We start from the raw sequence: 126,875 nt of genomic DNA on the forward strand, positions 1-126,875 counted from the left end.
CAGCATGCACGAGTCCACTCCTTACCTCTCTGGGAACCGAGAGCTCGACTCACTTCCAACGTTTTATCTGCGTTGTATTTTTACTCCATGCTTTTATCCACCGTTTTATCCTAACAGCAGATGTCAGATTCGTCCAGAAACCACTGGAAACAATTACAATTCCTTCAATCGTCGTGACATAACTTTCTTCACTCCATTTTTCTTTACCGGAAGTCCCTTTTCGATCACCGCGCACCCCTATCGATAACTACCATTCTTTTTCGCAGAGCACAATTGTCTTTACCAAACAACAATTTACATGATTTAGAACTCACACGTTAACAAATATGTGTATGCGTTAAAGAACCTATTATAATGCTTATTAAGATAAACTTTTTGCTGTTAATTAACCAATGGCATCTAGACCAAAACGCTGTATATTTTATTATTTTGCGCCATAACTGCGAATTGCCCATGCGTGCAGTGACCGACACATCAAAATGTCCTTGTGCATAAGGAAACCGCGAGAAAATCGGATATCAAACAAAGGAATTTACAATTTACATGCGCACAACGGTCAGAGCCATCTAGCGATTATTCGCGTAAGTACTAAAGCAACAAAGTTTTGATATTGCATAGGCATTCCACCTATCGTGAATTCTCTGCACTAGACGAGTTCATCGTCTTAGGACGCGAGTTGGGCTACTTTACCCAAGCAAACACACACGAAACTCAAATTTCTAGAATACCTTATGACAGCTCGTCATAAATGGCGCCCAACATAGGGCTGAACCCTCACACAATAATTTTGATACAATACTAATTTTAGACTTACATCAAACAAACATTCATATTCCACATATTCACTAATACACATATTTAATATATACAGACATATTAATTTACTATTTACAATATGAAACATCCCAGATCACCAACTCTGGTGACTCCATCATTCCCCAGAAAGAAGGAACCCCGCATGTGTCTTGGTGTCTTGCAAAACATAGTGGCTTGTATATTCTTGGTTGGAGCAGGAAACAAATGAATGCCTAGGCCCACCGCAACACTATACTTACTTGACTAATAGCCCGCCGCAAGCATAACCTAACTTGACCTTTTCTACATCATACCTGCCCTCACCCGCAAACTCAACATAGCCCCCGTGGAACTACCTAAACAACTTTTTATTTTGCTTCTGGATCCATTCTATCTGAGCTAATAACTATTGTAAATGTTTCACCTTATTTTGGAGCAATCAGGAAGATTTCAGGCTCATCTCGCATGCTAGTACGCCGCAGAAATTTCACCTACTTGGTCAACTCGCCCGCCGCAGGCTCAATCTCACTTTACCCATACGAGAAATTTTAACCTTGAACTTCCCCTACCCCGCCTTTATCTACACTGTCCTTAACTACCACGTCTGATTTACAGCTAAACCCCATCGTCTGTAACATTTCATCCACACCTTCCAAATTCAAATCTAGTAATCTCTTCACCCACATTTTTACCTTGTCCTCTGAACATTTCCAAACTTTACAATTTTCTATCGACTGGTGATCCAATTTTTCTCCTGTCACACAATCTATCAATGAAAGCGTGGAATCTTTACTGTTCTTAACACAAAGATAAGGGCCGACAAAGAGGTAACAATATTTCCTTATCACCTTATCTCCGGTGCCACTTAAGATCTGATTCTTAACGAAGACTAGCATACCCTCTCCCACTACAGGTTTCACATCCATCTTAGCATTTTGTTGCTTCAATTTATTTTGCCTTTTACTGAGGCTAGACAGATTCGCCATGACTAGCTTGTCATTCCAAGTAACATTGTTAGCATCGACCCCCAGCGTCGGTATATCGGTCAAACTCCTTGTCATGTTTAATCTCAACTCCATTGGAGAATATCCCGTTTGTGACGAAATGGAGCCATTCAGAAGGCGCAGAGCTTCAGGTACACTTTCCGGCCATTTGTTATGATTGGAATTACAGAGTATTCTCATCAAACGGTTCAATTCCGAATGATAGCGCTCTACCCAATTTGAGCTCGGATGGTACACCGGAGTGTAAACAAGTTGTATCCCCCATGTTTTCATTGCATTCTGAAAAATTTTCGACTTAAATTGTGGCCCATTATCAGAAACTATCCTCTGAGGAATTCCCAAATGAACAAAGTACACTTTTGACAATTTATTCACAATGGTATTAGCATTGCTATTAACCACCGGGTATGCCACCAAATACCTTGTTGCTGCATCTAGAACCGTAAACAAAAATCTTTCTCGCTTAGGCCCCAGCGCAAACGGACCCTGCAGATCAATAAACAAAATCTGCCCTGGCATATCTGTGAAATGAGACCTTGCAACAATTTTAGCCGGATGTTTATTCGGTTTTGTACGCTGACACAGCTCACAGTTTTTTACATACGACTTAATATCAGACTTCATCCCTTGCCAATAGAAAACCCGATATAAGTGAGATAAAGTTTTGGCAACACCGAAGTGTCCCATGTCATCATGTCCAGCCACCAAAACTTTATCTATCAATTTGACAGGAATACATATCCTGTGACGCGAAACATCATGGAAGTCTTTAATATAAAGAACATCCTCATTTAAGCAGTATGTTCGATTCCAAGATCTTGAGCGAGAATTGATCCTTTGACTTACCCCCTTAAGATGATCAATAATTTCTCTCAAACCCACGTCATCACTCTGTAAATCAATCAACTCCTCCTTGGTGAAAATCTTCTGATTTAAATGCGTAACTACAGAAATATTTACCAAAAATTGAGAATCAGGTGTATCTGGAAAGTTTCTACTAAGGGTATCTGCCAAGAGGTTGTCCGAACCCTTGCAATATTGCACGACGAAGGAATACTGTTGGATCTGTATAAACCATCTTGTCAGCCTGGCATTCCATGAATGTGCAGATTCTAACCACGTGAGTGATTTGTGGTCAGTGACAACAACAAATTGTCTACCCTTAAGAAATGTGGAAAATTTTTCGATCGTATATAGTATAGCCAAAACTTCGATCTCAGTTGACGTATATGACTTTTCGTATGTTCTAAGCAACCTGCTGACGAATCCTAAGGGTTTCATTTCCCCATCCATAATCTGGTAACAAAAGCCCCCTATCCCCACAAGAGACGCATCCGTTTGAATATAAAACGTTTTCTCAAAATCTGGAAAGTTAAGGGTCACTTCATGGACTACCAACGCCTTCAGGTGCATAAAAGCTTGTTCAGCTTGTGTGGTCCAATGCCACTTCGTCTTAAGTTTTAATAGTTCATATAGCGGTTGTGCCACCATGGCATAATTAGGAATATACTTCGCTAACCAATTAAAACATCCCAGAACCCTTTGCAACTGTTTCAAGTTTTCAGGTTTGTGTAGGTTAACAATGCTTTCGACGTAGGAAGGATCTTTCTGGAAACCCTGTGTCGTGATTATATGTCCCAAAAACTTCAACTCTTGCACCGCAAACCTACATTTTTCTAACTTCAACGTAAAACCCGCGCATTTTAATCTTTCCAAGACCAGACTGACATGCCTTAGATGTGAATCAAAATCTTTAGATTTGATGATGATATCATCTACGTACACCACAACAAAATCTAAAAATGATCCAAGTACCCTATTCATGACATCCACGAACACAGCCGTGCCGTTCACCGAACCAAACACTACTCTTTTAAATTGGTACAGAATACCCTCAAATGCAAATGCCGTGAATTTACGAGTAGTAGAGGCGTGCCGGTTCACCAACCGAAAATGGGGCTCCGTGGGGCTCGCCTTAATGGATTTCTCTCGTAAGGCATGAGCCCCATTTTCTCGCAGTGTTGCCAGCTTCTTACTTGAAAAAATCACCAAGGTTTTTTTTTGGGTCTAACCTAACCTAAAGCAAGGAGCTGGCAACACTGCTTGAGACTCGCTTTAATGGTCTGCTCTTGTAAGGCATAAGCTCTATTTTCTCGCAGTGTGACCAATACCTTACTTGAAAAAATCACCAAGGTTTTTTTTGGTCTAATCTAACCTAAAGCAAGGAGCTGGCACTTGTGTGCTCGCAGTGTTGCCAACACTTTACTCGAAAAAATCACCAAGGTTTTTATTTTGGTCTAACCTAACCTAAAGCAAGGAGCTGACAACACTGCTTAAGGTCTGCCTTACAGTGCATAAAGCAGTGTTGCCAACCTACTGGTACTTTTGCCATAGCTTTTTACAAAAAAAAAAAAAAAGAGAGAGGAGAGAGAGAGAGAGGGGGAAAAGTTAAACAACCGACAATGTTGCTAATATTTACCTACAGTTTTTTTACTTGGCAAGGGCTTAGCCAATTTATATACTGGCGTAACATACATACACTGGGCAAGGAGAACCGGCAACAAACACACACTGCCGTAAAAGAGAGAGAGATGGATGGATGGCAACACAGTATGTGTGTGCGTGTGTGTGTATAATATGTAGCATTATTAACTAGAGTGTGTTGGCAACCCACCTGCAACTAAAAAAGATAGAGATACCAATATTGCTGTAAGATAAAGAGAGAGACCTAGAGCTGGTATATCGTGATCTTTGTAAACCTCTCTCGCGGGAACGATGTGCTGCACATGCATATGCGCGCGCGCGCACCTGTATTGTGACGCAAACAAACAAATAATAATTGTTGTTTTTTAGGATGTCTGGCCCCTACAACCTCACTACAGCGCCTTGAATAACGTAGTGTGGAAAACGACCCAAGAAACTGGTTCCCCGAGTCGATGACAAGTAGATGGCAGTGCGATCGACACAGCAGCTAATTTTGTTATGAAAGTAATGCGGCTTAGTTAGTTTTTGGAATATATTGTGTAGATTTGTTTCTCTAGAAAGGCGGTAAGTGAATTGATGGAAACAGTTATATTTGTGGAGTGATTTGCAGTCACGAAATGGTATTAATTTACACAGAAAAGTAACTTAAATACGTTTTATGTGCAACGCAACACGAGCATCAACATATCGCATGTGAGGCTGGACGTCAAACGTTGGATTGTGTACACAAGTTTATTTTTGTATACTAATAAAATTGAAATAGTGTCATGAAGGGGAAAAAATGTTTCGTGGCGTACATATTATGAAGTCATTTTCCCGAAATGCAGATATTCGAAAGAATTTAATTTCATATTCCATGGAGTTGAAATAGCCGATTACGATGTACCTTGTCGTCTCTATCAACAAATTGCTTTACATTCGTGTCGATTGGTAAGTAGAACTTTGGTGTTAAGGACTGTGCATTTTTACTCGTGACTTGGCTGTAAAATGTCTACCTTGTACTTGATGAAAATAAACCGCAAATTAATTAAATTAATTAATAATAAAATTAATTAATTAATTAATTAAAATAAACGAGTATTGTCTGTGCGAATTTCCATAAAAATAATATTTGTGACAATGACAATATTAATCAACCTTTCAGGATAATGCATACACAATACTAATTCTCGCAGCAATTGTCATGTTACGTGTTACAATCCATACCTATGTTTTCTTCCGTATTGTTAATAAAAAACTCAAGGACAGGTCATGATAGACGGTTCATAATATTCTTTAATATTTTCGCGACTACTGTACCAAATATCATAACAATTTTCTGATGCAAAGAAATGTTACAAAGAAAAGAATCAGACGTTGCAGCAAAAACCCCATTTACTTCCATTATAAGCAGTCGAGCGCTGTACCCCGGTGTCAACACCAGCGCCTCTAGCGGATTTCATTTTCCAGTGGAACCAGCGAGAGAGAGCAAAACCATGCCGTTTTCCACACTACGTTATTCTAGGCGCTGTAACCTCACCAAAATACATGATACCCAACCAAAAAGTAAAAGGTTTTCTAACGACTACGGTTGTAGATAACCACACCTCTGTAGAATTTCACGTGTTTTTTTTTGTATGATAGTGGTGGTGCCGGCAATAATGGGTGGGTTAATTGTTGTTGTAATATTTTGGTTATTTGACAGAGTGCTGCTGGTAACTGGAGGAGTTAGCGTGGGAACGTGAGGCGGTGGCGTCTGATTGTCTCCTCTGCTATTTTTCCCACCGGAAGGTCCTCCCGGCCCAGTTCCGGTCGGTCTTTGTGCGGGTGACCTCGTTGGTATTGTGTTGGTTCCGCTGCCGGGCACACCAGGAATGCTCGGGTATTGATCGACATCCGGTGAATCGGGGACGTGATACACGCCAGGGCTTTTGTCTGCTTTTTTGTTATTCTTCTTGCTGGATTTTCTATAGTATGCCAAGGTGACCCATATTATGACGACTACAATGCAGAAAGCTCCAAAGGCTGCGATCCAAATCATGATGGACGGGTGTGTTGTTTTTTTTGTTATTATTTATCGTCAAAGGCCATGCACACGTAACTCGAACCAACCTTGGAATTTTAGCTACCGACAGGTATAAGTTTCTATTAGAAACCCCGCGCACATCAGTTGCAGTCGAGTATTGCTACTGGGTAGTCGCATAAAAGTGTACGCTATACCAAGTGTAATATCAAGTGTAATAGAAACCGAATTAGTTTGGTCTGTCAGGTGAGTACCATATCAGCATAAGTTATACGTACGCAAGTTGCTTGACCAGCTATAAAACTAAAATTTATGCAATTATACTACTGTTTTGTGCGTGTTAAATTGCTAGTAGTTTTTTGTAGGTAAGTTTTGTTTTTTGTTATTTTTTTGCATGTGTGTGTGTTAATAATAATTGCGAGCGGCGTTAGTGAACAGAAAGTGTTGTTTTGATTAAACAACGAAATTACGCTAAACAAAAAAATATGAGCATATATAACATGTGCTTGAAAAAAAACTATTCTTCATCGCAAATAACATAAAAGCGAGGTAACAATCGGAGGGGGCAATGATTATGATCATGTTAGTTTACTTATAGTGGATAGTATTGACGCGTGTACACTGGGTTGGATTTGTTGTTTTAAGTCTATTTTATGCATAGTAAGGCTAATCGAAACTGGGTCTACAGTGGGATCCGAACCACTTCCACTGGGTATCGAACTTGGAGTTTACAATTATACAAGTGTACAGGGGGAAACTCTATTTTTTGAATTTGTTGATACTCTGGGTTGGATTTGTTGTTTTAAGTCTATTTTATGCACAGTAAGGCTAATCGGGACTAGGCCTACAGTTTTTTTTAAAGTAGGATCCGAACCACTATATACTTTTATCGGGTTCGAACCTAGGACCTCTTGATTACAAGGCAACAACACAACCACAGCACTATCGAACCCTAGTAAATATGTAGGAAAAAACAACGGTATATACATAATCCAAAGTTGCGTGGTTCTAGGCCCCATAGGAGCCGAGAAAATCAATGTCTTGGAAAACGTCTTAAGACAAATATCTTAATCTTTAAGAAAGTCGACTTCCGGTATCTCAAGATGTTACTTCCGGTCTGTCAAGAAAATTTTCTTAAGACAAAAATCTTAAGACGTTTTCCAAGACATTGATTTTCTCGGCTCCTAATTGAGCTAGGATGATGATTTTAGGTTTGTTGGATAGGATTCGACGAAAACTATTCGACTAGCAAATAAAATCGATTCCACCCCCTCAAGTTTTGGAAATACAGACAATTTTTTTATTTTTTGAGAAACTTGATTTGCCGGCTTAGTTTTTACTCTAATTCGAAAATTTTAATGATATTTGATAAAAAATGAAATGTACTCTGCAACCTATTGGAAACATAATGATTAGTGCTTACTGTTTTCGAGTTATTTTAAATTTAAATTTCAAGATGTAATTTCTAAGTTGTTTTGTAACTCGTAAAGTATGGGTCGTAGAAAACCTATTCTTGTTTTATCTACTATTGCCCGACAAATACTATAAACACAAATAAATTTTTAAAAATGGAGATCGAAAATAATTTTGTTTTCTGAAAATAAAAAAAAATATGTATATGGAAAAAAATACGATTGTGTAATTTTTTATGATGTATGTTTGCATGTAAAAAATAAGTATACCTGAAAATTTTAGAATTTCAAAATAGCTATATATATATATTTGCTATTATATCAGCCAAAACAAAAGAATATATATAAACAAGAATATTTTCATAGTTTCACACCTCTATTAGATTGGTGGAAAATATATTAGTGGGCAATAAAATCTGAAGAAGATTTGTGTCTAGCAAAAATAAGCTAAATAGAATTACACATGCATACAATATTTATTGTGTTTTTTTTTCTATCTACAATCATATTTTTCTTATATATTTTTTTTATTTTTTTATAGGGTTGATTAAAGCACATATTTGAGGAAGACAACACCACCCATATATAAATAAACCCCTCAAACTAACACCAATTAGAATTAGCTTGCAAAATTTTTCTCATAAGGCATTTTTGTTTTGTAAACACTCTACCACCAACAGATCACATATAAATAAACATACCCCGAAAAAATGCGCTCCCTGAAAAGTTGCCCTGTGTGCAAAAGAACTATATCAAGCAAACATTTTGCAAGACATTGTCGCACCTGCGTGCCAGGCAAGCATTTGGCTGCCACCGAACTGTGTTCCGGATGCAATAAACATATTACAATTGCGTATGCCAAGAAGCATAAGCTTACTTGTCTAAGCAAAAATACATCTGGGGCCCAGCCTTCGACCTCCACCAAGAGGAAGGCAGAAGCAACCTCCATCAATGCACCACCCGCCAAACACGTCAAGCCAGCGATAAAAGCGAACCAGTCTGCTTTCCAGCGTTTATTAGAGAACTTTCCCCTTACTTCGGAGGACTCATGCGACGTGCGTAGCTTTTTGGAGAACGTGCAAGCCCAAATTATTTCCATCCTCGGCGATACGCTTGCAACGCACTCCACCAAATTCTACGCATCGCTACGTTGCTGGTACAAGAAGCCGTCTGATGAAATTTACAGTTTTTGCCACAACACCAAGGCGAAGACGCTGCATCTGGCGGATGTCGACAACCTCAAGGTCATCTACAACAAGTTTGTCGAGGAGTTGGTGGCAAAGCAAGAAGAACATCAAGCCAAGGGCTCGGGGGGTTCGCTGTGTGGGAAGCCTCACGAACTGCGCGTCAAACTTTCCAAGTTTGTGCCTCTCTCCGCGTCCAGCCACGCCCCCTTACCACCTGCTATTGCGGCAAAGAAGGCTGTTCTGAACATTCAGAACAGTGATGCCAAGTGCTTTGTTTGGTCGGTGCTTGCAGCGTTGCACCCTGTCCACTGGAAAAAACAACCACACCGAGTTAACCACTACCTACCCTACGAGCCAGAGCTGGAAGATGCCATTGCTGGGATTGACTACCCGGTGGAGGTCTCGGACATTCGCAAGTTCGAGGCCCGTACACGCAACCCTCGGTTGGCCATCAACGTTTACGGCCTCACTGACGAAAATGTGGTGTACCCTATCCGGGTGAGCGACGTAGACGACGATGGTGTGCAGGAAATTCACCTTCTGCTCATCAAGGATGAAACTCGCCATCACTACACCCTTATTCGCTCCCTCTCTCGCCTTGTTTCGAGCCAAACAAGCAAACACGAACACCACAAAGAAGTTTGTCGCAGGTGCTTGTCTATTTTTGATAATCAAAAACAGCAGGATTACCAGCGCATCAGAGGTTCCAACATCGCTGCCGAGAAGCTCGCTAACCACAAGCTCTACTGCAATGCCAACGAGCCTGGGGTGGCAGACTTGCCCGAACCTGGTAGCGTGGAGCGTTTCCACATGCACGGTGCCATGGTAAAACACCCCGCTATTATCATCGCGGATTTCGAGGCCTTCCTCAAACCCCTGTCCACTTGCGATCCCGATCCTGAAGTTTCTTCCACCACCCCTTACCAACTCCACGAGGCATCCAGTTTTGCATACGTTGTGGTGCGACGAGACCAACACATCGCCCCCGAGCCCTACGTGTACCGTGGTCCCGACGCAGCCAAACACTTCCTCGAGAGGATGGTTGTCGAGGCCATCGAGATAGGGAAGTTCCTGTTGACCCCCAAGCCTATGGAATCGCTGTCTTCTGACGACAAAATCAAGCACAAGGAGGCTACTACCTGTCCTGTGTGCACCTGTGAGTTTAGCATCAACAACCGTAAAGTCCATCACCACGATCACTTTAACGGTAGGTATGTTGGTCCTTGGTGCAACAAATGCAACCGCAGGGCCTGGGACCCGCGCTTCATCCCTGTGTTTTTTCACAATGGCTCGGGGTACGACTTTCACCACCTGATCAAGCGTCTTGGGTACGACAACGAGGGAATCAACGTTCTCGCCGAGAACGAGGAGCGTTACATCAGTGTGAGCAAATGGGTTCGAATCCCGAGATCACGCTCTACCGTCGAGCTTCGCTTCCTCGACTCCCTGAGGTTCCTCCCGGCCAGCCTCGATGCTCTAACGAAAAAACTCAGCAACGAGCAAATGCTCATTACCTCTGCAAATTTTCCAAACTTGGATGCCGGTCTCTTCAGGCGTAAGGGGGTCTACCCCTACGAATACGTCACCGACTCTACCAAGTTTGCGGAGACGTCGCTACCTCCCCAGGCGAAGTTCTACAGTCAGCTACGAGGCTCGAACATCACGGACGAAGAATATCACCACGCCCAGTCCATGTGGCGCGAGCTGGGTTGTCGAACTCTCGGAGACTACCAAGACGCCTACCTCAGACTTGATGTGACGCTCCTCGCCGACGTGTTCCAGACGTTCCGGGCGACCGCAATGAACATCTAACACCTGGATCCCGCCTACTTCTATAGTCTCCCCGGACTGGCGTGGTCAGCCATGTTTCTGGTGACGAAAATCAAGCTGGAGCTTCTTTCGGACGTGGACATGATGCTGTTTGTGGAACGCGCTATCCGGGGTGGCATGGTCCAGGTGTCGCAACGGCACGCGCGCGCCAACAACCATCACATGGCTACTGGCTACGACTCCACCCAACCGTCGAGCTACATCATGCACACGGACGTGAATAACTTGTATGGGCACTCCATGATGCAGCCACTCCCTTTTAGAGGGTTCGAGTGGGCTGATCCTTCCAAATTGGACGTTGAAGGTTTCGACGATTCGGAATGCGGGTTCTTCGCCGAGGTGGACCTTGAGTTCTCCGAGAAGCTGCAGGATTTGTTCTGCGATCTTCCCCCTGCACCTGAGTTTAAGTGTCCACCCGATTCCAACCAGACGAAGCTTGTTATGGATTTTGAACCTAAGAAGAATTACGTTCTTCACTACCAGAATCTCCGGTGGTAGATGCAGCAAGGGGTCACAGTCCGCGCAGTTCACCGCATCCTCAAGTTCGAGCATTCTCCATGGTTACGTCCATATATTAAAGTCAACACTAAACACCGCACCGAAGCCAAGTCCGAGCTTGATAAGGATTTCTTCAAGCTCATGAATAATGCGGTGTTTGGCAAGACCATGGAGAATGTACGGAATCACGTGGACATAAAATTGGTGACGAGGAAAGAGCGATGTCGTCAGCTTGTCGCGAGTCCATTGTTCAAGTCTCGAACAATCTACAACGAGCAGCTGGCTCTGATTCACATGAAGCAAGGTGTGGTGAAACTCACCAAGCCCATCTACGTTGGAGCCACGGTTCTGGATCTGAGCAAGCTCCACATGTTCGAGACGTACTACGACATATTACGTCCACACTACGGCCACAACATCTCGCTTCTCTACACGGACACGGACAGCTTGGTGTACCACGTCCGCTCACCCGATGCATATGGGGATATAGCCACGGTTCCATCTTTGGTTAACCTCTTCGACACCTCGGGCTATCCCCAGCCGAACCAGTACGACATCCTGGCCCGCAACAAGAAGGTGCCCGGCAAACTCAAAGACGAGAAGGACGGAGACGTGATTCTTGAGTTTGCAGGTCTTCGCGCCAAGGCCTATGCCATCAAAGCCGAGGGTAGCGTTACCAAGAAGGCCAAGGGTGTCGGCAGACAGGTGTTTCGGGAGCATCTCACATTCGAGGACTTCGTGGATTGCCTCAAGACCAGGTCGTCGGTTCTAAGAGCAGAACAGCGCATCCAGAGCGTCGACCATGTGTTGACCACCAACAAAGTGAGGAAGATTGCCCTGGATCCCAACGACGACAAGAGGTGCGTTCTCCAATGTGGAATCCACACACTGCCGTGGGGGCACTATCGCTTAGCAGAAAGCAAAACCTGCAACATATGCCCATCTTCAACAGAAGATTCATAAAAAAAAACAAAAAAAAACAAAAAAAAACAAAACAAAAAATCATTTTGTTAGTTATTACAAAAAAAAACACTGACTGTTATTACAAAAAAACTTTGACCGTATTCTTAAATAACCAGCATACCTATGAATCTCTTTGGTTTCCGAAAACAAACCAACATGGAGACTGTACACCGCGCGACGACAGATCATGAATTTCTACCTTCCATGTTAACTAAACTCAACGGTCTACTGATTGTTCACCTTAACAGCATTTGGACGAAATTGGATGACGATGTGGGCAAGATGTTTTACGTCTTCAACAACAATTTACATTTCTACGAAATTCCGATCGATGGAAAACTTCAAATCACCGTGAATCCGGAAAACGTAGGCGAAATCAAAATATCTACCGGCAAGAACATTTTTCGAATCAAGCACGACAAGATGCTTTCTAACATTACGTACGATGTTTCTGCAGGAGATTGTTTATACGTGGAACTCCTAGGAGATTACGACAAACTCATTCCTCTCTTCGTAGAATTACGAATCGTCTATCCTATTATAAATAACCATTAACCAAAATGCCTAACGATATTTTCGGCAACACTAAGCGTGTAGACCACGCAGAAGAGATTCTCATGTTGGACGTCCGAATTAAAAAGTTGAGGAGCGATTTGATCGCTTTGCAGGAGACCTTAAACAAAAGTTTAGAGTCGGAGATCGCTACGCTCCAAACGCAATGTCTCGACCCCATTCTGAAAATCGATTCCGAACTGAAAACGCTCATAAAAAATTATGTCGACGTACCTTCTTACGACAACGTTCAAAATATACAGTTGAGCGTGGATAAGCTTCAAAATGATTTGCTCAAATTGCAGCAATTTCAATCGAAAAATGAAGATTTGGAAAAATTGAAACTCGAAATCGAAGAACGAACTTCGGCAATCGAAAAGAATTTCTCTGAACTTCAAACCGTCGTGAAAGATATTGATGTAGAACGCTTGCATGTTGTTGTTTCCAAATTACAAGAAGAATTCGCCAGCACGTTGGAAGAAATTAAATCCAAGTTACAGACTTTGGAAGATACCATGACGAACCTACCATCGTCAGACGAACTGCAGGATATCGGCAAAAGCGTCGCGAACATAAAAATTCAATTGGAGGCTTATCAAGATTTCGAACACATTCAAACCACCATCGCTACGCTTCAGGCGTCTCTGGAGTTGATCAACGAAGAAATTAAAAATATTCACGCTGAAGCAAGTGCGTTGACGAGCATACAAGACACGTTGAGCACGGTTCAGCAGAAAATCGAATATTTAGAAAATTTGAACGTCGAAACGAATCTTGCTCATTTTCATCACGTACTGGACAACATACAGGGTGACTTGGAATCGTTACGGACGAGCGTGCCTTCGAGCGAAGATTTGGAAAAATTGAAAACGGCGGTGACGGCACTATCCGATTCGAGCGACATCAAAAGTTCATTGAGCGATCTCGAGAGTAGGGTGGCCAATCTCCCCACCTCAAAAGAATTACACGCTTTGAAAAGAAACATATCACGTATGCTGAAACGACTAGAAATGGAAACGGCGAACGTGGAACAGATTCGAGACGAACTTGCTTCGCTGGTGTCGACGCTGCCCACTTCGCAGAGCGTCGCCGACCTTCACACGCAGTTTACCGAGATGCGAAGCATCGTGAACGATCTTACCGAGAAAAGTTCGAAATTGAATCAAGTCGAGAACCTTCAGAGTATCGTCGTCAACATCAGAGATCAAGTTGGAGTGCTGGAATCCACGCAGGAATCGACGCTGGCCTCTTTCGGTGCCAAATTACAAGAACTCAACGAAAACTTCAAGCAGTTGAACGTGGAAGTGAAAATCAAACCGTCATTTTCTACAGTAACGGATACCATCGTCGAACATTTGTTGCCCGTACAAAATACACTGGGACAGCTTCACAGCAACCTCGTTAGCGTCGATACTAAATTCGCTAAACTGCATTCTCTGCAAGCCATCGAAATCAACAGCGTACCCAATCAACAGAGAATCTCCACGTTCGTCGAAGGTAACAAACTGTACATGTTACATCCTTATCATCCGTACTACAAGTTTCTCCTCGATGGCACGATTCAGATAAATGAATTTTCGTACTGGTCTCACGGCAGAAAAGCTAGCGTTCCCACCATGACCTTGATATCGAATCGTGGTGTTCAGAAAGCAGGAAACATTCCTCTGTCACGTTGGAACGAAACGCGCAACATATATGAAATACACGAAGACGAAGATCTTACTGTTTTTGACGTGAGTGCCGGCGATAAGCTGATTATTCAAAACACGAGCGAAGTGCCACCCTCTTTGAATCCCATCACGCTGGTGCTTCTCTTCAAACGTAATCTCTAAAAAATGTCTAGGCAAGCCATCGTCCAAGAATTGCATAAACCTGCACGCCGCAACTACAAACGTTTAGCTGTGGTAACCAAGGGAATCGATGACCTTTGGCAAAGTGACCTCGTGGAGATGAGTAGCGGCAATCTAAAAAATGTGCATAAATTGAACAAGGGCAACAAGTACCTCCTCACCGTCATAGACACGTTTTCGAAATTCGCATGGGCTCTACCTTTGAAAGCCAAAACGGGGACATGCGTCACGGAAGCATTCAAGGCAATTTTTTGCGAAAGCAACAGACGACCTCGGTTTTTGCAAACAGACAAGGGGAAGGAATTTTACAATGCCGTATTCCAAAAGTTTATTCAAAAACATGATATTCGACATTATTCAACCTTCAGTCACATCAAAGCCAGCATCGTGGAAAGATTTAATCGAACCTTGAAAACACACATGTGGAAACGATTCACGCTTCGAGGAAATTACAAATGGGTCGACATACTGCCGGAACTCGTCGACACCTATAATGATACGGTACACAGAACGATAGGCATGAAGCCAGCTGACGTTACGAAATCTGACGAGCAGCGTTTAATTTCTACAGTTTACTGTCCAAAGTACACTCCCACGACTACCAAGAAATCAAAATTCAAAATTGGAGACCAGGTGAGGATCAGCAAATTCAAACGCACCTTCGAGAAGGGGTTCACAAAAAATTGGAGCACGGAACTTTTTACGGTGGTTCGAGTTTTACCCGGAAACCGACACACGTATATAATAAAAGATAGTAGCGGCGAGATTTTGAAAGGAAGATTTTACGAAGAGGAACTCTCTAAAACAAAACATCCCGACACGTACCTCATCGAGAAAGTATTGCGTAGGAAAGGCGACAAACTGTTTGTCAAATGGCTGGGACTTCCAGAAAAGAGTTGGATCGACGCGAACGAAGTGATCTTGTGAGTACGTGGAACGTGGTGAAACGTCTACCGGATTCGGAAAGTCAAACAAAAAAAAAAGAACGGCAAGTTGCTTCCCGACAGCATCCGCTGTCTGATCGTAGGTCCTTCGGGGTGTGGGAAAACAACACTGCTCGTGGACAATTTTCTCCTCGCACCGAATTGGTTAGATTGGAAGAACAGGCACCTCTACGTATTTTCGAAAAGTTTGGAGCAATCCAAATACCAGCAACTGATAAAACTGTACAAAGGTCTGGACATTGCAACGTTCGCTTCGGAAATAAAACCACTCGACGATTGTCGTAAAAATTCAGTCGTTGTGTTCGACGATGTTATCCTGGAAAATCAAAATGAAATTCGCAATTTTTTCACGCAAGGTCGTCACAAAGGAATAGATTGCTTCTTCCTAGCTCAAACGTTTTCCAAAATTCCAAAACAGTTAGTACGCGACAACGCTAATTTCATATGTTTGTTTCGTCAAGATCACACCAACCTCAAGCACGCGTACGATGACTACGTAGGCGGAGACATGAACTACAATCAATTTTCGGAACGCTGCTGCTCCCACTGTTGGAACAGTGACGATTTCGGATTCGCGACGATCGACATGACGAGAAAACCCAACGACGGAAAATACAGAAACAAAATCAACGACTTTCTAAACGTTGCAACGTTGTGAGAAACGACGTGTATAAATAACGTTATGACGAAACGAAAAATCGAAGACGAAAATCTCAAGCTTCGCGATTACCTCGCGAAACGCTTCAAAGGTTGGAAATCCGAGAATCGCGGATTCTACGAAGAGAAGAAACGTCAAGATCAACCTGTGATCGACGCCATCAGCGATCTAGGTAAAGAAATTAAAGGCGTCACGGAACAAAATAAAAATTTGATCAACGAACTCGTACCACTTGCAGCTAAAAGTTACACCGTACCCACGCCCATTTCGAGCATTCCTTCGACGCCGTTCGAACTGAAGGACGTACCGGCACGACGTCGAGCCATAGGTAGCACGCCGTCGTCTTTGGATAAGATCGAGTTGGGACCTTTGGCACGAGACTACCTGAGCACGGGAAAATTCGACAAAGATGAAGTGTTCGGATTGTATCCGAGCATGGAGAGCAACGAAGGCGGCGGTGTGTTTTGGAAGATTGGAAAATCGAAGGTGAGCTTCGAAGGCAACGACATTAAAGTTAATTTAGGCGAGAAGGATAGTTGGAACAGGTATCCGGGTACGGTGGGACTGTGGGAACTCGTTGCCAAAAAGCAGCCGAAAGATTACACCGACGAAGATTACCAGAGTTACAAGGAAATTTTGATCATGACGGATGCCTTGTACCAGAACAACGACGCCTCGCAGAATAGGGTGAAATCGAGCAGCGGCGAGAAGTACAGAAATCTCATCAAACCGATTTGGAACCAGGTGAAAACAGGCAGCGGCGTCAAACTCTACAACACCCTGCCCAAAGAGTTTGTGTGGGTGGACGACGTGCGCAAGCTCATAGACCGATTGTTGGTTATTGCAGGAGAGGAGAATGCTGGCAATCGTAATTTCTACAACGAGAAGGTAGGAATTGTGGACATGATCAGCACAAAACTTTCCAACTTCATCGTGAACGACGACAAGGGCATAGGTTACCTCATTAAAATTATCAACACGCTGCCTCCGAGATTCTGGAACATGGCCGAAGGAAAGGGACTCGTGAACGACATCATCAACAAGTTACCTTTCGAGATGCATTTACCCGGCTACCAGTACTGCGGACCGGGTACCAAACTCAAGAAAAGATTGGAGAGAGGAGACAAGGGTGTGAATCCGTTGGACGCCGCATGCAAAGATCACGACATCGCCTACAACACCACTCGCACCGATCTGGATGCACGTCACGAAGCAGACAGAAAGTTAGAGCACGCAGCTTTCGAAAGATTCGTTAGCAGAGACGCTTCGCTGGGGGAAAGAGTTGCAGCACTGGGCACCACCATCGCCATGAACACGAAACAAAAATTTGGATGGGGTGTGTAGAAATAAAAAAATTTCTCGAACCGTGAAAAAAATTTCTTTGGTATATAAATAACACTACGTAAAAAAAAAAAAACTCCAGTTGTGTTTGTCATCTTATAAAAAATGAGTAAACAATCACTAGACGCCCAGGCATTAAAACAAATGCTAAATTCATCAGTCGAATATGTAAAAATTCAGGAATTGGAAGTGGACAAACCTTACACGATAACTTCCGGTTCAATTGTTTCTACCCAGTATGGTCCCAAGGCGCGTCTGTTGCTCAACGCACAATACAGTCTATTTTTACCAGATCGATACGCTAACATGTTATCCGACGAGAAGCTAGCTATTTTAATCGAGAACAAAACTCGAATCGTGTACAAGGGTACAAAAGAACTTCTTGGTAAGAAAACAAAGCACGTAATAGAATTTGTGTAACGGCTCTGCGCGGAGTATATCCTTGAAAAAAAATTACACGGAACAAAAAAAAATCTCAGAACATTTATATATAAATATCATACCGAAAAAAAATTACACAAAACAAAAAAAAATCTCAGAACATATATATAAATAACATACCGTAAAGATAACATATAGAGCATCAACATGAAGCCCAAGGGTGTCGTGTACCAGATACCATACTCCAATCTGAAAAATCTAGGTGCCCTCGATGGGTTACTCACCAAAAAACAACGCGAGAAGAAACGTTCTTGCTTGACGAAAGGACACGGAATGAAATTACTTCTCAGCACACCTCAATTGAGACGCTTGCAGCGTTCGCGGAAACAGCAAAAGATCGGAGGTTTCATATTCAGCATCCCAGCCATCCTGGCAGCATTGGGGGCCGTTGGAAGTTTGGCCGGCGGTAGCGCCGCCATCGCGAAAACCGTCATTGACTCGAAGAAGAACAAGGCAGAATTGGAAGAACAGAAACGTCACAACCTGGCTATGGAGAAGAAGGGGAAAGGTATAACCAAAAAACAAAAAAGCAACCTCGATGCTTTAAAGAAATATAAAAAAAAGAAGAAGCCCTGTCCAACTTCGATATTGAATCTCTGATCGAACTGTTGGGAATAAAGAACTTCAGGGGTGTTTTCATGTCCGATTCTCTACCCTCTGCTGTGAAGAAAAAGGAGTATGGCGTGGTCAACCTGGACAGTTACAAAAATCCTGGTACACATTGGATATGCTACCTCAAAATTGACGATAACAATGCATTTGTTTTCGATTCGTTCGGTGGCACACCACCTGCCAGGTTGGTAAAGTATCTCAGTGTTGCCAACCTCTACTACAATGACAAACGCATCCAGGGTTTCACCGATGTTAACTGCGGCCACCTATGCCTTTCCGTTCTCGCATACATGTCTAAAATAAATAACCCGTCGGTGGAACATTTTCAGAAAGCATTGTGGAATCTTAAACACGATGGGCGTGTTCCATCTCACGAGCGAATCTTCAATCTTGAAACTCACGCTGCACGACGACATCGTCTATCCTAAATCCGTAGCTCTGCGTGCATTCTACAGCATGTACCTCATACCTAACGTCACGCAGCACAACAACAAAATTAGTGTCGGAAGCGAACACATCGTCGTCACGCCAGGCCAATACAATCTTTCCACTTTGCAAGCTCAGTTACCCAAAGGCACGTACCTTTCTCAAAATTCGGTCACGCACAGAGTGGAAATCGTGTCGGCAACAGAGACCGTGGACCTGGGCACCATGGGAGAACTTTTAGGTTTCGAGAACAACACCAAACTCGAAGCTGGCATCAAACACACGGCAACCAACATTCCTAAATTTCTAGCCATAGAAACTCTAAACGTTCACTGCAACGTGGCGGAAGGCATGATCACGAAATCCTCGGACGGATTGTTAGGAAGTCACAAGCAGACAGGAATCATAGCCACGTTCAAACCCAGTTCCGAATTCATGGAACCGATCATCTACACACCCTCTTCGCCGATCTATTTTCCAGTATGCCGCAACCGCATAGACGACATAGAGTTGGTGGTGACAAACGAGAAAGGAGACGTGGTGGATTTCGCAGGTGCAACGACCACTGCCATCGTGGAGATCAACGTATAATAAATAACACGCATAGTGAAAATGGAGCAAATCGAAAGTTACGAATTGCAATCTTTCCCTCCCAACCGTCGCACGTTCGCCAATCTCAACGAAGCGAACAGGGAGATCGAATACGACGTGGACGTAGGCGACGGGTTTGTTCATCCTCACAGAGCAGACCTCTACCTTCAATTCGACGTGGTGAAGAAGGAAAGCGGAGACGCGTTTCCACCCAATGCAAATTTGATACTCGTGGACAACTTCGTGCCTCACCTGTTCTCACAGGTGGAGGTGAGGAAACACAACACCGTCATAGACAGAATAGACTATCCAGGCATCACGTCGACGGCAGTGGGAACATTGAAATTATCCAAAACAGACGCAGCATACTACCAGGTGGGAGGATTCGAAGCGGGGGCCAAAATATCGACTAGAAGTCACACGGTGCTTTTTCCCATGCGTCTGCTGCCGGGATTCTTCTCGGACTACAAGGAGATCATGTGGAAGGGAGGACTGAGGATCACGTTTCGAAGAGCGGCCAACGACAACGACGCACTGATGCGATACACCAACTTGAACGCCGACGGCACGCCGATAGCCAACACATTACCTGAAGCGGCCAAGTGCGTCATCCGGAGCATGGAATTGAGATTGCCGATCGTGGAATACGAAACAAACTACGCCCTCAAGTACAAAGCGGAGATCTTGAAGAGTCCGCAGGTACCGATTCACTTTCACGGTTACCAGTGCGTGCAGAAGATGGCGTCGGGAAGTCACATGGAATTCGACGTGACAACGCAGTTCAACAACATACAGTTCGACATGCCAGATTTCGTCGTGGTGCTCTTTCAAACCGGTCGCGATAACAACCAGGAAAAAGATTCCAGCAAATTCGACGACTGCAAGATCAAGAACGTTTATCTGAAGAATGGACGCAACGAAGTCTTCCCGCGCGAGAATTACAACCTCGACATGACCAAAAACGATTACCTCAAACTTTACGAAGCTTACACTTCTTTCAAACGCGTGAAGGAGGGAAGCATGGACATGTACTACACGCCCAGCGAATTCAAAACCCGCAGACCCGTGTTCGTCATCAACACATCTAAGAGAAAGCAGGTGGTGGTCAACGATCGAACCAACATCAAGGTCGTCTGCGAGTTCCACGAAGCCTTGCCCGAGGACACCGTGTGCAGCGTCATCCTGATTGCAGAGAAGTCCTTCGTCCACGACGTGAAGAACGAGAGGGTAACAGAGCAGTTTTAACATATTTAACATCTTTTCTTGCACAAATAAGAAATTTTTTGTACTAGCACAATCAGTTACAATAGCACCATACAAATTTCACTAGTTCAGATCAGTTACAAATGTCAATTTCATCAGTTATCAGTTACAATATCTTTTTTTTGCACTATAGCACAAGAGACAAATCAGAAAATTTGCACAAAAAAAATTTGTTGTTGTTTTTTTACACGAGAAAATTAACAATAAATTTTTTTCTTTTTTATCGTTTCAGATGCTGTCGAACATCAAAAACACATACACACACACTAGAAAAAAAAGCATGCAACTTTATTTGTAACACACACACATACATTCTCCACCTTCATCAAAAAAATATTATAATAAACATAATTATTTTTATCTATATCTCACAATAAAACTCTATATCCAAAAATATTACAACATCAAAATAACACTAGAGTCGTTAGTACACGTTGCATGCATTACGGAGGTCCTCTGTAGGGTTTCATGGAAGTTTGAGAAAAAAAAAAACACGTGAAACTCTACAGAGGTGCGGTTATCTACAACCGCAGCCGTTAGAACCTTTTACTTTTTTTGGTTGGGCACCACGCACCCTGGCGAGGTTATAGGGGCCAGGCATCATAAAAAAAAACAATAATTATTTATTTGTTTGTTTGCCTCACAATACGAAAAATAATAAGAGGCACCAGCGCGCGCACGTGTGTATAGCACATCGTGTTTCCCCCGAGAGAGGTTTACAAAGGTCCCGATATACATTGGCGCCCGGGACTTGGAAATAATGCGTATTCGCTCACCACTGTTGCCAGCTCTAGGTCTCTCTCTTTATCTTACAGCAATGTTGGCATCTCTATCTTTTTTTAGTTGCAGGTGGGTTGCCAACACACTCTAGTTAATAATGCTACATATTATACACACACACGCACACACATACTGTGTTGCCATCCATCCATCTCTCTCTCTTTTACGGCAGTGTGTGTTTGTTGCCGGTTCTCCTTGCCCAGTGTATGTATGTTACGCCAGTATATAAATTGGCTAAGCCCTTGCCAAGTAAAAAAACTGTAGGTAAATATTAGCAACATTGTCGGTTGTTTAACTTTTCCCCCTCTCTCTCTCTCTCCTCTCTCTTTTTTTTTTTTTTGTAAAAAGCTATGGCAAAAGTACCAGTAGGTTGGCAACACTGCTTTATGCACTGTAAGGCAGACCTCAAGCAGTGTTGTCAGCTCCTTGCTTTAGGTTAGGTTAGACCAAAATAAAAACCTTGGTGATTTTTTCGAGTAAAGTGTTGGCAACACTGCGAGCACACAAGTGCCAGCTCCTTGCTTTAGGTTAGATTAGACCAAAAAAAACCTTGGTGATTTTTTCAAGTAAGGTATTGGTCACACTGCGAGAAAATAGAGCTTATGCCTTACAAGAGCAGACCATTAAAGCGAGCCTCAAGCAGTGTTGCCAGCTCCTTGCTTTAGGTTAGGTTAGACCCAAAAAAAACCTTGGTGATTTTTTCAAGTAAGAAGCTGGCAACACTGCGAGAAAATGGGGCTCATGCCTTACGAGAGAAATCCATTAAGGCGAGCCCCACGGAGCCCCATTTTCGGTTGGTGAACCGGCACGCCTCTACTACTTTTACGACTGTCAGTATGTAAAGATACTTGCCAATAAGCGTTTCCTAGGTCCAGCGAGGTGAAGAATTTGCAGCCTAAAAATGAAGTTAACAGATCATTAATCTTCATTGGCGTAAGTTGCATGAGTTTAACGTGTTGATTGACCTTTTTCAAATCCACACATAATCGTATCCCACCATTTGGTTTAGGAACCACCAGTAAAGGCGAACGATATTCGGACTGTGAAAGCTCAATCACCCCCCATGCCAACATTTGGTTCAAATGATCCCTAACCTTATCCCGGTAAGCGTAAGGAATAGGGTAATTCCTCGCCACAATTGGTTCGACAGTGTCCAATTCCATCCGATGTTCATACTCTCTACATAATCCCGGTATGTCAGTAAACATCTGTTCAAAGGCGCTTAACATGTCTATGAATCGAGAATTTAAATTTTCTTCTAAGTTCAGCGAACCCTTCACTTTGTGCGTGAAAGACGACTGTTCATTTGCTGAAAGATCTATATTCATTGAAACGTTCATCAAAGACAAGTCCGGTCCCAAAGAATCTACTTCTCTAAGAGGTGTGAACTTCAAAAGTGCTTTACCATTTGGAGTATGATAAAAGAAAGCATCTACGTCAAAGTTTAGTTCACCGTGTACCCCATATATCACATCTAAACCTAGCAAAACGGGTACATTTAGTTTTTTCACCACTAGAAACTGTACATAATAATCATGTCCTCCCAAATTGATCATCAACTTCGTGATTCCTTCAACAGATTTAGACCTCGAACCAGTATAATCTACTAATTTAATATATATATTTAATCAAAGACGAAATCGATTTCCAAGTGTTAAATTCGAGGAGCGACACCTCGGCACCACTATCACAGAGAGCATTAAAAACTTTACCTAATATGGCAATTTTAATCATAGCAGACGTATGTCGTTGGTAACCCACATTAACAGGTATAGTTGAATTCATTGCATCAAGAAAATCACTCTCCTCTCCCCACGTATCATTTATATTTACAAACTGTATAGCAGGAAATTTTACCTCACCCTCACCCCCTGCCCGTCGGTAAGAGCTCCTCTCCGGTTTTCCGAACTTGGACATTCCCTGGATGGCTCGTCCATCGCATGCATCTCAGCTTCAACTATGATTTGAGAACCAGGCTCGGAAACCCCTTGTCCTAACTTTCTTAAAATTCCCCTTTTCCTAAGGAAATTGAGAACCCGAGACATTCCTTCTCTGTTCCAATGTACTCGATCAACTTTTCCCCGCGAAGGATTTCCCAAATATTCTTCATAAAGGTCATATCGAATTTCACCTGAGCTATCAAAAAACAAAGAAGAGATATCGTGTACTTTGACATTTCTTGCATCATGAAACGAGGCTATGAAATCATTAATCCCTTTCCATTTGTGCCAGACATTGGAACTTTTGTTACGCATAATACGTGCTATGGGAGGTAGGGTCAACCAATTGATCTCCTTTGTTATTCCTTTCAACAATTCCAGCGTCTCCGACAAGTTGCGCTTTATAGTTTCTTCCGTCTGAAAGTTAAGTATATCGTTCGTACCTATCATGACTATCACTGAGTCAGCCAATTTTGAGCACGACTTTAACCTGCCGTTTAATTGCTCGGTAGTTTGTCCACTGACTGTTAATCCTATCCTGCGATTTCCTTGTTCATCGAAATTGAACTGATAATTACCAAACTTCTGAGCTACTCTGAGTAACATACTGTCGCCGATTAATTGTTTCCCTTCTAACAACGGTTGAATAGCACTTGTCTGTTGTTCTGCTTCCTTACTTCTTTGAGGTAACGCAGACGCAACCCTATTAACTGGAGGTTTATTCATGCCTAAACCCACATCACCTCCTACGATGTGAGTTGGTCTCCGTTTCCCAACAAGGAATCTTCGGCTGAATCTCTATTGTACTGAAAACGTCGTTTCGAATTGGGACTGAAATTTGTGTTCTTTCTAACGCTAGTGGGTGAAGTCTTTAAAGTCTGAGCCCCTGGTTTACCCTTCACCTCAGAGCCTTGAGCCGCGGCGATCGTGACTTTGTTTACCCCAGCTTTAAAGCTTTTGCCCTTTTGAAGCGGAGCTAGATCTCGCTTCATGGGTAAATCTCTTAACGATTCAAAATTTTCTATAGCATGCGTGGCATCTGCAAATGACGAGATGTCTTGCATAACGAAGTGCTCTCTTAATTTATATGGCAAGAGTGAGCCTAATTGAGCAACAATATGGGACTCTTCCGCCTTAGGTTGTATTGAACGTAGCAACTTGAAGTTCTTAGAAAAATACTGTAATACACTTTCCTCAGAGGTTTTCTGGTAAGGAGAGTTCAAGATTTTGGCAAGACAAGTACTACGCCATCTAGAACTTTCGTAATGGCTTATGAATTCCAATTTAAATGCATCATAAGAAACCAACTGAGCCTTTCTCTCTGAAAACCAGAGCTTCGCACTTTCGGTCAATAGTTTGGGAACATATTTAATGTAATGTGCTTGATCAATTCCATATAACTCCAAAAGTTCCTCTACCTTTTCCAGGAATTCGGTTGGAGTTACATTCGTGATCAAGCCATTGAATTTCGGGAACTTTACTAAGTCCTGAGGCTTTATGCTATATGCTTTCACAGGAGCAACACCATGAACAGCATTAAAATCAGATTGTTCCTTCTTCCCTTCATTCACTCCCTTCGGATCATCATCTTTTTCCCCAAACCCACACATTTTAGATCTTCTGTGCCTGGTTTTTAGGTAACCCTTCTTACTTATCGCTGAATTAACTCTCCAAGATTTCTCAGCATCAGTCGATGACTCTGCACTAGAAACACAATAGCCCGCAAATGGTTTCCGCATTATACCTGACTTCACATTCCCTGCATCCGAATTGTCTGTGGAAGTGGCCTTATCCAAACGACCCACCCCAGTGATTTCAGTTACCGAGGGATCAACACTTTTACCCTTAACCGGTTTTTCTCCACTATTTTGCATTTCAAATACCTTACGAGGACTCCCCTGCTCCCAGTTGGCCATAACTCTGCTAACTCTATCCATAGAATTTTCGAGAGACTTTAGTGTTACCATAACTTCTGGCGGCAGAGTATTCACAACCGAAGTTTCCGACCCTAGGTGCTGAGAAGAAACATGCACAACCGGTTGAGAGGATGATTGAGACTCCCTCTTTACCACTACCACTTCACTATCACTGATCGACTTTCCTAATTGATAATCCTTAGAAACTCGATTGGAGTCCTGACTTCTACCTGCAATCTTAACCAAAACCTTTTCAACAATTTGCCCTTCCAAAGATCTAAGGTGACATTCGCTATCAGTTTTAATTTGTTCCAACGATTTCTGCACACCCTGTACTTCCGAATCTAACCTACGTGCCAATTCATCATACTTCCGGTCTAACCCTTCAGCTCTACTCATGCATTCTAATCTGTATTGAGATACTGTCAAAGTGAGATCATGAAGACCCTCACTTGTTTTGACCACATCTTGTTGCAAGTCTAAGATACATTTGCTGGTATCACTGAGGTCTGACTGAAGTTTCCCCATCAACCTACTAGTGTGAGCGGTAAGTTCAGACTTCAGCAATTTGTTACTGTCATCCAATTCTGACTTCAGCAATTGGTTACTGTCATTTAATTCTGACTTCAGCAATTGGTTACTGTCATTTAATTCTGACTTCAGCAACTCAATGCTTGCTTTTGACGCTTGGAACCGTTGATCATTCCTTTCATCACTCGCTTGGAACCGTTGATCATTCCTTTCATCACTCTGCTTGATAAAGGCGAACAAGGAATCTAATGTAACCGGTTCCTGCTCCGTTGCCATTATTAATATTAGCTTTAACAACAGCAATTAACCAACTAAAGATTAACCTACTTGAAACCCAACAAAAAATTCAATAACGCAGCCCCTCTGCACTTGAGTCTCATAATCTTGCGACGGACTAAATAAGATTAGATTAAATTTATTAGTTTAAACCCAGCAGCAACGACTCAATAATTGAGTCTCATCAATCTTGCGACGAGCTACATGACCTTCGTTTAAACTTCTATGAGTGAACAAAAATGTGTTCAAACTATTTTTAGGTTTAAACTAAGCTCCAACTACTCAACAACTGAGATTCAACAATCTTAAGACGTGCTAATGTCGTTAGTTCGAATTGTTTGTTTCGCGGAAATTTGCCTGGTAACGCCGGTGACGCGCGCAGCGCACTGCGAAAGAAATTTTTATACCTTTAGGTTTCAAATGGTAATACTTGATTTACAACTAACAATAACCACTTTCCATAGTAACAACACTAACCCAATTTACACATGCGAAATTCCCCCCCTCTGTGGAAGAATTAATCATTAAGGCATATACACAAACAACGAAATATGAATGAAAGAAATGTTGAAGAACGCAAATAGAAACACAAGAAACAATGAACTTATTTATTGAGTTGAAAATAACAAATGTTTCCGGTTTATGAGAGCATTATCAATCAGTCCTTATTAAACTATGAGACGTGAAACAACTATCGATACGTGATTGAAAAAATTACCATTTATGGTCATTAGGCCTACACGTTTTATGTTATATAAAATGGGTTACAAAAGTCTATATTATTTCCTAAAATTGACGTAAAACCAATCTGGGAACATGCTACTCATTTATTTTAGCATGTTTTGTACGTTTCTCGAACGAGAATAGTTCGTTTTATGTGTGCACACAACTTTATTCAGACATGGCGTCGATGGCCATTTTGTAATTAACGCATGGTTTGTAGCGAGTACTAGTACTGTGTCAAATAAGTTCCAACACACGCGAGATAGCTATCTCTTAAACGAACTTTGCTTATCCGTAGGTACCACGATTTGCGAGAATTTTCTTCTTCTCAAAGTCACTTAAGGAAATTTAGTTCCCTTACCTTGTGTCTCGGGAACGAAGAATCCAGCATGCACGAGTCCACTCCTTACCTCTCTGGGAACCGAGAGCTCGACTCACTTCCAACGTTTTATCTGCGTTGTATTTTTACTCCATGCTTTTATCCACCGTTTTATCCTAACAGCAGATGTCAGATTCGTCCAGAAACCACTGGAAACAATTACAATTCCTTCAATCGTCGTGACATAACTTTCTTCACTCCATTTTTCTTTACCGGAAGTCCCTTTTCGATCACCGCGCACCCCTATCGATAACTACCATTCTTTTTCGCAGAGCACAATTGTCTTTACCAAACAACAATTTACATGATTTAGAACTCACACGTTAACAAATATGTGTATGCGTTAAAGAACCTATTATAATGCTTATTAAGATAAACTTTTTGCTGTTAATTAACCAATGGCATCTAGACCAAAACGCTGTATATTTTATTATTTTGCGCCATAACTGCGAATTGCCCATGCGTGCAGTGACCGACACATCAAAATGTCCTTGTGCATAAGGAAACCGCGAGAAAATCGGATATCAAACAAAGGAATTTACAATTTACATGCGCACAACGGTCAGAGCCATCTAGCGATTATTCGCGTAAGTACTAAAGCAACAAAGTTTTGATATTGCATAGGCATTCCACCTATCGTGAATTCTCTGCACTAGACGAGTTCATCGTCTTAGGACGCGAGTTGGGCTACTTTACCCCAGCAAACACACACGAAACTCAAATTTCTAGAATACCTTATGACAGCTCGTCATAAGTGTTATTTTTTCGTATTCAATATTTGCACATATAACCATGAACTCACAAGGCCATGCCACTTTGAAACAGAAAAGTGTGTTTATATGTGCAGAAATGTGAACAAGAAAAGCCCAATATTTAGTTAAGTGTAGCTTAACACACTAATTCCCTTGCACTAGAGAAATTTACACTAAACATCCCTCCATCTAAAAATTTCCAGTAAAAAGGAATTTGTTCATTGTGTGCTAAGAAGTGTTTTCAGCAAGTTCTAAATGTGTGAAATATACTATAAATGATCAAAAATAATTAATAATTTCTAGAATGCACTTTACAGACTTGCAGAATATTTAATATTGACAATATTCCTTTCTATCACTTTTTCAAGAATTTCAACACTTCTGAAGCACGTTAAATGTGAAGTGCTTCAAGAGAGTTTGAAAAGTGAAATATTTTTTACAGTGGAGAAATGTATTGGAACTTTTCCCTTGCAGGTATGCAACCCCATGAGCAAGAAAAGGAAAAAAAAGACGCATTTGAATGTGTCACTCTACACACTAAAAGTGCATCAAATTTTTTGACTCCAACGACACGTTTTGGTGCATCAAACGAAATATCCACTTTAATGTGTCATTTGACACATTTATTTTGATGCATTTAGGTGCATCTTTCAGTTTGATGCATTTTAGTGAATCATTTGACACATTTATTTTGATGCATTTAGGTGGATTTTTCGGTTTAATGCATTTTTAATGTGTCATTGGAGTCAAAAAAATAATGCACTTTTGTGTGTCAATTGACACACTTTGAGTTCTGTGTGTACATTATTCAGGAGCTCATTGAAAACTTAAGGGCAGACCAGACGCTCTTAAGAAATTCCATGGCATGTCACATAGTAGCTACTGTCTTTGGATCTGATATAAATTTACTTTCGTTTTACTAAAGTATCGACTTCCAAAAAATAAATGAACGAATCAGTGATAATAATATTCATTTTATAGTTTTTGATTGCATTTGTTTAATCATTGTGTTTATTTTTCGCCAATTCTTAAATCAATAACCCTTAACGTAGGTCACTTATAACAAACAGAAATTCTTCTAGGGGAAGAGAGAGCAACCACCAAAAATAATTTTGAAAGCAATTAATTTCTAGAAAAACACAGATCTAAAACGCAACAACATGTTCACAATGATTGCATAAACTTCATATATTTCAAAACGGGTTGGCTTATCCTGTAAAGTTATTAATGAAATGTGTACTGTTTTTCAGGTAAACCTGTTATTACTGAGATGCGAATAATTATATATCAGGTGGCAGAAATTGACGAAATTCATCGGGTGAGTATATTAAAATCCCAAAATTAGTATAAGATATTTTATAATATAGATTTTCCTTCAATAGGTTAGGTGCGTGTGTGTGCGTGCGTGAATACGCACATTCACGCACGCGCCGCGTGTGTATGTATGTATGTATGTATGTATGTATGTATATATATACACAAATATACGTTTTATGCATATATGTGTTCTTTTTTATTTCAGAACATTAAACTGAATTTGTACTTTGCTTTGGAATGGAAAGATTACGATGTAAGCATTAAGGAAGATATAATTGTGCTAAGAACGGATCAAGTTAATCAAATATGGAAACCGTTTATTCATGTTTCAAATATGGAGTCAATGGTACCAAGAGCAGGAATGACAGGAGTTATGTACGCCTCAAACGACCACACAATTAGATCCTTTTATGGGTAAATACGTGTATTGGTAATTTCAATAAATGCCTTAAATTTCCGTGATTCCCCACCTTGCTCCGTTACTTACATTCATGGCGAGTTGGTATCTCTTATAGTTAAGTGCACCATAAGGCGTTTTATTCACTGGATGTTCATAAATGATCATGTTTATCATTACATAATTGAAGCATCATCACACATGCGACCTATTCAAGCACCACCAGGTTCCTCAGCATCAGTTTGGCAACCTGCACCTTTCAAAAGACCAGTTCCAGTGGACACTGCTCACCAGATAGCACACCGCGTCACTGAAACAGAACAGAGCAGTTCACCCTTCTCGCAACAGCTGCAAGATGGAACCAATCCTAACACCAATAAATTATTCGCAATCAGAACGACAATCAACAACCTTAAGAGTTGAGTTCAGGCCATACTCCTTACCAGCATTCTCGTTGCCTCAGGGGAAAGTATAGAACTGTAATGGTACTTTACACCTATGCTTCTAAATCACAGATTTCCACATTAGTTAATCACAAAATTCATAGATAATTCTTACTTATATATATATTTATTTATTTCATCTATAACAGAGCTTTGGCTCTAATTACAATAGGCTTGCATAGGTTAAAACAATTCAGAAATTACAATTTCGACAATACAAAACAAAATATGCGGAAAGAAAGAGAAAGCATAACTACACTAATCATTGCATAAAGAAAAGTAGCACAAATTTTATACAAAACATAAATCTAAAAATGATATTTACAGAAGTATAGCAACATACATATCTATATGCAGACATTCATAACTATACATATACTATATATAACTATATATATTTACAAACATACTGTATAATAGGATTACAATGAAGCCAGCCTTAAACAATATTATCGAAATGTATTTAGAGTAGTATACTGAGTTTAAAAATAAAAATATTTGGAAGTAAAATTAGACAAATTGCAAGAGAGTACATGAGTGCATACAATGAGCAAGGTAGAATAAAGAACAACAAGGAGTTATGTGTCACTTGTATAGTTTGTTGAAAGAAAAACCGAAGAATGAAGATTATTTGGTTGTGGATCCTACTGCACATAGAATTTGTTGTTCATGAGATGAAAATGAAAACTTAAACACGAACAAAATGTATCTGTATTGAGAGAGGTCTGAGAAAATTAATTGAGTTCAGAATTTATAGACTTTAGACTTGCAAATTTAGAGGACACACAGAACAGCGCTTTGCTGGGATTGGGTTTGAGTTTGGATTGTGCACAGCTGCAATTTTATAATACTAAGTTCTTTTACTTGTACTAGAGAATACATCATAAACGTGTTTCTTAAACATTTCTTTCTCTTTCAGATGCATGCTCGTTATTCCTTGCCCGTTTGATTTTACATCATACCCTTTCGACATTCAAGCGTGTGACGTCAATTTGACAATGAGTATGTCATTTATTACATTGATTCTTTTATTAATGTGCAATTCTGTGTATGTATGACCAAGGGGAAAATTAATAATTAAATCACTTTTCGGTCATACGTTCAAATGTTATCATTTTAATAATCCTTTGTTTGCCCCGTTTTCGACTTTGGTTTTTTTTTATATTCAGATATCAATATATTTCCTCTTTCAACTCTTGAATTTTAACACTGTTATCTTTCTGATAATACATACTTTCATAATTAGGACCACCGCTTTATGTTATGATTCTCTAAATGGCGTCATTTAAAAAAAAAATAGATGTGTGATCAACATGCTTTCAGGGCGCCCGGAGACGATTTTCTAAGTAAAGTCAAAATTTCAATTTGTGTGCTTACTTGGGGGTACGAAATGAAGAATGCAGATACTAGAAAGTAAGAGACATAAAGGAAGCCAGACAGAGAGCGAGATAAACAGAAAAACTGAAGCAAACATGAGATAGTGAGAGACAAATAGAGAGAGCCGGAGGGAGAGGAGAAGAGGAGAATGTGACAGATGAGACAGAAAATGAAAGAAAGAGAAAGGAAAAAAATATAGAGCCCAGAGACTGAAAAAGTGAAAGTGACAAAGGAAACTGGGAAGATGGAAAATCAGGGACGTCGTTAGGGGGGCACGCGGGGGCACTGGCCCTGACAAACGTCCACGTGGACCCGGGAAACTGTTCTGTATTTGCTGGAAATTTTACTTTGATGACAAATATTGCAAAATAATTCTTCAGTAAATTTTGCTTGCAGTTTGAAACACTTGTTCAATTTTTAGTAGCACGAATCCAAACAAGACATTTCTTTCTAATTTCCCTGTTTCTTGCTTGTTGAACACAAACAGCTGTATTGGGAGGGGATGCAGTTAATAGTCTTGTGGTCCGCCCCGGTCAAGGAAGTCTGAGACCTATTGAAAATGCACTTTTCCTCCCTGCTGCACACCAAATCCAGGATCCCCCCAAAATCCGCACTTTCTCTTCATCTGGCCCTGCATGGGCGCCGAAAGGACGACACAAACAGGAAGATTTAGGTACAGGTTGCTCGAACTTTCTGGGTTAATTATTTTATTGTTCAGAAAAAATATCCCCATGCGTTTCAAATTCCAAGAACAGAATCCTATTGCTTGTCCCTTTTTCGTCGCGGGAATGAATGACATAGCGGTTCTTCTCCCATGCACTCAACCCTCCTGCTAATGACCTGCTCTGCAAAGGAGGGGAGAGGCCACTTTCTGAAAATTCGGAGAAACATCGAAGCGGTCGGTTCATCTGTTGATTTGGTGGACAGTTGATATCTGTCAGATAGTTTGAAGTACGATTTGAGGTCCGAGCGGTGGTAAACTTCTGTAAACGCAAGAAGATAGCAACACGAAGTGTTTGTGAACCGTTTTCCTACATCTCGAGTAAAATGTCGAATGAGAAGCTGCCAGATTGTCTTCCTCTGGAAACAATGGATCAGGATCGACTGATCGATCAAATATCCAACATATTGGCATTCTAAAAGAGAGTCCGACTACCACACAAGATCCTGGGTTCGACTCCCAGGTGGTTGATTTCATGTATAATGAAGAATAAACCACGTTTCAATTAAGGAAGGAACTAGGTATGTAGCAATTGTTTTTACAGCCGTCTGCATGCTCTATAAATATTATGTTACAAAAATTTGTTTATCTTTCTGACTTTCTGTGATTTTCCTTCATTTTGTGGAAAAATAAATTTACACTTTCACTTACATTTGGCAACACTGCATGAACAACACTGCACCCCGTTTGTTGTTTCTATGTTTAAAAATATCTACTTGGACAGGGCTAACATTTGGTGTATGACTTATGTATGTACAGGTTTCGGTTACAAAGTAACGCCACTCTTAATTCCCAGTTGCGCCGTTCGTGGGACACCCTGTATTTGTTGTGCAGTGGTTAACAAGGTGCATTACGATGCCAGGGGTCCTGGGTTCGAATCCCGAACTGGGCGTGTGTTCTTTATGATGGTCCGCTCATCAATTTCACATCACTCATTTTCATCTTCATCTTCACGATTAGCCAAAAGGTGTCAGAAAAGCGAAGTAAAATAAACTAAATCAATCATTTATATATTTTTATATTAAACCTCTTTTCTACCTCTTGGGTTAAATGCGACGATGAGGATGAATGATGAGCTGAAGGAATGGCGATGGGACAGACATGATACAACCATACCTGTCCAACGTCAGAACCTTGGACCTCTGGTTTCGTAGCGTGTTATACTCAGTTGAATTCTTAGGAAGTAAAACTGTAAAAGTAGGGTGAAAAGAAGCAAAATTGTACGATGCATAAAAAGCCATGTTTAGTTCTTCAAAAACCTTCCAATTATCAATTCGGTGTTTTAAGTCCACTGTATGCACAGTAAGGGTAATCGGGGATCCGAACCACTAGTATGTGCCTCCACCGGGTATCGAACCCAGGACCTCTTGATTGAAAGGCTACTAGGTGATATTTCATAAGCAAATGGAACAAACTATCCTGTTCACTCTTGGACAAGAACTGACTTTCTTCAACCTTTTCCCTAATTTTATCTTCACTGGCACTCCACTTATCCAACACAGCGACGTTGACTCTGGCTTCCTTGCCTCCCTCGTAATCTATATTAACAGTGAGCGGAGTGCAGCTACTTTGCAGTGTCAACTCGTTCTCCAACAAACAGATATTGGCTCCATAGGGCTTTAGAAACGGCATGCCCAGTAAAACATCAACACCTAACTTCTTTATCACAAATACTTCAGTGTTCAACTCCTGGTCTCTAAGTTTAATGCTAATATTCCTCCTCCCACAAATCCTTATCCGATTCGATCCGGTTACTCCAACTATTCGAATTTCTGGATCCTTCTGTAGTTTCATTCCCCTGTACTTCTCAAGTAGTTCCATCCAAATGTCGAAATTTAACAACGAATCCTCACTCCCAGTGTCGAGTAAGCAAACGACAGGAATGTCTGCAACTTGAGCTTTAACTTTGGGCGTACTATGGAAAGTAGTTAATTCAACAGACCTCTTAATCCCTTCTTCCACAGCTTTCTCTTCTATTTTGGTCAAGGAGTAACTGTAATGGATTTCGTAGCCCTGTTAAAAGTTTCGCCATTGAATACTAATCGTTCCTTACTACTTCCTTGCCCAAGCGGAACGAAACTTAAGCAAGATTCCCATTTAAACCTTGGTTACTGGGAACTACTGGAGCGCTCCAATAGAACTGACGAGTCTGATCAACAGCTTGTTGTTGCTCAAAGGTCCTCGGAAACTCTGATTCATATGTCTGAGATCCTGAAGTAACGAATTGCCGGTTAGGAGAATTATAGGCTCTTCTTCGACTTTCTCTTCTTGCCGCTTTCTTTCTTCTTCTGCTTTCTCTTCTTGTCGCTTTCTTCTTTCTTCGGCTTTCTCTTCTTGTCGCTTTCTTTCTTCTTCGACTTTCTCTTCTTGTCGCTTTCTTTCTCCTTCTGCTTTCTCTTCTTGTCGCTTTCTTTCTTCTTCTGCTTTCTCTTCTCGTCGTTTTATTTCTTCTTCGGCTTTCTCTTCTTGCCGCTTTCTTTCTTCTTCTGCTTTCTCTCCTCTTAATATACTCCAGAACTCTTGCCACCTGTTCTCTTCAGCGATTTTTTTAGCTTTCTCTTCCGCCTTCCGAGCTTTCACCTCTGCAGCCTTTTCTATTTGACGTTTCCTTTCTTCTTCTACTCTCTCTTCACGTCGCTTTCTTTCTTCTTCTGCTTTCTCTTCACGTCGCTTTCTTTCTTCTTCTGCTTTTTCTTCACGTCGCTTTCTCTCTTCTGCGGCTTTTTCTTTCTTTCTTTTCTTTTCTTCCATTTCGGACCAAACTGTCAACCACGGAGGAAGTTCAATAGCAGGTTCCTTATTCTCATCTTCATTGCCCTGACAACCTTTACACCGGCATCTAAATTTTGCCCTTCCACGGATTCAGCCTCAAAGTCACAAACGAAGTGCTTCCACTGGCTGCAGGAAATGCACCTAAATGCCCCCTTATCTTCATCTTGATAGGAGCAACAATCAAGGTGCAAAATTCCGTGATCCTCTACAATCGTCGGCAATGAATTGCTTTTAGACTTTCTTGTTGCCATCTCGATGTTTCGTAATTTCAGAAGAACCACCGGATATATACTTCGAGCCCTAAACGTTGCAGCGCCACTTGTCACGATCCGCCCTGGATCGTACTTGGTTTTATGGGTCGATTGAGCCTCGGCTTCACGCTCAGTATCTTTTCGGGGCTTGAGTCTCCTCGGCTCAAGGTTCGGGTTAATCCGGCTGCTTCAGTCCTCGATGTAAGGTCCCTCGAAATTCTGGGTGAAAGGTTCTCAATCTACTTATAGATCTTTACCAAGATTCTACAAGCAATCGACAATCCTTCTTCCCACTAGGTTCTGTCGATATCCAGTAAAGTATCCAACTTCCTTTTCTCTTTTCAGCCTCTGACCAGAGAACCGAAAATTAATCCGTGACCACAGAATAAGAAAAGGTGTACCCTGACCAGGGTTACAAACGTTGACTACTAAACAGTCTATCGGCCGATCCCGAATTCCGGTATATCTCAAGACAATCACAACTCTCTCAATTATATCTCCTGACCAGGAGCATAGAACAGGGAGAATATAAGCAAAAATCCAAGAATTTGTTAACAATCGAATGACTAGAAAATAATTTGGTCCTATTGCTTTCATAAATATATTTATGTAGATCTCTACTACTTAATAATAGTAGTGATATTAGTAGTAACAGCAGCTGCATTAGTAGTATTATTAGTAGTAATTAAACTAATTAATTAATTATCAGTATTATTAATTAATTATGAATATTATTACTTAATTAAAGTATAATAAAACAATGGTAATGTGAATTTGGAAAAAGTTTTAGATATAACCTCTCCCTGATGAAATCCTGCGTAGGCTACTGTAGCAGACGCTTAGACTCTAGAAGATTTTTCCAGTTCGTTATGACTGGCAGACGCAATTTTGCAATGAGATTAGGAAACTATAGACTTACTACACTCCAAACTATCACTACGACGCAATTAAGCTTTAGCACATAGCAAAAACTCGAAGGAAAACTAATTCTCTATGTCTCTCCTAGGGAACAGCTTGAGAGTTCAGCTTCCGCGGTGAAAAGTGGCTCCATGAGGATCGTTTACCTTCGCGCGTGGACGGAAATACTCGGCGTCAGAGCAGAGTGTTGGCCGACGAGGGTGAAAGTTTTTCATCGGAGTGTTGATTTCGGAAGAAAGAAGTGTTCTTATTATGTTATTATAGATAATTTAAATAGCTAAAAAGGGCGATAAGTAGAAGGGAACAGCCTGTTCCCTCTGTTCCATGGAGGGACCGCCACTGGTTAGAACTGACATAACTAAAGCGAAAATCGAAAAAAAGACGAATAGATAAAACAAAAGAAAAAATGTGGACGACAGCTGATTTTAAACACTCCAAAATAGCTATATATGCATTATATAGTAATTTTGCCAGTCCAAAGCGTGGATAAAGTGTGATGGAAATCAGAAAAACCATCAAGTGGTACGTTTTGTCGCATCGCAAATATTTTTAGACTCATTAGAAGACCCTTCGCAGGTAGCCGGTCAGATGGTAGGTACATTTTGTCGCTGGTACGTTTTGTTGGTGGTACGCACGTCACATATTCAAAACAAGCTATTGGGAGCAAATTTGAAGGAAGAAAAACCCTACGAAATTATATGAAAGAAATGTGGCACCAACAGTTTCATACAGGAATAGGGAAACTTTTAAGCCTCGTCAGTAGGAAAGGAATCAGAAGTTAGCTGTTGTCTATTGTTCTCGGGTGTGCAGGTATTCACAATTGTTGTAAACAAGTTTGACATGTTTCAAATGTAATAAATTATGTTCTTTTGTTACAAACGAAAAGAACGAAGGTTAACACGTTAAAAGTGAATGAAAAGAACATAATTTGTTCACTCTCCACTTCTATTCACTACATGTCAAACTTGTTTACAACAACGCACGTGCACTTGTTTACAACTACTGTGAACGCCTGCACACCGGAGAACAATAGACAACAGCTAACTCCTGATTCCATTCCTACTCTCGTCTATTATTATTTTCATTTTCAGTTACTGATAAGGTTTGCTCTTGATTTCATTCCTTTCATTTCGATTTGGGCATAACTATTGGAAAATATTCTCTAATATTCAACATTTGCTTTTTAAAACCTGAAAAATTAATGTATTGGATTACGAACAACAAATTGCAATCCTTCAAATTATCTTTTTATCGTTATTTGTATATTTTGAATAATATTTAGAAGCCTATAATTACGTTATTTTTAAGGAAAAAAATACAAGTGTGTATAATATACATATTGAAATATGCCATCAACCATCTCTTAATAAGTTTAAAGCTTTGTTTGAGAACGAAATATGATGATATTAAAACAGTTTTTCCAAAATCAATTCTTGTAACAATGTACCATTGAGAATGCGGACTGTATTTTATTCAGTGATATTTGAAGTGTGATGTGTGTGTACATAGCAGTAAGACTACAAACTTTCATTACATAAAATTAATGTCTTAACAGTGTTCCAGTGGCTTCTTCCAATGAAACAGAACCTCATTTGAACTTCCCAAATGGTTATAGAAGTAACAGACCGCCCATCAAAGATGGTAAGTTCTTTTTCAAATGTGATTAGACTCATTATAATCTTACAGAAGTTGACTCTGTTATTAAATCACGAGTATGTTGCCTACTCAATACAAGTATAATTACTTTTTAGTTATCATTTCTGCATAGTTTCAAACATGAATTAAACATCAGTTTTACTGTTGATCTTTATAACGTAACTACTTCTGTTTGACATAGGTAAGGTCCTGAATCTAAATAAAGATTAGAATAAAATTTGGAATAATCTACAAAAGCAGCATTTATTGTCTTGAGTTCAATCTACAGTAGTTATTGATGTATATAGTGATAGATAGTATAGTAGCCATCGAGACAAACTTTTACAATGTAATACTAACTTGTGTACAGACTTCTGTTACTGTGTGAGCAGTAGCGGCGATTGGATGCCAAAACTGGAGTGTAACGACAGTTTACTTTCTGTTGGTAAACAAGGCTTAGCATTCAGAGGGCATCGTGGGAGGAAGTGGTAAAAAGTGAGGGGCGGGGCGGGGCAACTGCCCCCCCCTCCACGCCACCCCAATCGCCGAGAGGAGTAATGGTGTTGCCGATTTCTTCTGCTTTCCTGGAACAAAATTGCGCTTCAGAAAATAACAAATTACAAAAATGTTATGTTGGGAACTTTGTAGCCAAAGAAATTCATGAATTCTTGAGCACGTTATTTAGAAAGAAAACATTTTGTTTTGATTGTAAAAAAATTAGACTTGACAACAGTTTCGAAAGAATTATTTTGTAATGAACTCGGTTATTGTTTTGAGCGCGTACACAGAGAACTCGAAATGCATTAAAGCGAATTTGATGCACTTTTAGTGCATCAAATGACACCTAAACGTGTAATCTTGGATTATTGGAAATTGTCTTCAGATTTGATGCACTTTTACTGCATAAAATCGAATATCGACTGTGGAGTGTGTCTTTTGATGCATCTTAGTGTGTCAATTGTCCATCCGATGGGATTTTATGCATCGAAATGTATATTTCTCAATTTATACACTTGCATGCATAATTCTTACGAAGCAATTGTTCGGTGATTTTACTTAACTTATACAGAAAATAAATTTTGATATTACGATAATATGAAAGGAATTCTTAATTTATAAGGTCATAAATTGATCGAAGTAAAAAAATATAAGGTATCAAGAACAAAAGTAAATGTATTTTTAAGTAACTAAATTATATTTCCTATAATTGAAATATCAAAATTGGTGCCACCTTCGCATGTTCAAGACACTAGATGCATTGTTTCTGCACAGTAAGTAATTTGAACTCTTTGATCAACCACTGCATTGTAAGGGTGTGTGCAGGATTTTTTCCTCTGAGGAAAGAGAAGGTGTCACATCTTGCCCTCCAGTCATAGAAACTTAAAATTTCCGTCTTATTATTGTTAATCAGTGCTTTCTTTCTGGGAGGAAAATTCCGTTACTCTTCCAGTTGGTTTGTTGTTGTGTTCATCATAAAAAAATACTCAAAATATTTTGGCATGTTCATAAATAAAAAGGTGCCAGAAAAAAATGCTTGTTATTATTATTATTTTACAAAACATGAAATTGAAATTGTATTGAAAATACTTTGGCGTTGTTAACAAGTTCAGACTTGTGTACGCTATTTAGGTAGAAACTATATTCGCTTTGTTTGTTTCAATAAGCATCTAAGTATATCATTTTGTTCATGAACAGTTCTTTGGCTTTTTTGTACTTTTTCACGATACACAGGTATGAAAGATCCCTTAATCTGCTCCGCGGCGGAGTGATTATCACAACGCGCTACGATGTCAAGGGTCTCGAATTCGAATCCCCGGCTGAGGATTTTTTTTTGTGTCTCTCTTCATCAATTTTACGATATCATCACTCATCTTCATTGTCGGATTAGCCTAAAGTGTAAGAAAAGCGACGTTAATAACAAAAATCAAATAAAGACAAAAGATTTTGGAGGTATTCACTACACCCTAACATCCACCTAACATTTTTCGCATAGGCCCAACTTATGTTATTTTGGCTCTAAATTTTATATTATTTCAAATCCCCCCTCCCACCTTCAACTTGCCGGACACGGGAAATTCTTTGTAAACAACTCCTGGGTGACTGACTCATCACTGAGGGGGCACGCTGACGCTATGCGCTTTCACCACCAGAAGCGTGCATTCCATTCCGTTTTCGTAGTTGGCGTCTTGTGAATTTGTGGTGTTAAATTGTTTGTTGGTTTTCGTGTGTTTTGCAGTTGTTTGCAGATTGCACAAGGAGAGAAGATCTACAGATTGAAAAGTAAGTATCTATGAAGTTTATTTACAATTTTATGTTTTGGTTTTTCCGTTGAAGTTCTGATTTCAGTACTTAATTCCAAATGCTCCAGTAAAAATGAAACACGTGTTCAGTCCCAACGATTGAATTAAAATGGGATATCAGCTTCAGGACCCAATATTTAACATAGCACAATAGTTTCACACTAAGCTTCGCTGTCATCTTAAGTTGCAAAAACTACAAGTGTTAGGTGTGAATTCAACGTTTCTTTGAGACCTCCCCGATCATCGCCTTGTAATCAAGGGGTCTCGGGTTCTATACCCGGTGGAGGTACAAGTGGTTCGGATCCCACTTTAAACTGGAGGTCCAGTCCCGATTAGCCTTTCTGTGCATAAAGTGGACTTAAAACCAATCGAACATTTCTTTTTTTATATTTCTTCTCACATTTTCGGTCTGTCATCATTATTCTTTCTCCCCATTAATCTTTTACTATTCCTCTTCCTTCTGTCTCTTTCTGCCTGCCTTGCTTCTATATATTTCTTTCTCCATTGCTCCTCTTATTTCCTTCTCTCTTTTTCTATTTGTGTTTGCTCTTTTTAACTTCTTCCTTTCTATCCTCTCGCTTTTCTATCTCTATGTCTTTTATTTTCTCCCTCTCTTGTTTCTCTATTTTGTTCATTTCTCTATTCTTCTCTCTCCTTCACTTCCCTATTTATTTTATTTACCTCTCGGTTCTCTATTTCTTTCTCGCTCTTTCATGTTCTTCTCTCTCCCCTCTCTCTGCCTGGCTTATGTGTTTCGCCTCTTTTCTCTCTTTCTTTCGGCCTCCCGGTGGCGTAGTGGTAACGTCGTCGTCTTGTAATCAAGGGATCTCGGGCTCGATACCCGGTGAAAACGCTTTGCACGTTGGTTCGGGTCCCACCTTAAATTGTAGGCCCAGTTCCGATCAGGGCTATCTGTACATAGGGTGGATTAAAAATAACAATTCTCTTCCCCTTCTGTCTCTCTCAAGCGCGCGCGTGTGTGTATGTTTGTGTGTGTGCGTGCGCGCACCTCACTTCTTTTTTTCTTTATCAGTCTCTCACTTGTGATTCTCTTCTTTCCTTCACTCCGTCTGCCTTTTTAATTCTCTTGCTTTCTCAAATTCTCTGCCGTTTCTTTCATCTCTTTAATCTCCCTTAACGTGCTTCTTTCTTATGATGACATGGAGCATGATGTCAGGTGTCTAACTTGTTTGCATGCTATCACACTCATAAGAGAGAAGATTGAAAAAATCGGACAGAGAGTGAAGTAAAGAGAAGATAATTATAAGTGAAAGTTAAAGCGAAGTAAATAAGCTATACACAGACATACACCGAAGATGTGGGGGGAGATGTAAATCTGGGGAAGAGAGGGAGAGGCCGAAGCGAAACAAAAGACATGTGAGAGAGAGATATAGCAAAGCGAGAGAGGGGGGACATACATAAATAGGGAAACTAGCGAAAGACAGAGTAGGATGTAGAAAATCAATCTGAGGTTTTCCGATTTTCGCCTACACCAACCACATCGAATTTACACAAACTGAATTTTTGTTACTTCTTTTATAAAAATTGAGAAGGCGTACATGCAGTAAAAATCTAGAATATCGTAATCTTATTTACGAAAGTTCAGAAATATTATTTTAATACCCCTGAATGTTAGAGACAATAGTTCTACCTGTGGTTTTTTTAGTAGTCAGTCCTCATTTTGCCATCTTTTCGTGCATCTCACGTTCTTTTTTAAGAGTATTGGGGCAAAGGGGGTTATGACCCCCACCAACCAACTCCCCCTTGGACACGAAACTTGGTTCTACTTTAGCATGCAATGTTAATTGGATATTATCAATTGTCTAGTGCTTTAATATGTGTAATTTCAAAAACTACACAATGGATAATGTCGAAGTAACATATTTTAAACAATAAAAAAATTAAAATATGATATTTCACTCATCTTAGTAATTAGGAATGAAATGATCGTTCCAGCACTTGTATAAAAAATTCATTTTTGAATGCTCTACTTGTCTGTTATTCATTAATGTTAACTGTACCATTAAAATTATACTAAACTAGTATTTTGTTTTGATATCACTAAGTTTCGTTTTGCTGCTTATCCCAAGTAAATGTCTTATGCAAAGTTCTTTTTGTTTGTTTTTAAGGTACTTGTTGTTCCCTTCATGAAGACAATACAGAAATATTCAGAAGCTCTTTTGCAGAGGACTGTTAAGCAAATGAACCGACTGAAGAGTGATTATTATCTGGTTTGCCATAGGAAAGATGGCAAATTGAGGGCTTATTAATAAAAATAAGTATATGTACCCCTCTTTCTAAAATCCTGATAACTGATAACATCACTCAAAATCCAAACAGCTTCTCATTGGATGACATAATGATCAGCTCTTAAGCCGCTTATCACCTTTGATACCTAGCTTTTTATATGAGACTGGGGTTAATTCAATATGCTTAACTGTTAATGTTTGTTGCCTCTCTCTCCCTCCCTCTCTCTCTCTCTCTCTCTCTCTCTCTCTCTCTCTCTCTCTCTCTCTCTCTCTCTCTCTCTCTCTCTCTCAATGTGTGTGTAAATTATTCAACATGTGTTTCATACTTGTATACAAAATCCAAAGAGTTGATGATGTTATGTTTGTTTCAGTGGTGGAGTTATTTTGTGGAAAATGATTTTTATACTTGTAGGCATTATAAATAAGAACCTTGTGTCAATTTCATCTTTAATTTTGCTTTTTAACTGCTAATGACATAAGGTCATTTTGGCTCTAAATTTACCCTACCACCCTTAAATATAAACTTACACCCACATATGGAAAATTCAGGATCCACTCCTGAAAATATTTTCTTTTAATGCAACTGATAAATTATTTTAAGTAACCATATATACTGCATAATGGTTAACACAAGATTGTCATGTATTTTTCTGTTTGATTTTCTTAATTGCTTGAGATGCGCAATGAATGGCTTTTAATATCTTTTTTTCATTAGCATACATAGTTTTAAGCACATCAAGCTACCCATGAAAGGCTTGGAAATTTAATTATTACAATGACATTAAGTCATGGAAAGTGGTACAGGAGGAAAGTGATTTCTTTCTCCCTTAATTTGTTTTTCTTTTCCTTTCATTTTTCGTATTTTCTCGATTATCTTTCTTTCCACCTTCTTTCTCTATTTCCTCTCTCACTCTTTGTCAGAGAGAGATAGATTCCTTCACTCTCTCATTTCTTTCCTTCCCTCTTCCCCCCTACATATCTCTCTCAGTCCATTTCTGTCATTTTTCTTCTTTCCAAGATATATGTATGAGAGTCTCTCTTTTAGAAAGAGAGAGAAATAAATATGTGCTTGTCATCTCTCTCTCTCCCCTCTCCCTTTTTCTCTAACTGCATTTCTTCCCTTTTTCAGTCTCTCCAAGAGAGATAGATAGAAAGAGAGAGATTGCAAGAGATGAGAGAGAAATATGTGTATTTGAGAGAGGATCATCTCTCTCTCCTCTCCCCATCTAATCTCTCATGCTTGTTATGTGGGAGAAAGAGAGGTGGTGGGAAGGCAAAGGATGGAAAGGTGGAGGGAAGAAATGGATGGATTATAAAGGGTTTCTGATTGTAAATCGTATACAAATTACACCATTGAAAACTATGTAATATTTTCAGTTCTGCTTGATCTAATCTGTATTAGTCCACATATGTCCCTAATTATTTTATTTTTTAAACCTCCAAATCATGTTTCTCTGTGATAAAGTACCCACTGTTTCACATTCATATACAACAGAAAACAATTGCTGTCTTCCATTTATTAAATCATATTTTTATATATTGATGAGTATAAACGTTTATGAACAGAAAAGAAATGTACATTAACTGAATTAAATGTTTTATTTGTTTCCTGTTTGGGCTTTTCAATTGCTAATCTTGTTCGTAACTGGTTGGATTTGGAAATTGATTTGAACAGGTTATCAATAAGGAAATTTATGCTTGAACTGTGTGTATTGTGTAAAGTATTATGTCACTTCATTTTGGCCTTTAAGCATATAACAGAATCTGTCTCCTTTAGAGTTTTACAAAATTATTATTGCTTTACACCACTTACATGTGGTAATGTTTTCCCAGAGCCAATTGACATATGATGTTTTGTAATAAAATTCAAGGAAAATATCATATTTATGAGTGCTTCACTCATTTATTTTCAGGAAGCATCACCATTTGCTAACAGAAGATTTTGAGAATGGAGCACCTTATCTGGCTGGCACTATTAGTGGAAGGAAAGTTGTGCTGGTAGCTGGATGTTAGAAAGTGCAATGTGTCACTTTACAAACATTTACTGTGAACTTGTTGGCATGTACTATGTTTTTGAATTAGACTACTCCGAAAACTGTGGTACATGTATGGTATTAGTCGAGTACATACTATTAGGTCATAAATAGAGACTGTCGCCTCAAGTCATCTATCTTATGTGAGAAGTTCAAGGATTTAAAACAGAATGTGCATTAAGCACCAGTGTATCTGTGTCAAACAATAAATGTTCTGTCTCTGTCTCTGTATCATTTGTTACTGTTAGTATGAATCGCACATAAGTTCTTTCATTGTTCTCTAACAACATTCGTGTGATTGAAAATGGTATTCATAGATTTTCTACGTTTTATATTAATTTTAGGTTACAGGGTGTTTATTTTTTTCTGTTTAATGACAATGCTTTTTACTCCTACATCACTTAAGTCTTGTTCATAATTGAAAATTTTTGCTTTTTAGATTTTTCTGTGATTGTTAATCTGCATGTTCACGGTAAGACATAAACATGTAGATTAAAATGGGAAGGAAAATCAATTTACTTCTTTTTCTCAGCCTAAAAATGATTACAATCTCTCATTTTGTGCAAAAGTTATTTTCAGTATGTTTTGAAAGTGTGCGACGGACTAAATAAGATTAGATTAAATTTATTAGTTTAAACCCAGCAGCAACGACTCAATAATTGAGTCTCATCAATCTTGCGACGAGCTACATGACCTTCGTTTAAACTTCTATGAGTGAACAAAAATGTGTTCAAACTATTTTTAGGTTTAAACTAAGCTCCAACTACTCAACAACTGAGATTCAACAATCTTAAGACGTGCTAATGTCGTTAGTTCGAATTGTTTGTTTCGCGGAAATTTGCCTGGTAACGCCGGTGACGCGCGCAGCGCACTGCGAAAGAAATTTTTATACCTTTAGGTTTCAAATGGTAATACTTGATTTACAACTAACAATAACCACTTTCCATAGTAACAACACTAACCCAATTTACACATGCGAAATTCCCCCCCTCTGTGGAAGAATTAATCATTAAGGCATATACACAAACAACGAAATATGAATGAAAGAAATGTTGAAGAACGCAAATAGAAACACAAGAAACAATGAACTTATTTATTGAGTTGAAAATAACAAATGTTTCCGGTTTATGAGAGCATTATCAATCAGTCCTTATTAAACTATGAGACGTGAAACAACTATCGATACGTGATTGAAAAAATTACCATTTATGGTCATTAGGCCTACACGTTTTATGTTATATAAAATGGGTTACAAAAGTCTATATTATTTCCTAAAATTGACGTAAAACCAATCTGGGAACATGCTACTCATTTATTTTAGCATGTTTTGTACGTTTCTCGAACGAGAATAGTTCGTTTTATGTGTGCACACAACTTTATTCAGACATGGCGTCGATGGCCATTTTGTAATTAACGCATGGTTTGTAGCGAGTACTAGTACTGTGTCAAATAAGTTCCAACACACGCGAGATAGCTATCTCTTAAACGAACTTTGCTTATCCGTAGGTACCACGATTTGCGAGAATTTTCTTCTTCTCAAAGTCACTTAAGGAAATTTAGTTCCCTTACCTTGTGTCTCGGGAACGAAGAATCCAGCATGCACGAGTCCACTCCTTACCTCTCTGGGAACCGAGAGCTCGACTCACTTCCAACGTTTTATCTGCGTTGTATTTTTACTCCATGCTTTTATCCACCGTTTTATCCTAACAGCAGATGTCAGATTCGTCCAGAAACCACTGGAAACAATTACAATTCCTTCAATCGTCGTGACATAACTTTCTTCACTCCATTTTTCTTTACCGGAAGTCCCTTTTCGATCACCGCGCACCCCTATCGATAACTACCATTCTTTTTCGCAGAGCACAATTGTCTTTACCAAACAACAATTTACATGATTTAGAACTCACACGTTAACAAATATGTGTATGCGTTAAAGAACCTATTATAATGCTTATTAAGATAAACTTTTTGCTGTTAATTAACCAATGGCATCTAGACCAAAACGCTGTATATTTTATTATTTTGCGCCATAACTGCGAATTGCCCATGCGTGCAGTGACCGACACATCAAAATGTCCTTGTGCATAAGGAAACCGCGAGAAAATCGGATATCAAACAAAGGAATTTACAATTTACATGCGCACAACGGTCAGAGCCATCTAGCGATTATTCGCGTAAGTACTAAAGCAACAAAGTTTTGATATTGCATAGGCATTCCACCTATCGTGAATTCTCTGCACTAGACGAGTTCATCGTCTTAGGACGCGAGTTGGGCTACTTTACCCAAGCAAACACACACGAAACTCAAATTTCTAGAATACCTTATGACAGCTCGTCATAAATGGCGCCCAACATAGGGCTGAACCCTCACACAATAATTTTGATACAATACTAATTTTAGACTTACATCAAACAAACATTCATATTCCACATATTCACTAATACACATATTTAATATATACAGACATATTAATTTACTATTTACAATATGAAACATCCCAGATCACCAACTCTGGTGACTCCATCATTCCCCAGAAAGAAGGAACCCCGCATGTGTCTTGGTGTCTTGCAAAACATAGTGGCTTGTATATTCTTGGTTGGAGCAGGAAACAAATGAATGCCTAGGCCCACCGCAACACTATACTTACTTGACTAATAGCCCGCCGCAAGCATAACCTAACTTGACCTTTTCTACATCATACCTGCCCTCACCCGCAAACTCAACATAGCCCCCGTGGAACTACCTAAACAACTTTTTATTTTGCTTCTGGATCCATTCTATCTGAGCTAATAACTATTGTAAATGTTTCACCTTATTTTGGAGCAATCAGGAAGATTTCAGGCTCATCTCGCATGCTAGTACGCCGCAGAAATTTCACCTACTTGGTCAACTCGCCCGCCGCAGGCTCAATCTCACTTTACCCATACGAGAAATTTTAACCTTGAACTTCCCCTACCCCGCCTTTATCTACACTGTCCTTAACTACCACGTCTGATTTACAGCTAAACCCCATCGTCTGTAACATTTCATCCACACCTTCCAAATTCAAATCTAGTAATCTCTTCACCCACATTTTTACCTTGTCCTCTGAACATTTCCAAACTTTACAATTTTCTATCGACTGGTGATCCAATTTTTCTCCTGTCACACAATCTATCAATGAAAGCGTGGAATCTTTACTGTTCTTAACACAAAGATAAGGGCCGACAAAGAGGTAACAATATTTCCTTATCACCTTATCTCCGGTGCCACTTAAGATCTGATTCTTAACGAAGACTAGCATACCCTCTCCCACTACAGGTTTCACATCCATCTTAGCATTTTGTTGCTTCAATTTATTTTGCCTTTTACTGAGGCTAGACAGATTCGCCATGACTAGCTTGTCATTCCAAGTAACATTGTTAGCATCGACCCCCAGCGTCGGTATATCGGTCAAACTCCTTGTCATGTTTAATCTCAACTCCATTGGAGAATATCCCGTTTGTGACGAAATGGAGCCATTCAGAAGGCGCAGAGCTTCAGGTACACTTTCCGGCCATTTGTTATGATTGGAATTACAGAGTATTCTCATCAAACGGTTCAATTCCGAATGATAGCGCTCTACCCAATTTGAGCTCGGATGGTACACCGGAGTGTAAACAAGTTGTATCCCCCATGTTTTCATTGCATTCTGAAAAATTTTCGACTTAAATTGTGGCCCATTATCAGAAACTATCCTCTGAGGAATTCCCAAATGAACAAAGTACACTTTTGACAATTTATTCACAATGGTATTAGCATTGCTATTAACCACCGGGTATGCCACCAAATACCTTGTTGCTGCATCTAGAACCGTAAACAAAAATCTTTCTCGCTTAGGCCCCAGCGCAAACGGACCCTGCAGATCAATAAACAAAATCTGCCCTGGCATATCTGTGAAATGAGACCTTGCAACAATTTTAGCCGGATGTTTATTCGGTTTTGTACGCTGACACAGCTCACAGTTTTTTACATACGACTTAATATCAGACTTCATCCCTTGCCAATAGAAAACCCGATATAAGTGAGATAAAGTTTTGGCAACACCGAAGTGTCCCATGTCATCATGTCCAGCCACCAAAACTTTATCTATCAATTTGACAGGAATACATATCCTGTGACGCGAAACATCATGGAAGTCTTTAATATAAAGAACATCCTCATTTAAGCAGTATGTTCGATTCCAAGATCTTGAGCGAGAATTGATCCTTTGACTTACCCCCTTAAGATGATCAATAATTTCTCTCAAACCCACGTCATCACTCTGTAAATCAATCAACTCCTCCTTGGTGAAAATCTTCTGATTTAAATGCGTAACTACAGAAATATTTACCAAAAATTGAGAATCAGGTGTATCTGGAAAGTTTCTACTAAGGGTATCTGCCAAGAGGTTGTCCGAACCCTTGCAATATTGCACGACGAAGGAATACTGTTGGATCTGTATAAACCATCTTGTCAGCCTGGCATTCCATGAATGTGCAGATTCTAACCACGTGAGTGATTTGTGGTCAGTGACAACAACAAATTGTCTACCCTTAAGAAATGTGGAAAATTTTTCGATCGTATATAGTATAGCCAAAACTTCGATCTCAGTTGACGTATATGACTTTTCGTATGTTCTAAGCAACCTGCTGACGAATCCTAAGGGTTTCATTTCCCCATCCATAATCTGGTAACAAAAGCCCCCTATCCCCACAAGAGACGCATCCGTTTGAATATAAAACGTTTTCTCAAAATCTGGAAAGTTAAGGGTCACTTCATGGACTACCAACGCCTTCAGGTGCATAAAAGCTTGTTCAGCTTGTGTGGTCCAATGCCACTTCGTCTTAAGTTTTAATAGTTCATATAGCGGTTGTGCCACCATGGCATAATTAGGAATATACTTCGCTAACCAATTAAAACATCCCAGAACCCTTTGCAACTGTTTCAAGTTTTCAGGTTTGTGTAGGTTAACAATGCTTTCGACGTAGGAAGGATCTTTCTGGAAACCCTGTGTCGTGATTATATGTCCCAAAAACTTCAACTCTTGCACCGCAAACCTACATTTTTCTAACTTCAACGTAAAACCCGCGCATTTTAATCTTTCCAAGACCAGACTGACATGCCTTAGATGTGAATCAAAATCTTTAGATTTGATGATGATATCATCTACGTACACCACAACAAAATCTAAAAATGATCCAAGTACCCTATTCATGACATCCACGAACACAGCCGTGCCGTTCACCGAACCAAACACTACTCTTTTAAATTGGTACAGAATACCCTCAAATGCAAATGCCGTGAATTTACGAGTAGTAGAGGCGTGCCGGTTCACCAACCGAAAATGGGGCTCCGTGGGGCTCGCCTTAATGGATTTCTCTCGTAAGGCATGAGCCCCATTTTCTCGCAGTGTTGCCAGCTTCTTACTTGAAAAAATCACCAAGGTTTTTTTTTGGGTCTAACCTAACCTAAAGCAAGGAGCTGGCAACACTGCTTGAGACTCGCTTTAATGGTCTGCTCTTGTAAGGCATAAGCTCTATTTTCTCGCAGTGTGACCAATACCTTACTTGAAAAAATCACCAAGGTTTTTTTTGGTCTAATCTAACCTAAAGCAAGGAGCTGGCACTTGTGTGCTCGCAGTGTTGCCAACACTTTACTCGAAAAAATCACCAAGGTTTTTATTTTGGTCTAACCTAACCTAAAGCAAGGAGCTGACAACACTGCTTAAGGTCTGCCTTACAGTGCATAAAGCAGTGTTGCCAACCTACTGGTACTTTTGCCATAGCTTTTTACAAAAAAAAAAAAAAAGAGAGAGGAGAGAGAGAGAGAGGGGGAAAAGTTAAACAACCGACAATGTTGCTAATATTTACCTACAGTTTTTTTACTTGGCAAGGGCTTAGCCAATTTATATACTGGCGTAACATACATACACTGGGCAAGGAGAACCGGCAACAAACACACACTGCCGTAAAAGAGAGAGAGATGGATGGATGGCAACACAGTATGTGTGTGCGTGTGTGTGTATAATATGTAGCATTATTAACTAGAGTGTGTTGGCAACCCACCTGCAACTAAAAAAGATAGAGATACCAATATTGCTGTAAGATAAAGAGAGAGACCTAGAGCTGGTATATCGTGATCTTTGTAAACCTCTCTCGCGGGAACGATGTGCTGCACATGCATATGCGCGCGCGCGCACCTGTATTGTGACGCAAACAAACAAATAATAATTGTTGTTTTTTAGGATGTCTGGCCCCTACAACCTCACTACAGCGCCTTGAATAACGTAGTGTGGAAAACGACCCAAGAAACTGGTTCCCCGAGTCGATGACAAGTAGATGGCAGTGCGATCGACACAGCAGCTAATTTTGTTATGAAAGTAATGCGGCTTAGTTAGTTTTTGGAATATATTGTGTAGATTTGTTTCTCTAGATAGGCGGTAAGTGAATTGATGGAAACAGTTATATTTGTGGAGTGATTTGCAGTCACGAAATGGTATTAATTTACACAGAAAAGTAACTTAAATACGTTTTATGTGCAACGCAACACGAGCATCAACATATCGCATGTGAGGCTGGACGTCAAACGTTGGATTGTGTACACAAGTTTATTTTTGTATACTAATAAAATTGAAATAGTGTCATGAAGGGGAAAAAATGTTTCGTGGCGTACATATTATGAAGTCATTTTCCCGAAATGCAGATATTCGAAAGAATTTAATTTCATATTCCATGGAGTTGAAATAGCCGATTACGATGTACCTTGTCGTCTCTATCAACAAATTGCTTTACATTCGTGTCGATTGGTAAGTAGAACTTTGGTGTTAAGGACTGTGCATTTTTACTCGTGACTTGGCTGTAAAATGTCTACCTTGTACTTGATGAAAATAAACCGCAAATTAATTAAATTAATTAATAATAAAATTAATTAATTAATTAATTAAAATAAACGAGTATTGTCTGTGCGAATTTCCATAAAAATAATATTTGTGACAATGACAATATTAATCAACCTTTCAGGATAATGCATACACAATACTAATTCTCGCAGCAATTGTCATGTTACGTGTTACAATCCATACCTATGTTTTCTTCCGTATTGTTAATAAAAAACTCAAGGACAGGTCATGATAGACGGTTCATAATATTCTTTAATATTTTCGCGACTACTGTACCAAATATCATAACAATTTTCTGATGCAAAGAAATGTTACAAAGAAAAGAATCAGACGTTGCAGCAAAAACCCCATTTACTTCCATTATAAGCAGTCGAGCGCTGTACCCCGGTGTCAACACCAGCGCCTCTAGCGGATTTCATTTTCCAGTGGAACCAGCGAGAGAGAGCAAAACCATGCCGTTTTCCACACTACGTTATTCTAGGCGCTGTAACCTCACCAAAATACATGATACCCAACCAAAAAGTAAAAGGTTTTCTAACGACTACGGTTGTAGATAACCACACCTCTGTAGAATTTCACGTGTTTTTTTTTGTATGATAGTGGTGGTGCCGGCAATAATGGGTGGGTTAATTGTTGTTGTAATATTTTGGTTATTTGACAGAGTGCTGCTGGTAACTGGAGGAGTTAGCGTGGGAACGTGAGGCGGTGGCGTCTGATTGTCTCCTCTGCTATTTTTCCCACCGGAAGGTCCTCCCGGCCCAGTTCCGGTCGGTCTTTGTGCGGGTGACCTCGTTGGTATTGTGTTGGTTCCGCTGCCGGGCACACCAGGAATGCTCGGGTATTGATCGACATCCGGTGAATCGGGGACGTGATACACGCCAGGGCTTTTGTCTGCTTTTTTGTTATTCTTCTTGCTGGATTTTCTATAGTATGCCAAGGTGACCCATATTATGACGACTACAATGCAGAAAGCTCCAAAGGCTGCGATCCAAATCATGATGGACGGGTGTGTTGTTTTTTTTTGTTATTATTTATCGTCAAAGGCCATGCACACGTAACTCGAACCAACCTTGGAATTTTAGCTACCGACAGGTATAAGTTTCTATTAGAAACCCCGCGCACATCAGTTGCAGTCGAGTATTGCTACTGGGTAGTCGCATAAAAGTGTACGCTATACCAAGTGTAATATCAAGTGTAATAGAAACCGAATTAGTTTGGTCTGTCAGGTGAGTACCATATCAGCATAAGTTATACGTACGCAAGTTGCTTGACCAGCTATAAAACTAAAATTTATGCAATTATACTACTGTTTTGTGCGTGTTAAATTGCTAGTAGTTTTTTGTAGGTAAGTTTTGTTTTTTGTTATTTTTTTGCATGTGTGTGTGTTAATAATAATTGCGAGCGGCGTTAGTGAACAGAAAGTGTTGTTTTGATTAAACAACGAAATTACGCTAAACAAAAAAATATGAGCATATATAACATGTGCTTGAAAAAAAACTATTCTTCATCGCAAATAACATAAAAGCGAGGTAACAATCGGAGGGGGAGGGGGCAATGATTATGATCATGTTAGTTTACTTATAGTGGATAGTATTGACGCGTGTACACTGGGTTGGATTTGTTGTTTTAAGTCTATTTTATGCATAGTAAGGCTAATCGAAACTGGGTCTACAGTGGGATCCGAACCACTTCCACTGGGTATCGAACTTGGAGTTTACAATTATACAAGTGTACAGGGGGAAACTCTATTTTTTGAATTTGTTGATACTCTGGGTTGGATTTGTTGTTTTAAGTCTATTTTATGCACAGTAAGGCTAATCGGGACTAGGCCTACAGTTTTTTTTAAAGTAGGATCCGAACCACTATATACTTTTATCGGGTTCGAACCTAGGACCTCTTGATTACAAGGCAACAACACAACCACAGCACTATCGAACCCTAGTAAATATGTAGGAAAAAACAACGGTATATACATAATCCAAAGTTGCGTGGTTCTAGGCCCCATAGGAGCCGAGAAAATCAATGTCTTGGAAAACGTCTTAAGACAAATATCTTAATCTTTAAGAAAGTCGACTTCCGGTATCTCAAGATGTTACTTCCGGTCTGTCAAGAAAATTTTCTTAAGACAAAAATCTTAAGACGTTTTCCAAGACATTGATTTTCTCGGCTCCTAATTGAGCTAGGATGATGATTTTAGGTTTGTTGGATAGGATTCGACGAAAACTATTCGACTAGCAAATAAAATCGATTCCACCCCCTCAAGTTTTGGAAATACAGACAATTTTTTTATTTTTTGAGAAACTTGATTTGCCGGCTTAGTTTTTACTCTAATTCGAAAATTTTAATGATATTTGATAAAAAATGAAATGTACTCTGCAACCTATTGGAAACATAATGATTAGTGCTTACTGTTTTCGAGTTATTTTAAATTTAAATTTCAAGATGTAATTTCTAAGTTGTTTTGTAACTCGTAAAGTATGGGTCGTAGAAAACCTATTCTTGTTTTATCTACTATTGCCCGACAAATACTATAAACACAAATAAATTTTTAAAAATGGAGATCGAAAATAATTTTGTTTTCTGAAAATAAAAAAAAATATGTATATGGAAAAAAATACGATTGTGTAATTTTTTATGATGTATGTTTGCATGTAAAAAATAAGTATACCTGAAAATTTTAGAATTTCAAAATAGCTATATATATATATTTGCTATTATATCAGCCAAAACAAAAGAATATATATAAACAAGAATATTTTCATAGTTTCACACCTCTATTAGATTGGTGGAAAATATATTAGTGGGCAATAAAATCTGAAGAAGATTTGTGTCTAGCAAAAATAAGCTAAATAGAATTACACATGCATACAATATTTATTGTGTTTTTTTTTCTATCTACAATCATATTTTTCTTATATATTTTTTTTATTTTTTTATAGGGTTGATTAAAACACATATTTGAGGAGGACAACACCACCCATATATAAATAAACCCCTCAAACTAACACCAATTAGAATTAGCTTGCAAAATTTTTCTCATAAGGCATTTTTGTTTTGTAAACACTCTACCACCAACAGATCACATATAAATAAACATACCCCGAAAAAATGCGCTCCCTGAAAAGTTGCCCTGTGTGCAAAAGAACTATATCAAGCAAACATTTTGCAAGACATTGTCGCACCTGCGTGCCAGGCAAGCATTTGGCTGCCACCGAACTGTGTTCCGGATGCAATAAACATATTACAATTGCGTATGCCAAGAAGCATAAGCTTACTTGTCTAAGCAAAAATACATCTGGGGCCCAGCCTTCGACCTCCACCAAGAGGAAGGCAGAAGCAACCTCCATCAATGCACCACCCGCCAAACACGTCAAGCCAGCGATAAAAGCGAACCAGTCTGCTTTCCAGCGTTTATTAGAGAACTTTCCCCTTACTTCGGAGGACTCATGCGACGTGCGTAGCTTTTTGGAGAACGTGCAAGCCCAAATTATTTCCATCCTCGGCGATACGCTTGCAACGCACTCCACCAAATTCTACGCATCGCTACGTTGCTGGTACAAGAAGCCGTCTGATGAAATTTACAGTTTTTGCCACAACACCAAGGCGAAGACGCTGCATCTGGCGGATGTCGACAACCTCAAGGTCATCTACAACAAGTTTGTCGAGGAGTTGGTGGCAAAGCAAGAAGAACATCAAGCCAAGGGCTCGGGGGGTTCGCTGTGTGGGAAGCCTCACGAACTGCGCGTCAAACTTTCCAAGTTTGTGCCTCTCTCCGCGTCCAGCCACGCCCCCTTACCACCTGCTATTGCGGCAAAGAAGGCTGTTCTGAACATTCAGAACAGTGATGCCAAGTGCTTTGTTTGGTCGGTGCTTGCAGCGTTGCACCCTGTCCACTGGAAAAAACAACCACACCGAGTTAACCACTACCTACCCTACGAGCCAGAGCTGGAAGATGCCATTGCTGGGATTGACTACCCGGTGGAGGTCTCGGACATTCGCAAGTTCGAGGCCCGTACACGCAACCCTCGGTTGGCCATCAACGTTTACGGCCTCACTGACGAAAATGTGGTGTACCCTATCCGGGTGAGCGACGTAGACGACGATGGTGTGCAGGAAATTCACCTTCTGCTCATCAAGGATGAAACTCGCCATCACTACACCCTTATTCGCTCCCTCTCTCGCCTTGTTTCGAGCCAAACAAGCAAACACGAACACCACAAAGAAGTTTGTCGCAGGTGCTTGTCTATTTTTGATAATCAAAAACAGCAGGATTACCAGCGCATCAGAGGTTCCAACATCGCTGCCGAGAAGCTCGCTAACCACAAGCTCTACTGCAATGCCAACGAGCCTGGGGTGGCAGACTTGCCCGAACCTGGTAGCGTGGAGCGTTTCCACATGCACGGTGCCATGGTAAAACACCCCGCTATTATCATCGCGGATTTCGAGGCCTTCCTCAAACCCCTGTCCACTTGCGATCCCGATCCTGAAGTTTCTTCCACCACCCCTTACCAACTCCACGAGGCATCCAGTTTTGCATACGTTGTGGTGCGACGAGACCAACACATCGCCCCCGAGCCCTACGTGTACCGTGGTCCCGACGCAGCCAAACACTTCCTCGAGAGGATGGTTGTCGAGGCCATCGAGATAGGGAAGTTCCTGTTGACCCCCAAGCCTATGGAATCGCTGTCTTCTGACGACAAAATCAAGCACAAGGAGGCTACTACCTGTCCTGTGTGCACCTGTGAGTTTAGCATCAACAACCGTAAAGTCCATCACCACGATCACTTTAACGGTAGGTATGTTGGTCCTTGGTGCAACAAATGCAACCGCAGGGCCTGGGACCCGCGCTTCATCCCTGTGTTTTTTCACAATGGCTCGGGGTACGACTTTCACCACCTGATCAAGCGTCTTGGGTACGACAACGAGGGAATCAACGTTCTCGCCGAGAACGAGGAGCGTTACATCAGTGTGAGCAAATGGGTTCGAATCCCGAGATCACGCTCTACCGTCGAGCTTCGCTTCCTCGACTCCCTGAGGTTCCTCCCGGCCAGCCTCGATGCTCTAACGAAAAAACTCAGCAACGAGCAAATGCTCATTACCTCTGCAAATTTTCCAAACTTGGATGCCGGTCTCTTCAGGCGTAAGGGGGTCTACCCCTACGAATACGTCACCGACTCTACCAAGTTTGCGGAGACGTCGCTACCTCCCCAGGCGAAGTTCTACAGTCAGCTACGAGGCTCGAACATCACGGACGAAGAATATCACCACGCCCAGTCCATGTGGCGCGAGCTGGGTTGTCGAACTCTCGGAGACTACCAAGACGCCTACCTCAGACTTGATGTGACGCTCCTCGCCGACGTGTTCCAGACGTTCCGGGCGACCGCAATGAACATCTAACACCTGGATCCCGCCTACTTCTATAGTCTCCCCGGACTGGCGTGGTCAGCCATGTTTCTGGTGACGAAAATCAAGCTGGAGCTTCTTTCGGACGTGGACATGATGCTGTTTGTGGAACGCGCTATCCGGGGTGGCATGGTCCAGGTGTCGCAACGGCACGCGCGCGCCAACAACCATCACATGGCTACTGGCTACGACTCCACCCAACCGTCGAGCTACATCATGCACACGGACGTGAATAACTTGTATGGGCACTCCATGATGCAGCCACTCCCTTTTAGAGGGTTCGAGTGGGCTGATCCTTCCAAATTGGACGTTGAAGGTTTCGACGATTCGGAATGCGGGTTCTTCGCCGAGGTGGACCTTGAGTTCTCCGAGAAGCTGCAGGATTTGTTCTGCGATCTTCCCCCTGCACCTGAGTTTAAGTGTCCACCCGATTCCAACCAGACGAAGCTTGTTATGGATTTTGAACCTAAGAAGAATTACGTTCTTCACTACCAGAATCTCCGGTGGTAGATGCAGCAAGGGGTCACAGTCCGCGCAGTTCACCGCATCCTCAAGTTCGAGCATTCTCCATGGTTACGTCCATATATTAAAGTCAACACTAAACACCGCACCGAAGCCAAGTCCGAGCTTGATAAGGATTTCTTCAAGCTCATGAATAATGCGGTGTTTGGCAAGACCATGGAGAATGTACGGAATCACGTGGACATAAAATTGGTGACGAGGAAAGAGCGATGTCGTCAGCTTGTCGCGAGTCCATTGTTCAAGTCTCGAACAATCTACAACGAGCAGCTGGCTCTGATTCACATGAAGCAAGGTGTGGTGAAACTCACCAAGCCCATCTACGTTGGAGCCACGGTTCTGGATCTGAGCAAGCTCCACATGTTCGAGACGTACTACGACATATTACGTCCACACTACGGCCACAACATCTCGCTTCTCTACACGGACACGGACAGCTTGGTGTACCACGTCCGCTCACCCGATGCATATGGGGATATAGCCACGGTTCCATCTTTGGTTAACCTCTTCGACACCTCGGGCTATCCCCAGCCGAACCAGTACGACATCCTGGCCCGCAACAAGAAGGTGCCCGGCAAACTCAAAGACGAGAAGGACGGAGACGTGATTCTTGAGTTTGCAGGTCTTCGCGCCAAGGCCTATGCCATCAAAGCCGAGGGTAGCGTTACCAAGAAGGCCAAGGGTGTCGGCAGACAGGTGTTTCGGGAGCATCTCACATTCGAGGACTTCGTGGATTGCCTCAAGACCAGGTCGTCGGTTCTAAGAGCAGAACAGCGCATCCAGAGCGTCGACCATGTGTTGACCACCAACAAAGTGAGGAAGATTGCCCTGGATCCCAACGACGACAAGAGGTGCGTTCTCCAATGTGGAATCCACACACTGCCGTGGGGGCACTATCGCTTAGCAGAAAGCAAAACCTGCAACATATGCCCATCTTCAACAGAAGATTCATAAAAAAAAACAAAAAAAAACAAAAAAAAAACAAAACAAAAAATCATTTTGTTAGTTATTACAAAAAAAAAACACTGACTGTTATTACAAAAAAACTTTGACCGTATTCTTAAATAACCAGCATACCTATGAATCTCTTTGGTTTCCGAAAACAAACCAACATGGAGACTGTACACCGCGCGACGACAGATCATGAATTTCTACCTTCCATGTTAACTAAACTCAACGGTCTACTGATTGTTCACCTTAACAGCATTTGGACGAAATTGGATGACGATGTGGGCAAGATGTTTTACGTCTTCAACAACAATTTACATTTCTACGAAATTCCGATCGATGGAAAACTTCAAATCACCGTGAATCCGGAAAACGTAGGCGAAATCAAAATATCTACCGGCAAGAACATTTTTCGAATCAAGCACGACAAGATGCTTTCTAACATTACGTACGATGTTTCTGCAGGAGATTGTTTATACGTGGAACTCCTAGGAGATTACGACAAACTCATTCCTCTCTTCGTAGAATTACGAATCGTCTATCCTATTATAAATAACCATTAACCAAAATGCCTAACGATATTTTCGGCAACACTAAGCGTGTAGACCACGCAGAAGAGATTCTCATGTTGGACGTCCGAATTAAAAAGTTGAGGAGCGATTTGATCGCTTTGCAGGAGACCTTAAACAAAAGTTTAGAGTCGGAGATCGCTACGCTCCAAACGCAATGTCTCGACCCCATTCTGAAAATCGATTCCGAACTGAAAACGCTCATAAAAAATTATGTCGACGTACCTTCTTACGACAACGTTCAAAATATACAGTTGAGCGTGGATAAGCTTCAAAATGATTTGCTCAAATTGCAGCAATTTCAATCGAAAAATGAAGATTTGGAAAAATTGAAACTCGAAATCGAAGAACGAACTTCGGCAATCGAAAAGAATTTCTCTGAACTTCAAACCGTCGTGAAAGATATTGATGTAGAACGCTTGCATGTTGTTGTTTCCAAATTACAAGAAGAATTCGCCAGCACGTTGGAAGAAATTAAATCCAAGTTACAGACTTTGGAAGATACCATGACGAACCTACCATCGTCAGACGAACTGCAGGATATCGGCAAAAGCGTCGCGAACATAAAAATTCAATTGGAGGCTTATCAAGATTTCGAACACATTCAAACCACCATCGCTACGCTTCAGGCGTCTCTGGAGTTGATCAACGAAGAAATTAAAAATATTCACGCTGAAGCAAGTGCGTTGACGAGCATACAAGACACGTTGAGCACGGTTCAGCAGAAAATCGAATATTTAGAAAATTTGAACGTCGAAACGAATCTTGCTCATTTTCATCACGTACTGGACAACATACAGGGTGACTTGGAATCGTTACGGACGAGCGTGCCTTCGAGCGAAGATTTGGAAAAATTGAAAACGGCGGTGACGGCACTATCCGATTCGAGCGACATCAAAAGTTCATTGAGCGATCTCGAGAGTAGGGTGGCCAATCTCCCCACCTCAAAAGAATTACACGCTTTGAAAAGAAACATATCACGTATGCTGAAACGACTAGAAATGGAAACGGCGAACGTGGAACAGATTCGAGACGAACTTGCTTCGCTGGTGTCGACGCTGCCCACTTCGCAGAGCGTCGCCGACCTTCACACGCAGTTTACCGAGATGCGAAGCATCGTGAACGATCTTACCGAGAAAAGTTCGAAATTGAATCAAGTCGAGAACCTTCAGAGTATCGTCGTCAACATCAGAGATCAAGTTGGAGTGCTGGAATCCACGCAGGAATCGACGCTGGCCTCTTTCGGTGCCAAATTACAAGAACTCAACGAAAACTTCAAGCAGTTGAACGTGGAAGTGAAAATCAAACCGTCATTTTCTACAGTAACGGATACCATCGTCGAACATTTGTTGCCCGTACAAAATACACTGGGACAGCTTCACAGCAACCTCGTTAGCGTCGATACTAAATTCGCTAAACTGCATTCTCTGCAAGCCATCGAAATCAACAGCGTACCCAATCAACAGAGAATCTCCACGTTCGTCGAAGGTAACAAACTGTACATGTTACATCCTTATCATCCGTACTACAAGTTTCTCCTCGATGGCACGATTCAGATAAATGAATTTTCGTACTGGTCTCACGGCAGAAAAGCTAGCGTTCCCACCATGACCTTGATATCGAATCGTGGTGTTCAGAAAGCAGGAAACATTCCTCTGTCACGTTGGAACGAAACGCGCAACATATATGAAATACACGAAGACGAAGATCTTACTGTTTTTGACGTGAGTGCCGGCGATAAGCTGATTATTCAAAACACGAGCGAAGTGCCACCCTCTTTGAATCCCATCACGCTGGTGCTTCTCTTCAAACGTAATCTCTAAAAAATGTCTAGGCAAGCCATCGTCCAAGAATTGCATAAACCTGCACGCCGCAACTACAAACGTTTAGCTGTGGTAACCAAGGGAATCGATGACCTTTGGCAAAGTGACCTCGTGGAGATGAGTAGCGGCAATCTAAAAAATGTGCATAAATTGAACAAGGGCAACAAGTACCTCCTCACCGTCATAGACACGTTTTCGAAATTCGCATGGGCTCTACCTTTGAAAGCCAAAACGGGGACATGCGTCACGGAAGCATTCAAGGCAATTTTTGCGAAAGCAACAGACGACCTCGGTTTTTGCAAACAGACAAGGGGAAGGAATTTTACAATGCCGTATTCCAAAAGTTTATTCAAAAACATGATATTCGACATTATTCAACCTTCAGTCACATCAAAGCCAGCATCGTGGAAAGATTTAATCGAACCTTGAAAACACACATGTGGAAACGATTCACGCTTCGAGGAAATTACAAATGGGTCGACATACTGCCGGAACTCGTCGACACCTATAATGATACGGTACACAGAACGATAGGCATGAAGCCAGCTGACGTTACGAAATCTGACGAGCAGCGTTTAATTTCTACAGTTTACTGTCCAAAGTACACTCCCACGACTACCAAGAAATCAAAATTCAAAATTGGAGACCAGGTGAGGATCAGCAAATTCAAACGCACCTTCGAGAAGGGGTTCACAAAAAATTGGAGCACGGAACTTTTTACGGTGGTTCGAGTTTTACCCGGAAACCGACACACGTATATAATAAAAGATAGTAGCGGCGAGATTTTGAAAGGAAGATTTTACGAAGAGGAACTCTCTAAAACAAAACATCCCGACACGTACCTCATCGAGAAAGTATTGCGTAGGAAAGGCGACAAACTGTTTGTCAAATGGCTGGGACTTCCAGAAAAGAGTTGGATCGACGCGAACGAAGTGATCTTGTGAGTACGTGGAACGTGGTGAAACGTCTACCGGATTCGGAAAGTCAAACAAAAAAAAAGAACGGCAAGTTGCTTCCCGACAGCATCCGCTGTCTGATCGTAGGTCCTTCGGGGTGTGGGAAAACAACACTGCTCGTGGACAATTTTCTCCTCGCACCGAATTGGTTAGATTGGAAGAACAGGCACCTCTACGTATTTTCGAAAAGTTTGGAGCAATCCAAATACCAGCAACTGATAAAACTGTACAAAGGTCTGGACATTGCAACGTTCGCTTCGGAAATAAAACCACTCGACGATTGTCGTAAAAATTCAGTCGTTGTGTTCGACGATGTTATCCTGGAAAATCAAAATGAAATTCGCAATTTTTTCACGCAAGGTCGTCACAAAGGAATAGATTGCTTCTTCCTAGCTCAAACGTTTTCCAAAATTCCAAAACAGTTAGTACGCGACAACGCTAATTTCATATGTTTGTTTCGTCAAGATCACACCAACCTCAAGCACGCGTACGATGACTACGTAGGCGGAGACATGAACTACAATCAATTTTCGGAACGCTGCTGCTCCCACTGTTGGAACAGTGACGATTTCGGATTCGCGACGATCGACATGACGAGAAAACCCAACGACGGAAAATACAGAAACAAAATCAACGACTTTCTAAACGTTGCAACGTTGTGAGAAACGACGTGTATAAATAACGTTATGACGAAACGAAAAATCGAAGACGAAAATCTCAAGCTTCGCGATTACCTCGCGAAACGCTTCAAAGGTTGGAAATCCGAGAATCGCGGATTCTACGAAGAGAAGAAACGTCAAGATCAACCTGTGATCGACGCCATCAGCGATCTAGGTAAAGAAATTAAAGGCGTCACGGAACAAAATAAAAATTTGATCAACGAACTCGTACCACTTGCAGCTAAAAGTTACACCGTACCCACGCCCATTTCGAGCATTCCTTCGACGCCGTTCGAACTGAAGGACGTACCGGCACGACGTCGAGCCATAGGTAGCACGCCGTCGTCTTTGGATAAGATCGAGTTGGGACCTTTGGCACGAGACTACCTGAGCACGGGAAAATTCGACAAAGATGAAGTGTTCGGATTGTATCCGAGCATGGAGAGCAACGAAGGCGGCGGTGTGTTTTGGAAGATTGGAAAATCGAAGGTGAGCTTCGAAGGCAACGACATTAAAGTTAATTTAGGCGAGAAGGATAGTTGGAACAGGTATCCGGGTACGGTGAGACTGTGGGAACTCGTTGCCAAAAAGCAGCCGAAAGATTACACCGACGAAGATTACCAGAGTTACAAGGAAATTTTGATCATGACGGATGCCTTGTACCAGAACAACGACGCCTCGCAGAATAGGGTGAAATCGAGCAGCGGCGAGAAGTACAGAAATCTCATCAAACCGATTTGGAACCAGGTGAAAACAGGCAGCGGCGTCAAACTCTACAACACCCTGCCCAAAGAGTTTGTGTGGGTGGACGACGTGCGCAAGCTCATAGACCGATTGTTGGTTATTGCAGGAGAGGAGAATGCTGGCAATCGTAATTTCTACAACGAGAAGGTAGGAATTGTGGACATGATCAGCACAAAACTTTCCAACTTCATCGTGAACGACGACAAGGGCATAGGTTACCTCATTAAAATTATCAACACGCTGCCTCCGAGATTCTGGAACATGGCCGAAGGAAAGGGACTCGTGAACGACATCATCAACAAGTTACCTTTCGAGATGCATTTACCCGGCTACCAGTACTGCGGACCGGGTACCAAACTCAAGAAAAGATTGGAGAGAGGAGACAAGGGTGTGAATCCGTTGGACGCCGCATGCAAAGATCACGACATCGCCTACAACACCACTCGCACCGATCTGGATGCACGTCACGAAGCAGACAGAAAGTTAGAGCACGCAGCTTTCGAAAGATTCGTTAGCAGAGACGCTTCGCTGGGGGAAAGAGTTGCAGCACTGGGCACCACCATCGCCATGAACACGAAACAAAAATTTGGATGGGGTGTGTAGAAATAAAAAAATTTCTCGAACCGTGAAAAAAATTTCTTTGGTATATAAATAACACTACGTAAAAAAAAAAAAAAACTCCAGTTGTGTTTGTCATCTTATAAAAAATGAGTAAACAATCACTAGACGCCCAGGCATTAAAACAAATGCTAAATTCATCAGTCGAATATGTAAAAATTCAGGAATTGGAAGTGGACAAACCTTACACGATAACTTCCGGTTCAATTGTTTCTACCCAGTATGGTCCCAAGGCGCGTCTGTTGCTCAACGCACAATACAGTCTATTTTTACCAGATCGATACGCTAACATGTTATCCGACGAGAAGCTAGCTATTTTAATCGAGAACAAAACTCGAATCGTGTACAAGGGTACAAAAGAACTTCTTGGTAAGAAAACAAAGCACGTAATAGAATTTGTGTAACGGCTCTGCGCGGAGTATATCCTTGAAAAAAAATTACACGGAACAAAAAAAAATCTCAGAACATTTATATATAAATAACATACCGAAAAAAAATTACACAAAACAAAAAAAAATCTCAGAACATATATATAAATAACATACCGTAAAGATAACATATAGAGCATCAACATGAAGCCCAAGGGTGTCGTGTACCAGATACCATACTCCAATCTGAAAAATCTAGGTGCCCTCGATGGGTTACTCACCAAAAAACAACGCGAGAAGAAACGTTCTTGCTTGACGAAAGGACACGGAATGAAATTACTTCTCAGCACACCTCAATTGAGACGCTTGCAGCGTTCGCGGAAACAGCAAAAGATCGGAGGTTTCATATTCAGCATCCCAGCCATCCTGGCAGCATTGGGGGCCGTTGGAAGTTTGGCCGGCGGTAGCGCCGCCATCGCGAAAACCGTCATTGACTCGAAGAAGAACAAGGCAGAATTGGAAGAACAGAAACGTCACAACCTGGCTATGGAGAAGAAGGGGAAAGGTATAACCAAAAAACAAAAAAGCAACCTCGATGCTTTAAAGAAATATAAAAAAAAGAAGAAGCCCTGTCCAACTTCGATATTGAATCTCTGATCGAACTGTTGGGAATAAAGAACTTCAGGGGTGTTTTCATGTCCGATTCTCTACCCTCTGCTGTGAAGAAAAAGGAGTATGGCGTGGTCAACCTAGACAGTTACAAAAATCCTGGTACACATTGGATATGCTACCTCAAAATTGACGATAACAATGCATTTGTTTTCGATTCGTTCGGTGGCACACCACCTGCCAGGTTGGTAAAGTATCTCAGTGTTGCCAACCTCTACTACAATGACAAACGCATCCAGGGTTTCACCGATGTTAACTGCGGCCACCTATGCCTTTCCGTTCTCGCATACATGTCTAAAATAAATAACCCGTCGGTGGAACATTTTCAGAAAGCATTGTGGAATCTTAAACACGATGGGCGTGTTCCATCTCACGAGCGAATCTTCAATCTTGAAACTCACGCTGCACGACGACATCGTCTATCCTAAATCCGTAGCTCTGCGTGCATTCTACAGCATGTACCTCATACCTAACGTCACGCAGCACAACAACAAAATTAGTGTCGGAAGCGAACACATCGTCGTCACGCCAGGCCAATACAATCTTTCCACTTTGCAAGCTCAGTTACCCAAAGGCACGTACCTTTCTCAAAATTCGGTCACGCACAGAGTGGAAATCGTGTCGGCAACAGAGACCGTGGACCTGGGCACCATGGGAGAACTTTTAGGTTTCGAGAACAACACCAAACTCGAAGCTGGCATCAAACACACGGCAACCAACATTCCTAAATTTCTAGCCATAGAAACTCTAAACGTTCACTGCAACGTGGCGGAAGGCATGATCACGAAATCCTCGGACGGATTGTTAGGAAGTCACAAGCAGACAGGAATCATAGCCACGTTCAAACCCAGTTCCGAATTCATGGAACCGATCATCTACACACCCTCTTCGCCGATCTATTTTCCAGTATGCCGCAACCGCATAGACGACATAGAGTTGGTGGTGACAAACGAGAAAGGAGACGTGGTGGATTTCGCAGGTGCAACGACCACTGCCATCGTGGAGATCAACGTATAATAAATAACACGCATAGTGAAAATGGAGCAAATCGAAAGTTACGAATTGCAATCTTTCCCTCCCAACCGTCGCACGTTCGCCAATCTCAACGAAGCGAACAGGGAGATCGAATACGACGTGGACGTAGGCGACGGGTTTGTTCATCCTCACAGAGCAGACCTCTACCTTCAATTCGACGTGGTGAAGAAGGAAAGCGGAGACGCGTTTCCACCCAATGCAAATTTGATACTCGTGGACAACTTCGTGCCTCACCTGTTCTCACAGGTGGAGGTGAGGAAACACAACACCGTCATAGACAGAATAGACTATCCAGGCATCACGTCGACGGCAGTGGGAACATTGAAATTATCCAAAACAGACGCAGCATACTACCAGGTGGGAGGATTCGAAGCGGGGGCCAAAATATCGACTAGAAGTCACACGGTGCTTTTTCCCATGCGTCTGCTGCCGGGATTCTTCTCGGACTACAAGGAGATCATGTGGAAGGGAGGACTGAGGATCACGTTTCGAAGAGCGGCCAACGACAACGACGCACTGATGCGATACACCAACTTGAACGCCGACGGCACGCCGATAGCCAACACATTACCTGAAGCGGCCAAGTGCGTCATCCGGAGCATGGAATTGAGATTGCCGATCGTGGAATACGAAACAAACTACGCCCTCAAGTACAAAGCGGAGATCTTGAAGAGTCCGCAGGTACCGATTCACTTTCACGGTTACCAGTGCGTGCAGAAGATGGCGTCGGGAAGTCACATGGAATTCGACGTGACAACGCAGTTCAACAACATACAGTTCGACATGCCAGATTTCGTCGTGGTGCTCTTTCAAACCGGTCGCGATAACAACCAGGAAAAAGATTCCAGCAAATTCGACGACTGCAAGATCAAGAACGTTTATCTGAAGAATGGACGCAACGAAGTCTTCCCGCGCGAGAATTACAACCTCGACATGACCAAAAACGATTACCTCAAACTTTACGAAGCTTACACTTCTTTCAAACGCGTGACCGAGGGAAGCATGGACATGTACTACACGCCCAGCGAATTCAAAACCCGCAGACCCGTGTTCGTCATCAACACATCTAAGAGAAAGCAGGTGGTGGTCAACGATCGAACCAACATCAAGGTCGTCTGCGAGTTCCACGAAGCCTTGCCCGAGGACACCGTGTGCAGCGTCATCCTGATTGCAGAGAAGTCCTTCGTCCACGACGTGAAGAACGAGAGGGTCACAGAGCAGTTTTAACATATTTAACATCTTTTCTTGCACAAATAAGAAATTTTTTGTACTAGCACAATCAGTTACAATAGCACCATACAAATTTCACTAGTTCAGATCAGTTACAAATGTCAATTTCATCAGTTATCAGTTACAATATCTTTTTTTTGCACTATAGCACAAGAGACAAATCAGAAAATTTGCACAAAAAAAATTTGTTGTTGTTTTTTTACACGAGAAAATTAACAATAATTTTTTTTCTTTTTTATCGTTTCAGATGCTGTCGAACATCAAAAACACATACACACACACTAGAAAAAAAGCATGCAACTTTATTTGTAACACACACACATACATTCTCCACCTTCATCAAAAAAATATTATAATAAACATAATTATTTTTATCTATATCTCACAATAAAACTCTATATCCAAAAATATTACAACATCAAAATAACACTAGAGTCGTTAGTACACGTTGCATGCATTACGGAGGTCCTCTGTAGGGTTTCATGGAAGTTTGAGAAAAAAAAAAACACGTGAAACTCTACAGAGGTGCGGTTATCTACAACCGCAGCCGTTAGAACCTTTTACTTTTTTTGGTTGGGCACCACGCACCCTGGCGAGGTTATAGGGGCCAGGCATCATAAAAAAAAACAATAATTATTTATTTGTTTGTTTGCCTCACAATACGAAAAATAATAAGAGGCACCAGCGCGCGCACGTGTGTATAGCACATCGTGTTTCCCCCGAGAGAGGTTTACAAAGGTCCCGATATACATTGGCGCCCGGGACTTGGAAATAATGCGTATTCGCTCACCACTGTTGCCAGCTCTAGGTCTCTCTCTTTATCTTACAGCAATGTTGGCATCTCTATCTTTTTTTAGTTGCAGGTGGGTTGCCAACACACTCTAGTTAATAATGCTACATATTATACACACACACGCACACACATACTGTGTTGCCATCCATCCATCTCTCTCTCTTTTACGGCAGTGTGTGTTTGTTGCCGGTTCTCCTTGCCCAGTGTATGTATGTTACGCCAGTATATAAATTGGCTAAGCCCTTGCCAAGTAAAAAACCTGTAGGTAAATATTAGCAACATTGTCGGTTGTTTAACTTTTCCCCCTCTCTCTCTCTCTCCTCTCTCTTTTTTTTTTTTTGTAAAAAGCTATGGCAAAAGTACCAGTAGGTTGGCAACACTGCTTTATGCACTGTAAGGCAGACCTCAAGCAGTGTTGTCAGCTCCTTGCTTTAGGTTAGGTTAGACCAAAATAAAAACCTTGGTGATTTTTTCGAGTAAAGTGTTGGCAACACTGCGAGCACACAAGTGCCAGCTCCTTGCTTTAGGTTAGATTAGACCAAAAAAACCTTGGTGATTTTTTCAAGTAAGGTATTGGTCACACTGCGAGAAAATAGAGCTTATGCCTTACAAGAGCAGACCATTAAAGCGAGCCTCAAGCAGTGTTGCCAGCTCCTTGCTTTAGGTTAGGTTAGACCCAAAAAAAACCTTGGTGATTTTTTCAAGTAAGAAGCTGGCAACACTGCGAGAAAATGGGGCTCATGCCTTACGAGAGAAATCCATTAAGGCGAGCCCCACGGAGCCCCATTTTCGGTTGGTGAACCGGCACGCCTCTACTACTTTTACGACTGTCAGTATGTAAAGATACTTGCCAATAAGCGTTTCCTAGGTCCAGCGAGGTGAAGAATTTGCAGCCTAAAAATGAAGTTAACAGATCATTAATCTTCATTGGCGTAAGTTGCATGAGTTTAACGTGTTGATTGACCTTTTTCAAATCCACACATAATCGTATCCCACCATTTGGTTTAGGAACCACCAGTAAAGGCGAACGATATTCGGACTGTGAAAGCTCAATCACCCCCCATGCCAACATTTGGTTCAAATGATCCCTAACCTTATCCCGGTAAGCGTAAGGAATAGGGTAATTCCTCGCCACAATTGGTTCGACAGTGTCCAATTCCATCCGATGTTCATACTCTCTACATAATCCCGGTATGTCAGTAAACATCTGTTCAAAGGCGCTTAACATGTCTATGAATCGAGAATTTAAATTTTCTTCTAAGTTCAGCGAACCCTTCACTTTGTGCGTGAAAGACGACTGTTCATTTGCTGAAAGATCTATATTCATTGAAACGTTCATCAAAGACAAGTCCGGTCCCAAAGAATCTACTTCTCTAAGAGGTGTGAACTTCAAAAGTGCTTTACCATTTGGAGTATGATAAAAGAAAGCATCTACGTCAAAGTTTAGTTCACCGTGTACCCCATATATCACATCTAAACCTAGCAAAACGGGTACATTTAGTTTTTTCACCACTAGAAACTGTACATAATAATCATGTCCTCCCAAATTGATCATCAACTTCGTGATTCCTTCAACAGATTTAGACCTCGAACCAGTATAATCTACTAATTTAATATATATATTTAATCAAAGACGAAATCGATTTCCAAGTGTTAAATTCGAGGAGCGACACCTCGGCACCACTATCACAGAGAGCATTAAAAACTTTACCTAATATGGCAATTTTAATCATAGCAGACGTATGTCGTTGGTAACCCACATTAACAGGTATAGTTGAATTCATTGCATCAAGAAAATCACTCTCCTCTCCCCACGTATCATTTATATTTACAAACTGTATAGCAGGAAATTTTACCTCACCCTCACCCCCTGCCCGTCGGTAAGAGCTCCTCTCCGGTTTTCCGAACTTGGACATTCCCTGGATGGCTCGTCCATCGCATGCATCTCAGCTTCAACTATGATTTGAGAACCAGGCTCGGAAACCCCTTGTCCTAACTTTCTTAAAATTCCCCTTTTCCTAAGGAAATTGAGAACCCGAGACATTCCTTCTCTGTTCCAATGTACTCGATCAACTTTTCCCCGCGAAGGATTTCCCAAATATTCTTCATAAAGGTCATATCGAATTTCACCTGAGCTATCAAAAAACAAAGAAGAGATATCGTGTACTTTGACATTTCTTGCATCATGAAACGAGGCTATGAAATCATTAATCCCTTTCCATTTGTGCCAGACATTGGAACTTTTGTTACGCATAATACGTGCTATGGGAGGTAGGGTCAACCAATTGATCTCCTTTGTTATTCCTTTCAACAATTCCAGCGTCTCCGACAAGTTGCGCTTTATAGTTTCTTCCGTCTGAAAGTTAAGTATATCGTTCGTACCTATCATGACTATCACTGAGTCAGCCAATTTTGAGCACGACTTTAACCTGCCGTTTAATTGCTCGGTAGTTTGTCCACTGACTGTTAATCCTATCCTGCGATTTCCTTGTTCATCGAAATTGAACTGATAATTACCAAACTTCTGAGCTACTCTGAGTAACATACTGTCGCCGATTAATTGTTTCCCTTCTAACAACGGTTGAATAGCACTTGTCTGTTGTTCTGCTTCCTTACTTCTTTGAGGTAACGCAGACGCAACCCTATTAACTGGAGGTTTATTCATGCCTAAACCCACATCACCTCCTACGATGTGAGTTGGTCTCCGTTTCCCAACAAGGAATCTTCGGCTGAATCTCTATTGTACTGAAAACGTCGTTTCGAATTGGGACTGAAATTTGTGTTCTTTCTAACGCTAGTGGGTGAAGTCTTTAAAGTCTGAGCCCCTGGTTTACCCTTCACCTCAGAGCCTTGAGCCGCGGCGATCGTGACTTTGTTTACCCCAGCTTTAAAGCTTTTGCCCTTTTGAAGCGGAGCTAGATCTCGCTTCATGGGTAAATCTCTTAACGATTCAAAATTTTCTATAGCATGCGTGGCATCTGCAAATGACGAGATGTCTTGCATAACGAAGTGCTCTCTTAATTTATATGGCAAGAGTGAGCCTAATTGAGCAACAATATGGGACTCTTCCGCCTTAGGTTGTATTGAACGTAGCAACTTGAAGTTCTTAGAAAAATACTGTAATACACTTTCCTCAGAGGTTTTCTGGTAAGGAGAGTTCAAGATTTTGGCAAGACAAGTACTACGCCATCTAGAACTTTCGTAATGGCTTATGAATTCCAATTTAAATGCATCATAAGAAACCAACTGAGCCTTTCTCTCTGAAAACCAGAGCTTCGCACTTTCGGTCAATAGTTTGGGAACATATTTAATGTAATGTGCTTGATCAATTCCATATAACTCCAAAAGTTCCTCTACCTTTTCCAGGAATTCGGTTGGAGTTACATTCGTGATCAAGCCATTGAATTTCGGGAACTTTACTAAGTCCTGAGGCTTTATGCTATATGCTTTCACAGGAGCAACACCATGAACAGCATTAAAATCAGATTGTTCCTTCTTCCCTTCATTCACTCCCTTCGGATCATCATCTTTTTCCCCAAACCCACACATTTTAGATCTTCTGTGCCTGGTTTTTAGGTAACCCTTCTTACTTATCGCTGAATTAACTCTCCAAGATTTCTCAGCATCAGTCGATGACTCTGCACTAGAAACACAATAGCCCGCAAATGGTTTCCGCATTATACCTGACTTCACATTCCCTGCATCCGAATTGTCTGTGGAAGTGGCCTTATCCAAACGACCCACCCCAGTGATTTCAGTTACCGAGGGATCAACACTTTTACCCTTAACCGGTTTTTCTCCACTATTTTGCATTTCAAATACCTTACGAGGACTCCCCTGCTCCCAGTTGGCCATAACTCTGCTAACTCTATCCATAGAATTTTCGAGAGACTTTAGTGTTACCATAACTTCTGGCGGCAGAGTATTCACAACCGAAGTTTCCGACCCTAGGTGCTGAGAAGAAACATGCACAACCGGTTGAGAGGATGATTGAGACTCCCTCTTTACCACTACCACTTCACTATCACTGATCGACTTTCCTAATTGATAATCCTTAGAAACTCGATTGGAGTCCTGACTTCTACCTGCAATCTTAACCAAAACCTTTTCAACAATTTGCCCTTCCAAAGATCTAAGGTGACATTCGCTATCAGTTTTAATTTGTTCCAACGATTTCTGCACACCCTGTACTTCCGAATCTAACCTACGTGCCAATTCATCATACTTCCGGTCTAACCCTTCAGCTCTACTCATGCATTCTAATCTGTATTGAGATACTGTCAAAGTGAGATCATGAAGACCCTCACTTGTTTTGACCACATCTTGTTGCAAGTCTAAGATACATTTGCTGGTATCACTGAGGTCTGACTGAAGTTTCCCCATCAACCTACTAGTGTGAGCGGTAAGTTCAGACTTCAGCAATTTGTTACTGTCATCCAATTCTGACTTCAGCAATTGGTTACTGTCATTTAATTCTGACTTCAGCAATTGGTTACTGTCATTTAATTCTGACTTCAGCAACTCAATGCTTGCTTTTGACGCTTGGAACCGTTGATCATTCCTTTCATCACTCGCTTGGAACCGTTGATCATTCCTTTCATCACTCTGCTTGATAAAGGCGAACAAGGAATCTAATGTAACCGGTTCCTGCTCCGTTGCCATTATTAATATTAGCTTTAACAACAGCAATTAACCAACTAAAGATTAACCTACTTGAAACCCAACAAAAAATTCAATAACGCAGCCCCTCTGCACTTGAGTCTCATAATCTTGCGACGGACTAAATAAGATTAGATTAAATTTATTAGTTTAAACCCAGCAGCAACGACTCAATAATTGAGTCTCATCAATCTTGCGACGAGCTACATGACCTTCGTTTAAACTTCTATGAGTGAACAAAAATGTGTTCAAACTATTTTTAGGTTTAAACTAAGCTCCAACTACTCAACAACTGAGATTCAACAATCTTAAGACGTGCTAATGTCGTTAGTTCGAATTGTTTGTTTCGCGGAAATTTGCCTGGTAACGCCGGTGACGCGCGCAGCGCACTGCGAAAGAAATTTTTATACCTTTAGGTTTCAAATGGTAATACTTGATTTACAACTAACAATAACCACTTTCCATAGTAACAACACTAACCCAATTTACACATGCGAAATTCCCCCCCTCTGTGGAAGAATTAATCATTAAGGCATATACACAAACAACGAAATATGAATGAAAGAAATGTTGAAGAACGCAAATAGAAACACAAGAAACAATGAACTTATTTATTGAGTTGAAAATAACAAATGTTTCCGGTTTATGAGAGCATTATCAATCAGTCCTTATTAAACTATGAGACGTGAAACAACTATCGATACGTGATTGAAAAAATTACCATTTATGGTCATTAGGCCTACACGTTTTATGTTATATAAAATGGGTTACAAAAGTCTATATTATTTCCTAAAATTGACGTAAAACCAATCTGGGAACATGCTACTCATTTATTTTAGCATGTTTTGTACGTTTCTCGAACGAGAATAGTTCGTTTTATGTGTGCACACAACTTTATTCAGACATGGCGTCGATGGCCATTTTGTAATTAACGCATGGTTTGTAGCGAGTACTAGTACTGTGTCAAATAAGTTCCAACACACGCGAGATAGCTATCTCTTAAACGAACTTTGCTTATCCGTAGGTACCACGATTTGCGAGAATTTTCTTCTTCTCAAAGTCACTTAAGGAAATTTAGTTCCCTTACCTTGTGTCTCGGGAACGAAGAATCCAGCATGCACGAGTCCACTCCTTACCTCTCTGGGAACCGAGAGCTCGACTCACTTCCAACGTTTTATCTGCGTTGTATTTTTACTCCATGCTTTTATCCACCGTTTTATCCTAACAGCAGATGTCAGATTCGTCCAGAAACCACTGGAAACAATTACAATTCCTTCAATCGTCGTGACATAACTTTCTTCACTCCATTTTTCTTTACCGGAAGTCCCTTTTCGATCACCGCGCACCCCTATCGATAACTACCATTCTTTTTCGCAGAGCACAATTGTCTTTACCAAACAACAATTTACATGATTTAGAACTCACACGTTAACAAATATGTGTATGCGTTAAAGAACCTATTATAATGCTTATTAAGATAAACTTTTTGCTGTTAATTAACCAATGGCATCTAGACCAAAACGCTGTATATTTTATTATTTTGCGCCATAACTGCGAATTGCCCATGCGTGCAGTGACCGACACATCAAAATGTCCTTGTGCATAAGGAAACCGCGAGAAAATCGGATATCAAACAAAGGAATTTACAATTTACATGCGCACAACGGTCAGAGCCATCTAGCGATTATTCGCGTAAGTACTAAAGCAACAAAGTTTTGATATTGCATAGGCATTCCACCTATCGTGAATTCTCTGCACTAGACGAGTTCATCGTCTTAGGACGCGAGTTGGGCTACTTTACCCCAGCAAACACACACGAAACTCAAATTTCTAGAATACCTTATGACAGCTCGTCATAAGTGTTATTTTTTCGTATTCAATATTTGCACATATAACCATGAACTCACAAGGCCATGCCACTTTGAAACAGAAAAGTGTGTTTATATGTGCAGAAATGTGAACAAGAAAAGCCCAATATTTAGTTAAGTGTAGCTTAACACACTAATTCCCTTGCACTAGAGAAATTTACACTAAACATCCCTCCATCTAAAAATTTCCAGTAAAAAGGAATTTGTTCATTGTGTGCTAAGAAGTGTTTTCAGCAAGTTCTAAATGTGTGAAATATACTATAAATGATCAAAAATAATTAATAATTTCTAGAATGCACTTTACAGACTTGCAGAATATTTAATATTGACAATATTCCTTTCTATCACTTTTTCAAGAATTTCAACACTTCTGAAGCACGTTAAATGTGAAGTGCTTCAAGAGAGTTTGAAAAGTGAAATATTTTTTACAGTGGAGAAATGTATTGGAACTTTTCCCTTGCAGGTATGCAACCCCATGAGCAAGAAAAGGAAAAAAAAGACGCATTTGAATGTGTCACTCTACACACTAAAAGTGCATCAAATTTTTTGACTCCAACGACACGTTTTGGTGCATCAAACGAAATATCCACTTTAATGTGTCATTTGACACATTTATTTTGATGCATTTAGGTGCATCTTTCAGTTTGATGCATTTTAGTGAATCATTTGACACATTTATTTTGATGCATTTAGGTGGATTTTTCGGTTTAATGCATTTTTAATGTGTCATTGGAGTCAAAAAAATAATGCACTTTTGTGTGTCAATTGACACACTTTGAGTTCTGTGTGTACATTATTCAGGAGCTCATTGAAAACTTAAGGGCAGACCAGACGCTCTTAAGAAATTCCATGGCATGTCACATAGTAGCTACTGTCTTTGGATCTGATATAAATTTACTTTCGTTTTACTAAAGTATCGACTTCCAAAAAATAAATGAACGAATCAGTGATAATAATATTCATTTTATAGTTTTTGATTGCATTTGTTTAATCATTGTGTTTATTTTTCGCCAATTCTTAAATCAATAACCCTTAACGTAGGTCACTTATAACAAACAGAAATTCTTCTAGGGGAAGAGAGAGCAACCACCAAAAATAATTTTGAAAGCAATTAATTTCTAGAAAAACACAGATCTAAAACGCAACAACATGTTCACAATGATTGCATAAACTTCATATATTTCAAAACGGGTTGGCTTATCCTGTAAAGTTATTAATGAAATGTGTACTGTTTTTCAGGTAAACCTGTTATTACTGAGATGCGAATAATTATATATCAGGTGGCAGAAATTGACGAAATTCATCGGGTGAGTATATTAAAATCCCAAAATTAGTATAAGATATTTTATAATATAGATTTTCCTTCAATAGGTTAGGTGCGTGTGTGTGCGTGCGTGAATACGCACATTCACGCACGCGCCGCGTGTGTATGTATGTATGTATGTATGTATGTATGTATATATATACACAAATATACGTTTTATGCATATATGTGTTCTTTTTTATTTCAGAACATTAAACTGAATTTGTACTTTGCTTTGGAATGGAAAGATTACGATGTAAGCATTAAGGAAGATATAATTGTGCTAAGAACGGATCAAGTTAATCAAATATGGAAACCGTTTATTCATGTTTCAAATATGGAGTCAATGGTACCAAGAGCAGGAATGACAGGAGTTATGTACGCCTCAAACGACCACACAATTAGATCCTTTTATGGGTAAATACGTGTATTGGTAATTTCAATAAATGCCTTAAATTTCCGTGATTCCCCACCTTGCTCCGTTACTTACATTCATGGCGAGTTGGTATCTCTTATAGTTAAGTGCACCATAAGGCGTTTTATTCACTGGATGTTCATAAATGATCATGTTTATCATTACATAATTGAAGCATCATCACACATGCGACCTATTCAAGCACCACCAGGTTCCTCAGCATCAGTTTGGCAACCTGCACCTTTCAAAAGACCAGTTCCAGTGGACACTGCTCACCAGATAGCACACCGCGTCACTGAAACAGAACAGAGCAGTTCACCCTTCTCGCAACAGCTGCAAGATGGAACCAATCCTAACACCAATAAATTATTCGCAATCAGAACGACAATCAACAACCTTAAGAGTTGAGTTCAGGCCATACTCCTTACCAGCATTCTCGTTGCCTCAGGGGAAAGTATAGAACTGTAATGGTACTTTACACCTATGCTTCTAAATCACAGATTTCCACATTAGTTAATCACAAAATTCATAGATAATTCTTACTTATATATATATTTATTTATTTCATCTATAACAGAGCTTTGGCTCTAATTACAATAGGCTTGCATAGGTTAAAACAATTCAGAAATTACAATTTCGACAATACAAAACAAAATATGCGGAAAGAAAGAGAAAGCATAACTACACTAATCATTGCATAAAGAAAAGTAGCACAAATTTTATACAAAACATAAATCTAAAAATGATATTTACAGAAGTATAGCAACATACATATCTATATGCAGACATTCATAACTATACATATACTATATATAACTATATATATTTACAAACATACTGTATAATAGGATTACAATGAAGCCAGCCTTAAACAATATTATCGAAATGTATTTAGAGTAGTATACTGAGTTTAAAAATAAAAATATTTGGAAGTAAAATTAGACAAATTGCAAGAGAGTACATGAGTGCATACAATGAGCAAGGTAGAATAAAGAACAACAAGGAGTTATGTGTCACTTGTATAGTTTGTTGAAAGAAAAACCGAAGAATGAAGATTATTTGGTTGTGGATCCTACTGCACATAGAATTTGTTGTTCATGAGATGAAAATGAAAACTTAAACACGAACAAAATGTATCTGTATTGAGAGAGGTCTGAGAAAATTAATTGAGTTCAGAATTTATAGACTTTAGACTTGCAAATTTAGAGGACACACAGAACAGCGCTTTGCTGGGATTGGGTTTGAGTTTGGATTGTGCACAGCTGCAATTTTATAATACTAAGTTCTTTTACTTGTACTAGAGAATACATCATAAACGTGTTTCTTAAACATTTCTTTCTCTTTCAGATGCATGCTCGTTATTCCTTGCCCGTTTGATTTTACATCATACCCTTTCGACATTCAAGCGTGTGACGTCAATTTGACAATGAGTATGTCATTTATTACATTGATTCTTTTATTAATGTGCAATTCTGTGTATGTATGACCAAGGGGAAAATTAATAATTAAATCACTTTTCGGTCATACGTTCAAATGTTATCATTTTAATAATCCTTTGTTTGCCCCGTTTTCGACTTTGGGTTTTTTTTATATTCAGATATCAATATATTTCCTCTTTCAACTCTTGAATTTTAACACTGTTATCTTTCTGATAATACATACTTTCATAATTAGGACCACCGCTTTATGTTATGATTCTCTAAATGGCGTCATTTAAAAAAAAAATAGATGTGTGATCAACATGCTTTCAGGGCGCCCGGAGACGATTTTCTAAGTAAAGTCAAAATTTCAATTTGTGTGCTTACTTGGGGGTACGAAATGAAGAATGCAGATACTAGAAAGTAAGAGACATAAAGGAAGCCAGACAGAGAGCGAGATAAACAGAAAAACTGAAGCAAACATGAGATAGTGAGAGACAAATAGAGAGAGCCGGAGGGAGAGGAGAAGAGGAGAATGTGACAGATGAGACAGAAAATGAAAGAAAGAGAAAGGAAAAAAATATAGAGCCCAGAGACTGAAAAAGTGAAAGTGACAAAGGAAACTGGGAAGATGGAAAATCAGGGACGTCGTTAGGGGGGCACGCGGGGGCACTGGCCCTGACAAACGTCCACGTGGACCCGGGAAACTGTTCTGTATTTGCTGGAAATTTTACTTTGATGACAAATATTGCAAAATAATTCTTCAGTAAATTTTGCTTGCAGTTTGAAACACTTGTTCAATTTTTAGTAGCACGAATCCAAACAAGACATTTCTTTCTAATTTCCCTGTTTCTTGCTTGTTGAACACAAACAGCTGTATTGGGAGGGGATGCAGTTAATAGTCTTGTGGTCCGCCCCGGTCAAGGAAGTCTGAGACCTATTGAAAATGCACTTTTCCTCCCTGCTGCACACCAAATCCAGGATCCCCCCAAAATCCGCACTTTCTCTTCATCTGGCCCTGCATGGGCGCCGAAAGGACGACACAAACAGGAAGATTTAGGTACAGGTTGCTCGAACTTTCTGGGTTAATTATTTTATTGTTCAGAAAAAATATCCCCATGCGTTTCAAATTCCAAGAACAGAATCCTATTGCTTGTCCCTTTTTCGTCGCGTGAATGAATGACATAGCGGTTCTTCTCCCATGCACTCAACCCTCCTGCTAATGACCTGCTCTGCAAAGGAGGGGAGAGGCCACTTTCTGAAAATTCGGAGAAACATCGAAGCGGTCGGTTCATCTGTTGATTTGGTGGACAGTTGATATCTGTCAGATAGTTTGAAGTACGATTTGAGGTCCGAGCGGTGGTAAACTTCTGTAAACGCAAGAAGATAGCAACACGAAGTGTTTGTGAACCGTTTTCCTACATCTCGAGTAAAATGTCGAATGAGAAGCTGCCAGATTGTCTTCCTCTGGAAACAATGGATCAGGATCGACTGATCGATCAAATATCCAACATATTGGCATTCTAAAAGAGAGTCCGACTACCACACAAGATCCTGGGTTCGACTCCCAGGTGGTTGATTTCATGTATAATGAAGAATAAACCACGTTTCAATTAAGGAAGGAACTAGGTATGTAGCAATTGTTTTTACAGCCGTCTGCATGCTCTATAAATATTATGTTACAAAAATTTGTTTATCTTTCTGACTTTCTGTGATTTTCCTTCATTTTGTGGAAAAATAAATTTACACTTTCACTTACATTTGGCAACACTGCATGAACAACACTGCACCCCGTTTGTTGTTTCTATGTTTAAAAATATCTACTTGGACAGGGCTAACATTTGGTGTATGACTTATGTATGTACAGGTTTCGGTTACAAAGTAACGCCACTCTTAATTCCCAGTTGCGCCGTTCGTGGGACACCCTGTATTTGTTGTGCAGTGGTTAACAAGGTGCATTACGATGCCAGGGGTCCTGGGTTCGAATCCCGAACTGGGCGTGTGTTCTTTATGATGGTCCGCTCATCAATTTCACATCACTCATTTTCATCTTCATCTTCACGATTAGCCAAAAGGTGTCAGAAAAGCGAAGTAAAATAAACTAAATCAATCATTTATATATTTTTATATTAAACCTCTTTTCTACCTCTTGGGTTAAATGCGACGATGAGGATGAATGATGAGCTGAAGGAATGGCGATGGGACAGACATGATACAACCATACCTGTCCAACGTCAGAACCTTGGACCTCTGGTTTCGTAGCGTGTTATACTCAGTTGAATTCTTAGGAAGTAAAACTGTAAAAGTAGGGTGAAAAGAAGCAAAATTGTACGATGCATAAAAAGCCATGTTTAGTTCTTCAAAAACCTTCCAATTATCAATTCGGTGTTTTAAGTCCACTGTATGCACAGTAAGGGTAATCGGGGATCCGAACCACTAGTATGTGCCTCCACCGGGTATCGAACCCAGGACCTCTTGATTGAAAGGCTACTAGGTGATATTTCATAAGCAAATGGAACAAACTATCCTGTTCACTCTTGGACAAGAACTGACTTTCTTCAACCTTTTCCCTAATTTTATCTTCACTGGCACTCCACTTATCCAACACAGCGACGTTGACTCTGGCTTCCTTGCCTCCCTCGTAATCTATATTAACAGTGAGCGGAGTGCAGCTACTTTGCAGTGTCAACTCGTTCTCCAACAAACAGATATTGGCTCCATAGGGCTTTAGAAACGGCATGCCCAGTAAAACATCAACACCTAACTTCTTTATCACAAATACTTCAGTGTTCAACTCCTGGTCTCTAAGTTTAATGCTAATATTCCTCCTCCCACAAATCCTTATCCGATTCGATCCGGTTACTCCAACTATTCGAATTTCTGGATCCTTCTGTAGTTTCATTCCCCTGTACTTCTCAAGTAGTTCCATCCAAATGTCGAAATTTAACAACGAATCCTCACTCCCAGTGTCGAGTAAGCAAACGACAGGAATGTCTGCAACTTGAGCTTTAACTTTGGGCGTACTATGGAAAGTAGTTAATTCAACAGACCTCTTAATCCCTTCTTCCACAGCTTTCTCTTCTATTTTGGTCAAGGAGTAACTGTAATGGATTTCGTAGCCCTGTTAAAAGTTTCGCCATTGAATACTAATCGTTCCTTACTACTTCCTTGCCCAAGCGGAACGAAACTTAAGCAAGATTCCCATTTAAACCTTGGTTACTGGGAACTACTGGAGCGCTCCAATAGAACTGACGAGTCTGATCAACAGCTTGTTGTTGCTCAAAGGTCCTCGGAAACTCTGATTCATATGTCTGAGATCCTGAAGTAACGAATTGCCGGTTAGGAGAATTATAGGCTCTTCTTCGACTTTCTCTTCTTGCCGCTTTCTTTCTTCTTCTGCTTTCTCTTCTTGTCGCTTTCTTCTTTCTTCGGCTTTCTCTTCTTGTCGCTTTCTTTCTTCTTCGACTTTCTCTTCTTGTCGCTTTCTTTCTCCTTCTGCTTTCTCTTCTTGTCGCTTTCTTTCTTCTTCTGCTTTCTCTTCTCGTCGTTTTATTTCTTCTTCGGCTTTCTCTTCTTGCCGCTTTCTTTCTTCTTCTGCTTTCTCTCCTCTTAATATACTCTTGCCACCTGTTCTCTTCAGCGATTTTTTTAGCTTTCTCTTCCGCCTTCCGAGCTTTCACCTCTGCAGCCTTTTCTATTTGACGTTTCCTTTCTTCTTCTACTCTCTCTTCACGTCGCTTTCTTTCTTCTTCTGCTTTCTCTTCACGTCGCTTTCTTTCTTCTTCTGCTTTTTCTTCACGTCGCTTTCTCTCTTCTGCGGCTTTTTCTTTCTTTCTTTTCTTTTCTTCCATTTCGGACCAAACTGTCAACCACGGAGGAAGTTCAATAGCAGGTTCCTTATTCTCATCTTCATTGCCCTGACAACCTTTACACCGGCATCTAAATTTTGCCCTTCCACGGATTCAGCCTCAAAGTCACAAACGAAGTGCTTCCACTGGCTGCAGGAAATGCACCTAAATGCCCCCTTATCTTCATCTTGATAGGAGCAACAATCAAGGTGCAAAATTCCGTGATCCTCTACAATCGTCGGCAATGAATTGCTTTTAGACTTTCTTGTTGCCATCTCGATGTTTCGTAATTTCAGAAGAACCACCGGATATATACTTCGAGCCCTAAACGTTGCAGCGCCACTTGTCACGATCCGCCCTGGATCGTACTTGGTTTTATGGGTCGATTGAGCCTCGGCTTCACGCTCAGTATCTTTTCGGGGCTTGAGTCTCCTCGGCTCAAGGTTCGGGTTAATCCGGCTGCTTCAGTCCTCGATGTAAGGTCCCTCGAAATTCTGGGTGAAAGGTTCTCAATCTACTTATAGATCTTTACCAAGATTCTACAAGCAATCGACAATCCTTCTTCCCACTAGGTTCTGTCGATATCCAGTAAAGTATCCAACTTCCTTTTCTCTTTTCAGCCTCTGACCAGAGAACCGAAAATTAATCCGTGACCACAGAATAAGAAAAGGTGTACCCTGACCAGGGTTACAAACGTTGACTACTAAACAGTCTATCGGCCGATCCCGAATTCCGGTATATCTCAAGACAATCACAACTCTCTCAATTATATCTCCTGACCAGGAGCATAGAACAGGGAGAATATAAGCCTTCTGACCAGAAGAGCTAAGTAACTGTCCTAAGGTAATCCCAGAATGAACTAATTCCTAATAACGAAGTGGAACTAAACGCAGAAGTTCGAGCGTTGAAAGAAAAGACGGTTACGCGAGTTCCGAATTTATCAAAAGTTCGAATACAAAGGCCACGGGCCACCGAGCTTCGCTGCTTATATAGCATTTCTCGGTGCCGTGAAGGATTTACCAACTTTTATCTTAACATCAATTTTACATTACAATAAAATACAAATTAATTAAATATCAATGAGGAACATAATTAGCTACATGTAAAAACTACTATTTTTACCCTTTTGTGAATAATAAATATGCAATAGAATTTTAATTGTTACACTCAGCATTTAATTTGACCAGGGAGTATGGCTTCTTCCAACTCCCTCTCTCCCTGCAACGGCCACGCGATATGACAACAAAGAAAAAGAAAGAAAATTTACAACGTCAAAATGTTAAGCAAAAATTATTTATATACAGGTTTTGTCTTGCGCGGGCATAACTTTCTTTTACGTTAACATAACCAAATTCTGAATACACTGTCTTGCAGTAAAATAATCAGGGATTATTCTGATATAAATCTAATTATTGTCCGCCAAGGAACGGGACAGATATAGCGTGGGAAAGACAGCATAATCTTTCGTCTTTTCCCTGTGACAACGTTTTCATAAGGTTGAGTCTGCCTGGCTCTTACACAATAGCGTTAGCTTTCTTGCATTGTTGTCACCGATAATGAACTTCCAGCTCAGCTTGCTGGCAGAAAGAAACAAACTCTTGGAACTTATATTTAACATCAGGATGTATAGTTTATATACGAGGTGTGTTCCACATTCCTTGGTAATTAACCATTAACATATAAAGTTTTAAGTACAAAAAAAAGAAAAATATTAAGTTTATATACATATTTGTAACGTGGACACTGCTACACGTTACACACTGTTGCCAATACTTGTAAACCTGGTTCCAGCACTTTATGTCTAAAACCACGGAAAAGGGTTTTAGCTACTTCTCAATTTTCTTCCAGCAAATTTACAAATCTAAAGACTAATAACATTGTTCAGCCATTAGTTAATGAGTTCATTCTGTATTAGGTTCCCGATTAATGGCTGTGTATTTCGTAAGAGTATATCCGTAGACTGTTGGGGGTCACAGAAGAAAATGATGTTTCTTTCCAATTTATTGATTGATTGAGTTGGTGTTTTAAGTCCACATTATACACAGTAAGGCTATACGGGACTGGTTCTACAGTGTAAAGTGGGATCCAAACCACTATGAGCATCCACCGGGTATCGAACCCGGAACACCTTGATTACAAGGCGACGATGCTACCTTGCGCCACCGAGGAGTCCCTTGCTCCTTTTCTTTCCAAGACTATATATATATATATACATACATACATATATAATATATGTATACAGTATAGGCCTATATGGTGTATAAATAGTTTGTTAATTTATAATAGTTTGATAGAAAATATCTTACGTTTGGGCCCCCGCAAACTGATCAACCTAGCTACGTCCATGTGGAAAATCAATAAATAAAGAAACGATAGAGTAAGAGAGAAAAGATAAATAAAGAAGAGGCAATCAGACAGAGAAAAACTCGAAGGAAAGAGAGAGCAAAAATAAAGAAGCAACCGTGAGAAGAGGAATCTATGAACTGGAGATAGATATCCAAAAAAGGGGAAGAGAAATTCAATAAAAGAAACCAGAGGAAGTGAAATAGAAGGAGACCTCAAGTAGTATAATAAGAGAGTTGTACATCTTATATAATTTTCATGCATATCATAATTTTGTCTAGCACGTGACTTCAAGTTTGTGTACGAATCAAAAACATGCTTCGAAACCAATTACAATATTGTTATTGTTAGAGTTTATAGAGAAAAAAAGATTAATTTGGTTTATTTTACTTCGTTTTTTGACACATTTAGCTAATCGCGAAGATGAGAATAAATGATACGATGAATCTGATGAAGGAACACTCACATGCCACGCTGGGATTCTAAAGCGAGATTCCTGGCTTTGTAGCGCGCTGTGCTAACTACGCCTCAACGAAGGTCTGCAGGAAGAAGAAAATCTGAATTAACGCTAGTTTACACTTACTCAGTAGATGGGGCAGATACTGGAGCGAGTTGCTCGAGTAGGTATAAATGAGAGTTTCACAATAACCATTTGGTGAAGGTGTTACTCAATTGTAAGGTGCATTCTGATTGGCTGAAAATTTGGCAGGAGGGCGTGGATAATAGATCAGATATAATAAACTATCCTGATTGTTCAGAAAGTACGTGAAGGTGGGTGTAGCCCAGGAACGGCTCTTCAATAAGAACTGGAGAGCTGCAGAACCACCATATTTTTTATCAAAATTATTTACTTATTTTGTATTTCCTCTTTAGATATGCGATCATTGATTGTACGCACCAGACTACCCAGTTACCTCCCTCGCTTTGTTTTCGTCTTTGAGTGCTGGAACCGTCGGGTCAATATCCTCTCCGTGTATATGAGGTTTTCCCCGCGCTTTAGCCTGTTCTCATTGCTTTGCATAAAGTGACGTTGAGCTGCATGGCTTGCAGAACGAAGAAGGGTTGCCAACAGCTAGGAAATGAACATTTCTATTTTAGGTGCAAAATAAAATAATTTCTACGACCTACTTTTTCTATCCACATTCATCGTCGTGATAGACTCAATAGGTAGAAAAGCGAAGTAAAATTACCAAACTAGAAACTAGACGAATCGCCGATTTGTTTATTTAATTCGGTCATTGTTCAAGCGACGCAATACTAATTCCAGAAAGAACGATATTGTTCTAGGAGAGCCATGACAACCCTCTGCCCGAGCCTCTCCCCTCCTGTTGAGTAGAAATTGTGAAAAATTGAAACTTTCTCTTCATTTACCACAGTATTTGAGTGCGAAGCCGAGGGTAGAGTGTTTATGAATTCCGTGTCTTTTCTGTGCGAATATTTGGATATAAATGCGTGTGCGTGTATTGCTTGAATGTTTTGTGTAGGTGGATTTGTAAATAGTGTGTGTTGTGATCTGTTTGTTTTGTGTGTTTAGTTCAAGAACAATGAATATAGTGAAGCATTTGCTCGAGCACGGCTCTACGTCTCGTATCTTTTCAAGATGAACTTATACTAAAAGAGCAAGGCAGGCCTCTGCTGATCTGACAATCGACGTGGCCAGTACCAGTCAAGGTAAATCATATGTAAGGCACTTTAATAGGGGTATATATGAAAGAAATGGAGTTCATTTACAAACGATAAGGTTATTTTTCTCACGAGCCGCGATTGGTGTAGCCCATATTGAGTTGGATGTCCTGGTTGGTTGTCGAGGGCGGTCCTATGATACCATTAAACACTCTGATTGGCCGGAGAAAAAAGAATGGCGTCTAAGAGAGTGAGAGGAACACGTCACGATTCTAAGTGGTTGGAAAATATTTCACCCCATTCATCCCGAGGAATCATGCTTCAAAGAACATTTCGTTGAAGCTCACTTCCGGTCGTCATTTTGAAAATCTCCAATCCGAGACCAAGCGAGTATAACGTACATCGACTCAACTCACGAAGGAAGACGTGTGTCAGCGAGCTCCGAAGTGCAGTGAAGCGTGACAAGATGGGGAATTCTCTTGTGCAGTGGCGTTGTGCCATAGGATTGAGGAATGCAGGAGCTAAGAAGTGGTTGGTGTTAGTGATGAACGTGCGGAACAGCTCAAATGCAACCAGCATGTTTTTCGTGGGCATTGTCGTTGCGATTGCCTTGATTATCTCTGGTGTCGAGCAAAATCCTGGACCTTATACAATGGAGGACATTGCGACAAAATTGGATTCTATTGACAACAAGCTAGACAAGGTGACTGAAACAACAGCAATGGCCCAGAGCGATATTAAGCGGCTAATAACAGAAATAAATTGCCTCAAAAACGAAAATGCGGAGTTGAAAACTAAACTACAGTTCTGCGAACTTAAATTGGATGACTTGGAAAACCGGTCAAGAAGGGACAATTTAATTTTCCGCGGTTTTAGTGAAACGTCCGGAGAATCTTGGGACTGTTCTGAACGGCTCGTGAGAGACGCTTTGTGGAACATTCTGGATATCGACACGTCTGACTACGACATAGCGAGGGCGCACAGACTGGGATCGGGACACAACAGACCCATCATTGTAAAGTTTTCAAATTACAAATTAAAAGAGACCGTTCTTGCTCGTGCGCGCTTCTTTCGTGGAACTGGTATCCGCGTCTCCGGCGACTACTCGAGACGTGTTCGCGATATCCGCAGCGAGTTGTGGAAATACATGAAAGAAGCCAGAGAAAACAATCTCCATGCAACAATGAGGTACGACAAACTTTACATCGAGGGTAAAATATATACGTTGAGCGATCTGGATGCTAACGGACTGCCGCCTGTGACCACGGAAGAGGTGCACCAAAACACGGAAGTGAATCCAAATGCTTCACCTACTGTGGAGTGTAGCGAAGTGCCTTTTTCTTCGAGTGGAGTGAAGGAACCTCTACGCTCCGATCATCCATCCACCCACACCCTTCGATCGCCTAAGGAACCGTCGACGTCGAAGGCCCCGGCCGGCGCTGAACTCCCCGTCTCCTCCTCCCGACCCCCTCAAGAACCAGGCTACAGAAATAGAAAATCCTACAGCGAGGTGACCAACCACCCCAAAACAAAATCATCCATGCGGAACGGAAGTTCGAAGCCCGCGACGGAGACAACGAGCAGCACATCGAAGCCTCCCCCTCCCAGAAATGTAAACGGTCACCAACACCCGAGGCGTTCCCAAAGGACCCCGACTGCCAGGAACCAGGAAAGCAGGTAGGATCTGTGGAATCCGGAGAAGGAAGACGTCGTGCAGCTACGTAGTGAGGTAAGATTAGAAAGTGACGTCATCTCTACACATTCCCAACCAAGTAATGCTCATAACTATTTGACGTTCTATTATCAAAATGTTCGCAGTTTGAGAAACAAGAGTAGGCCTTTTCATGAGAACGTACTGAGTCGCAATCTGGACGTAGTGTGTGTTAATGAAACGTGGCTAACGTCGTCTCACCTGAGTTCCGAATACTTTGATTCCCGGTACACTGTATACAGATGTGATCGAAGCCGTGACCTTAGTGGCAAAGTGAGTGGAGGTGGTGCACTTGTGGCTGTAAGAAACGACCATTCGTCCTTTTTGGTGGGTGAACCGATGCAACAGCCTGACTCCATCTTAGTTAAAGTACTGCTTAACAAGAAATTTCCTCTCTATATTGGTGTTGTGTACTTCCCCCCCAAATCAACTAAGGCATTATATGACGCATTTTACGACTTTGTTGAAACCCATACTAAGCCAGGTGATAAAATACTATTCTGTGGTGACTTTAATTTACCCGAAATTACAAGTGTAAACGCTGATTTATTAAGTCTTACGCCAGTGTGTCAAGATCTACAACTTTTTATGTCTTACCATGCTCTCAGAAACGTAAACAATATTCAAAATGTAAACAATAGGTTACTTGACCTTATATTAACGAATGTTAGTAATGTAGATGTAAGCAGAGAGTTGCACCCTCTCCTACCGGAAGACACACATCACCCCTCAATAATAACTGAGATCCAATGCCTTTCCGTAAAATCAAATAAAAAGTCAAACCAAAACATTTCCACATACAACTTTAAGAAAGCAGACTACTCAAAACTCTTCAGTTTAGTTTCAGAAACGGATTGGACGCCAGTAAATAGCGCCGTTAACGTAAATGAAGCTGCCGATATTTTCTACAGATTAATTTATGGCATATTTGATCAATGCATTCCCCTTAAAAAACTACAGAACTCAGCATATCCTTGCTGGTTTACGCCTGCTATAGTGAAAAGAATTAAAGTTAAAGCTTACCATAGGTTAAAATGGAAGAAAAGTATTACAAACAAAGAATATCATCGAGAAAAATTTCTTCAGCTTCGCGCACAGGTTAAGAAAGACATAACTGTAGCTTACACTAATTACATAAAACAGTCTGAAGACCAGATAAGTGTGGACCCTTCTCGATTCTGGTCCTATATCAAAAGTAAAAAGTCCCATCAAAACTGCGAGGCTATTAAAGTCGGCGCAGACATATTAACAGACGAAAATGACATCGCGGATGCCTTTGCAATTTACTTTCATTCTGTGTACGCAGCCGAAAGAGCTAAATATGACGTAAATAATCTGAAAATAAAAATTGCTAACGAACAACTTGATATTTTCACTTTGCGCAACATCCGCGTAAGCGAAGTAGAAGCTGCCATCAAGAATTTGAAATCCAAATCAACGACCGGCCCTGACAACATACCACCATATATAGTTAAAGGATGTTGCGATATTTTAAAATATCCCTTGCTGCAAATTTTTAACCTTTCTCTCGATACCAATACTTTTCCTTCAAGGTGGAAAACATCGTCCGTCTGTCCTATCCCCAAGTCTCACCAAAGATCAAGCTTAGAAAATTATAGACCGATAGCAATCCTTTCTAGTCTTGCTAAAATATTTGAACAAATTATTTACAAGAGGATGTTAGCACACGTCAATCCAGTTATCTCTCCTTATCAGCATGGATTTACTCCAAAGAGGTCTACCGTAACAAACTTAGCTAACTTTACCCATTACGCATGCAATGTACTAGATAACACAGGACAAGTCGATGCAATATACACCGATTTTACTAAGGCATTTGACAAAATTGATCATGATATATTACTACAGAAAATTGCTTCATTCAATATTTCACTTAATACTTTAAATTTCTTTGCTTCATATTTAGCCGATCGAACGCAAACTGTTGTCAGCATCAAAAGTCGCCCCTTCACACCACATTCTGGTGTTCCCCAAGGGTCCAATCTTGGACCGCTTTTGTTTTTATTACTTATCAACGACTTACCCAATTGCATACAAAATTCTCAAAAGTTGCTTTTCGCCGACGATCTTAAGCTTTTCTACGAAATAACTACCTCTGAAGACTGTTTAAAACTGCAGGAAGATGTAGACAGAGTGGTCTCTTGGTGTGAAAGTAACAAGTTGGATCTTAACCCAACAAAATGCAGCGTAGTCACTTACACAAAACGCAAAGCATCTTGTGTGTTTCCATACCGTATTAAAAATGTACAAATCACGCGCAAAAATGAAATTAAAGATCTCGGAGTGACCTTCGACACCAAGCTCAAATTTAATAAGCATATTGAAACTGTTACTAACGACGCTTTCAGAAACTTAGGTTTTATAATCCGATCAAGCCACGACTTCACGAAAATAGAACCAGTGAAAATACTTTACTATTCCCTCGTACGGTCAAAACTAGAATATGCGTCAGTAATCTGGAATCCCACTCAAATAAATTTAATTCATAGACTAGAACGTATTCAGTCCAAGTTTCTTAGATATCTCAAATTCAAAGCCTGTGGAGAATATCCAGCATTCGATTCATACGATAATCTAGTCTCAGAGACCAACTTCAACAAACTAGCACTCCGACGACAAGTAAATGACCTGCTCTTTCTGTATAAAGTAATTAACGGTATAATAGGCGATTAATACTTGTTATAAGCCGTATCATTTAATGTTCCCATTTCCAAAACACGTCCCAAGCACAAAATCTTCCATTGCCAGAGAGCGAAAACATCAATTCTTTCTGCCTCTCCGGTGTGGAGAGCATGCAACTCTTTCAACACAATTTCATGTGTAAATAACACAATCGATATTTTTGCAATGAGTTTATACAATTTAAAAAATAGTATTACTGGAACGCTGAATTTATTGTAATAATATTATGTAATTAGAGCACCATAATTGGGCTCGGCCTGTTGAGCTCTATCAATAAATAAATAAATAAATTCTCCAGAATCTGCAAACGCATTTTGCTCAAGCCCAACCGTTTAGGAGATAGATTCATTTTCGTTCGCCATTTTGAAAATTTCGAAATCTTGACCAAACGAGTTTAACGTATATCGGGTCTTACTTTCAGAATCCGCAAACAGATTTTACTCAAGTATGACCGTTTCGGAGATAGATAGTAGGCATAATTGAGTCTTTCTACGTCATCTTTTGGCGACTTTTCATCTTCTGGCGAGGGCGTTGACCTTATTGTATGGTGCATTCCTATTCGCCAAATTTTCCGCCAAATGAAAAAAATACATTTTATCAGCACCTCTTCTTGCACCTTTTTGAAAACATTTTCAAGAACCTTTTTTCCCCTTTCCTACCATAATTTTCAACCTTAAAATCTTTTCCAAAATTATCACCTCTGCTATACTGCTTGCATGTGTGCGGAGAGGGGTTTGCTACAATAAAAAAGCCAATTGTAGATTTAATTCATAGCTATATTTTATCCTTGTTGAAATTGAAAATAAGTTATGCTGCTATAAGACCATATGTAGCAAGTTCTCTAAGGTAATGCTTTGATTGCATGCATTTATAGTTTCAAGACTTTTTCGGAGTTAATTGTCCATTCTGTAGTGAGTACCGTTTTATCTTCTCCAGGGATGTTCCCAAAGACTCTAGCTCTTCTGAAGTGGAAGTCCAAGAGCCCCGTGAGATTCGACAGTTACAAAGGAAACACATTCCAGCAATTACCAAAATATAGCGTGTCGGTCTGCGCAGTAGACAAGGAAACGTTTTATCGTGGATTAACAGGTACTAGTGCAAGATTTTTATTTTTATTTTTTTACATCTACAGTGTTTAACTTTAAGGGGGAACACAGAAAAAGTTCTCATCTTCCAGAGCCTGTACTTCTTGCACCTTCGAAATATATGCCACAACAACATGTGTCTTCCATCTGTAACTATCCTGGACAAGATCAATCAATTGTTGACCATACTGACCAATTTCCTTAAGATCAATTTTGATGTTAACATTCTTTCTTCGTCTTGGCCTTCCCACTCCTCTCTTGCCAACATGTTCAGGTAACATAGTTAAGGCAATGTAAGATCTCACTTTGATAAATGCTACACACATTCATATGATATCCATTTGCTTTAAAAAAGAACTAAGTTATAAGTCTTAGGTTAGTGTTTCTTTAACCTACAGTACGCACTAATAGAAGCAAAACTTGCCAGTCAACATGAGTCCACAAAATAACTGTTTACGAGGTATATGGTTGATTGATAAATTTGATTTATCTTACTTCGAATTTCTACCACTTTTGGCTTACAACGAAAATGAGTGTGAATGGTGATTTGAAGTGTTGAAGCACCACTCACAAAGTACACCCATGCACAGGTAGGGATTCGAACCCGAGACCCCTGGCATCGCAACGCGAATATTTAATTATGAATATATGAATGTATGGTTAGGATCAGCCATACTTACACACTTGTCCACTAGGTGATTACAGTAATACCAATAGTATTTGTAGAATATAAATACCGTATAAAACACAATACACAGTAATGGGTGTTTTTTTTCCTTGAGCACCTCGCTAAGAATGATGTTTATTGAACATAGGGTTTCAAGTAGACAGGATTGTACAAAGCAAGATGTTACATGTTACTCTGTGTTACAGAAGGTGAGGTGTTCGAAATGCTGGCCTTGCATCCATGCACAGCATTGTTATCTTCTGGGTATGGAGTGTCGAATTATTTTAATTACGCCCACTTCCTTTCTAAATTGGCGGCAGAAACCTCAATCCGTTGCTTCAATTCTGCAACGGCAGAGAAAGCTTTCATATATACCTTAAAACACCTTGAATACAATTTATTCCATCGAAAAATATCAGAATTCTTTAAATGTGTGAATAATTCTTCCTAATTGGTTGAGTTGAGTTGGTGTTTTAAGTCCACGTTATGCACAGTAAGGCTAATCGGGACTGGACCTACACTTTAAAGTGGGATCCGAAATATGATGAAAGATTGTGCATCCATCGAGTATCGATTCGGGATCCCTTGATTACAACTTTGTAATTGAGATTCCGTACTTTTGGAGATAATTTAAACAAAAAAATAACCTTTTCTGATACTTACCTACATCTATGTTACCAACTGAAATATTTTTCAGGAGATACAATATATCCTTCGAAGTGATTCTTTCAATCTGGCGAAAAATCGTAATTGCATGGACTCACATTGGACGATTATGGCTGATGTTTCAGTAACTCCAATCACAAGAGGTGAAAAAGATTCTTCACAGCGTGAGCAGTGCGACTTCTTAGATTCTCATGGAACCATGATGGATACTGTTGCGAACAATTGCTCAACAAGCCCTGTTCAATTGAACAATTTGGGGTTGTTGCACCTCAGAAATATCGTGAGGTTTCCCAACGCGCTGCAATTTTGTGTCATCCAAGACAGTCGTGCAGAATGTAGAACACTGTTTTATGGCATACGCCTACTTCCACGGACAAGTCACGCGGAGTCAATCCTTAATCAACATGCAACAGAGAAGGAATGAGCTAAATTGTGGTTGACAACAGAGGACCGTCCAGAACTGAAGATGTCATGAACGATATCACCTCCTTACCCCATCGTTCCACTGTACGATAGGGTAAAGATCCCACATCACATTCAGCCCTCGTCTACAGACTTGTGTGACTTGACCTCGTGCAACTAATTTTTTATCCAGCAGAAGCATTGTTTCTGTCGTTAGGGCATGTGCGCAATCCCCATTCACTTGAAGTCACTGCACAATGTGATTGAATAACATAAATCCTACAGCACTCGCTGTAATGTCTCGTCTTAAATTCTACGGTCATCTGACGGGACAAAAAAATGATACTTAATATCCAACCCTTGTAACGTTAAGAAAAAAATAACTTAAAAAATCCAAAATTACAGCTATAGAGAAGTTAGTGTTCCCTCATTCCTTGAAGCTTTTGATATTGTTTTTATATTGAATGTAATTCTCTTCCAATTTATCCATGTTTTTCAATAAAGTTCTGAAGAAGCATGCTAATCCATTACATTTTCCACACGTTTCAGGAGATTTTTCCAGGCTCATTGTAAGGTTCATACTAACACGGGATCTGAACAACTATATTCTCTCTCACTACTTTCCCAGCACGATGTTCGTGATGGTGTCTTGGTGCAGCTTCCTGGTGACACCAACCATTGTACCTGGAAGAGTGGTGCTGATCGTCACTACGCTCCTAACGCTAGTCACCATGTATGAATCCAATTTGTAAGTTGATATTTTGTTCTTAATTATAAACTCTTTAGTAGTGAAGGTTTAGTAATAACCAGTTTCACTTTCTAACCCTTGTCCACATGTTCATGAAAATTGTTGGCAATTGGTGAAACTGAACCAACTTATGTGTCAGATTTTTTATCGTGGTCTGTTAAAAAATTCAGGGATGACAGGACCGAATTGTGAGTAAAATATGTTTTGGTTCTTTCACCTATTTTGATCAATTCACCATTCAAGTCCGTAGCGATGAACGTAGAGAAGTGGGAGATATATTGATTGATTGATTTGGTGTTTTAAGTCCACTTTATGCTCAGTAAGGCTAATCGGAACTGGACCTACAGTTTTAAGTGGGATCCGAACCACTATGTGAACTCCACCGGGTATCGAACCCGGGACTCTTTGATTACGAAGCCACGACGCTACCATTCCGCCATCGGGGTAGCATGTGTGGGTAAAAGATTTACACATGATATATACTTATCTCTTTAATATAATTCGTCAGTTAGGGTTAGTTTAAGTTAGATTAGAATCTAAAAAAATCAATGACATTATGAAATGTGATCTTATGCCGTAGTATTATCGTTGTCGTCTTGTAATCAAGGCGTTCTGGGTTCGATCCTGATGAAGATAGTAGATTGGTCCAGTCCTAATTAGTCTATATGAGCATAAAGTGGATGTAAAATGAAAATAAGAACCTTGTTAAAGAAAATATTTTGTTATTGTCCATGTGTGACATTAGCTTAGAGATTGGTAAGCTAGTAGCTAAACTATTCGTATCAACTTTGATAAAGTTAGACATGTATTGATGTGAAATTAAACTTTATGTCAGATAAATAAAATATTTATTATCTTCTTCTTTTTCAATATAATGTTACGAACTGTAATTTTGAAAGTATTAACTTGGATAATGAATTGTATTTTTCCCAAGGACTCATTCACCACCATCGTCCACCATCCAGTGCCTGAACGCTTGGCTCTTGGGGTGCATTATATTCGTCTTCGCCACCCTGGCGGAATACTCCCTGGTCCTCTTCAAGGTGAGGGCCAACTCCTCCAAGACAACGACTGGCGTGCGGCACATCAAAATGTCCCATACGGAGAACATACCGTTGTACCCTAGGAGGAAGGTGAGAAATATGAGTACCTCGTCCTCTCTTATTATTTGGAGGAAAAGGAGAATGTTGGTAGCAATGACCACCGAAGGAGAGCCCATCTGAAAATATTTCGTCCACCCTTGTTTTCGACCAAACAACATTCTTTGGTAACATTACTCTAAGTAACATTCTTCTGCATTTTTCTTTTAGTCGTGCGTCCCTGGTGGCCTATCCAGGTCATACGTCGTGACTTTCCTTACATTATTACATATCCTTTTTCTAGCTTCTTCTTTAGTTATGATTATTTCCTTCCCTCACTTAAATCCTTCTTTTGCTGGTCCACAAATCATTCTATACGCCTATTATTTCTATGTATTCGCCTCATTTAACTGTTCTTGTTCATCATTCTGACCTTCACCTTCTCCTCGGTTAGATATCCTACTTTTAGAAAGAGACTGTCTTTGGATATCGACTAGGCGAGTACTATAAAGACTTCGCCTCTGCTGAGTTCAGACTCTTACCTCTTAATGTTGTTGATTTGATTTGACTAGTAGGAGGAGTGATATAACCTATTTTCCATCCACTGTAAGACCGAAGGAAATGTCAACAAAACTACTTCGCTCCTGAGAAACACGTAGTTAATTTCCCTGTGTTACTTGTGGAGTTCTTTTGTCAATGGATATATTGGTCGTAACTGCAGAGCTCATAATATGAGATCCCGCAACTTCAATGCAGCAGTTATTTTGAGAAATATGACTTTATCACGTGCTCTATATACATATGCGTACGTTTCTTGCACAGTTAGTATTGGAATAACGAATAGGATTTCTCAGAAACTACGGCTGTGTGTTTATATTGATTTTCATTCGAACAGAGGATAGAGAATCGAGTTGATAACGTTGAAACAACTCATGGTGGTGTCTTAAATTCTGGCAGAGATTGTGGAGTAAACGGTTTAGTTTATTTGCGATGGATTTCTTGGAATTACTTTCGAAACAGATTCACGTCCAGGATGTCCTGCTTGTATTTTCCTCCCTAAATTCATCCAAATAAGAAACTCATGTATCTGCACAATAGAAGGAGAGTGTTTGTGACAGTTTATTTGAGTGTAGTAAAGACCACGGACTGCATAGAAAACGCTGCTTGCTAGTAAACGCCATCTATTATTCAAACGTCGGACTCATTGTCTACTTTACCCTTTACATCATGAAAATGCGTGACGATAACTCTGGAAAGCTTTGAAAGATATCCAGAATTCTCATGGTCGATATCCTGAAGAAAATCTCTTCGTGCATCTTATTAACAGACTCTAGGATATACTCATTCACATTATTTCTTTCAGTATCCACAATTGTATAATGTGTTTTTAATATGTAACTTTTTCTTTGCAGATCGCAAATTGGAAGGAGAAAATGTACTCGCCTTACAAACGTATAGTCGCAAGGATAAGGATATACTTGTACAATCCCAACTGGACTCCTTACGATAGGGTGTCCCTCATTCTCTTTCCGGTTGTGTTCTTCGCCTATTCTCTCGGCTACTGGTGCTTCTTCCTTCACAACAGAGACGATAGGATACCGAAAGATGAATGCAAATAATCTTGGATGTTATATTATTCTGTAGCATTGGTAACGTACTTTCCAAGGGGAATAACAGTGCAAGACGAAGAAGAAGGCGATGATGATGATGATGATGATGAATACACGTGGTATAATAGATGCAAAGAGACAAGGAAATTTCTATTGTACAGAACAGGTCCATGATATAAAACTTAAACGAAAAATTGACCCAAAGTAACTTCACTTATTCTTCCAATATATCTGTGGTGGAGTAGTTATCGTCTCATGATAAAGCACGTGGCGTCCTAGATTCGAATCCTGAGAAAGGCATGCGCATTTGATTGCATTTGTTCATGCCTCTGTTGCATCAGTTTTATCACTCATCCTCACCGCCACTGTGGACCAGTGAACTTACTCGTTGACTCACGATTGTGTCACAGATGGTTCCATGTTCGATTCCTCTAATTACTTTATCAATTTAACGTAAACAGTAATTAATCCTCACGATCGTGATTAGACAAAAGTGGTAGAAAAGTGAAGCAAAATAAGAAAGAACACAGACAAACAAAACTTGTCTTCATCTTCAAAACCAATCTAGAGAGGAAAAAGTGACGTAAAATACCTAGAATGCAATGCAGTCATGTATTCATTGTTTGATTTATTTGATTTATTTTACTTTGCATTTCATCGCTTTTGGGTAATCGCGAAAATGAGAATGAAGACTTTCTCGAATGGACTGGCCACCATATTCGCCATTCCTCAATCTGATTAGATCATTCCTGCAATTTCTTAGATATTGTGTAGCTACGATTTGCCAGGTGCTGTAACGAATATTGCAGGTAGAGTGAGTGCTGTGAGCTGATTAGCAGCCTTGTGTGGAAGCTGTACAGTGACCATTGAGCGGGGGGATTAACATTTTTGTATCCCCGCATGATGCCTCATGCTTTCCTTCCTACGGGAAGGTGGAAAAGGGAAGGACAAATGTAATATTCAATAAACTATGTAATAATTAATCTTTCGAGTACGGTTTCATTTCAATTTTTTTAGTAAGTAGAAAATAAAAAATCAAATTAGTTAAATAGCATTTCTCGCACGAAGCTTTGTTTGTCTATACATGCCTTCGTGTTTCAAGGAAAGATTATACATCCCATTAGTTTAGTAAACATTGTGCATATTATATATGAAAACAAAAAACATGGTCCAAAAATTATTTGAAAATTGAATGGCTCAAAAAAAAGGAGTTAATCCATAATAGTTTCGAGAAAATGCAATTCGAAAATTTGCAAAAATTCTGTAAATCAGAGATTAATAATTGATTGACTAACATTAATGACAATAAGTTATTGTCGTCTTTGCATTAAATAGGTCGTCTCTAGTTTCAAATATTGATCCAGACAAGCAAAATAATTACAAGTATGAAGGCCGCTCAATGAAATATTGATTAGCAGGTTTTGCCCCGACGTGTGAAGTAGATACATCTGTGACACAACACCGCTTGTAATTATACTATATGATTTGCATCTATTGCACAAAATGTGTATATTTTCGTAACATTATTATGTTAGTATCACTTCTTTCAAACTACACATGTCACTGTATTTCATTTGCTATGAAGATTAATCTTTAGATATTACACCATCGACTTCTGCTTCTCCTTCAGAAAGAGTTGAATGTGATGACCAACTGTTCATAAAAAGCACAATGTTCCGATAGGTGTTAAGTGACAAAAAGTTAGACAACTATCATTTTCACAAACATAATTAATCCTAAATTACAGATTGAATAATAGTTACATGTTTTAATCATGATATACAGAGAAAAATAATCATTTTATGTTGTCTATCCACTGGAGTAGATGTCTTCTCTTGGTAGGTGCACTTTGCTCCTTCAATTTCATTTTAGGTTGCTTTTCTGCCTCTTGGGTTTATTGCATGAGAATGTGAGGTTGAATTATGAAATGAAGAAACTGTGATGTGACAAATATGATACAGTCTTGTCTGACCAGAGTCCGAATCTAGTGCCTCTGGTTTCGTAGCGCATTACGCCCACACGTCGGGAGCAGAATCCTTTTAGAAAGTGTAAAAGTGGGTTCAAGGGAAGTACGATTTTACTGTGCATAAGACGTTACAATAAGTTCCTCTATAACGACCAAATCTTGCTAACTGCCAAGTAAATAGATTAATCACCGTAATAAGCAATAAAAGGAATTGGATGTTCCCCGAGATTTGCACTGTGGAATACGGAGGACAAGCTGGTTTCCCGAACGAAGAGGCCAATCGTCGTGTAAAAAAACAAAAAATTACAACTTTGGAACCATGATCGGATTCGGTTGAAATTTATGACAGCCCAGTATCAGATTCGGATCGGGAAAATCACAAAAGCACAATTTGATAGGAGATTATTTAACGAAGATATTAAAGGTTAAACAGCGAGAGTTGATAACAATAACTACAGACTCCCCGGCGCTCTCTTCGAAGCGACCGTGCAGGATGCAATGGGTCCGGCGGAAGGGTAGCCTCCCTTCGAGGAGCCTCTGGAGAAGGGTCAAGGAACTCAAGTTACACGGGCGAAGATAGCAGGATAAGATGCCACGATTTGAGGACGAGGTAACAAGGCTTAGACAGAGAGGGTATCTTAACGAACATTTTTAATAGCAGATAAAAAGACAAGCGGAGGAGCGTGAAACACAGTTTTTCTTTGACAGCTTATCGTTGACAACCTCTCGGGAACCACCGGCGTAAAAGTAACCGCCTCGTGTGTCTGACCGATCAGTGTTGTGTATAGTTCACACGGGATTGTTTATCAACACGATGGAGTAGAGACAGCGAAAGGCCCCGCTGGGGGGCGTTCGACCGACTCTTGCCTCCCTTGAAGATGCTGAGATCCAACCTTATCGCACAGAAGCCATCTAATTCACCACGTCGCCAAGTATCTACATCTCCAACACGATTACTTCAATCAGAGCCGACAAAGGTAAGCCGTGAGTGGAAAGTGAAAATGGATAAGCTTCGTTCGCCCCGTCGTAACACCTAATGAACTCGCTTAATTACCTAAAAATTACCAAGTAACATTGCTTATTTACGGTGATTAAATCGTACCAACGATAATTTTATCATGTAAAACCGTACAACTTTCAGTTATTCATTTAGCCAAAGTACTTAACATTCAATTATAACAGCATAAAGGAGTAGTGTTTTTTACGTCCAGGTTTAAGCTCCTACCGGAACATAGGTTTCCCGGAAACGGAAAAGTAAATGTAATGCTCTTATATAGCAATTACATCATATATAGTAAACTAACCCTGTGGTGTGTAATTTGTTCTACCCTATGTAATCTGTTGAGCTCCAACTGATGGCACTTACCCTGGCACAAAAGGTAAATATGGTATTAATGTTTGCCTTTTGTTTATTTGTTTAATTGTTTCTTGTTGGTTTGCATTACCCATGTAATGTACAGCCAGAACGTCGTCAGGCACATAAAATAAGGCAGACGTCGTTACACCTCTAATCAACTAAAAATAAGTCAGTAAAATTTAAATTTAACTGTATGGTGCAACTGGCCTTTTAAGGCCAATGGCTGCCATGTGCGTTTTCATTCGGTGACGCGTTGTCAGTATGTTGAGCCAAAATAACTTAACAATTGTCCTTGCGAGGCTGGGTCAATACAGGAATTTTATAGTACCACCAGATATCAAACCGAGGACGGCTCGCACTAAAGCCGAGAACGGTAACGATTTTATTTGAACGAGAACCCCTAAACAATTCTTTCCATGCTTTCCCTTCTGTTCTTTATCATATCAGTTACACTTAATTCGCTAGTTTCTCATTCAGGATAAACACGAACATCCATGTCATATCCGAGATTCGAACCAGGGACCACTGGTGTCGTAGTGCGACGCGCCAACCATTACATAATGGAGATCGACATTTGACTGAACGTGATCTCTGTTATCCAGTGACACTAAATATTCAGTTTTCCTCAAATTTCTAAGGTTATTTTAAGAAACTACACCATAATTTGTGTAAAAGATTTTATCCTCCAACGTCTGTCAAAATACAGCCTAACCAGCCAAAAGTGTAGTGGCTAACACGGTCGCCCTGCAATAATAAGTGTCAGGTTCGATTCTGGTATAAGATACACACTTGAGATGACTTGCAGATTGGTTTTTTAAACATATTCCTTAACCTGCTGATTGTCGCCGTTAGAAAACACGAGTCCCTTTGTGAAAAGTGAAAATATAGGGAACATCATCTTCCCGTAAAGTTCTGCACCACAACCAACATGGTTATTAGTATTGTGTAATTATTATTTATTGTTACACACACACACACACACACACACACACACACATCGCACCCTCCCCCCACACAAACACTGCTTTCTGATAAGTCTTGTATTCGCGTCAGTGCAACTTCATTGTTAACTGAGATTTGAGAAAACTCACAGTCTGACGAGTTCATGTGTTGACTGCATGGCAGTGAGAAACCAGTCGCCGTTCAAACTTCTACAATTTGAATTTTAAGATCGCCGCTTTCTATGCGACATGTGATCTGACTGATTTTCAACTGTCAAAACTTTTTAGAACAACGACAAGTTATAGCCAGTAAAGACACACACAACATTCTGCATGGAAAGCAGACCCTACGCACCACACATGCGCATTGTAGAAATTTTGTAAATAAAACCCTCATATATGCATATTTACAAGAGGCTAATTCCTTGAATCAACATTTCACCTTATTTCCTATACAATTACAGAACATGCAGTAAACGAAAAGATTTATAGGAATGAAAATTCAACATAAGCACAATTTATAACAGGAATACCCTTTTTCATGCTAGGCCTATATTGTTGGAAAGGTAACACTGCACTACCCAGAAGAATATTACGCTCACACAGTTGAGTTGATTGGGTTACAAAACTGGGGGAGGGGGGCAAAGTGCCAAAACTGGGAGGGCAAGAACAGTTTACTTCCCCTTCATACATAAGGTTTAGCATAATGCGGGAACAAAAGTGGCAAAAGTGGGGGGCAACTGAAACCCCTCGCCCTCCCTAATCACCGCCACTGCGCTCACAGAGATATTTGGAATAAAAATTTGGAACAATAAGCTCTATATGTCACACAGAAGTAATTGGATGATAATAGGAATTTGTACGAATTGCTTTTAATTTTTAATCAATGTGAGCAAGAAACAGAGCAGCCCGTTTCCAATTCATGTTATGCAAGTTGTGTATGCTATGCTCTCTGCAATATAGTAACTGAAAAAGTTGAATTATTTTGAATTGACGGTAACTTGATCTGATTTTCTTCCTAAATGAGAAATTGTAAATGAATTACATTTTACATCTAAGTAACTTCCCAAATATGGGTGAGGATGCTGAATATTACAGTGTTATGTAAATATAATAAATATGTTTCTCTTTCAAGGAAAATATTCTAGGCTCGTCTTGAGGTTCGTGATGACGAGGGACCTAAACTGTTACATCTTGTCCAACTACCTCCCGAGCACCATTTTCGTGATGGTGTCTTGGTGCAGTTTCCTTGTCTCGCCCACCATGGTTCCAGGGAGAGTTCCACTGATCGTCACCACGCTCCTCGCGCTCATCACCATGTACGAGTCAAGCATGTGAGTACATTCTTTATAATAGAGAACAGTACTGAGAATTACAACTGATTGAATTGATGTTTTAAGTCCACTTTATGCACAGTAAGACTAATCGAGACTGGACATACAGTTTAAAGTGGGATCCGAACCACTATGTGCATCCACCGGGTATCGAACTGCGCCATCGGGGAGGGCCCAACTAAACTCTTATGCACACCAATGTATGTATATGTATAATTCAAATTTCTTGCCAAACAAATAAAATTAAAAACCATAGTTTTCTTTATTTTTACCTATTACACATAATATCCTATATATATATATTCATGTACTTATACCAAATGCATTTCATTTTCCTTAAGAGTATTTTTTTACTGCCTAACTGTATACAACGAAATATTGTATGGCTCAATTGTGACCCTTTTATGGTTGAAATAACAATAACGAGAACTCCATTAATGGTTCTTGTTCAGTCATCTAGTTGTTCTTTTTAAGATATACTTTTTAAAGCATCTATTCTATTCTTTGTTCTTTGTCTCTCTCTCTCTCTCTCTCTCTCTCTCTTAACATTCTTTTATCTTTCTCTGTATCCAATCTTACCTGTTCCCATGTTACATTCTTCTTTCCTGCTAGTCAACCACCCCTAAAAGCATGTGGGGCAACCGCCCCACCTAAAGATCGGCAATAGCACTACTGGAATGAAGATCTCTGGACCAGTCGTGTATGCAGACTTTCAAGCCAGCAAGTACGAAACGGCAGTTCTATCATTGCTGTTATACAATCCCGTTAATCCGTATTGTAAGTTGGGTTGTCCACCACCAAGGGTTAATTGATGGACAACAAGAGACATGGAAGAGAGGAAGCCTTCCGTCTTGCTCACTCCTTTCTCCCCCCCCCCCCCTCTTACAAAGCTTCACCGACCTCCGTGGCTGAGTGGTTACCACATACGACGCCAGGGTTCCCGGCTGAAATCCCAACCTGGGCATGGATGTTGTTGGTGAGTGTCGCTTCACTATATACCCTAAGTATGTGATACGGCTTTGCATCCCATGCGTGCGCATGCGCGCCTCAGTATGGAATTGCTTCAGGTGTGTACAAATAAAGACCAGCGTGCTGTTATATTTTCTGTGGACAAATGTATTGCTGGAAATGACACTCATAAAAAGATGCTTTTCATTTACTGTGAGAAGTGTTACTTGCGTTAAATGGTACACAGTTGTGTCGATAAATTCTCTCAAGACGGACGTCATAATCGAGACGAAAATGAGAATAGACCCTAAGAGACAGACCGCTGGAAAATCGCGGAGAGACTAAGACTTAGTGTTCGAGATTCTCGATCTTGTTCCAGACTTTGGTATGATATTGAACAAAAAAAAATAATAAACAAGTAAACCGAATTTACTTTACTGTTGAATTTCCTCAGATAAGTCATGCATTTGGTGTACATACATTAATTACAATAACATTCCATTCGTGATAATTATGAGTTTGCGGCATGGCTTGCATATATAATCAGAATCATATTCAGTTTTCGAGGGCTTGTAGAGTCGACACGAGAATTTAAACAAAGATAACGACATTAAGAAAAAGTTGTTTGTCTTAATAATGTGTGTACACAGTGAAATTGGTATTGTGACCTTTTGAATTTGTTGTTTATTCTATATACTTTGAGACTTGAGACTAGACAATACGAGAAGGAGATCGAGACTGTCATGTCTCATCTCCTCTTTATACCAGTTAGGTTAAATGAATCAACTGGAAGTCTTAGGCAATTGGAATTATTAGAAGTTTCATTATGTGAAGAGTTAATTGTGTCATTTGGTTTCTACATATTATTATTTATGAAATAACTCAGTAACTGTTATTTGGGGTTTATATTCTTTATTCACGCTGTTTATGTTGTCCAAAGCCCGTCATGCAAAATGTCAAATAAACCTCATATTAAGATAGACCTTAAGTATGTTTTCGCAAAACCTACAATTTTACTGTTCAAATATATATTGCCTTAATTGAGTTAAATTTCTCTGCTTTGTTATTGGAACGACTTTAGTTGTATTCCTTGTGTCCTCCTTTAAATAAAGCGGAATATTTCTAAAATTGTCTACACAGTAAACTGAACGCTAGAGGAGCAGATGTCAAACCAGCTACTACCCAGTGACATCAACATGGCAACGCAATGCTGGCCTTGCAAGTTTGGAAGTCTCTTTTTGCCTTAAATTGGACATTTTTGGTGTAGTTTTTAGATTTGTTGTAAATAAAATTTAGTGGAAATGTCCATTGCTTCTGTCAGGTAATGTAACACTCCAATCTGTTTATTACTTACAGGGCACACTCACCCCCTTCGGTCAAAATTCAAAACCTCAATGTCTGGTTCCTAGGCTGCATCGTCTTTGTTTTCGGGACGCTTGTCGAGTATTCTGTGGTTCTCTTCGGCCTCAGGGAGAACTCACACAAGACTACAACACTTCGCCACATCAAGGTACTGAACACAGATCAACTCCCCTTGGTTTATAAACAGAAGGTACGTAATTGCACAACTTATTTCACACGGTATATCACCAACATTCAAAGTTCACTTTACGATAGTGTACCCTTAATTTTCTTCAACTTGCCTCATCAATGAAATTCTGGAACATTCTGTAAATAATAAATTGAATATGCAAAGTATGTCTTAAAATGATGCCTCAAGACACAAAAAAGGCCTAAAATCACTCAAAGTTTTCAAGTTGGTCTTGCGTGACTTCTGAAATATTTTGTGATCCTATATAGAGTTGAACACATAAAAATTGCCACACTTTGGAGAGCTACGTTTCGAAAGTAATTAAGTTACAATTAGTTAATTAAAGGGTAAATGAATTACGGTTACACTTTCTGAAGTATAACTTAGTTTTAGTTACCGTAAGTTTTGAAAGTAACTGTTACTTTTAGAATTACTCGATTGTAAATAAGTTCGTAAAGCTATATCCCATTAACCAGGTTCGATTTTTCTGGCAACATTCTAAAATGTACAGTAATATTCATTAAATTACGATAAATATCATATGTTTAAATATGTAAAGGTGGAGGTAAAGAAAATACGGAATATAGTGCATGACGTGACTGAAGGTCCCCAAATGTATATAATTGTACATATAAATTAGGGGGGTTAACGGTTCGAAATCCGGTCTTCCGTTAATTAAGGCATGGATGTTCATTCACGTAATAGAAATTTAAATGTACCTACTTAATTATGACACGGAATTATTCATCGTCTGTACGGTCCAAGTATTCGGCCGATGTAGAAGGACGATCGAGTTCCCTATACATCGGTCTTCATTTACGAGCCAAAAATTATCGCTACAAGCAGGAATCAGAAATCGGAAATCAAAATCAGAAATCAGAACACTGAACACGGAAACATGTTATGACATAATTTAATACATTACTGTTGAAATACTTACAACGTCGCTCGCCTACACCAGCACCTTTAAAAACAACACACTATCGCAGACCCGCGATGCACCGGGTCAAAACAAGTTAGCAGCGCCGACCGCTGATGGTCGGCGTTGCACGTAAATACTATATTCGAGCACCATTTCCTAACCAGTTGAATATTAAGTTTGAAATCTCAAAGCTATGATTCTAGACTTAGTCAAGAGAAGAGAAAACAATTCCTCTCTGACCTACAAAGGTGCTGACACGAGACTCTCGATCTGAAAGTTTTAACTTTGAAAGAATGTTCCAAAAACTGTCTCTAAAACTGTGAATATCGAACTGCTTCTGCTAAGTCCTTCCTTCGTCTTTTTCCTTCATTCCCGGAAGAATTGTCCTTCACTCAATTGGCCGTCGAACTTTTAGCTCCGCCCACCCGTGGTCACTTCTGCATGTAAGGGCCAAAATCTTTACACTGAGGGGTGATATTCGCGTAGCACAAAAACACAATAGCACCTTGTTTGAGAGCTGATCTCGAGAAAGAAAAGTATCTTGTTCTAATTAATTTTTATTGCTCACAACTGGGACACTTCGTTAAAGTTATGCCTTCCTTGGCTGCCAAAATCCCACTAAAGCGGCCCGACCCTGTGGCCGAGTGGTTAGCACATCGCGCTGCGACGCCAAGGGTCCCGGGTTCGAATCCCGGTCGGGCTTGGTTGTTTGTGAATGTCCATTCATCTATTTTTCATCATTTCATCACTCATCCCCATCTTCGCAAATTAGCCAAGAGGCACAAAACGCGAAGTAAAATAAACTAAATCAATCAATCAATCAAACCCACTGAAGCGAAGAGATACGAAGAGAAATGTTCTGGCAGGGTTGTAGTTCAAGATTCTGTACTATTTACTCTTGTCACTGAGTTGTCACTGAGCCAGACGGGCCGGCGGTGATTCATGGAAGTTATGCGTTTCGTGGAGACCACCATGTGTAGAGCAATTGTCTCGATTCTGAGCCTGGCCACCTGCAAACTCTCGCGAGAACAGAGGATCTTTGTTTCCGACGAGGGGCAAAGTCTTCATTGGGTTTTAAATTTTAAAATGCCCGAAGTTCCGCGATAGGCTCCATCTGGGCTTGAATTTATGTTGACGTGAGCCGAATTTGGATGAATTTTGACGGGACAGATATGGGGGTTTATTGCGAGGCACACTGGTTCCTTCACCTTGGAGTAGGGGTGGTGATATATGCGGGGCTTCATTGAGACAGCTGTCTTTTCTCAGAGAGCAGAAAAATGAAATTTTGGGGGGGAGGCGTAGAAAGACCGATGAAAATTGTAATTGGTACATCGGTTACATGTATAGCTCAATAATTGAGAAGTACCAGGTTCAAAACACCAATATTTAAAAATATATATAAGGTATGCCCAAATGAAAAGGAGATCTTTGCTGTAGCGGCATTGTATCTAATCTAAGAAGGTAAATATGTTTGCCGAGAGATGGTGCGGTGTCTGTTCCAGTTTGCAGGTATAGCGAAGGGCTTCGCCTGCCGTTTCCTCAGTTGGCGAGAGTTGTTTTGCGTAGACAGGTGCATTGTGGATTCCTCCAGATCAACGCAGAGATCAGCCAGATCAACTGGCTGGAACGGGGTGAAACAGTGAACTCTGAACGGTACTGCAACACGTTGTTGAGGCTTAACACTGTAACGACGCACGGGTCTTTTAGGCCCGGTTTCAATTTTTATACCTGTCTAATTTTTTTAATGCTGCAAATTAATGTGTTCTCCTTCCGTGACTTTTCGTCAATTTCGAAGGCCTTTGAAATCATTTATTGTAATCTTTGGTTATTTTTTATGTTTGGTCAGAAAATGTATTACTCGCGTTGCAGACGGACGGGTCCTTTAGGCCCGATTTTAATTTTTAAAAATATATGTCTATTTTTCTACTGCAGAAATATCCCTCTTTGCCTCTGTGACTTTTCAAGGATAGTCACAACCTTGAAAAGCGCATTCCTGGTCCCCTTGTCTGAGTGGTTAGCACATCGCACTGTGACGTCAGTGGTCCCGGGTTCGAATCCCCCTCGGCAATTTTCTTTGTAAATGTCCATTCATCAATTTCATCACTGATCCCCATCTTCGCAAATTAGCCAAGAGGCACAAACCGCGAAGTAAAATAAAATAAATAAATCAATTGAAATTCTATACAGTACCCTTTGCCTGTTCAGTTTACCCAGGAAAAACAAATAACCTAAGTTGCAGACGGATACTGCAGAAAATGTTTCTTTTTGGTTGTCGACAATAGTCTGCATAACAATTGTTGGTTATTTCAGTTTGTTGGTTTCAAAACACAGGTGCCGCAATTTTCCAGAACTTTCTGAACGAATCTGCATGCACACTTTGTTTGGTGTAGAGCATCTGTGTAGTTTGGACGACGAATTTGTTCGTTCTCACGAGTTCTTGTGCATAATTGAAGAAATACAATGGCTCGCGTACCAAATACACGATGTCTCGTCTCCAGATAAGCTCGAACCTATAAGAGATGTATTCGAGACTTGGACTGTTTACCTCCGAGAAACGTACATTCCTGATGGCATCATGACTGTATACGAACAACTGGTCAATTTTAGATAGCGATGCCCTTTTATACAGTGCATGCCGTCGAAATCTGCTAAATACGGAATCAAGCTGTGGCTGATTTGTGATTCTCAAACAGCTTCTGTTTTGAAGGCTCAAATCTACAAAGGAAAGGAAGCTGGAGTTAATAGGGAGAAAAATCAAGTAGAGAGAGTAGTGAAGGACTTAGTGAAGGAAATCGAAGGTAGTGGAAGAAACATCACGTGCGATAATTTCTTCACCAGTGTATTTCTTGCAAGGGATCTACTTGCCAAGAAACTTACTCTGGTCGGCACGATGCGAAATAACAAAGGAGAGCTGCTGCCAGAGTTTACTGCCACAAAGCAGCGAGTGTGTTGCTCCACTTTGTTTGGATTTCAAGATCATCTGATGATAGCATCATATTGCCCCAAGAAGAACAAGGTGGTGATTCTACTTTCTAAGTTCCATGAACAGCCGAAAATCGACGCTTTCACAGCACAGCAAAAGCCTGATGTTATAATTATTTATAATAAAACAAAATTTGGTGTTGACAAATTGGACCAAATGGTTCGAAACTACAGTGTGAAACGAAAACCTCGGAGATGGCCAATGGTTATATTTCATGACATGATCGACTTCAGTGCACTAAATGCATTTGTTTTGTACCAAACAGTACATCCGTAAGAATTGGGAGCCAAATCGGGTAGACGTAGAAGGTTCTTGCAGTACCTGGGAAAGGAGCTCAGTGGCAAACTAGTAATGGACGAGCAAACCAACGGGTGTTCAACTGAAGAGCAAGGTGTACAGAAGCAATCCAGAAGGAGGTGTTATATTTGTCCATCAAAAATCGATCTGAAAACAAGAACAGTGTGCTCGAAATGTATACAAACGTTTGTACTCAGCATTCACGTATTCTATATAACACATGTTAATTGAAGTTGTAAGTTATTCTTGACAAAAAGTAGATAATAAAAATATGTAAATTCTTACAAATCATTACTGATAACTGGACGTATGATAAAAATGTTCCAAATGTAAGAAAAATATTACAATCAAAACTCAAGGGTTTCTTTATAACATATGTTATTCAATGTTTAAATTTCTTTTGTAAATCATGTTACATATTAGAAACATGTAAATGGTTAAATGTCATTAATAAATAACCTGAAATATTATTTTCAGTCATTGATATCAATTAGAAAATTTGAACGCCTGAAAAAAATGTATAATATATCCCCGGGTCGAATAGACCCGATCCGACAATAACGTATAGTCATTGTAGCCGTCGTTATAGTGTTAAACATGCCATCAAAAACAAGCGCAGAGGTAAGCTCTCGAATGGGATAGTGCTGCTCCAGGACAACGCTAGGCCACATGTGGCCAAGAGGACCCTCGACCTGTTGAGAACATTTCAATGGGATGTCCTCACACATCCTCCGTACAGCTCAGATATTTCCCCATGTGACTCCAATATCTTCGGCCCCTTAAAACAATCAATGAAAGGTCAACGGTTCACCTGTGACAAGTAAGTGCAGAACACCGTGAAAAACTGGATCCGTAAGCAACCCAGGAGTTTCTGCACTGAAGCCATCCACTCCATTCCTACGCACTGGGATCAGCGCATCAATTTCAATGGCAATTATGTGTAGGTATCATGTTACACATTAACTGTACTTCACATATTATGTAATGCAAATATTCTGTAATATGATATTCTTTAAATATAACCGTAGTCTCCTTTTCATTTGGGCATACCATATATTTCTTATTGCCGTGAAAAACGTATTCATTACTAAGGCCGTAACGACAAAATAATAAACTTGAGGAAACCAAGACTTATCGCCTCCAGTTGTGGGAGTTTCAAGGGAGAAAGCGGTTTTGCTACACGCCTGATTTTTGTCCAGTCGTATACGACATCTTTTGCTGTCAGCATGCACCCTTCGCTTGCATTTCAGGGAAGGCAGGGAATCGAAGACCCATTCGCTTGCTACGCGGCGGCAACCATTAGGCTTGGCCTTGTTGAGGGCGCCACCTGTTTCGAAAACGACTCGAAACGAAAAATTTGGCAACGCACAATACCACGAGAATTTCCCCTCACCATGGCAACCGGACCAAGCCAATTGGTTCAGCGGATCATGTGACCCGCCCTGGCTTTCGACGGAAAATATAAGAATAGATTTTTGAAATGTTCTTTGGCCGAAACGGGCATTATTTAGTCTGTTACCAGCCTTCCTGCTCGTATCAACCTTGTGCGTGCCTTCCTTTCGCGCTTTGTTGTCTCCACACGCATCTGTCTCCGTGATTAGTCGATTAACGCTCTAGCCACTGACGATTCCGGCCTCAAATTCCTGACATGAGAAAGAGTCCTTGATAAATTTAACTTTACAATAATTCGTCCTCATCATTGCGATTGATCAAACAAGAACAATATAAATTTTAGTCCCTCTTAAGCTTCAAATACATTTTAAAAAATTCATATAAGCACGTTGAATACAATCACAGCTGCATCGGGCTTTTCGCATGCTGGAATACACATGTGCGTGTGGGGAGAGGATTGAAAGGAGCAGATTAATTTTGACTTTAAAATTCTACCAATATTTCCTATGTCATTTTAAGCTTCAAATTCAGCTCCCCACTTCACCACCGTTCGAAAATCCTGGGTTCTCTAGTGACAGAGACTTCATTTGGTTATTGTGCCGTTCAAACGCGCGCCCGTGTAGAAGCTCGAACCACGCCACTTGCCGGCGAAATCGGACATGCGTATCTCCTCACACGCATGGATGTATTTTAATTAACCACTCCAAAATTACAAGTTCAGTAATCACGTACTTTTGTCTCAGAAGATGTTGGAAATGTTTCTCTTACGCTGCCACACATTTTTCACAGCCTCTGGGGCAGTTCACTTAAAATCGCCTCCTCATACTTATGATGAGCATATTTTCACATAAGCCTCCTCGATGGCGCAGTGTAATAAAGGGGCCCCGGGTTCGAACCCGGTGAAGGCACATAGTGGCTCGGATCCCACTTTAAACTGTAGGTCAAGTCCCGTTTAGCCTTATTGTATATAAAGTTGACTTAAAACCCCAAATCAATCAAACAAATTAATTTCAAATAATAATTTTACATAAAAATTATTTGTTCTAAAGTGTACTTATCTTGTACACTTGTGTAGAAACAAAGGGTCTGCATTATTCTATTAATTCAGTCTTTCTTTGTACAGCCACAGACAGTTCTGGGTTCCAAGTATCCCGCTGAAAGTAGATGTGATTGTCTTAGTCCAGAAGTATCGGTGACTGTACGTACCTTGCGGTTTATTTTTTTTCAGTTGATATCTTCTTTATGTTCCAACCATCATTGAGGCATAGAACATTGACAACGATGCTGTTGAATGTTCAGTGGCTATTATATCCAACTTTCATGAGTCAATAACAAGGAAAGGTTATCTAACAAGTATAATTGACGTCGTCGGAGACCACAGAAGGCGTGTTTCAGATTTCATTAATAATAAGATTATCTTTGAATTTTAAAGGTGTTGATTTTGAAATGAGTAGCAACTGAATATTTAAATTTATCTAATTTATTTTTAAACTGCAAATAGTGCAATTTCTTTAATAACACTGTCCAACAATGGTTTTGTTAAAAGTAAAATTTCAACGGTTCTTTATGTTTTGCCACCTGCTGATTCCGAAAATGAAGTCAGAAATTGTCAATCACCCACCATTTTTTTGTAACAATAAATATAATTCTGTATTATTATTGCAGCATGCAGTCCATAATTAGCTGATTGGTAGTCAATATTTAAAATATTTTTATGTCTTTGCTCCAACAATGCACTAGTAACTTTATGCCATTGATGTCTGCATGAATGACAACAATTAAACTTGTTAAACAATCCAACTGAAAAATTTGACAATGATAAACTTTTCAACACAATGCTGTGATTTGACTGTTATGTCTACTTCTCATTTCAGTAGCAAATTGTCTGAAGGAAAGAAGCTTTTTCTGAGTGTTCTTCAGTTTCAGTGAGTGTTTCGAAGCAAAGACAGAATCATGTCAAGAAGTTGCGTAAACGACAGGAACAATTTTTGTTATATCTGTGGTGAGTTGACCTTAAAAGCAAGTAGGAGAACATTTACTCCTCATGTAAGAAGAGCTTTTGAGTGTTACTTTGACAATAAGATAAACGAAAACAAGAAATGGGCCCCTGATATCTGTTGTGCGAACTGTGTAACGCTTTTGAGTGGTTGGCTGAAATGATCTCGTAATATGCCTTTCGGAGTTCCTATGATATGGCGGTAACCTAAGGATCATATAACAGACTGATATTTTTGCTTGACAAATATATCTGAGATAAATTCGAAATCAAGGCAAATAGTGGAATATCCATCACTAGAATCATCAACTCGACCGGTGCCTCATGGACCTGGAGTTCCTATACCTGGTCCACCAGATCACATTAGTATATCGGAAGAAAGTGAAAGTGTTCCTAACAAATGTAGCGAATTGCATAGTGATCCTGAGTTTGTGGGGATTGTTTCAACAGCTGAACCTCACTTAATAACTCAAGAGGATCTTAACAATTTAGTTCGAAATCTAGAGTTAAGTAATGGTAAAGCAGAACTGCTTGCATCGCTATTAAAAGGATGGCATTTGTTGGAGAGTGACACTAGTTACTTTTTTCCGGCAACGCCAAAAATACTTTGTAGATATGTATGCTGAAGATAAGGACCTTGTTTTCTGTTGTAACATCGATGGTCTATTCGAGTCACTAGGTATTGTCCATAAAAGTGAAGAATGGCGTTTGTTTTTAGACTCTTCGAAAACAAGTTTGAAAGGAGTGCTACTGCTCAATTGAAATAAATATCCAAGCATTCCCGTAGCATATTCCTGGCGCATGAAGGAAAGTTATGAAAATATGAAACTGTTATTAACAAATATCCAGTACTGTAAATACTCTTGGCAGATATGGGGAGATTTAAAAGTTATAGTTATCTTCTTAGGATTGCAACTAGGTTACACCAAATTTTGTTGCTTCCTGCGTAAATGGGACAGCAGAGATAGAAAAAATTATTATGTTAAAAAAAACTGGCCGAAGAGAAAGTCACTCATCGCAGGACAGGAAAATTTTACTCATCCACCACTTGTAAGTTCAGACAAAATCTTACTGCCTCCTCTCCACATAAAGCTTGGTCTGATGAAGAATTTTGTAGTGGATTTATGTTCTTCAAAGAGAGGTTTTCGCGAATTACTGAGACGAAACTAAAAGAGGGAATATTTGTTGGCCCTCAAATCAGGAAACTAATGAAGGATACATGATTTTGAAAAGAGCCTAAATGAGCTGGAATTGGCTGCTTGGCAATCTTTCAAGGAAGTTTGCATAAATTTCCTCAGAAACTACAAGTTAGAAAATTACAGAGAACGTGTCAATAATTTGATTCAGAACTATCATGCTCTGGGGTATAATATGTCTCTGAAGATACACTTTTTAGACTCCCACCTCGTTTCTTCCCGCAAAACCTTGGGAAATAACATGGAGAACATTTCCACCAGGATATTGGTGAAATGGAAAGGCGATACCAGGGAAAATGGGCTCCAAATATGTTGGCAGATTATTGCTGGACACTAAGAAGAGATGTTCCTCAGGCAAAGTACAGCCGAAAATCAAGTTCGAAGACATTCTAGATATTCCATTGTAAATAATATTGCATCGTATCACTAAAAGGCTATATAAGATTTGTATGTATCTGATATTTTGTATGTACCTTGTTACTCAAATTTCATGGGTGATGGATAAATTCTGTAATTAGATTTGAAATCAGCACATCAAATTCAATTAGAATCACCCCCAATTTCTCTTTTAACAGACAAAAACTTCAATTTTGTTGGACAGTGTAATTATTGAACGTCCCATATGTCGCATGTACGAAATGTAGCTATATTATACCACGGCTAAACTTAATGTCGCTTGAGAGACCTCTGAATATAAAATAGATGTGATTTTATTGCAGTAAAATATGTTCATGGATGGTAAAGAAATAGAATTATCAACTGTGCAAAATTAAATTAGAAAATAAGTTTTTTGGACCACCCTAATATATATATATATATATATATATATATATATATATATATATATATATATATATATATCTTCATATGGTACATACAATTATAATGTTTGTGTTTAATACATTGCGTACCTCCCCAAACACATCATACTATCTACGTCCGTGAGAATAAGCACGCAAGATAACCGAAACAGAAATATCCTCACGCCTTACATGTTTTCTGGTTATTACAGGCTGCTGGTGGCAAGTGGATGCGGAGGATCTGCAAGATTTACTCAGGATCAATTTCCAGAATGCAGTCTTACGTCAGAAATCCAAGATGGACGCCGCAGGATAGGATTTCACTTATCCTCTTCCCAGCGGCTTTCTTCTCCAATTCAGTATGTTATTGGAGCCTCTTTCTGTACAGGAGACAAAGCACTTTGCCTAAAGATGTGTGTATTTGACTCAGTAGCGTTCTCCAGACTTTATCTTGGGGACGCTGAAAAGTGGAGTAACAAAGGAAAGATTTGTATTATTTTACAGCACAGTAAAATTGACTTTTTTGCTTTCAGTATGATGTCTGCCATATATTGCTAGAATCAGGTGTAAACAAAAAATACACATTATTATTATTAACACTAATTATGACGAAACATTAAAATATTGAAAAGCCGTATAATAATGACTCGTTCATTTCTTCACTTTTCCATTTCCACTGTTGATCCCTACTGACTTTTTTAATACCGTACTACGATTTGTAATTGCACTTTGCAACACGTGTATTAGTAATTTTTGGCATGCAATGTTAATTTGGCATTAGCCATTGTCAAGTGCTTCCAATTTTTACCTATTCTAACATTATGTTTCAAGAGAACACCCATTCTCTCGTCTTCAAGTAAAAAAAAAACAACTTCTTTACCTGCAGTGGGGACAACGTTGCCCAGCGTTCAGTAAAACCGTACACACACATGTCAAATGGACCGTATTTTCCATTTTAGAGTTGTTTTTTTGTCTTGGTACGTACCCCTAATACACACATACAAACATACAGACTCTCCCCCCTCTCCCCCACATACAGAGAGAGAGAGGGAAAGAGAGTGACCGACAGATGAACTACATTGAACAATTTAAACTGGCGTAAAACTGCACAAAATAAGAAAAAATAAAATACTTAAGAAAATTAACTGGTAAAAAAAGCCAAAAATAAATCCACACGCCATAACAATCTTAAACTGACAGATAAGCTGCACAAAATAACAAAAATGTAATTCAATATTTAAAGAATTTTAAGCTGACAGAATAGCTGCACAAAATAAGACAAATAAAAAAAGTTCAAAAACAAAATTTCATAAAATGCCTTTCAGTATTTTCCCCAATAATGTGATTCCTCGCTCCCTTTCTTGTCAAAATGTGCTCAAGACTAGTCTTATATCTTTCCTTTACTCGTTCTGAAGTAAAAGCCTATTTACTATAACATCTTATTCAAAAATAGCAAATTTGGAAATTTACGAATTGAAATCAGCACAGTGTCTGACTGACACACGGAAGTCCTGAGTTCGATTCCCGAGGTGGATGATCTCAAGTTGGATTTTTTTCCACAACATCTCTCCATAGAACAGCTCCGGGGCTCACACCAGTGTACCTGGCTCAACCATGGAGGGTAGCGGGGTGTAAATACAGCCAGAAGGTGATGCTCATCACATCAACTCCAGTACGGCCGAGATCGAGAATGTGTAGGAATCTGCCTCCACACATGTGAAAAATTCTGCATACAATTGGTGCCATTTATTTTGAGCTTCAGTACATTTTATCCCTCGTCCTGCACCATTCTAAAGCATTTTTTACCTCCTCCGAAAGTTTCCAAGATCACGGACCAATATATAACCAGTACCACAGCATAGTCTGGTAGTTTGAACTGTTGTTAATAGAGATTTGATTTGATTTGAATTTAAAGTTTTGGGAGGGTCAGCACTTAGGCTATTTTGCTCCCGTCACATTATACGGGGGCCAGCCCCTTACCATTACAACTAACAACTCTAACGTTGCATAACTAAAAAAATTAAAATGTTCTGACTTCTCTAAAAAAAGCTGAGGCTGTAAAGGGGCACTCAACACACATAAGGACAAAAGAACAGGACAATACAAACAAAATTATACTGGCCATGGGGCCAGTCGCCAGGGTTATACGTCAAAACATCGACGCAAAAACATCGACAACAAAAACATCGCCTACATTTCATCGACAGTACAAAACATAGACAGCACAAAACATCGACAGTACAAAACATCGACAGCACAAAACATCGACGACAGAAACATCGCCTACATTTCATCGACAGTACAAAACATCGACAGTACAAAACATCGACACCAAAAAAATCGATGGTAAAAACATCGACGGCAAAATCATCGACGGCAAAAACATCGACACCAAAAACATCGACGATAAAAACATCGACGGCAAAAACATCGACGGCAAAAACATCGAAGCCAAAAGCATCGCTATTTTTTCTCATTAAAACCGTTAATTTATAATGCAGTCATGTTTTATTATTATTGGAGGAAGGCGGAAAGTAGGAGGAGCAGAGTAGAAAGACGGGGGTGAGTAATTGTGTGGAAAGTAGAGGGGCGCTAGAACTCCAACTCGCCCAGATGAAATTTATATCTTGATTCGCTTCATGAATAGGATTTAGTGTTGTGATAATAACATCATGAAGCTAAAGCTCTTCCTTGTTTCGACCAAACATGCCTACATTCGTCGATCTTGTTTTTAGATTTCTTATCAGCCATGGTTGTTGTGCAAGAGCGGCATTTTCATTGATTCGATAATTTCACGCTGCACGCGCACCTTCTGACATCAAAACAATATCATTATTAGCACCTGATTCTTGCCCCAAAGCTCAAACAATGGAATCGTAAACAATGCGAAGTGTCATGTTTCCTTCTGCTTTCTAGCAAGCTGCTTTTAACTTCATAGACGGGATCGTTGTATGCTGGTTATATTGTGGACGTGGAAGAAATGTTCCTTGATGACTATGATACGAAACCGACTGAGGGTCCCATTGCTTTACCTCTCCCGCCCACCTTCACGCAGCGATATCTGTAGACCCCTTGTGACAGCCACAGGACAGAAGCCTTCAAAACATCGTCTCTCCCAAACAACAGGGTTTATGCCCAACTGATATCAATTCTGCCAGTCTCGCCAGAAGGGTTACTAGAATTTTTGTCACAAATGTAGATTGTGCATGAAGTGTTTTTAACAAACAACGTGTTTTATTTTTTAAAATACACAGCCTTATATAAACTTAATAAAATAAGGATAATAACATAAGGAATTCCGTCCATTGGAATTTATTCAGCTGTAATTTTTTGCCACTAGTTTGTGTTAGACATAAATACGCATACGATATATATATATATATATATATATATATATATATATATATATATATATATATATATATATATATATATATATCCTGGCCTAGGCATGTGTATTCTTTGCGAGTGTCCATCAGTTTCATTATATCTCTCATCCTCATCTTCACGATTAGCCAAAATCTGGCAGAAAAGCGAAAATAATTAACAAAAATAATATATACGTATTTATGCTGAGACTATACCGATGTCGTTGTATCAGTATCGGCTGATAATAATACTATCGACATCGGAAAGTATCCACTGGATTCAGTGGCGGCGATTGGGTTCCAATACCGTGGGGCAAGGTGCCAAAACTGTGGGGGCAAAGACAGTATATTTCCCTTTGTTGATATGCCCCTCTGCATAGTGAGGGGGCAAAAGTAGCAAAAAATGGGTTGTTTAACTGACCCCCTCGTTCCCCCTAATCGCCGCCACTGGCTGGATTTTACTTTCAGATACTGGCCGATACTTTTCCTGCGTTTTAAGAGTTGACGGGTTCATAAAAATATCGCGCGACAATTTCACAGAGTCTAAGTTTCTTGGGTGTTTAGCAAAATTTAAGTTTCCATTGATTTTGTACCAATATTGAGTGAGAAAACTATATTTTGTGATTCCTTAACACATATATTTATTTTCTGGTACATTTTTATAATAGTTGGATGTATTTGGTGGTTGTGGGGTTGTTCTCTTGTTGAAGGTTCAAACGGTGACGAAGAATATGTACATACAGCTAAGTGTTACAAAAGGTGTTTGAAATGATGTCCTCCAGCATCCACATATGGGATCGAATCGCTATTTTTAGAATAGGTCTAACAGGTGAGAAAATATATTTTTATAAGCAGGAGGACGTTCAACATCTAAAGAACCGTTAAGCTTCATTTCTGTTTGTTAGTTAGTTCCTCATTCGAGTACCAACAATATTAATGTTAGCAATGTTCTGTCATTCGTGTAATAATTATCCAGTGCCTTTCACCACCGAAGTGGCCATGGAGCGGCGGAAAGCGCGCCGGGAAGTAGGAACGCGTCTCCCGGCAAACTGGATGAAACATCCGCGTAACTGGAACCGCTAGCTATGTAATTAAATAAGCTCGTACAATTGCATTGACAGTTACAATTAAAATGAAAACATACCGTGTTACAAAAGGTGTTTGAAATGATGTCCTCCTGCATCCACATATTTATAGGAAATTTTCCACGTATCAGTTCCTCTTTCGAAATTGCTTCAATTTATTTCTTCATATTTTCTTTCAATTCTTCTGATATATGGCTTCCGGTATGAAAGCTTCGTAGCTCCCACGATGGCGTTAGATATGTGTCTGTTTCTTGTGCAAGGCGCCGGACAAATTTGTGAGGAGTATATTTCAATCCTGTTCCAAGCACATACCGTTTTACCTTAACAAGAGCAGACCCTATTTTCCTAAATTTCATCACAAGTAACAGATCACTGCTATGTGAAACAGGAACATGTGGGAATTCTGCTGCAAAACGCTTTCTAACTTCCCTTCAAGAATGACGTAAGAGTCCTATATAAAAATTCGTTGTTTAAAATTGTACGGATAGCGTAGCATTGTTAGACAGTAGAAAGAAACTGGTAATATTTAAACAAACAAAACAATCTAAAACACTTGTTAACAATTTAACACTTCACAAACACGTGCAAACTGGACAACGGCTGTCTGGATACTGAAGGACTGACGTGTCCAATGCCAAGGTCAGCGTACAGTTGTGGGTTTATATGCCGGCAGATGTGCTCTTACTTTCCGGCGCACTTGCCTCCGCCCAACGACCAACTCGGCCGTGAAAGACAGTGTATAAGTATATATCCTTATCGCTAAAAATTCCGAGAGAGAGAAATACGAGGTTATGAAATCAAGGAGTTAACAAACTATGAATTAGAAATAATCAAGGGGTCCCGGGTTCGATACCCGATGGAGGCACAAGTGGTTCGGATCCCACTTTAAACTGTAGGTCCACTCCCGATTAGCCTTACTGTGCACAAAGTGGACTTAAAACAGCAACTCAAACCAAACCAAACCAAAAAGGATTTAAAGTTACCGAAATACTTGGCAAAGTAACTTTGGTTGTACCACGAGGTTCGTACTATTAGGCGTATTCGACATGGAAGCAATGACTGGAAGTTGAGAAGCTGGGACTCGTCTAATCATATAATTCAGGTATGAAAGTGAACATTGTTGAGTGCGCCCGAATTTAGGTGAAAAGATGCTTACGCCTAATATGAATAAATTATGCTACGTGTCCAGTGAGTGCGTCACAACTAGTAAAAAATCCATAATTCGTAGTGAACTTACTTCAGTATTTCGTCAAGTGCGGTTTGAAACAGAATACTGTGCAGCGGCACATTTTTCTTACTAATTTGCGAAAATTCGGAATAATTAAAAAAAAATTAAAGTGACCGAACTTTAACACGAAAAATGAGTGAACAAAACGATGGTCAAACTAATGTTGGTATTTGAACTAGAGTAAAAAAGATGCGAGAACCAAACGAGATAGATCGACCGTCACGTACCATTACTTTAGGACAATCGCAACGATTTATATCATGCTGCTCGTATTCCGAGTTTTCTTGCATTAATTTTCATAAACGCTTGAATTAATTACCTCCCTCATGAGCATCTTGGGCATTGCTATTGTACGAAGGTCATCCAGAAAATAAAGACCGTTTGGTTATACAAAATGAAAAATACAATATTTATTGGATAAAAACAATTCTGTTACATACCTGAAACCTCCTTCACTTCTCTACATAATCACCTCCTACATTTAAACATTTGTCGTATCTGGGCACGAGCTTCAGAATTTCCATGTTATACTCTTCTGCCGCCAGTTCATTAACCCAAGTGGTCACTGCATTATCCAACTCTTCATCACTTCCAAAACGTTTACCGCCAAGAAACTCTTTCGGCTTAGGGAAAAGGTGGAAATCGCTAGGAGCAAGGTACGGACTATAGGGTGGATGATAAAAAATTTCCCATCCGAATTGATCCAGCAATTCTTGAGTTGCACCAGGAGCGTGAGGGCGGGCATTGTCGTGCAGAAGCACAATTCCTCCAGAATGCATTCCTCGTCTCCTGGTTTGGATTGCTCGACGTAGTTTTCTTAGAGTCTCACAATAACGATTTGCATTGATCGTAGTGCCTTTTGGCAGAAATGCGCGAGCGGTCATTTGTTTGAAGGCAGTGACCACCTGGCTTAATGAACTGGCGGCAGAAGAGTATAACATGGGAATTCTGAAGCTCTTGCCCAGATACGACAAATGTTTAAATGTAGGAGGTGATTATGTAGAGAAGTGAAAGAAGCTTCAGGTATGTAACAGAATTGTTTTTTTCCAATAAATATTGTGTTTTTTTATTTTGTACAACCAAACGGTCTGTACTTTCTGGATGACCCTCGTATATTTGTATAAATTGGTAAAAAAACTGTTGAGAAAGCATAGTAGATTAGTCGTAATGAGAAATTCTACACAAGTTGTTAAATAATGCGACGTTCTTGAAATAAGCAAACGTTCCAACGTTCTTAATAATAGTATTGTTGCTGGTCAAAATAACTATTGATTGTTTTATTTGGATTTAAAGTAAAAATCCGGGAATATGTTAATATATTGGTAATAGAATTTTGATAATGAAAAAAATGTGAAATTGAATCCTAAGGCAAACTCTCTTCCGACGTGAGTTTTTTCATTGCTCACTCTTATTTATTGGTTATTTTAACCGTTAATTGAAATATTTGTAAATTAGTGAATAATATTGGAATATATATATATATATATATATATATATATATATATATATATATATATATATATATATATATATATATATATATATATATATATATACACAGGGTGTCCATAAATTGTCTTTACAACTTTAGACTTGAATAACTTGAAAACTATACTAGATAATGACAAACGGTTTTCAACATTTGACAAGAAAACTCATAAAGTTTTTTTTTATTTTCCAGGTGACGCAGATTTGACGGAAAATGTAGACGCCACAGGAAAAAGCTCAGTGTGTAGCCTGGTTTATAGAGACGAAGTCCGATACCCAAGTGCAACGAAACTTTCGGACACAGTATGGAAGGGAACCACCGTCCCGACTCACCATTCGGGCTTGGCATACGTCATTCATGGAAACGGGTAGTGTTCTCCATAAACAGGGAGCGGGTCGGCCATCTGTGTCGGACGCCAACGTGGACAGGGCGCGGCAGGCGTTTGCAAGGAGTCCGACAAAATCCGCGTACGGCGGCCAGAGAGTTGGCAATGCCACGAGCAACAGTGCACAAACTCTTGCATAAGAGATTACGTCTGTATGCTTACAAGGTGCAGCTGCTTCAGGCACTTGGGTATCGGACTTCGTCTCTGTAAACCAGGCTACACACTCAGCTTTTTCCTGTGGCGTCCACATTTTTCGTCAAATCTGCGTCACCTGGAAAATAAAAAAAAAACTGTATGAGTTTTCTTGTCAAATGTTGAAAACAGTTTGTCATTATCTAGTACAGTTTTCAAGTTATTCAAGTCTAAAGTTGTAAACATAATTTATGGACACCCTGTATTATTGCAAATAATTGGACGCATGATTTTGCGTCAAGAATGCTTGATAGTGTTTCGTGATCAATCCTGCCATTAAACCGATTAGCAATTGTTAATTGTGACATAGTTGTGAACTGTTAAAGAAAACTTGAATAAAAGTATTATATTATGTTAACTGCAACTTTTCGCTGTCATTTTCAACCTGATTCGCAACTACTCAACAAGATTGACAAATTGTAGTTTTGTGTAGTTAGTGGTGACGGTAGTCTAGATTGTGTAGATAAAATATGTAAAGCGCTCACGTGTACTGGAAGATCTTTACGTGCTTATTTTTTTATGACAAAAAAAGTGTCGAAGCTTTATCTAGTAGTCACATATTTTTTGAACTTTACGTTTTCCAACAACGTCCCTTGTAGATTCAGCTCTTGTAGTTCAGCTTTTGTACAAGTTTGACTCTTATTTTGTAGCCAACACAAATTGAAGTTCTCTGGAACTTTGAGATGCCGTGAACAGCACGGAAAATACTTCAAATCAAAAGGTTTTGTACGTTATGCTATTTTATTTGTTACCATCCCGCCCTCTAATTTTCAACGTATGGTACGAGGGCGGATTGAAAAGTTCGTGGCCTGAGTAGGAAGGAAGCTTTTAATTTTAAGTTTCATACATTAGTTGTATAGCTATATCCTTTGGTAGTCAATGTGAAAAATTTCATTTCATTTCATTGCTCTATTGTTTCAGGTGAGGACTTTTAGTGGGCAGAAGTGACGGAAATTTGTGACATGGAGAATATAGAGCATCGCGCTGTCATTAAGTACCTGCATAAAAAGGGCTTAACACCACAGCAAATTCATACGGACATGGTAGAGACGCTTGGAGGCTCCGCGCCCTCGTATTCCATGGTGAAAAAGTGGGTGGCTGAATTTAAGCGTGGAAGAAACAGCATTGAAGATGCCCCCCGCAGTGGCAGGCCTGCAACGTCGACCACAACAGAAAATGTCAATAAAATTTGTGACCTGATTTTGAGTGACCGCAGAATCAAAATCCGTGAGATAGCCGAGACTGTGGGTATTTCCTATGAGAGAGCACAAAACATTATCGTGAACAATTTAGGGTTTTGTAAGGTGTCTGCGAGATGGGTTCCCAAGTTGCTTTCAGTTGAACACAAACGCACTCGACTCACCCTTTCCCGTGATTGTTTGGAACTGTTTGAAAGTGATCCGGAAGAGTTTATTGGCAGATTTGTGACTATGGACGAGACATGGGTGCACCATCATACACCGGAATCAAAACAACAATCAAAGCAATGGAAACGACAAGGATCTCCTACCCCAAAGAAAGCCAAACAGGTTTTGTCGGCAAACAAGGTTATGGCATCAATATTCTGGGATGCTAGGGACGTTATCTTAATCGATTTCTTGGAAAAAGGAAAGACTATCAATTCTGAATACTACTGCACCCTGCTGCGACGTTTACGCGAGGAAATTAAAATTAAGAGGCCAGGAATGCTGCGAAGAAAGGTGTTGTTTCACCAGGATAATGCGCGCATTCACACGTCCCTTGCATCCATGGCAGAAATTCATTCCTGTGGGTTCGAACTGTTGCCGCACCCATCCTATTTGCCTGATCTGGCCCCCTCGGACTTTCACCTGTTTGGAAACCTGAAAAAGTTTTTGGGGGTCAGCGATTTTCTTCGGATGAAGAGGTGAAAAGTGCTGTACTTGGGGTATTTTGCAGACCTTGAGGAATCATTTTTAAAAAGTGGTATAGCAGCGTTACTGGGGAGGTGGCGTAAATGTATCTCCCTCGAGGGGGATTACGTGGAAAAATAAAACATAACTTATCCAAATATCTTCTCATTTTCTAGGTCAGGCCACGAACTTTTCAATCCACCCTCGTATCTTCCTCCTTTATATAATTAACGCAGCAAGCATAACGTTACAGATTGTAAAGATAAATAGTTTTTAATCAAAAGTTTACACATTTTCTTCTAATAAATACTTAGTATAATATTAAGCATGTAGGCACACTTTCGGCTTAGAACGAAGTTCAAATCTCTAACAAACAAAACAAATGGCATTTGCTTTGCTAACATAATTACTGCTTTCTCAGAATATTTCTGAATGTGACCATGCAGTTGGTGAGGTGTAGTCATAAAGACAAAAAAGTGCTGCAAAGCGAATCTAACTTTCGATTAAGAGAACTGGCGAAAGTCACGTGCCAAAGCTAGCCTAAATCACGTGATTATGTCATACATTACACCATATTGCTACATATAGTATTAACCTAATATAAAACAAACAAGATTTATTATCAAGAAGGTTGAGGGAGACGCCAAGAGAGAAAGAAAACTATCGAGGGATGTAGTCATACGAAGTATCTTGAAGTGTTATCATAAGTATCATAAGATTCGTTTTCAATTAGTATGGAGGATGATATTGTTTAAGATAAATAAACCTCGCATGAATTGTTCTGAACACTTGTGAGGGAAAATGGTAGCTGTAAGCTATGTAATACTATGTGAATTAATGTAAAATAGCGCCATATGTGAGAATTTATGAAAATATATATATGGGAAGACGACAACAAGCAAAAGGGGCTCAAATTTTGAAAATATTGGAGACGAGCATTTTAAAAGAGCTATAACTAATAGGGAAATCAGTAACGGAGCTCAAATATTTTATGCTAAATGCTTGGATGTATATCTTTCTTTTAAAAAAATATAACTCTGATATTATGTTCCTTCCCTTTAAAAAATTCTAAACTTTGATTTTTGTTGAATAACGATAATCAGTTTTGGTCCCAAATTTTAGCAATTTGCATTGGAGATGGTAAACAATTCACAGGATATAAAATGTAGTTTGAAATGTACTTAAAACAATGTTTCCAGATTTCTATTATTTATCATAGCTGAGTTATCAAATTTATCGCAACTGTCTGCAAAGGCCATAAATGGCGCAAGCCATGAAACGAAAATGGCCGCTATTTTAAAAGGAAGTAATGTAAGGAAAGAAATATACCTGTTTTGAACTACCCCTGCATAGGAGTTACAACAAAAGAATGAACTTTTTTAAAAAAATGGCTGGAAACCAATTAATTAATATTTGGACCATATATGATTTGACCAGTCAAGATTTTCAAGGTTGGATTTTGGCCATTGTTCTCTCACAACGAAAGTTAGATATTGAAGAGCACGAATTCTTGGTGTTATACAATTTTCATATTAAACGTTATTGAAAATAAAAGTGTTTGTAATGTCACAAATGATTTTTAGTAAAAAATTTAAATTCAAATCTTATATAAAAAATATTTCTAAATTCCAAATTATTTTTATCTTTAAATGTTTCTGAAAGTGATTTTTTTTTTCAAATCCAATATTTTCAAAAGTCGTTATGTTTCTCTAAGTTCTTGTTTCAAAGTTTAAAAGCTTTGAAAAATAAATCGAAAATGTTTCTAAAAAAATTATATACCGGTATTCAACTTACAATGATTTTCAAAATCGATGAATCTCCATACAAATGTTCCACACAATGAAAAACATACATTGAAAACCGTGATTTGTCACTGTTATAAAGTATTCAAATTCAACATTTTGACATGGAAATATTTGTAAGAGCTGAAAAGTTATTAATTTTTCGAAAGTATAATTTCAAACTGAAAGTTCTGATAGTCAAAAGATTTCTAAATAATTTTTGATATCTCAAAATTCTTCCATCGAACATTTCAAACTACAGTTTATTTTGCATAACTTTATATTGCAAGACGAAAAGTTTTACTTGTGAATGTTTTTCGAAGTCAGAAAGTTTGAAAGTTAAAATTTGTTTGTCAAAGTAGAGCTTTGGGCAAAACTAATATATCCTCTTTTCTTTTTCCAAATTGGAATATATATTTTTTAATATTTCTTCCACGACGAAAGACAAAATATGAAAGCAACGAGTTCTGAGTGCTATACATAAGTCCGAAGAGTTTCGAAATTGAAAGTGTAAATGCCAAAAGTTTTATATTTCAAACTTCTTGTTCTTATGGCGCTACAGTCCACTGATGAACCTTGATCTCCTCTGTGATTTGTCTCCATCTATCTCTATTTCTTGCCACAACTTTTCAATTTCTATACTGGAGATTCCAAACATCCTCATCCATTCCATCCACCCATCTTAATTGAGGTCTTCGTCGCTTGTTCTGTCCACTTGGGATTTCCAACATCAGTCCCTTTGCAGGATCACCATTACTCATGCGAATCACATGCCTGCCCATCTTAACCTTGCCGCCATTATTACAAAAATAGCTGTTGGTTCTTGATATAAGTCGTAGAGTTTCTTATTAAATCATTTTCTCTATTTTCCATTCTCACATACTGGTCGCAATATTTTTCTTAATATCTTTCTTTCAAAGGTCTCTACCAGCTGTTCATCTTTCCTTGAACTGGTCCAAGTTTCCGCAGAATAGGTCAATACAGGTCTTATCGGTGTCTTGTAAAGTGTTAACTTAGTTGTTCTGGACAATATTGTGCTCTTAAGACGAAAGACAAAATATGAAGGCAACGAGTTCTGAGTGCTATACATTTTGTTACAAATTGTTATACAAAAACTTTCAAAGTCCAAAGAGTTTCGAAAGTGAAAGTGTAAAAGCCAAAAGTTTTATATTTCAAACATGAGTTTGAAATTTTTCACTATCGCTGTGTGGAAAAATCAAGCGAAAAATCATAGGGCTGGCTCGGTTGCTCAGTTGATGTTGACAGTGGTGATCGCAGCGCGCTACGGAGCCAGGGGTCCCGTGTTTGGATCCAAGTTAGGACATGAATGTTTGTATGTGTCTGTCTTGAATAAAAAAAAAAGAGAATTGTGTTTAATTTATATGAGTTTGATGTCTGGGCAAAACTGCCGCTCAAGGGTTGTTTCTGTAATGTCATTAATGTAATTTCTCATTAGGATTCTAACTTTCAAAAATTATAAATTGATTCTTCAGGTCTCCATTTCTACTAGTAAATTTTCATTAAGCAGCTTAACACTCCACTATGCAGCTTTTATTATTGTTGGTGTTCTAGTTATTTTTCTTATTATATATACGCGAACTATTACACTGTTTATCTTTGTTGACATCCTGATATAAAATTGATCCACTCTGTTTTAATGAGTTTTCAATATATAATACAAGTTACACAGAAAGCATCAAAGAAAATATCAAAATGACAAACTTTTCAAACACGTCCTGTGGCTGAAGAGGTTGAAATACGAAAGAAGAGGACCTTCAAATGTATTCCACTCTAACCTGGTTCTCGAAAAGAATATCACACAAGTTGTGCAAAGATGGGTCCAACTAAAATTTGTCAATTTTAATGTAA

The 126,875-nt window shown here is 39.8% G+C and overlaps 1 protein-coding gene and 1 long non-coding RNA gene across 3 annotated transcripts; both read left to right on the top strand.

The window, feature by feature from the left end:
• Window positions 1–29,809: 29,809 nt before the first annotated feature.
• Window positions 29,810–93,128, top strand: LOC145983122 (uncharacterized). Of its 2 annotated transcripts, XR_014441223.1 has the most exons (7): window positions 29,810–29,881; window positions 31,227–31,309; window positions 37,902–37,987; window positions 75,563–75,630; window positions 77,389–77,471; window positions 90,624–90,776; window positions 93,057–93,128. It is a non-coding gene; the product is annotated as an uncharacterized LOC145983122 (long non-coding RNA). The 2 variants fall into 2 exon arrangements; XR_014441224.1 differs by lacking the exons at window positions 77,389–77,471; window positions 90,624–90,776; window positions 93,057–93,128 and adding an exon at window positions 75,835–75,911.
• Window positions 93,129–93,148: 20 nt separating this feature from the next.
• On the top strand, window positions 93,149–95,953 carry LOC145983123 (glutamate-gated chloride channel alpha-like). Its single transcript, XM_083116403.1, has 3 exons — window positions 93,149–93,255; window positions 94,190–94,388; window positions 95,747–95,953. Exons 1-3 carry the CDS (start codon window positions 93,149–93,151, stop codon window positions 95,951–95,953), a joined length of 513 nt encoding a protein of 170 aa, XP_082972529.1.
• The last annotated feature ends 30,922 nt before the right edge of the window (window positions 95,954–126,875 follow it).

This window comes from Lepisma saccharinum, unplaced genomic scaffold (genome assembly GCF_977018435.1).
Source record: "Lepisma saccharinum unplaced genomic scaffold, izLepSacc3.1 HAP1_SCAFFOLD_671, whole genome shotgun sequence".
Classification (NCBI taxonomy): Eukaryota; Metazoa; Arthropoda; class Insecta; order Zygentoma; family Lepismatidae; genus Lepisma; species Lepisma saccharinum.

Bases quoted from the DNA above. Each gene is read 5' to 3' on its own strand.
- LOC145983123 (XM_083116403.1), top strand. From the start codon at position 93,149: ATGGTGTCTTGGTGCAGCTTCCTGGTGACACCAACCATTGTACCTGGA. The intron at 93,256-94,189 runs GTAAGTTGATAT...ATTTTTCCCAAG, and splicing joins ACCATGTATGAATCCAATTT to GACTCATTCACCACCATCGT. The intron at 94,389-95,746 runs GTGAGAAATATG...TTTTCTTTGCAG, and splicing joins CGTTGTACCCTAGGAGGAAG to ATCGCAAATTGGAAGGAGAA.